Raw genomic sequence first — 144179 nt, forward strand, 5'->3', positions numbered from 1 at the left:
TCTGATCCCAGCGAGATAGTAGGAAGAAGCCCACCTACCATGTGCAAAGACACACAGGATTTTTTGAAAATAGTCCAGCTAGAATCAAAGAGGCTTTTCTAACATGAAGATATATTCCTGGAAAAGCCATCACAATATTGCACTTGCCAGCTTTTCCGTTGATTTAGCTGAGTTTTTGGCAAATGCTTTCAGTTTTGAGTCTGTAGAGATTTTCCCCACACGCAAAGCGCGGACTGAACGTTTCATTTATGTTTAGTGAAAGAACCGATAAACTTCACCCCTCAAGAATTTTCTGTTTTTCTTTTTAGGTCTGTTTAAAGAGCTAATGGTATTTTAAAAACATAACACATGGCTGAGAAAGAGGACTGCTTGGCCAAATTCTGTTGGGAAACTTGAGACTGGGAAAATTGAGAATTTACCTGATGTCTCTCCAGACATAAGGAAAGGCTTCTACAGAGATTTTCACTCATCTTAGCCATAGTTTCTTCTTGGTGGCCTCTTCCAACGCCTCGTGCTGCTCAGGCTTGTGAAGGGGTTCTGGACAAATCTTGACGAGCTCTCCTCCAGCGTCTTCGTACTGGCAGGCAGAGTCGTACAAGTTGGAACGCCGAACTTCCAAGCACTTCGGCCTCCCATGGTGAGTCAGCCTAATGTTTTTTTTCTCTTGCAGCACGATCCCACCATCGTCGCCAGTGTTCTGTTTTGTGCGTTGGTAAGGCATTGAAACAAGGCAGGAGTAACAACAGATGCTTCTTTATTCAATCTTCAACAGAACAACATAAAATGGCGCTGATCCCTTTTATACCTTTTGCAGGGAACAGCGTCAGCCAATAAAGGCAATGTATTTTCCCGCTCTGCGCAAGCGCAATAGTCTGGAGACAGCCTGTCTGCCCGGGGAGGCCACGTGGTCTGCCCAGGTCTCTCTGCAGCTTCCTGCACCTGCTCTGTCAATCACAGGCCCAGGACATAACAGAAACCATTTTGGAGATTTACCTGTGTCCTCAGTGGAAATGTGTGTGGTGCCTTCTTGGTTGCAGGACTCATCTCCACTAGCCTGTGCATGTTTTCAACAGTGAAGGGACACGGGCTGAAAACATCCTTAGCCAAGCTTTTTTTTTTGTTGTTGTTGAAGTGGCTGGTTTGGTGCACCAGATGGCATCATCTTCTGAGATCAGACTTTTTTTTTCATTTGGAAAGATCTTTCTTAATTCTATCTCAAGAGGTGATCTTGTCCTAGCTCAGGAGTGTCAAACTGCCGGCCTGTGGGCTGGTTTCATCATACGGAAGCCGCGCCCACCCCATTGCCAGCAATGGAAAAAAAAAGTCACGATATGTCACGACACATCACGTGACGTGGCGAGTTTGACCCCCCCCTCTCCTAGCTGATCTTGTCCAAGCTCTAAAATGTTGAGTTTCTTGGTACTGTTTATTGGAGGCCATGTGATAATCCCAGGTATTGTGGAATTTTCTATAGTTAGGCATTAAGCATATAGCCAGTGGAATGTGGAAGTAGCTAATGATTGCAACACCTTTGTCTAACAGAGCATATCATTAGAAATTAGAAATTTTGAAACTGACCAGTAGGCAACTTGAAATGTGCTAATATCTTGATTTGCAATAGATGAAACATTGCTTGTTAGAAAACTGTCGAACTTTATAAAAACCCTATAAAATATGACTCATTGGGGTCCATTTTGTTGGCTTTGAATAGAGGCACCATTTTTGTAAAAGAATCCTTTGTATAAGAATCCTTCAAGGTATTGTATGCAAATAGAAAGCAAACCCCACGCTCACTAGCACTGATGACGTTACCTAGCCAGGTAATGAAACATTTGCAACCAAACAGCCAAGATCAGAGAGTGCTAAGGACACCAAATAATTATTTTTTAAAAAATAAAATCTGTTCTGCTTTTTCATTTGAACTGATTATTTGGATACAGCCATGAATGGCTTACTTCCCTGGGCATTTCCATGATACAAGGAAGCATGTGAAATTGAAAACAAATCCTGGGATAAAGCAGTAGCAAACCATTTCTGGAAGACTGCCCCCCAAACGGCATGGATATATCCATGAAATACCCAAAAGTTGAGCTTAACTTGAAAAAGTTGTATGTTTTGAGTCATTATTTCAGATGTCATGGATTCTTGGGAACAGAGGAATTGAAGGGGCTCTTCACCGAATGGAAGAGATCTGTCTGGTTTTACTTAGTGAGTAAATAAGTCAGCTAATGAACCAATGTCACATAGCGGTCCAATCGCCTGGGCAGTAAGGGCATAATAGAGATTGTGATCATGCCCAGACCAGGGGTAGGCAAACCTTGGCTCTTTTATGACTCGTGGACTTCAACTCTCAGAATTCCTGAGCCAGCCATGCTGAGGGGAAAGGAAGAGTTTCCAAGCTGAGCCACGCTGGCTCAGGAATTCTGGGAGTTGAAGTCCACGAGTCATAAAAGAGCCAAGGTTGCCTATCCTTGCCCCAGACACTTAAAAAAAGTTTCTGATGAGAAGAATGGGTGGGGAGAGGACGATCTTTGTACTTTTAGAAAGAGATGAGATCAATTAAGGAATTTCTTGAGCTCTCTTGACAGCCCTTAAAGCAGACATATCAAACACAAGGCCCAGGGGCCGGATGCGACCCGTGAAGTGGTTTCATGTGGTCTGTGAAGCCATCCTGGAAACAATGAGTGAACGGCCCCCACTGCCTTGGCCCTGGCCCAGGCCGGCCGGGAACCAATGTACAATTTTGTGGTGGCCATCTTGGCACTTGCCCCAGTCCCACCCCCTTCTGCCAGAGACCCTCAGATCTGTCCCACTCCTGCCCAGGCCCCCACAGGCACCCTTGAAGTGAATGATGTAGAACTGGCCACGCCCCCCCAGTAGGCCACACCCACTCCATCCACGCCCCCCCAGTAGGCTGCACCCACTCTGGCTACACCCACCCGGCCCCCCAGGGCAACCACAATGCTGATGCGGCCCTCAGTGAAATTGAGTTTGACACCCCTGCCTTAAAGAATATTTAACAGATCCCCATTTTCTTGGGAATATCTTACCAACTGAACTGCTCTCCTGGGTCTGTAGCTTGCTTGCTTATTTATTTAAGAGATTACCAGACTCCAAATAACTCTGAGTGGTTTATCTTTTAAAAGGAAGAAATAGGAAAAACAACAACAATGGAGGCACAGATATGCACATCCAGAAGAGAACACACATACAAGAATAAAAGAATAACTTACAGGGGTTGAACAACCATAAGGTCTGGGACAATAGCTAGATTTTTGAGAGTTTAGAAAGACTGGTGGGAACCCTTTGAATCTTCTGCAATGATACTATTCTAGAGAGAAGGTGCTGAAATAGAGAAGGCCCACTTTCTTGATCCCAACAGTTGATATGGTTTAATTGTGGGGACCTGTCCTTGCTGGATAATACACTCTGGATCCTTCAATGAGCTTGTCTTGTATTTGTGTCTACTCTTAACTTCTGCAATTATGTTTCTGAAATACTACATCCTTGACCTTAGAATGGTCTAACAGACTGGCTTCCTGGTACTGACGCAGGAATCTGGGCACACCAACTCTCTGCACTTCAGCTAAACCAGTGGTTCTCAACCTTTCTAATGCCGCGACCCCATAATACAGTTCCCCATGTTGTGGTGACCCCCAACCACTTATACATCACCGGGTGCCAGGGGCATGGCCAAAGAAAAGGGGGAAAAATGGTGGACAGCCTTGCTTGGTGACCCCCGTGAAATGGTCGTTCGACCCCATATGGGGTCCCGACCCACAGGTTGAGAACCACTGAGCTAAACCAAATTACAATCCCAGCTTGACTTTTGCCAACTTCCTAACTACTGGCAATCTATCAGTTGGAAGCAGGACAACTAACTTTGACTGGTTTCTCCTAGCAAAGAAGGGGAACCACCATCGTGGTGACAAGATTGGGCTAGGCCTTGGGGCAAGAACGGAGAGGTCCTATGAAATTCCAAGGCGTTCCTAAGCTCGGAAAACTGGTGCCTCCAATGAGGGATGTGCACCTTGTAAAAGTTTCAAGGACAATTGTTACTTTCCTTCTTATTCCTCAATATGTGTACTGCAATGGAACAGCAGAAAATGAGTAATTAAAAAAGTCAATTGCTGTGACTGTTTAACGAAGACTCTGAGATAATTACTTGGTGATGTTAGACTGGCTTTTTAACATCATTAATTTGCAAACTGGTGGCAATAATAGTTTCCAGCTGAACGCTCTGACTCTCCTTGCTCTCGCTTCACCTTCATAATTTATCTCAGTTTGCACTGTACCTTTTCCTTAACTTAAAATCAGGGCTCCTTGATTTTTATAAGTATGCCCTGAGGGAAGGAGAGATACATTGCTGTTTATACTGGTTCCTGCTTTTAAGATGTGAAGTCATCTGCAGCAAAAAGAAAGAAAGTTTTCTTCATTGTGTTTGAAAATACCTAATTGTTGTTGTGCCTTTGTGTGCTGTACTTCTTATCCACGCCAACTTAAAGAGAGCCTGCTTTTTTTTTGTCTCCATTTGTGGGTGTGATTTCTCTGCCAAATGCTCCACTTTGTTTGGACTGTGCTAATTCTGTTTTACAGATGCTGCGTTTTGGATCTCTGGAAAACATAAAATAGATTTCTTTCCCCCTTTGGTTTTTACAATCCAGAAGCATGTAGCTCAGTGTTTCTCAACCTTGACAATTTTAAGGCATGTGGACTTCAACTCCACATGCCTTAAAATTGTCAAGGTTGAGAAACACTGATGTAGCTGGTTTCAGTGCAAAAGGCAGTCTCTTCTTCCCAGTTCTGCTGGGAACGAGAGATCTGTTATTATTTGACAGTTCTGTTGGCCAGGTCTCATCTCTGCTATGGATGGAAGTTTCTCCAGGTTACACAGGATCTGTTTCTGATCAGCAACCCCCTCCCCCTTCCTATGAAGGTTGAGGGCTGCACTTTTCATGTGTTTCCACAGCAAGTTTCCCTGAATTTACTTTGTAAGCACAACAGGAAGAAATGTATACTTTTGTCATCTTCCTCGGGGTGAAAGTTTTCCCCAACCAGTCCAGTTGCACATAAACTATAAGACATGAAATTGCTGAAATTAACTAGGATCATTGAAGTGAATTTAGCAGAACTGATTTGTAAAAGTTGCATGAGCTTCCGCCATTGCCATTGGGGGTGGGGTGGGAGTTAAAAAAGTTACAATGATGCCCAGTCATCTTTACATTTTTCCTGGCAATATGAAATTTTGATCTTTGAACTTGCAAAGGTTGTTGTAATTAATTCTCTAACTTAGTCTCCAGTCCAGGATTAATATTAGATTTTTTTCCCCCAACTTGTGAGACCTTCAGAGTGTAATCTATTTTTGCTTTTAGTGATGGCAGCAATCCGAAGATTAATTTTTGAGTCCTTGATTCAAAGCTGTGTTGAAAGAAAAATCTTCATCAGGGTCCAATCCAAGCTGGGAATAAGCAAAATGGAGACTGCTTTAGAAAGAAGGTTGTAGTTTATTGAAGAGCAGAGCCAGACAGAATGTGGTTCTGGGAAAGCTGACCACATGTAGCTGGGAGTGGTGGGTTTTTATACCTTTTTGGGCTTTTGTGTTTGGAGTTGTTCCTGTTCCTGTGGTTTTGTATTTCCTATGACATGTACTTTGACCTGAGTCTGAGTATGCTCTTTTTGTATTCTGATGGTGGTGGGTTAATCCTATTATATCTTAAAGGTCACGTCCTGCTTCCCTGTGGCTGTGGCTGATAGCTATGTCCTGTGTTAGATGGGTGAGGGGTTGCTAGTTCTAGGGATCTTTGTCTTTCTAATCCCATCAGCTCCAAGCTTCCTGGCTCCTGTCTTTCTGAAAGGATGATCAAATCTACATTTCTGCAGATCTGGTTTCTGCTTGGGGCAGAGGTTTCTGCTTGGGGGTGGGGGTGATTTCTGCCTTTTAAGATCTTCTTCATTATTCCTTTGGGAAAATATAATATTCTGCCTTTTTAATACTCCCCTTGTTTATGTCTCGTTGTTATTGACTGTTAGCACAGAATAATATTTTATTATAGCAATAGCACTTAGACTTATATACAGTCGGCAGAATTAGTCTGCAATACTGCACCCTAACCACTCTGCCACCATAGCGCTATATTATATTTAGAAAAAGCTTAGGGTAATATTCATTATGGCTATTGTGCCATTTTGCTGAAAACGGCCAGCTAGGTGCCAATTTTTAGCAAAAACATCATAAAATTTGGTCATGTGACTATGGGACACCACAAATGGCTCTGTAAATTCAGCCATGCCGCTGGGTGCCTAAGTGTGGTCATGTGACCACAGGGCGGATGGTGATTTTCAGACCTTTGGATCCAGATTGGAAGCCCCTTTTTTTCGGGCCCATCATAAGTCTGAATAGTTGCTAAGCGACTGGTAATAAGTTGAGATTTATCTAGGTAGCCTAAAGAGAAGGCTGTGATATAAAGAGTCTTGCTGTCATTGGGATAAAGGTGTGGACTTATTCTCCAGAACCTCCAAGGATAAGATACGAATCAGTGGATGAAAGCTTTGCAGCGAAAGATCCAAGTTCACAATAAACAGAAACTTTGTGACTCTGAGAGTTATGACACTGCAAAACAGCCTTTCTCTTGGAGTTGTAGGGGCTCCATCATTGGAGATTTTTAAGCAAAGGTTAAGACAGATATTGGTCTGAGGATTCCTACTCTGGCAGGGACGTCAGACTAGATGGCCCCCCAAACCCTATCATTCTATGATTCTTAGTCTGATGATCTATGAGATTTATTAAGTCATTTGGTCACAGAAGAAAAACATTTTCATGCCAATCCATGCTACTTTTTTTAATTGCAGGAGCTAGAAAATTGCAAGTAGCAAAATTGTCAGATGCTAGCAGTTTATTTTGCAGAAATTATTAGCCTCTCTATGAGAAGTAAAAATACTTGGCAGATGGAAAAGCTTCAGCTATTTAAGTGGCTTGTGGAACCAGGCACCAGTGATTTCTGTCTGTTGTATAAAGGTCACAGAAAATGGCACCTTGTCTTAGTGGGGGTTCATTTCTACACTATATTTCTACACTGGAAGGAGAGTCAGTAGCTTCCGGCGCAAGGAAGATCAATAAAACAGAGTGCCATTCCTTTTGGTTTCTGACTCATTTTTTTTTCTTCCATGTCATAGGATATGATTTCCAGCTGTGAAAGAGCCAAATGGCATGACATTGTCATTAAGGCCCCACCCCTTTTGTACATGCAAACAATTGCATTGAGGCTTTGATTGCAACACTACATCTTCCAGCTTGCAGATTTTGATACTGGTCGTTCTCAACTTATAATTGGCTCCTTAGCGACTATTTGAAGCTAACAAGGGATTCCCCAAAGTTACTTACAACTAGGTTTTGAAGTTTCAACATTATTCCTGACCCTGGGATCATATGATCACATTCTTTTTGGCATTTAGCAACCGGCCTGCATTTACAGCTGTTTGCAGTGCCCTGTGGCCACATGAGTGTGAAACAAAACTTTGGTTTCTGGCAAAAACTGGCCCATAGGAAACAATGGGTTTGCTTAAGAACCACATTTTTGCTTAATGATTCTGCTGCTGCGAAAAAGGTCATAAAATTGCGTCCATTGACTAAAGGTGGGTAAGAGCAGAAGATGGGTCATTACATTGCCTATGTTTTCTCCACTAAGGAATTCCCAGCCCTTCTCCTTTGGGATTTGGGAACGCTGTTTTTCCTTCTTTTTACCACATCACGTACTTCTCCTCCTCTTCTTTCTCCTCTGCAAGGTATGCAAGGTTTATCCAAAGTCTTTCTTCATTTTGTCCCCGCAAGGATGCCATGAGCTAGGTCAGGGGTAGGCAACCTTGGCTCTTTTATGACTCGTAGACTTCAACTCCCAGAATTCCTGAGCCAGCCATGCTGAGGGGAAAGAGAGAGGTTTCCCAGCTGAGCCATGCTAGCTCAGGAATTCTGGGAGTTGAAGTCCACGAGTCATAAAAGAGCCAAGGTTGCCTACCCCTGAGCTAGGTTAAGCTGAAAGTAATTGACTGAAATCCAAAGCTTCCATTACCAGCTCCTTCGCCACTGCACAATCCAGGCTTTCGACTAAAGATGGTGATGTCCCATTCAGTCCTTCTCTTCCAAGTACAGAGATTTATCTTAATAACCGTAAACCAGGGGTCTTCAAACTCAGCCCTTCTATGACTCATGGACTTCAACTCCCAAATTCCTCAGCCAGGCACTGCTGGCTCAGGAATTCTGGGAGTTGAAGTCCACGAGTCATAAAAGGGCCAAGTTTGAAGACCCCTGCAGTAAACCAATCAAAACAATTGGAAACAGAAGCAAAAAGTAAATCAATAAAGTGCCAGTTGTTTAGGAAATGGACTTTCACAGCCAGCCTACTTCACTTGTTTTCCGCTTGTGTGAATGATGCCTATATGCTTCCAGCATATAGAAACTCATGAACCTAAATGCTAGAAATAAACATGGGTTTCAGTAAGAGTATAATGTTACAATTATACATGTTGCTTCTGCAAATTTTTACTTTTCTTGTCCCTTGCATTCCTCTTTTGTGTGTCATGTTTTGGTTGGATGCCTGTCATTAGTTGACAAATATATGCAATAAATCATCTCTTGTTTGGAAGCTGGGTAATTGCAGGTGTTAAACTGAAGTGAATAAAGCTTGCAATGCATTTTAGAAGAGAAGTGCTTCAGCACAAGCTGATGAAAGATTTCAGTTTTGTGGAATTAATCATGGGCTGATAAGATTCCCATCTACTTGCTATTTTATTACATATCCTCTTGAAGCTTAACTTAATGGACTGTTCACCACTGTGGCACTTTGCTCTGAAATTGGAAAACATTCATGGAATGTGTGTAAAACTTCTTGAACTTTGGATTCTGATTCTGACCTTCTGGTGGTGCTTTTAATGTTTTCGTTGACGATTATACTATGCAAAAAAAGACAGACAGCAAATGATGTCAGATGAAGATCCATGTTTGAAATGCAACACTAAACTTAAGGTCAACTTTCAGCCTATAAAGAGCAAATTAATTTTATTTTATTATCACCATAGGCAAACTGTTCTAATACAGTATGGGTTTTATTAACATATGCAAATATTGTAGGCAATATGAAAATTTTAGACAATTATCTATCAAATATCAATCTATTCCTTGCAGAGAGTCAAAAAACAACAACACATCAGTTACGACATACACAAACTAGAAGCATAAAACTGCTCATTAAAAACACACAATTCCCAAAGGGAAATAAACCCTTACAAAGTACAGTGAGTCATACAAACCATGATCTAATACAAATTCCTTCATAAACACAAGCTTTTCACAAAGGTCTCTGACAATGTTCACAATTAAAATAGAGTGTTGGTTTATTTTAAACCTATAGTTTCTAAAGTGTTAATTTGGAAGAAAACCCAGTGGATATGTACAGAAAACAACTTGTTTCAATGAACATTTGCTAGATACATTTTATTTGCTGAAAATGTTACTTAACATTTTCATGAAAAAGAATTGTGTATTGCCCCACAAACCTGTCTCTGTATCATGATTAAACTTAACGGTCAAGTCTCTATTCCTCATACTAAAATAAATCAGAATATATTCCAGGCAATTTCAATTCTGTGATTTGCACAATTTAAACAAACTCTCTCATTTGTTGTTAATTGTTTTACCCAATTTATGCTGATATTCCTGGTTGTGGGATATGCCTAGGACCTACACTCTATACATTCCTCTAACACAGGTCTCTTGATGTCATGTGCACCATTGGACATTATATAACTCATGTCATTTGCGTGATATTGTCATAACATGCCCAGCCCTCGCAATGCCTAGGGGTTCTAGGCAAAATACCCATTTCTCACATTCTTAAATTCTTAAATTTCTGCCTCCTGCAAAAACTACCAGTGAAATGGAAGGAAACATCCTATTTATGCTGCTGAACGGGAGAAAGGATTTGCAAGATTTGGCACGGAGTATTCAGGCTGTCGTCCCCCCTTCATGGATCACCGCCTTGTTTGGGTGAAGGGGCTTGTGCAGCTGAAAGATTTGAGCCAAGCTGTGCAGGGCCACTCAAGACAGATAAGTCACAGTGGAGAGTTCTGACAAAACCTGGTGCATTGGAGAAGAAAATGGCAACCCACTCCAGTATCTCTTGCCAAGAAAACCCCATGGACAGTACCAAAAGGCTAACAGATAAGACAACAGAAGGTGAGCCCCTCAGGTTGGAAGGATCCAATATGCTCGTGGGGAAGAGCAGAGGGCACTTATAAATAACTCCAGGAAGATTGAAGCAGCTGGGCCAATGCCGAAAGGATGTTTAGCTATGGATATGTTTTGTGGTGAAAGCAAAGTCCGATGCTGTAAAGCAGTGGTTCTCAACCTGTGGGTTGGGACCCCATTTGGGGTCGAACGACCATTTCACAGGGTCGCCAAACAACGCAGTCTGCCATTTTTTCTCCCCTTTTCCTTAGCTGTGCTACTCCCTTGTATTCTATTGACTTTTGAAAGCCAATAGAATAGACTCTCTTGAATAGAGCAGTGTTTCTCAACCTTGACAATTTTAAGGCATGTGGACTTCAACTCCCACAATTCCACAGCCAGCAATGCTGTGGAATTGTGGAAGTTGAAGTCCACATGCCTTAAAATTGTCAAGGTTGAGAAACACTGGAATAGAGTCTAATTCTATTGGCTTTCAAAAGCCAATAGGAATTGTCCAGGCTGTCTCTGCCCTGCTGAGTCCGCCAAAAGTCCCATTCTGCAAACGGTGCTGCACCAGTTGTGTAGTCCTCGACTTACGACCGGTTGAGTAGTCCTCGACTTACGACCGGTTGGGGGTCGCAGCATTAAAAAGGTTGAGAACCACTGCTGTAAAGTATAATATTGCATAGGAACCTGGAATGTAAGATCTATGAATCAAGGTAAATTGAATGTAGTCAGACAGGAGATGGCAAGATTGAACATCGACATCTTGGGAATCAATGGACAAGAATGGGCAAATTTAATTCAGATGACCATTACAGTATATATACTACTGTGGGCAAGAAAGCCCTAGAAGAAATGGGAGTAAACCTCATTTTCAGTAAGAGTTGGAAAAGCAATACTGGGATACAATCTCAAAAATGACAGAATGGTCTCGGTTTGAACCCCAGGCAAACCATTTAATATCACAGTATAATCCAAATCTGTGGCACAACCACTGAGGCGGAAGAGGTGAAGTTGATCTGCTCTTTGATGATCTACACCTTCTAAAACTAACACCAAAAAAAAAAAAAAAAGAAAAGATGTCTTTTTCATCATAGGGGATTGGAATGCTAAAGTAGGAAGTTAAGAGGTAACTGGAATAACAGACCAGTTTGGCCTTGGAGTACAAAATGAAGTATGGCAAAGGCTAATGGAGTTTTGTCAAGTCAATATGCTGATTGTAGCAAACACTCTTTTCCAACAACCCAAGAGGCAACTTTACACGTGGACACCATCAGATGGCCAATACAAAATCAAATTGATTATGTACTTTGCAGCCAAATAGCAATAGCATTTAGACTTATATACCGCTTCACAGTGCTTTACAGCCCTCTCTGAGCAGTTTACAGAGTCAGCATATTGCCCCCAACAATCTGGATCTTCATTTTACTGACCTCAGAAGGATGGAAGGCTGAGTCAACCTTGAGCCGGTCCAAATCAAACTCCTGGCAGTGAACAGTGTGTTAGCCTGCAATACTGCATTCTAACTATTGCGCCACCACGGCTCCTAAGATGGAGAAGCTGTGTACAGTCACTTAAACAAGACCTGCAGCTGACTGTGGCTCAGATTATGAACTTCTTATTGCAAAATTCAGGCTTAAATTGAAGAAAGTAAGGAAAAATCACTAGGCCATTCGGATATGACCTAAATCATATCCGTTATGAATATACAGTGGAGGTGATGGTTAGATTTAAGGGATTAGATCTGGCAGACTGAGTGCCTGAAGAATTGGATGGAGGTTCACAACACTGTACAGGAGGCAGCAAGCAAAACCATCCCTCCCAAAAAGAAATGCAAGATAGTGAAACGCCTGATAAGGCCTTACAAATAGCTGAGGAAAGAAGGAAAGCGAAAGTCAAAGACAAAAGGGAAAGATGACTGAATGCAGATTTCCAGAGAATAGCAAGGGTACATAAGAAGGCCTTCTTAAATGAACAGAACGGGAAAGACTAGACACCTCTTCCAGAAAATCGGAGGGAACGTTTCATGCAAAGAACAAAAGAATAAAGGACAAAAATGACAGGGACCTAAAAGAAGAGATTAAGAGATCAAGCAGAGGTGCCAAAAATACACAAAAGAACTAGATAAGACTTAATGTCCTTGATAACCACAATGGTCTGATCGCTGACTTCAAGCCAGGCATCCTGCTGTGTGAAGTCAAGTGGGCCTTAGGAAGCATTAACCAACAACAAAGCTAGCAAAGGTGACAGTATTCCAGCTGAGCTATTTAAAATCCCAAAAGATGACGCTGTTAAAATTCTGGACTCTATATGCCAGAAATTTGGAAAACAATGGCCATCAGATTGAAAAGGTCAATTTGCGTTCCAATCCCACAGAACGTTCAGACAACCATAAAATTGAGCTCCTTTCATATGCTAGCAAGGTCATGCTCAAAATTGTACAAGCTAGGCTTCGGCAGCATGTGAACAAGAACTACTAGAACAGTGGTTCTCAACCTGTGGGTTGGGGCCCCATTTGGGGTCAAATGACCATTTCACGGGGGTCGCCAAACAACGCAATCCGCCATTTTTCCCCCCTTTTCCTTAGCTGTGCTACTCCCTTTTATTCTATTGGCTTTTGAAAGCCAATAGAATAGACTCTCTTGAATAGAGTCTAATTCTATTGGCTTTCAAAAGCCAATAGGAATTGTCCAGGCTGTCTCTGCCCTGCTGAGCCCGCCAAAAGTCCCATTCTGCAAACGGTGTGGCACCAGTTGAGTAGTCCTCGACTTACGACCGGTTGGGGGGGGTCGCGGCATTAAAAAGATTGAGAACCACTGTACTAGAAGTACAAGCTGGGTTTCGAAGAGGCAGAGGAGATCAAAATTGCTAACAATTGCCAGATTATGGATAAAGCAAGGGCGTTTCAGAAAAAAGATCTACTTCTGCTTCATGGATTATGTTAAAGCCTTTGATTGTATAGATCAGACATGTCAAACTCACGACGTCATGTGACGTCACGCAACATATCGGGACGGTTTTGCCATTGCCAGCAATGGGGTGGCCGCAGTTTCCGGATGATGCATCCGGCCTGTGGGCTGGCAGTTTGACACCCCTGGTGTAGATCATGACAAATTGTGGCAAGTTCTTAAAGAGATGGGCGTACCAAGTTATCTTACCTGTCACCCGAGAAACCTGTATGGGGTTCAAGAAGCAACAGTTAGAGCTGGATATGGAACAACTGATTGGCTCAAAACAGAGAAAGGATGATAACAAGGTTGCTATTGTCTCCCTCCTTATTTAACTTATATGCAGAGTACATCACGCAAAATGCTAGACTGGATGAATCACAAGCTGGAATTAAGATAGTTGGGAGAAATATCAACAGCCTCAGATATGCAGGCAATACAACTCTAATGGAAGAAAGTGAAGAGGGACTAAGCCTTTTGATGACAGTGAAAGAGGAGAATGCAAAAGTTGGCTTGAAACTCAACATTAAAAAAACTAAGATCGTGGCATCTGGTTCCATCACTTCCTGGCAAATGGAAGGCAAAGAAATGGAAGCAGTGACAGATTTTATTTTGTTGGGCTCCAAGATCACTGTACATAGCAACTGCAGCCAGGAAATTAAAAGACACTTACTTCTTGAGAGGAAAGCCTAGATAGCATATTAAAAAGCAGAGACATCACCTTGCTGACAAAGGTCTGTGTAGCCAAAACTATAGTTTTCCCAGTAGTAATGTATGGCTTTGAGAGTTGGGTCATAAGCAAAGCTGAGCACCAAAGAATTGATGCTTTTGAATTGTGGTGTTGGGGAAGATTTTTGAGAGTCCCTTGGACTGTAAGAATATCAAGTCAATTCTAAAGGATATCAAATCTGATTATTCTTCGGAAGAACAGATACTGAAACTAAAGCTCAAATCCTTTGGCCACCAAATGAAAAGATTGGACTCACTGGAGAAGACCCTGATACTGAGAAAGATTGAAGGCAAAAGGAGAAGGGGACAACAGAGGATGAGATGGTTAGATAATGTCATCAATACAATGAACATGAATTTGGGCAAACTCCAGAAGACAGTGCAGGTATGGCCCATGGGGTTGCAAAGAGTCAGACATGATTTAGGGACTGAACAACAACAACAACATTTCAGGCTGTCAACTCTGAAGTGCAGGAGTTGGTTTAGAAATCTGTGATGGTATTTGTTCTTACATCTCTAAGTTGTTTAATTTTTAACACTAAGTCAAATGATGGGAAATATTTGCAACTCCTAGCAAGCCAAGTTGTTTAAAGTGATCTGCATCACTTAAATTAATTAAAGAGACTCAACTCATGTATAACTTTAAATCTATTTGAATTCTAAAGGAATATTAATGGAAAAATCCCAGTAACACAACCACACATGCAGGTCAGATCATCAAACTGTATAATCCATTAACCATATGGAAGTTGATGTAATCTCCACTTGTTTTTCCTTCTGCTGCAGATCCTTAGTTTCAGGGCATTTCTTTGCACTGGTCTGAAAATGTGACCACTGCATTTCTCAGAAAATATTGACAATGGGGTAAATAAAGCATCCATGGGGAGGGACCATCCTAGGAACCTACCAAGTCCCTTTATGGAGAGATGGAATATGCAGGAGCACTGCTCAAGCCTTGCTGCTACAAGAGTTGGGAAATACGCAGTACCTTGAGGACAGAAATAACTCTCCTCTAGTTATTTCAGGATCCTTGCAAGGAATGGAGAAGCAAGATAATCTGAACAAGCTGTTTCAGCTTGAAGGCAGGACTGCTGCACGAGAAGGGGCAATATAACATTCTGATGTTCACTTTGTGAGGAGGAACTGCCTGATCTTTGTGTGCAAGGCAAGATGTCTCCATGAAAGAAATTTTACCTTCTTTTTACATTACTTTACATTCTTTCCTGGTTCTACCCAAAGTATATACAATGTGTGTATGTGTGTAATTCTAGTTTACATTCCTTTTCCATCAGCTATTCTGCAGAAAATTGGTCAATGTTTTCAGCACAAATGCCAAAGGACAAGAGGCTTATACCGACAGGAAAAAAATATTTCCAGTAAAAACCTAACAATAATCTGCTAAACTGAATTGCTCTTCCGATAGTTATTAAATTGCTCTATAGAAATGGTGGAGCCTAATGGAATTTTGTAACAACAAACCATCAGCTATGCTCTTTCTTCAGATGATATTCCTTTCCTTAATCAACTTATTTCAGAATGCACAAAGCTTGCCCTCAATCCTGAACCTTAACCAAGGAATCCTCATGGTTCTCTTAACATCAGCAGGGTTCCTGAGGGATTATCAGTAATTATTAAGATTAGCCATTAGGCAAAGGCTAGCTTACATGAACAAATGAGATAATGGCCTGATTGGACAGGTAGAAGCTGTTTTATTGCTTTCACTTATTACAAGTGTTTCCATTTTTCTTTGATTTTTCCAATTTGGGGCCAGGATAAAGAGATGCTCTTTTCCCAATTCCCCATCTCCACAAGTAAGAGAGGCCACTTTGGTGTGTTCAGAAACTGAAATGTGAAGCTGCTACTTTTTCGCCCATTAAAATGATACTCTTTTCCCATTTCAAATTATAGCTTTTCTCTCACCTGTCTCCCAAAGAAGGAAATCCATGAGGACAAAGAGATTAAGCCAACCCATATTGTGACAATATTCACTAGATAACTTTTGGGGAAAAGTCACATTCTTATTTTGATCCTTACTTGTTGGCTTAAATGAGATTTAACAAATGGGGGAGAAAAATAAGTGTATCGGCCAACAGTTGGTGTTGTAGTATATTTTTCATCCCAGGTTGGATTTCCATGGACTTGGTCTTCCCTCAGATTCTTTCTTCTTTCAGGATGGATGTCCTGGGTTTCCAAGATATCATTTAAGTAACATTGCCTCACCTTGATCTCCGGATACCATCACTTGCCATAGGGGAGATTCAAATAACCCATCTCCTTGGACTCATTTTCCTAATCGTTCACGAACTTTCCATTGTGCTTTTCAGATAAAGCTGCTTTTTCTGGGCTGTAATGTTACCTCTTCCATCTTGAGGCATGTCAAAATATTATCTTTTCTAGGAAAAAAAAAAAGAGAACATACTTTAAATAATCATTTGTGCCGTTGGTACTTAAAAAAAAATTCTCATTTTTACCCCCTAGACTTCTGGTTCTGATTTGCCACTGACAAAATGTAACTACAGATGTGAATATTCCTTGTTTGCTCATTCCCAATAACACATCACAGTTGCATATTTTATTTGCTTCCTTTGTTTACTTGGGAACAAGCCCCATTGAATTCAGTTTGTAATTCTTCTGAGTGGATTGGATATGACAGAATTTAAGTATGAACTGTTCTTTTTTATCTACCTTAACCAATTTTATCACTTCCCTGGCTTCCTAACAGTATTAAAAACAGCTAGATATAATGCATGGAAGGTAGAGCAAAATTAAAATTATCTGCCTACCTGCTTGTTGCCTTAGACATGAAAGACTCTAGATGGCTTCCAGAATAGATTTAAAAAATGAGATTAAAATAAAGAGACAAAATTCACAATCAAGGACATGGTACCATTAGGGAAAGGTAGCTAACAAACATAGCTCTCACCAGCTACCAGTAAGGACCAACTGATTCAGCCCCAAGGTCTGTAATCTGGAAACCATGAGGGTAAGTCTCTGTCTCTGTCTCTCTCGCTCTCTCTCCCGCTCTCTCTCTCTCCCTCCCTCCCTCCCCCCTCTCTCTCCCTCTCCCTCCCTCTCTCTCCCTCCCTCCCTCTCTGTGTCAGGTTAGACTGGAAAGTTAAAATCCATCCATCCATCAAAACTATTTCCTTATTATAATTTTCCAAAGCTACATAGACGTATCCTTGAAGTTACTAGAAGTCTTCACTTGAAGATTAACCAACCAGTTAAGTATTTCATGTGCCCCTCTGTTCTTCTCTGAAAGGCCATCTTTAAGATAAAAACATGCAAACTGTAGAAGGATATTGATGACTACCAGACAAGGGAACTTGGATCTCAAGGAGGAACTGAATTATGTTCTGAATAAGTATGGTGTAGACTTATCCAATGGAACACTTCTTGAGAACACCTTCCTAAAGGAAATTAAGGTGCTATATCATAGGTGAGTTCCACCCCACTACAATCTGAAGTGATATAGCTCATACCAGTTCCATAACAGAGAACAGCAAGAAGGAGCTGAGGTCCATACATCTTAAAAGTTGTTGAAGTTGAGAAACACTGGCTTAAGCAAACAAGCTACAATTAGGAACATAGTACCCAACTAGGATAAGAGAAAGGAAAAGGAAGAGCAAGAAAGAGGGTTTAAAATATTGTATTTTGTTTACAGAAGGAGATGAAAATTCCTTATATCAATTTAAATTTTTTTTTCAAACATAACATTTTAAAGAGCGGGACATTAACAGTTCCCTGGTGAAAAAAAAGTACAATCTTTAATGTAAAAATCCATTCTAGAGAAGTACTCCACAGGGCATCTTGGGGAGCCAAAAAAATCAAGATGGTAGCCACAACTGTGTGAATGATGCCCCACCTCTTTAGGGTGACACATGACATGGTAACAGAAGTCCCAAAGGTATACAAGTTGGTGTTGTGATACAAGGGGCATTCCTTGTCATGTTCTGCAGAGGATCATGTCCTAAGGATTATATAGGTACATCTCACCTGACAATAATTAGGAATTTCTGTTGCTTCATAAATGCTGTAATGATTTCATGACGATTGACATCGAGGTCAACTGTAGAATTGCCAAGGCAAGTTCTGCATTTGGCAGATTGCAGACTAACGTGTGGGACCGCCGTGGAATAAGTCTTGCTACCAAGCTTAAAGTTTACCAGGCAGTAGTGCTAACTACTCTATTGTATGCTAGTGAGACCTGGACAGTGTACAGGAGGCATGTTAGGCAACTGAACTACTTCCACATGACTTGCCTTTGTAGAATTCTGAGGATCCGGTGCCAGGATAAGATACCAGCCACAGATGTCCTCTCCAGAGCAGGCCTACCATCAGTTTACACTCTGTTGATGAAAGCCCAGATGCACTGGGCAGGCCATGTTGTAAGGATGCCAGATCATCGCATCCCTAAACAGCTCTTCTATGGTGAGCTGTCTCAAGGAAAGCGATCGCATGGGGGACAAAAGAAGCGATACAAAGACACGTTGAAAGCCTCTCTTAAGTCCCTGGATATTAACACCATCTCTTGGGAACTTCTGGCGCATGATCGACCAACATGGCGCACCTTGGTGTACCAGGGTTGCCAGACATATGAACACAGAAGGACAATCTTGGCACAAGAAAAGCGAGCACTCTGCAAACCCAGAGCTGCAAATGCTGAAGTAACAGTGTCTACATTTCTTTGTTCAGTATGTGGCAGAACATTCCGTGCTAACATCGGTCTTATTAGCCGCCTACGGACATATCGTTGATGGCTCATAACCCACAAGATGTCAAGGTCTTCATCGAAATCGATGGACGAACAACCAAGATGAGGGGATAAAAGGAAAACTCATCAAATTTGCAGACAACTCCAAGCTATTGGGCATAGGCAACACTCCAGAAGATAGACTTAAGATTCAGGATTTCAACAGATTTGAACACTGAGTCCTATCTAACAAAGTGAGAAAAGTAAGGTTTTTACATTTAGGCAAAACTTCGCAAATATACATGTATGGAATAGGTGGCACCTGGCTCAATAATGATAACCATGAGAGGGATCTAGAAGTCTGAGTGGACAACCACTTAAATATGAGCCAGCAGTGTGCTGCAGTCCAGACTTCAAAAGGGATGTTGCTGCACTCTAGGAATTGTTTCCAAGCAAACTGCGTAAACTTTCTTCTCCCAGATTGCCCAACACATTTCCACCTTGGAAAGTTTGCACAAGGTGTATGCACAGGGTTGTAACTTCCCTTGCGAGTTTGTTTGGAGGAGCACAGCCCCCACTGCCACATTGCTGGTGTCTGCCTGAATGACAAATAGTTTTTCCGGCTATGACACCACCAAAAGGGAGAATTGCAGGCACTTAATAATTACAGACAGGGAGCTGGGATCCTACAGCTCTTTCCTCATCAGCTAATCAGTTGATGTTCTTCAGGTTTTCTGGAGGACTTCCTATGGAAGGGCACCACAACCTGAACTTGGCTGCCCCAGCAACTCCAGAAAGATAAATCAACAAAACAGATTTTTCTCCCACTTGTATCATTCTGCACTCATATTCAAAGGACAGACTTTGGAAAGCAATTATTTTCACAACCTGAAGCAGTAGGAAGCTTACACCCAAAAGTGTATAAAAAAATGACCAGGCTGATTTGTTCACTTCATTTACATTTATACATTTATATTAAGGATGACCATCACCGACTGCTTCCTCTTTTCACATGTAAAGTGAAAATGAAGTTAACCAGTTCAGCTGTCTCTGAAGAGCTTTTGAAAGCAAATGACTAATGTTCTCTTTTTGAAATTCAGTGGTTGTTGGGTGTCTCTGAAGATGACTAGGCTGGTTTCCAGGTTTACTATCAAATTAAAACAAAACAAAACAAAACAGAGCAAAGCAAGAGTTTTCAAACAACTCCCAATTTATTATAATTGAACATCAGATGTTTAGATGCCTCAAAAAATATAATAAAAATCGACGTATGGGCTACACGGTGCTGAGAGCGCCTTTGATTCCATGGAAAGGATTCTGCTCATTGGTTTGGCAGAATGGAAGATGATGTTTTAATTAGCCTTCATGAAATTTGCTATTGCCAGTGCCCATTTGTGCACTAAATCTGTGGTGCCAGAGGGTTCGCAAAAGGCCTTTGCTGCAAAGATAATTTTGAGATGGGAAGCTGCTGGTGTTAAAATGATTCTATTTTTTGGTATGACGGCTTTAGATTTACATGTTTAAACAAAGAGGAGATTCTCAGTTATGCAACTTAAAAACACATTAAAAGTAGTTGAGCTTTCCTTCTCCAAAGAAATGTTCCAAAGTGTCTCTTTAGAAGCTGTAGGTTTTCTGTCCACTACAGAGTCATTAAATAAAATAAACCAGCTATGTGTTCTGAGATGCTCCTTTCCCAACTAACAAATGTAATTAAAAGAGATTAGCTTTTATTAAAAAGCTGCCTCTCATGAAACCTACGCAGCTTATAAGGAAATGTTAGTGCTCCAGGCACATTTTTTAATCACCACAGACACAACTCTCCTTCTACAATAACTTTTGACAATCTTTTAAGTGCACACAATCACAGATATGTGACTTATTTATTTATTCATTTTTTAATGTTGCCCATCTCCTGTACAAGGTGACTGGACTTATCCTATTTAACATCCTGAAGTAAGTAAGATACGGGTTTTTCAGAGCTTTCTATCTCTAATTAACCTCTAATAATCCAAAGACTTCTAGATTTGGTCTATATGGTAACTCTAACTTCAGGCCCCAACTTCATGTAAGTCTTCTCAGGATAAGATAAGATATTTTTAGTCATATTGAGATGTATGGTGAAATAAGATGAATACTTTATTCCAGTGTATCTCAATATTTGGCAACTTTAAGATACTGTATATGTAGACTAACAACCAGAAATCCTGAACCAGCATTGGAGTAGATGGTGAAATTGACAGCTTGATTAAAGAAAAAAAAATTGACCAATTTTATTTCTACTTGGAAACCACTTTTGGGTTTTTTTTTTTACAAGAAACTGAAAGAAATTAAATGTTGAGTTTGAGATTTAATTGTTGAAATTATTTGTAGACAAATGTTAATCTTAGCATAAGAGTTTGTGTTATTTTTTTTCTTCATATCTGTACCAAGGAAAGCCAGAAGTCATTCTTTCTTCTATTTTTATAGTTTTTCCTTTTTTTGTTGCACCTGTTCTTGTTTTTTTTCCTTTTTAAATTGTTTTTCTTGTCTAATTTTTAAATTTTCTGTTCTGAAAATCAATAATTAAAAAAGAGAAACACTTGCTTTATACTACTGTTGGTATTAATTAAACAGCATGACCTTGGAGTCAAATCTGGATGTGGGCTGTTGGATACAAAGCTAATCTTTTAGCACAGACCTATCAAACACAAGGCCCGGAGCCGGATGCGGCCCGCGAAGTGGTTTCATGTGGCCCACGAAGCCATCCTGGAAACAGTGAGGGAACGGCCCCCGCTGCCCTGGCCCAAGCCAGCTGGGAGCCAATGTACAATTTTGTGGTCGCCATCTATGCTGAAAGGCATTCAGTCTTAGCTGCACAAGGCCATCTAGAAAGAGTGAGGAACCATCTCCTGCTGTGTCGGCCCTGCCCCTTGGGTGCATGCTGGAGAGGTATCACCCTTTGTGAGGAATGAAGGAATGGACCATGCCTTAGCACTTGCCCCGGTCCCACCCCCTTCTGCCAGAGACCCTCAGATCTGTCCCACTCCTGCCCAGGCCTCCACAGGCACCCTTGACGTGAACCATGTAGAGCTGGCCATACCCACCCAGTAGGCCACACCCACCCAGTAGGCCGCACCCACCCAGCCCCCCGAGGGCAACCGCAATGCTGATGCGGCCCTCAATGAAATTGAGTTTGACACCCCTGATTTAGCACCTCTCAACTAAGGCTTCTATTTGATAAAACTCTGTTTCCATGATAATCTTACTTATCTAGAGATAGGGAAAGCTAAAGATAGAAGAAGCAAGATGGAACCATGAAAACACAGGCATGACAGCATCAACTCAAACATAACATATGGCTTTGCATCTGGTTATCATGCCGTGAATTCATAATTGGAGAATTTGTGAGATTATGTCATTGTCCACATTTCAACCTACGGATAATGCAGTCACTTGTTATGAATGCCACCGTCTCTGCTTTGTTTCAAAATTGTTGCATGACAGCGACAATTCCACCCCAACACCAGCAATGAGAATAACCCCCCCCAAACACACAATTCACTAAATACATTTATTTTAATAAATTGGAAATATAGCCTCCTCCTCTTTTGGTGACTAAGTTATCTGTCTGATTTTGAAGGGGACCAAAGAACTAATATCATCATTTTCTGAAGTTACATTTTGATGTCAACCACAGGACTGGAGTGGCATTAACTTCAAAAAACTACAACTTGGACAGGAGGAAATTTCCTCAAGAATATTTCAGGATGGAGACTAGATTAGAAAATGAAACAAAAATCATCTCAGGAGAAGGTAATTTGTTGTTGTTGTTAATTGCGAAGTCGTGTCCGACCCATAGCGACCCCATGGACAACGTTCCTCCAGGTCTTCCTGTCCTCTACCATCTTCTGGAGTCCATTTAAGTTCACACCTACTGCTTCAGTGACTCCATCCAGCCACTTCATTCTCTGTCGTCCCCTTCTTCTATTGCCCTCAATCTTTCCCAGCATTAGGCCCTTCTCCAGTGAGTCCCTCCTTCTCATTAGGTGGCCAAAGTATTTGAGTTTCAACTTCAGGATCTGGCCTTCTAAAGAGCAGTTGGGGTTGATCTCTTCTAGGACTGACCGGTTTGAATGCCTTGCAGTCCAAGGGATTCGCAGGAGTCTTCTCCAGCACCATAGTTCAAAGGAGAAGGTAATAGCAAGCCATTTTACCATTTGCCAGCAAACCACTTTACCACTGACAAAAAAACCCCTAACAGACATGTCCATGAAACCACCAGCAATCAACTCAACTCAACAGAGATGTGATTGGACCAGTAGCAGGAAAGACAAAATTATCTGCAACGTAACAATCACAACTGACCATGCCCAATTCTTTAGCAAGGCATAAGAGCCTTGCCTGAAGCTGCCAAATGTATTGATTGGCAAGAATTAAGAAAGACACATCTCATGTCTTGTGCATTTTCCAGAAGCTGATGATTTACAGCTCCCTTACAGAGAGAGCCAAGCTTTTATTGAGTCCAGTGCTAACTCCCATCTGCCATAACTGGCACTGGAACATGCTGCGATATAGTGGGGGATGGGGGGGGGAGAGGAAAAATGTGTCTAGGAGAGATTAGGTGGTAGTTCTTTCTCCAGGAAAAAAATGGCAACTTTCAATGGTTCTGCTAATGGGTGATTGTTGATGAGGTTTTTTTTTTTTAAGTTTTCCATCAGAAGGTTGATATTTTTACTTCTGAACAAAAGAATAGCAAGGCTCCAGAGATGACTAATTAATTTCATTCACCAGGCTGCATTATATGAAGGAACCACCACATTCTGTTACTGGTTTTGCTTCAGGGCATCATTTTTAAAACACAACAGAGCACGGAGTTCGATATAAACACTTGGGCAAACTAGGCCTTGCCTTGACGTTTGTCAGTTAGGGCTTTTCAAAGCTGATTTCACAGCAGAAATTCTTTCTGTAGGTTGTTTCTACAGGGATGGTGAGGCAGTTCAGGACTTGAAGAGGAACATGTCCACATAAACTTTCCTGGAGCAAAGAAGTCTCCATCTTCTGTAGCCAAATCCCTAGCAACGTTTCTGCCCCCTGCTTCTTTCTAGATGGGCCCCAGGTGGTGGCAGAATCTCCTTGCCTGGATTGATTTGGAAGGCTAAGTAGGAATACGTAGCCCTGATTAGTATTTGGATGGAAGATGGCCAGCCTTGAAGGCTACACTAGGAAGAAGACAATAGCGAACTACTTGAAGGTGAAACAGAGAGATGATTGGCAATTTTTATCTTACCTAGTAACAAAAGAAGTTGAATCATGACACACACACATACAACATGCATTAATGCATAATGATTGACACACATCCTGAAAACTTAAAACTTACAAAATAATAGCAGTTGCATTTGCTTAAAAACTTAACTGAATGGAAAGTGTTATAAATGTTCTTCCAAGGCATGACGGCTCTGTCATCAATGGAACAATTCAGCAAGGGGCAGTTTGAAAGCTATGGGTTCGGAGGGAAGAACATAGGCTGAACTGGCCGGTTCCAAGGACGTCATCCAATGAGGCTGCAGAAATACATAACCTTGGCTTTGCCAGGAAAATGCAGGGACTTTACAGTCAAGGGGGGGGGGCAAGCTTGGCTTGAGTTGAGACCCTTCTCAAGTGGGTAGAAAGCAAGAAGGGGGATTCATGTAGGGGAAGACCCTCTCTCTTGATGTGAGCCACCCTTTTGGCTTTATAGCACTAGAATGGAACTCATCCCCCCTTATCAATTCATTTTGGATGTGCATAAAAGCTTCCCATACAAGCAGCTCCATGATCAAATAAGGATTATCGTGTCTGTTGATGCTTCCACCCACGCTATGCATTTGTAAGTGCCGCAGGTGTTAACTTAAAAGTGCAAAACTCTGCATTGAAGTAAGAGCCAATTTTGGAATAGAAACTGAGACCCAAAATGGGAAATCTCAGGTTCAATACCCCATTGATGCAGGAATACTAAGTGCTTGTTCATTTTGAAATAAATATTGCTTTTGGGGGAAGGCAAAATAAGTAGTCACTGATATATTTATGCAGTGATTTTTCTAAGGCTTCAACCACTCCTCTCTTCCATAAAATAGGAAATGTGTTTCTTACGTGGTGGGGAGAGAGAGGGGGGAACACATCCTTTATTAAGACTACCAGAGTGCTTTGCAGTAGTATCACTAGATTAAATGAACCTCAAAAAGGATAGCAGAAAAGAATAAATTAAAACGTCTGGAAGTTTAGTCATGGCAAGTGGACCTTTTTTTTTTGTTTGTTTGAAATCTCTCACTGCTGATCCAAGTAACTTCTTCAGTCTCATTTCTCACCTAATCTGAATAGGCTCTTTAGGTGGAGAGGCAAAGTTGTTAAATGTAGTTTAACAAGGATGCTTCTACATCCTTCTCTTAGATGAGTCCTTAAGTAATAATAATAATAGTAATAAAGTTGGAAGGGACCTTGGAGGTCATCTAGTCCAACCCCCTGCTCAGGCAGGAAACCCTATACCATTTTGGACAAATGGCTGTCCAGTCTCTTCTTAAAAACTTCCAGTATTGGAGCATTCACCGCTTCTGGAGGCAGGTTGTTCCAGTGGTTAATTGTTCTAACTGTCAGGAAGTTTCTCCTTAGTTCTAGGTTGCTTCTCAGCTTGATTAGTTTCCCTCCGTTGCTTCTTGTCCTGCCTTCAGGCGCTTTGGAGAATAGCTTGACTCCCTCTTCTTTGTGGCAACCCCTGAGATATTGGAAGACTGCTATCATGTCCCCCCTTGTCCTTCTCTTCATTAAACTAGACATACCCAATTCCAGCAACCATTCCTTATGTTTTAGCCTCCAGTCCCCTAATCATCTTTGTTGCTCTTCTCTGTACTCTTTCTAGAGTCTCAACATCTTTTTTACATCATGGTGTAACCTTTTTTTTTTTTTACATCTGGTGAACCTGTGAAGTGGTCTTGATCTTCCTTGAGACTGATGCAGGAGCAGCAAAAAACTGGGGGAACCAGACTCCTGACTCTAAGAGTACAGGCAGTCCTCGACTTACAACGAGTTGTTTAGTGACTGTTATAATGGCACTGAAAAATGTGATTTATGACCATTTTTCACAGTTACGACCTTTGCAGCATCCCCATGATTGTGTGATCAAAGTTCAGATGCTTAGCAACTGACTCATATTTATCCTGGGGTCATGTGATCCCCTTTTGCGATCTTCTGACAAGCAAAGTCAATGGGGAAGCCAGATTCAATTAACAACTGGCTTACTAATTTATGAGCTGCAGTGATTCACTTAACAACTATGGCAGTGGTTCTCAACCTGTGGGTCGGGACCCCATTTGGGGTCGAACGACCATTTCACGGGGGTCGCCAAACAATGCAGTCCACCATTTTTTCCCCCTGTGCTACTCCCTTTTATTCTATTGGCTTTTGAAAGCCAATAGAATAGACTCTCTTGAATAGAGTCTAATTCTATTGGCTTTCAAAAGCCAATAGGAATTATCCAGGCTGTCTCTGCCCTGCTGAGCCCGCCAAAAGTCCCATTCTGCAAACGGTGCTGCACCAGTTGAGTAGTCCTCGACTTATGACCGGTTGGGGGTCGTGGCATTAAAAAGGTTGAGAACCACTGAACTATGGCAAGACAGGTTGTGAAATGGAGCAAAGCTCACTTAACACAATGTCACTTAAATGTCTTGCTTAACAACAGAAATTGTGGGCTCAGCTGCTGTGGCCGTTAAGTCGAGGACTACGTGTAATGTAGCATATGCAGTCCAGTGCAATGAGGAGTCTTCAGAGTCCTACATTGGAGAAACCAAGCAGCCTTTACCCAAGAGGATGGCCCAGCCCAGAAGGAACAGCACCAGTGGACCAGAGTCAGCAGCAAATCTTCACTTATAAAAGAAAAAGGATACCCTTCTGAGGACAATAACCTTCACATTTTGGATAGGGAACACAGATGGTTTGAGAGAGGAATTAAGGAATCCATTTATGCTGAAGTGGAAAATCTTTCCCTCAGTAGAGGTTTCAGACACGAGTGGGCATAGGCAACCTGGGCTCTTTTATGACTCATGGACTTCAATTCCCAGAATTCCTGAGTCAGCATAGCCAGGTTGCCTACCCCTGGCTAGAGCCTATTCAGATTAGTTGAGAAATGAAATCTCCCTGCAGGACATATACAGCATGGGGTCCCCTAACCAGCTTGCTCACACTGAGGAAGCTACTTGGATAAGCAGCGAAATGTTTCAAACCAAAAAAAGAAAAGAAGTCCAATTGACATGACTCAACTTCCGGAACACTCTACTTGGATGACTGAGCTAAAGCGAAATATTGTCATAAAAAACAGGAATCTATCATCAAAATCACAGGAAAGTTTAGCCTAGGTTTAATAACTGGATTTGGTAATGCTGTAAACTGATGTGCTTTATGGCCTCTCTTGAGCCTAATCTGGATTGTCAAGATGTTTTATGATAGAGAAAGTCAGCTGGCAGGATGCTTTTCATTTTCTGTCTCTTTTCAATAAGCAGGTATCCAAGCTGTGGTTTCTCTTATGGTGGGAGTGCAGCTATAAACCTCTCAGCAGAAAACATACTGTCCTCTTTTCTCCAGGGATGATACAATCAGTTCCCATGATTCCAGGCTGCAGGTTTCTTTATTCACTGTTCTCCTCTCTCAGCACCAAACTTTCCACTTTCCACTCTGTTGTGGCCTTGAAATAAATCACATTTGTCTTCGCCCACAATGGAGAGTACAGCCTTTCAGTCACAACTGTGAGCATCCATCTCCTGGGTTATAAATGTTTGAAGTGGCTTCACCAGGAGGCTTAGTTCACTCAGATCCCTGAAAAAGTTCCGTTCTTGCTAGGTTCCACATCTAGATGACTGAGGTTAGGTTATCCAGTAGGATAAAGTTATCCTGTGAGATGTAACGGTGAAAATCATGAAGGATTGGGGACCCCAGAGTCAAGCTGTGGAGGTTCACCTGATGACTGAATCAGTTTCTCTGCCCAACACACCTTGCAGGAGTATTGTTGTGGACCTAAAATGTAGGAAGATCCCCATGGGAACCACCTTGAGGTCTTGGAGGAAAGGTAAGTTCAATAAACTAATAAATAACTATTCAGGTTCTGCAAATTTTTTTGAAGGGCACTCCACTTTGAAGGTCTGAGCAAGCACACACTCAAAGCTGCCTGCCATCTTGCTTTTAATAACAAAACATCATTTTGTTTGGCTCTGCTCCACAGCCCTGAGAATTTCTAGCCAAGCTTTGGCAAATGTGGTCTTAGAAAGTCCTGCTCTCCTCTTCCGGCCTGCCTGCCAAAATAAGGCTGAAGAAGATGCTCTGCTCACCTCCTTCAACACATGCTTAGCTGAAACTTTGGCAAGATGTTTCAGAGAACCAGCCTCTCTGCCTTCTACAGTGTGACCTTCCCAAATCAAGAAGAAACTTCTCCACTGAGAAGCTCCGGGACAATACAATGAGTTTTTACAAAACTAAATAGGTTCCTCTTTGCTTCAGTAATAAGTATCAATTCACTGCTATGGCACAACCTATCTGTGTGAGGACACCTCCTGTTACTTATCTTCTCCTTCAAAAGTGGCCAAGATCTTCTGTGGGGTATGGCCAAAAAAGCCAAGACAGTGGATGTAACAGCGAGATAAAGACACATAGCACACAACAGGAAACGCCATTGTGGCTGGCATCTGTTTTGACCACACCCTGCAAACACTCTTAAAGTAACTTTAGAATTGAAATACAGGACATTAAATATTCAACAATATATCTGCCGCCTCTCCATAGGATAAGCCTTGGAATTGTTGCATCGCTTTGCAAAGTCGACTTCAACCTTCAAGCCTCTTTGAAGAGAAGATTTCAAGTAGGCTCCTCTACATCCTTAAATTTCTCAAGATTTGATGACTAGCAGATGCAAATGTCAATATCATGAGTGTTGGAAATATCTGCGTGTTGGAAAGGATGAAATATGAGTATGAAAGCCATATAGAAGCTCCTTATAAGTTCCTAGAGCAGTGGTTCTCAACCTGTGGGTCGGGACCCCATTTGGGGTCGAATGACCATTTCACGGGGGTCACCAAACCATGCTGTCCGCCATTTTTTCCCTTTTCCCTAGCTGTCCTACTCCCTCTTATTGATGGCCACACTCACTTGGGGGTCACCACAACATGGGGAACTGTATTATGGGGTCACGGCATTAGAAAGGTTGAGAATCACTGTCCTAGAGGCTGTTAATTAATGAATTAGCCCTGGTAAACCAACTCTGTGACTTTCATGATGGCAGCAATTTCTTGCCTATTTTGGCATGCATTTCTATTTCTATTCTCCTAAGGTGCTCCTTCTTCCTTTTTTTTTTTTTTTTTGCATGAAGACAGATGCAATGAACAAATGAAGTAGTGCTGTTTTTTTCCCCTGCTAGCCATTATCTCATTACCATCTTTTCCCATTAATGGACCGATTGTTTCCTTGACATTTTTTTTGCTTCTTATACGTTGAAAGAAACATTTAAAATTATTTTTGGCATTTGTTGCAAGTCTTAGTTCATTCTGAGCCTTAGCTTTCTTGACTTCGTCCTTGCAGTTTTGGGGCTATTTGCTAGTTTTTTGTTTTAGTAGTATGTCCCTCTTTCTATTTTTTATATATGGAAATTTTTATACATTTCATTTTTTATATTTTTTTTCTCTCAGTTTGTCAGAGTTTTTTATGCAACCATGCTGGCTTTGTCAGGGGTCTCTTGCTTTTCTTTCTCTGTGGCATTGTATTAAATTGTGGTTTTATAATCTCAATTTTCAGATCACAAAGATGCTTTTTTACAAGGCAACTGGACTCAGTTACGTCGGGAAAAAGCATCTTTGGGATAACTATAACCTGGATGATTGAGAATCTCAATTTTCAGAGTTTCCCAAGCATCTTGAGTTGTTTTCCCTTTAGGATTTTCATCCATGTACTCCTTCCTAAACTCCTTCTTAGTTTGTTGAAGTCAGCTCTCTGAAACCTAAAAAAGTAGTTTGTTCAATTATTTCTGCCTGTATTATGGTGAATTCCAGCATAACAAGGTCAGTCTTCCCAAACTTCCCACAACTTCAACCCCTTCTCTATCATTTCATCTCTGTCAGTAAGAATTAAGTCCAGTATAGCTGACCCTCTAGTTCCTTCCTCTATCTGTTTTATGACAAAGTCGTCAGCTTAGGTTCATCAAGAACCTGTTGGATCTCCCACCTGGTTCAGAGTTTGTCTCCCAACTGATATCAGGATATTTAAAATCCCCCATTACTACTGTGGGATGTTTCTTGCATACTTTAACCAACTGATTAGCAAAAATCAGTTCATCTATTTCCTCTGTTTGGTTAGAGCAGTGGTTCTCAACCTTTCTAATGCCGCGACCCCATAATACAGTTCCCCATGTTGTGGTGACCCCCAACCACTTATACATCACCGGGTGTCAGGGGCATGGCCAAAGAAAAGGGGAAAAAATGGCGGACAGCCTTGTTTGGCGACCCCCGTGAAATGGTCGTTCGACCCCAAATGGGGTCCCGATCCACAGGTTGAGAACCACTGGGTTAGAAGTCCTGTAGCATACCTCTATGGCAATGTCATTCTTTTTTTTCCTTTTATATTAATGCGTATGCATTCAAGGAGTCTTTCCTCCTTGGTTTTATACTTTTCTGTGGAGGTATAGTGATTTCTTACATATAATGCAACTTCACCTCCTCTTTTGCTAGGTCTGTTTATTTTGAACAGTTTATATCCTTCCACCAGTACATCCCAGTCATGAGTTTCAACCCACCAAGTTTCGGTAATGGCAATTATATCATACCTGCCCTCATAAACTGGGAGTTCAAGTTCACCCTTGTTTGTTCCTCAAACTTTGAGCATTAGCGTATAGGCATCTGAGTCCTTTATGGATGGCCCTGGCTTTGCTTCCTACATCTCCTGTTTTATTCTTGACACACTCCAGAAGTGTGTCTCTATATGGGAGTACAAACTATTAAAAAAAGAATGTTCTCAGTCTGACCAAAATTGTCAGCTGAGGAAAATACACTCTGGAGGCCTATCCTAAAGGTGTATTTTGTTGCTTTGCAATTTAATCGCTGCAAGCTGGCCTCTGAGAACCTCTTAAAAGTTCATCTTCTACCCCAGTGATTTTACCAGCATTAATGAGGCTTTTCCACAAAAGCCGATTTTCATCTTGCAATCTACAAAGAAAGCAAAAATAATCTTTCACGTGTCTTGACTGGCCAGGAGAATGTGTACAAGCAGATGGCTACTGCAGAAATCTCTTTTTTGATTTTTTTTTTTTTAGTGGTGGTTTTTAACTAGACTGTTTTCCTTTCAGAATCTATCCCTCCAGGGCTGAGATGAAGAAGGCATAAAAAGCTTCCTAAAATAGGAGACCTTGTTACCAGCCCACCTTGTCAAACACTCTTTCCCCGTGTGGGAATGGACAAGTTAAGCAATTTGGTAAGATCTCCCTCACACTGGCAGAGGGTTTGAAGCCATCTGACGAGAGAATATGGCTTGAAACACCTCTTAGCAAAGAGAAAAGGCAGCTGTCAATTCTCTTAAGGATAGCCCACATGTACAGGTAGTCCTTGACTTAGAACAATTCATTTAGTGAACGTTCAAAGTTACAATAGCACTTATGACTGTTTTTCACGCTTACAACCTGCTCTGCTAGTTTATTATCTACAATTGTACAAAAACTGAACTTAACTTTCTTTCAGAAATTTGCTCTCTTTATGTTTCAGCCATTGGTGGGGCTTGGTGAATTCAAGATTTTGCAAATGTTTAGGAGAAATCACCACAGACCAGGACATGGATGCTTTATTCTGAGACTGGAAGCTAAGTATGTTGATGTTTGGTTTATGTTATGGAAAGATACTGAGCAGAATCTTGTTTCAGAGCACACAGCTCTCAAATGGTTTCCAGACTGGAGAGAAAGAAATGCTATAATTAATCTGTAACTCTACTTGCTGCTAGAATTATGCTACAGCCTCAAAGTCAAAATTATGGTTTTTTACCTTAATTATGGTTCCTTCTTCCTCTGTAAAACTTTAGTACCAAGCAACCAGGAACATATGATACATGCCAGAGTCCCCAGCTAGAATAATATTTTGATTATGGATATTTTCCCTGCAACTAAATACAATGGCCTGCTCCAACCTTAAACATCCTAGCAATTCCAGACACCTTTGTTTTTGGAGCTGCTTGGAGAAGAGCAGTGTTTGCAGATGAAATGAAAGATGAAAACTATTTGCAAAAATGAATTGCAAAGGACTTCCTGCTTCAACTGAGTTTCCACTATGAATCTAAAACCCACATTCACAGAAATTCAATTACATTTAGATATGCTTTTCATCTTCATTGCAATAAATGTAAACAGGCCTAGGCCAAAAGAATCTTGAAGGTAATTTCATATATGCAAAAATAAACTTAGGCTTAGATAAATAGATAGATAGATAGACAGACAGACAGACAGATAATTGTTAATGTCATTTAATTGTGTAGGCCAGAGGTTCTCAACCTATGGGTCGCGACCCCATTTGGGGTCGATCGACCATTTTTCGGGGGTCGCCAAAGGTGGCGATCCGCCATTTTTTGTGGCGCCGAAAGAGCCAAGGTTGCCTATCCCTGGTCAAGACCTTAGTAGGGCAGGGCAAAATGGCCTCTTCAAATATGTTCTAAGAGATTTTTGTCTAAACTTGACAAAAAGATTGCAAAATAGACAGACTTCAAACCTATAATCCTCCCAAGCCGTAAGAGAGTGCTGCCGATGAAAATACTGTAGTTAAAGCATTAGTAGCTTTTAAAATTGAGAGTATAATTTGTTTATTCAAAAACTGGCAATATCTTGATTGAAATATGTATTTTCTGGGTTTCCAGAACATTTTGTATTTGGTTGCAGTTGATTAAGGGGGGGGTGCATGATTAGGAGCCCCCTGGACCTACTACATCCAGGGACACAGTGTGCCTCTATTCCTAATTAAAGCAGCCCCACTTTTTTCAACCTTCCACCAAGCCTGAAAAAGAGACCCTGCTGCTTTAAGCATTCTTTAAAACAGTGGTTCTCAACCTGTGGGTTGCAACTCCATTTGGGGTCGAACGACCATTTCACGGGGGTCGCCAAACAACGCAGTCTGCCATTTTTTCCCCCTTTTCCTTAGCTGTGCTACTCCCTTTTATTCTATTGGCTTTTGAAAGCCAATAGAATAGACTCTCTTGAATAGAGTCTAATTCTATTGGCTTTCAAAAGCCAATAGGAATTGTCCAGGCTGTCTCTGCCCTGCTGAGCCTGCCAAAAGTCCTATTCTGCAAACGGTGCTTCAAGTTGTCTGCAGCAAAGGTGAGCTGTCTGGACGTTTCCACCCCTCCCTGCTGAGCAACTACTAAAAATGTATTTGGGCTGGGCCAGCTGGTGGCCCAGCCGGTGGTTGGCCTGCTCCGTCTCTGCCGCTTGCCAGCTACACCTCGGCTGGCGCAGGGGGCGGCACCAAGCATGCGCGCTGCTCCCGGGCAGGGAAAGTCCTCGACTTATGACCGGTTGGGTAGTCCTTGACTTACGACCAGTTGGGTAGTCCTCGACTTACGACCGGTTGGGGGTCGCGGCATTAAAAAGGTTGAGAACCACTGCTTTAAAACAACTCCTCAACCATTGGTGGCTTTTTTCTGATTAGAAGAAAGAAGCTTAAAGGGCAGAGAGGGCCTTCAGGGGAGATCCAAATGCTTCTTCCAAATCAATTTTGAAGCAGGCACAGCTCTGTTCTGTGCCAGGGGTGCTAAAAAGCACTTTGTTTCAACAAAAAATAATGTTCTTTCCTCACTTCACAGAATCAGCTGTTGAAAAGTCTTTATAATCCATGTCTTCAATAGTGAGAGCAAACCTCACTATCTCCAGTTCAATACTGGCTGGTTCCAGTTGCCGAAGTGCATAAAATGAATATGGGGATAAGAACCAACTCCCCTCCAGATCTCAATCACTTTATAGAAATTTGATAAATGGTTTCTCGTATGTTTAAAGCCATTTAATATTAAAATTCCAGGCTGATGTTCTATATATTAATTATAGAAAAACTATTTGAAAACTAAGAGCTGACTGGATTTACCTTTACAGATTTCATTAGAGTAGGCTTAAATAATATAATCCTGTACTGGCCCACTTTGGCCACCTAATGAGAAGGAAGGACTCACTGGAGAAGGGCCTAATGCTGGGAAAGATTGAGGGCAATAGAAGAAGGGGATAACAGAGAATGAGGTGGCTGGATGGAGTCACTGAAGCAGTAGGCGTGAGTTTAAATGGACTCCAGAAGATGGTAGAGGACAGGAAGGCCTGGATGAACGTTGTCCATGGGGTCGTGATGGGTCGGACACGACTTCGCAACTAACAACAACAATCGGCCCACTAGTAGGTCCCAATGTATAGCTTCTGAGTCAGGAGTATTTGCATCTCTATTATAGAAAAGGCAAGGTGGTGGCCATCACCATGCAACTGAAGTCCTGTCCCAATTTTTGGTCTGTCGTGGTATAAATCATATCTACAAAAAGTAAGCAGTTTTAAAGAGTGTGTAAAAGATTTTAAGCTCAAAATGTTCTGCCCTTAATTTGTAACAGAGTACCCTCCCTGGGTTCTGTTGTCATGTGTAGCACTTCAGAAGCCTGGAATGGCTGTTTTGAACTTTCTGGAATGATTGAAACAATTCCAGGTATGACTGAAGCCCTTTCCCTTTTAGGTCTACCACAATGCACATTAAAAATATGGGGGAGGGTTTTCCATGGGCATGGCCACAATATTGATTGTTTTGACCAACCAATGGATGAATCCATTAATGCAAGTGTTGCTTACACCAGGAAAAAAATGAAGACAGTATTGTAGAGTGTAGCAAGCACCATTATTTTTTATGGAAGAACAGTGCAGACGTCAGTCTTTATCACTGAAATCAGTGTGGCATCAGGGAGCTGAAAGCATACAGTGGAAAGACTCAGTTATGCTGAAGCTTGTCATAATACATGAAAAAAGCTAGAATCCTTTCTTCTTGTATAGAATGTGATAACCTGGGATAATACATATATATATAATATATTTATATATATGTTTTCTGAGGTTTTCGCGGGTGTTTGTATGTAGGTCTTTGGTTATTCGGGTTTTCTCCCGCGTCAAATTGGAAGTGTCTTGGCGATGTTTCGACGAAGTCTCATTCGTCATCTTCAGGCTGGTGTTTTCAGCTTCGTGCTTCTAGGAGCAACATTGCTCCTAGAAGCACGAAGCCGAAAACACCAGCCTGAAGATGACGAATGAGACTTCGTCGAAACGTCGCCAAGACACTTCCAATTTAACGTGGGAGAAAACCCGAATAACCAAAGACCTACACACACACACACACACACACACACACACACACACACACATAATATAATATAATATAACATAACATAATATAATATATGGAAACATAAAGGAAATACACATATGCAAACACATATGCAAATTTTTCTTGTACAAAAAAGGAGGGCAACTGGGGAAGGAAACCAGAGGAGATGATGGTACCACCACAGATATAACTGGAAGTATATAATCTATGTGGGTTATGCTCACCTGATCCTAACATACATTCCTCGTTTAATGCTTCAGAAAGCAAATTAAAAACAAAACACAAACATAAAGTTAATAACATAATAGTTTGCCTCATACACACTTCTTGACCCTAATCCTAACCTAATTCAGAGTTAAATCAAACGCTAGCCCTTACTCCAGAGATGACCACGGATATAGAAGAAAAACCTTAGACCAGAAGTTCCAAGGTAATTCCAGAAGCTGAAAAGGAAACCTATATAGACTTTCTTACTTATCTTACTCAGCTGATTCAAGGTTGACTCAGCCTTCCATCCTTCCGAGGTTGGTAAAATGAGGACTCCAATTGTTGGGGGCAATATGCTGACTCTGTAAACTGCTTAGAGTGGGCTGTAAAGCACTGTGAAGCGGTATATAAGTCTAAGTGCTATTATTCCTGGATAGAAAAGCACAAAATGGAAAACTGCATGGATCTGTATTTTAATCTAAACATTCTGGTTTTGGCATCACCAAAGAAACCTATTTTGACTCTGTAAAATCAGACTAATATTATAGTATTAAGTTGAAATAACGTTCAATACAGCAACCACATTTTAAAAAAAATTCCTATTAAAGCTTAAAAATACAAAGCTACAAAATTAACACAAATTATAAATATAAAAATATATCATGCAAATAGAAAAAAGCAGGGGGGAAGGAAAAATATAAGGAAAAAAGATGTATAAAGAAATGGTTTTCACCTTGATCAAAATAACTACAGCACTTTCAGTAATTTATTACCTTCTCTAACATTTCAACTAAAGGTCTTCATTCCATATCTATCTATCTATCTATCTATCTATCTATCTATCTATCTATCTATCTATCTATCTATCTATCTATCTATCTATCTTTCAAACAAATCAATTTATTTGTGACAAAAATACCTTCTTCCCAGAATTTATATCTATAAAAAAGCATCATCATTGAAACTTAATAAAAAATAATCCATTTTATAGCTACAAGAAACAACATATTAAAAATCTTAATCTTTAATCTCTTCAAATAGTTTCCACAAGTTAATTTTTTATCATTTTCTCTTCATCTCCTATCATAAACTCCTTAGCAAATTTAACACTTTCCTTCAATTGTAACACATTATCTTATCACTTTCTCTAAAAATGGAACAAAATATATCTTCTTCCCATCCCCTATCTATAAACAAATCTTTAAAGGCTTGTCATTTAATTCTAATCAAGAAATTTTCTTTAAAAGCTATTAGAAAAAAACATATATTTTCATTTTGATTGAATAAACCAACTTTATGTTCCTTCTTTTTGCTTTTAAAACTCCTTTTAAGTAGTGTCCCAAAAGTTTATTTCTTTTCATTTTCTCTCTATAATTTATTAGGATTTTCTTCATAATGCAACACATCTACTTGGTAAGTCCAAGATAAGAAAGTTGTTCAAGTCACTCTACTGAGTTGAAAGCCACACATCCAAATCACTCTTCTGACTTATTATTTGTGTGTCTCTTTTAGCTATTAAAACTTCAGCCACTTTCATTTGTAACATCTTTGCCCTATAAGCTGTCATTTTAAAATCTATATAAAAAACAGCCTGATTCTCAGTTGTATCCTCTTCCATCTCCTCTTTTAAACCCATTTTATAGTAAAAGACAATTGTAAGGGAATGTTCTGAATACATTGTTGGCAAATATCGTTAAATTCTTCTGGAGTTAAAATATTTTCCTTCACATCAAGATGAGAAGGGGGTATCAAAAGCTTCTGGCTTCAGTTTTTAAAGTCAAGGTTTACCCACAATTGTCCAGCCCCAGCCCAAGTGCACTGTTGGAATACATGTTGGAATGATTTTGTATTGCAACGACTCCAGAATTATTCAGTCAGTAGATGGCAGTGTTGAGTTTGCATCTATGGTTATGTTCCTTTATGTTCTGAGGAGATTTTTCCTATGACAGTTGAAACTGTTAAGCAGCAAGGCCCATGGTGAGTGTATACTGTACACTTTGATTTGTATGGCTATGTAATCATCCTCTGCTACCATTTCTATATCATAAAACAGAATTTCTCATACATACTTGGAAAGATTAATTGGCGAGCATCATCAATACAGAATGGAAGAAAAACACATTTTGCTGCAAATAATGAAGTAGTCTAGACCACCAGCTCCCAACCTTTTGGGCACCAAGGACCGGTTCCATGGAGAGAGGTTTATCCATGGACCAGAGGGGGCTTGGTTTTGCATGCTTCTTGCATCTCTTGGATGGGGTTTCACTTGTTTGCACAGCCTGGTTTCTGGCATGCTGCGGCCCAATGTCAGTCCGAGGATCGGAGGTTGGAGACCCATGGTCTAGACCAGGGGTAGGCAACCTTGGTTCTTTTATGACTCGTGGACTTCAACTCGCAGAATTCCTGAGCCAGCATGGCTCAGCTTGGAAACCTCTCCCTTTCCCCTCAGCATGGCTGGCTCAGGAATTCTGGAAGTTGAAGTCCACGAGTCATAAAAGAGCCAAGGTTGCCTACCCCTGGTCTAGACCAGGGCTTTTCAACCTTTTCATCCATTGTACCACTTTTAGGATATGGCAACATCTGAGTACCACCAGTCGCCTAGCAAGGTGTCAAAAATTTGATGACCCCAAAAAAGAGGAAAAAAGTGATAAAGTACAGGTAGTCCTCGACTTACAACAGTTCGCTTAGTGACTCTTTGAAGTTACAATGGCATTGAAAAAAGTACTCCCCAAACCACAGCCGAGCAAGACACCTGCCTGCCCACCCGACGGCGCTCTTCCTCCTGTATGAGGTTTTCATTGTTGTGACCATTTCTATTGAGGATTGGCAGTGAGGGTGGGGTAGGAGGGTGTTTGTTTTTTATTCCCCCTGTCTGCTGGGTGGTTGCAGCAGGTTTTGGTCACTTCACATGATCCTGGGACACTGTGACCATCATAAATATGAATCAGTTGCCAAGCATCTGAATGTAAATCACAAGACCCTGGAGATGCTGCACCATTCCAGCTGATTGGTGGTTCTTCTGGGCTTAGCAGAAGCACCAGGATCAGTGCCACTTTCCAGCTGATTGGTGCTTCTTCAGGGCTCAGCAGAAACACCAGGATCAGCGCCATGCTCCAGCTGGAGCCTGACGCTGATCCTGGTGCTTCCGCTCAGCCCTGACAGCCCTGCAGCTCCAGCCATCTCTCGCTCAGCCTTGTGCAGTGCTGCCACTGGTTCAGCTCATTCCCTTCCCCCACTACCACTTTTCTGGGATAGTCGCGTACCACCTGCCAGGTGCCAATGTACCACAGGTGGTACCCATACCACTGGTTGAAAAGCCCTGGACTAGACATCACACAGGAAACTTTCCCTCCATCAGAAAGGTTACTGTCTATGCTTCGATAACAGCACCGAGGACGTACCCAGAGCTGAGTTTCACTGCTTTCAGCACAGGGCACCTTTTCTTCCTGTATAGCTCCAACCCAAGTAATTGCTGAGGCTCCTGAGGCTCTTCCTAAGCTTGAAGATACCCTGGAGAACTTCCACTCCCCAAATCCAGCTGGATTCTTCCACCATTTCTGTGAGTCCACGTATGGTGCTTCCTTGTAACCCTAAAAATAACCTCAGGCATTGATTCAGGGCTGATTGCAAGAAATGCAAACAGATGATGGTCTGAGATGGATTACAACCAATTTTTATTTTACCTTCACAACGCCTTGGTAAAACTACACTTGGAATACTGCATCCAGTTTTAGTCACCATATCATAAGAAAGATGTTGAGACTCTGGAAACAGTGCACAGAAGAGCAACAAAGATGATTAGGGGACTGGAGGCTAAAACGTCTAAAGAACGGTTGCTGGAATTGAGTACGTCTAGTTTAATGAAAAGAAGGACTGCGGGTGACATGATAGAAGCGTTCCAATATCTCAGGGGCTGCCACAAAGAAGAGGGAGTCAAGCTATTCTCCAAAGCACCTGAAGGCAGGACAAGAAGCAACGGATGGAAACTGATCAAGGAGACAAGCAACCTAGAACTAAGGAGAAATTTCCTGACAGTTAGAACAATTAATCGGTGGAATAGCTTGCCTTCAGAATTTGTGAATGCTTCATCACTGGAGGTTTTTAAGAAGGGACTGGACAGTGACTTGTCTGAAATGGTATAGGGCAGTGATAGAGACCGAGTACCCAAATTGCAACCCAAAACCCACTTATGCATCGTCGGGTGCCGGGTGGGTGTGGCCCATTGGGTGGGCGTGGCTGCGGTGGTAACAACAGACTGAGTGGGACTAAAAAGTTCAATCAAGCAATTCCAACTTTGCAAGATTTTTTTTCCCCGCGAGAAGTTGAAATTAACTGATTGATTGAACCTTTTTTTTTTTTGTACACGGCAGCGGAAGCCTAAAGCGAAAAGGTTTTATAAAACCCAGCTGAAGGCCTAGGACTGGGGCGACGGTGTGCATGCCCACAGAGAGGGCTCTGAGTGCCACCTCTGGCACCCGTGCCATAGGTTTGCCACCACTTTCCTGCCTGAGCAGGAGGTTGGACTAGAAGACCTCAAAGGTCCCTTCCAACTCTGTATTCTGTATTCTATATTTTTAGGACTGACCTCTGGAAGCTATCACAGTATTCATGAGAAAGCAATGAAAGGAAGGCAACTCAGTTGGAGAGCAGGCACTGATTGTACTCAAGAATTCTAATTAAATATCTACATTTTTGACATAATTATTATTCTTTTAACTCTATGCATGCAAATATAACTACCCCGCTCCCCATCTTTGTAAGCCTGAAAAAGAGAATATGAAAGGAGGTTATGGTTCACTTTTATCAAAATCAAAAGGTTTTATATCAGACGCAGTAATTGAGGATGGAAACCTATATCAAATACCAACACAGGACACACTTTCCAGTGCCACTTTTTTCTCCTGGGTGATTTTGAGTGGACAACAGTCAATGTGAAGTCTGTAAGACCCACAATTTCTGTTGCTTCTTTCTAATGAGGCAAAACTCCTCCACTCTTGTAAAACCTTTTGTTTAATTTGAAGAAAGCTTCACACCAAATCCCAAACGTCTCTTCCTTTATTTCCCTGCTCATGTTTTCCAGGGAGTGTCTATAAGAGAGTCAAAACAGTCAAGATGGCATCCACAACCAGGTGATTAAAGCCTTTTTGTGTGTGTGTTATGATTACCCTCTTGACTTGACCTTTTGGCTTTTCTAGCAGCTTTCGTATGTTTCCCATTAGCATTTATATTTCCTCATGCAAACATAAGTCCTCTTCATCCAGGTGACTCTCTGCTTGATTTCACTGCTCAACCTCCTCCAAATTTCTAGGGGATTCACATAACTACTAAGTTCAATAGCTCATCAGAGCAGATCCCAATGTGAATGGGAAAAAGGTAACATCTTCTGAGTTGAGTTCAACTTGTAGTGATTTCATGGAAACACACAGGTAGTTTTCTTGGAAGAATGGAAGAACTTTGTCATGACTGTCAACTGTTAACCAGGTCTGACATTGTTAAAATTGCTGAAGTTGAGTCACACTGGGTTAGGTTCTGCTATCTACTGTGTAACTCATATTTTGGATGGCAATAATACAGAAATATTGAGGGTGATGTGATAGCTAATGTTGAAAAAAGCTGGAAAACCCAGATTCTCATCTTTTGTCACAGAAACTCACTGGTCACTTAGTTGAATCTACCTCACAAGCATTTGAGGGGAAACAGATCTTCACCTGCATTTAGAAAGAACTGCACACCAGATAAAAATACTATTTGCTGCTGTCTTCTTAGCCTAACTGTAACCCTAATCCTAGATAAAATCCCACTGGGTTACAATATGGACTTCATTTATGGCTTATTCCTTCTGTTATCTCCAAGATCTTTTCCAATACTTAGTTTCAATGCATGAACAATTTTATTAGAAATAATGCACTATGGCCAGATGGTCCCTCATGCATGAAGAGCTGTACAGGTAGTCCTTGATTTACATCAGTTCATTTAGTGATCTTCAAAGTTACAATGGCACTGAGAAAAATGACTTATGACAGTTTTTCACACTTATGACCCTTGTGGCATCCTCATGGCCACGTGATCAAAATTCAAACGCTTGACAGCTGACTCACATTTATAACGGTTGCTGTGTCCCGGGGTCATGTGATCACCTTTTGTAACTTTCTGACAAGCAAAGTCAATGGGGAAACCAGATTCACTTAACAACCGTGTTACTAACTTAACAACTGCAGTGATTCACTTAACAACTGTGACAAGGAAGGTTGTAAAATGGGGAAGACTCACTTAACAAATGTCTCACTTAGCAACAGAGATTTTGGGTTCAATTGTGGTGGTAAGTCGGGGACTACCTGTATTAAACCAAGGATGGATATTGACAGTGTCTGTGGTTATAAAAATGAGCACAAAAACATACTTGAGGCTGCCATTGTGTGCACGCACACACACACACAAATTCATGAAGAGGCATTAATGAACGACCCAGAACTTATGAAGATGGAAGAGGAGAAGAAAAAGAAGAGGGGAAATAGGAAGAAGAGAAAGAGAGGATTGTCTACTGACTGGTGTTTCATTATCTCATCTGGTTTCTTCATCTATTCCTACCAGCTCCTTTTGCCCTTATCCCCTTGACCAGTCTCCTTCCCTTTACAACTCTATCTTGGTTTTTCGTCTTTTTCCACAATCTGCCTCCTAATCATTGTCATTCTTTTCCCACCTGCAAACTACTTTCGACTCCCCTGGGGAAGAAACATACCATTTCACTTTTTGCAAACCAACCTTCAGCACAATGAGAACCACAGTCATTAGGCATTAATGAGCTGTTTATACATTTCCTATTTTACAAAGAAAGTTGCAGAAATAAACAAGCCCGATTACAAGGATGGAAGTAAACATTTTGTGGATCCATTCATCTCCCTTGACAAAGAGGGTACAACACAGATACCGGTAACAAAAACATTTGTCACTTGGCTGGGCCCATTCAGTAGGAAAGGACCTTGGTGAGAAGATGAGAGAGTAGCAATTAAAAAGGAATTTTAAAATAAGGCTGGAAAAATGAGCTAAGACCTCCACATAACAATGATAAATAATAAGCTAAAGAAGTGTGAGAAGGCTAAAGAATGAACAGTAATTAAGAAAGAAAGGAAAATATTGTTGCCCCATTATAGTCCTTAGTATATCACATGTAGCAAAGAAAATCAACCCAAAGTGTCGTTGTATTAACTGTGAGGATATTTTCAATGAACAAGGTACACGGACTGATGTACCTATCAGTATATATGTAAGGCATACGATATACTGAAATACAATAAGTGTGCATATATAGAAATGTGCAAATGCAGGCTGGAAGGAAATGGAAGGTGGACGTTTGAAGAGAAACAGAAATAGATAGCTGTGCTGTAGCAGCTATTTCTTAATACAATTCTCTAGCACAGGAAATACGTCTAGCACACTCACCTAAATATTATCAGTCCTCCATTTAAAAGGAAGCTTGGGAAATTTCAAAACAAGTGCCATTTATAACTTGACACTACGCACAAAATATCTGACTTTTTTTCCTGGAAGAATCTAGGCCATTAAATTGCAGAGAATGAAAAGGAGCAGAGCTTGTTTAGCTAAAAGCCATCACACCTTTTTTTTAAAATCACTTCTCCCATCACAAGGACTATGTAGGCTGTGTGAAGGCCTGAAGGTGCTCCCTTTTCTACATTACCACAACGGGCACTTAGAATTTATGGGTTCTGGGGAATGGATTGTTGGCTACCCATGTCAAAAAGCTTTCTTCAATTATAGCAGTGGTTCTCAACCTTTTTAAGGCCGCGACCCCCAACCGGTCGTAAGTCGAGGACTACTCAACCGGTCGTAAGTCAAGGACTATTCAACTGGTGCAGCATCATTTGCAGAATGGGACTTTTGGCGCGCTCAGCAGGGCAGAGACAGCCTGGATAATTCCTATTGGCTTTTGAAAGCCAATAGAATTAGACTATTCAAGAGAGTCTATTCTATTGGCTTTCAAAAGCCAATAGAATAAAAGGGAGTAGCACAGCTAAGGAAAAGGGGAAAAAAATGGCGGACTCCGTTGTTTGGCGACCCCCGTGAAATGGTCATTCGACCCCAAATGGGGTCCCGACCCACAGGCTGAGAACCACTGAATTACAGGTTATTCACTGGCACGTGGATTAATTATTAATGAACACTGGATAGAACTTATTGGTAAAATCTTTCCTTCAGTACCTTTATAGAGGCCATATTCTCCTCTCTTTGTCATTGTAATTTTTAGGAAACTAATCATGTCATCTTTATCATTGCGCTTCTGATCAGTAATGGCCCTGCAGAATTCATGATACAGCTCTAAAAAAAAGCTTGGAAGCATCAGCTAATAGTCATGCAAGGCTCTTTCCATTTGTATCTGAGGAGAACCACTGGAAAATCTGGCTCTTAGGATGCCCTGTGTGACAGTTTTGCAAAGGTTTTGGGTAGAGACTTACTGCCTTACTGCTATTCAAACAGATTCTGTAAGAGCTAGATTAAACCTGCCCTTTAGTGTGCGTGGATATTTTCATCTTCTTCCACATTCATTCGGCAAGCCCTGAACGCTTTTCTACAAAATCAAATATACACATTTGCCAGGGAGATCGAATTACTTAGCATACATTTGCTGCCCACCATGGTGTTTCTTTGGGATGGATACATATGCAATAGATTAAGTAACTAGAATTCATATTTTCTGTCTGTTTGTCATTCCAATATGCTTAATTAATCATGTATTCCAATCAAATGTAAAATACGGAACTAAAAATTATTATCTAGATTGTTAGTGCACAGTTCAACTGCCCTTTCTGCTTTCTCTAACTGGTCCAAAGAAAATATTTGCATATTTGTGACCTTCCACTCAATGCCAAAAATATGAATTTTTGCTTTGAAAACAGAACGTCAGACATGTTCCCATTCTTTTGTAACCTTATTAATTTCTCAAGTCCCAGCTAGTTATCAGCATCTAGCTGACTTGGCTCTCCGCCAAAAGCTAATCCTTGAAGGATGGGAGACCACAAGAAAACCCCAGATTGTTAGATTAAAAACCAAAGCAAGCAGTGGCAAAACGACTTCTGTAAGGTTGCCCAAAGACCTTTACAGCTGCTACCCATAGTCATCTTGATTAGAACTCAAAACTAAACTTACTTGTCTCTTCAAACAAAGCTTTATATTTGTTCTTTGTTCTCCTTCTATATTCCTTCATTGTTTTCTTCAGGCAAGGATGAAAGAGGTGAAAAACTGCATGGTAGCTATGCGAGATGCCACAAAATATTTCATTTGTGAAACAATGAATGTTTTTGGCTTTTTTCCCCCTTTTACATCTGAGAATCTGCCTTTCCAACTGATAAATGCTGCTACTATGGTATGTATCAGAGTAATTAGAACCTTACAAAACTGAGCAGAGCCCAAATTTGGTTCCTTTTTTCTTCTCTCACTTTCCAATTCTCCTCAAGCACAGATATCTTCCATCTCCCTTTTTTGTTGCAACAGGAAAATTGAGGCCTACAGGGGTGTGCAGAAAGTCAACGTGATGGTATGACCAGAAGCTCCACCCAGTTTTTATGGGTGTTGTGGCTGCCATCTTACTTTTCTGAACCTTACTCTTCAGACAACTCTGAAGACACCTCAAACTCCAGCCCATGGACTGATCTCTTCTTCATGCAATGATCAAGGGTTGTCCTTTTTTAAAAAAGGAACCAATGCAGGTGTCCACATTTTCTTGTATTTCTACTGTTTTCTATATTCTTTTAAAATGTATCACCATCACTGTCAAGATGAAGGCCATGAATGTTCTATGGAAGTTGTGTCCCCCTTTAAACTGAAGGAACAGAGATTTAATTCTACATCTCCAGAGCCAGTTTATGGTTCTTCCAGTTTAAGCTCCTGAGTTAAATCCATGGCTCTTGGGGCAGAGTTCCAATTACACAGTTATGCCTACTAGTTTGATTTTGGTTTTTTACACCCACCCCGCCCCCATTTTAATCCCAAAGGCCACCTAAGATAGATGGCTCTGATGCCCTCAGTTTCATTAATGCTGACTACTGGATGAATTTCCAAGTGCAGAGAATTCCCCCCGCCTCCAAACCATAGGATTTGGGGAGGGAGGGGGGGGGTTGAACATTGTCCAACTGATGCATGTCCAGAGCCTAAAGAAGAACTCAAATAATGGCTGCTGGTATTACTCTCAAGTGGCTACCTGGGATTCTTCTGCCTGAGACCTGCCCATTGCAGGGCAAGCCCCTTCATCTTCTGACCAAGCTACCCTTGAAAAGCAACAGCTCATGTTGGATGGAGACTCCAGAGGCAGCAGGACATTTACCCCTTACGGGCAGAACCATGCTGGAGTAAGATATGCATCCCCCAATGATCTTGATTCCTGACCTTGGATCTCTGCACACTTTCCCCTTCGGGCGATGCTGCTTGCTTGCCTTCAGTGATCAACTATCTTCCCTCCTGCTCAGAGTTGGGTGGGTGGGTGGGGTCTCCTGCAACTGTCTCTGGCCTTTTGTCCTTAGAACAATGACGGACCTTGTGGGTGCCCTGGACAGCAGACATGCGACCCTATTTATTCTCTCATGATGCTTGAAGCCAGATAGCTTGAAATTCCTACATTTATTCTAGTCAGTCTAGCAGCTCTTTGTTAAAACCTACTTTGCTGGTTTTCCTGGCAGATGCAGGGAACTATTAGCTACCACTTTCTTCTGGGATGTCGTTCAGTTTCCCAGCCTGCCTTGCCATCCTGATATGCCCTGTGGGTGCTCCATCCAAACATGGAGCTTATCTTCTAACACAGGGGTGTCAAACTCAATTTCATTGAGCGCCGCATCAGCACTGCAGTTGCCCTCAGGGGGCTGGGTGTGTGTGGCCAGGGTGGGTGTGGCCTACTGGGTGGATGTGAATGGAGTGGATGTGGCCTACTGGGTGAGTGTGGCCAGCTCTACATCATTCGCATCAAGGGTGCCTGTGGGGGCCTGGGCAGGAATGGGATAGATCTGAGGGCCTCTGGCAGAAGGGGGTGGGACCAGGGCAAGTGCCAGGGCATGGTCCACTGGAGGAGCCTCACTGTTCCCCTCAGGTCATGCGGGGAGGGGCTTATGGAGCTAAGACTGAATGCGTTTCAGCATAGATGGCCATCACAAAATTGTACATTGGCTCCGGCTGGCCTGGGCCAGGGCCAAGGCAGAGGGGGCCGTTCCCCCACTGTTTCCAGGATGGCTTTGTGGGCCACATGAAACCACTTCTAACACTAAGGAAACAGGCATCAAATGGGCATGGTCATTTTTGGAGGCTTCACTTCCGGAGAGACACCAGAATTATTTAAACAAGATCACATTGCTCTGAAAGCATCTGATAAGAACTATCTAGTTTCTGCCAAATACAAGGTTAGGTTATGAAAAAAAGAGAAGAAGCCTTGACAAAACTTACCAGGCAGTTGAGCTTGGGAAAGACATCAATGGTGGAGTTAAAGCTTCTCCTTTTAAGGTGTGGACAGCCTGGGATGGTTGAGTGGCAGGCTGAGAATGAGTCTGAGTCTCTACTTGCCTTGAGTCCTGAGTTGGTTTAATCCACCGGCTTGTTTCCGGTTTCATCCATTTCCCCTGGATTCCCCATCTTGCCATGTAAACTTTACAAATGTCGTAGTTCATGGAGGAGTAATATAAAAGGTCCAGAACCAGCAAGACTACAACGAAAAACCCATAGATCCAAACTCCTAACAATGCACTGTAATTGCTGTAGAAAGAGAAGAGAAAAGCTGGTGTTAGGAAGAGACTGTTAATGCTTTGTTTTCTGCTTCTCTAATTAGGCACTTAAAGCTATGAACTACAGGTAATCCTCGACTTACAACAGTTCACTTAGTGACTGTTCGAAGTTACAATGGCACTGGAAAAAATTGACATGACCTTTTTTCACGTTACGTCCGGTGCAGCATCCCTGTGGTCACATGATCAAAATTCAACACACTTGGCAACTGACTCATATTTATGATGGTTGAAGTGTCCCAGGATGTGACCTCCTTTTGCGACCTTCTGACAAGCCATATCAATGGGAAAGCCAGATTCACTTAACAACTGTGTTACTAATTTAACAATTGCAGTGATTCACTTAACAGCTGTGGCAAGAAATGGGGCAAGACTCACTTAACAAATGTCTCAATTAGCAACAAAAGTTTTGGGTTCAATTGTGGTCGTAAGTTGAGGACTACCTGTATATAATTATTATATTCCAGGGGTGTCAAATTGCCAGCCTGTGGGCCTGTTGCATCATGCGGAGGCCGTGCCCACACCAGCTCTGGCAATGCAAAAAAAGTCACAATACATTGTGACACATCATGTGATGCAGCGAGTTTGACACCCCTGTTATATTCCATGTTTCTATCTCTGCTTCTGCTTCTCTTCTTCCCAAAAGTGAAACCAAGTGTGCTCAGACTATTTTGCAGCCTCCTGTAACATTGTACACATCTTGCCTAGCTCAACAAGACGGAGGTCTCATGCCAACTTGTGAGTCTTATGCAGAAGAAGAGGGGAAAATCCATCATCAAATTAGTTCTGGATCATGTTTGGTATTTATTGGGTTAAGTGCTGTCTCCTTAAGAGATGGCTTATGGGAAATGTAATTTTAGCTACTTAGCTATCTCATGTTAACAGCTCAGTAGGAGGAGGAGCCTCTGAGCTCTTTTCAGGACATACTGGCTACTGCCCAGTTTGGAATGCCTTTGTTTCATCCAGCCTCATGGCTCCTAGCCACACGGCTTGGAGGTCCTGTGCCAACATGTGAGTCTTATGCAGAAGAAGAGGGGAAAATCCATCATCAAATTACCTGTGGAACGAGCTACAACACTAAATATGTTTCTGGATGTATCTCTACGTAACAGTGAGTTATTGTTTAGGATTCCTAGAAATAAAAGCGATGTTCTTTGCTTATTCTTCTGATTTATGATGGGAGATCTGCCTATGACAGATGGTACATCTTGATGCCCATCAGTAAGCGAAACCAACACACACACCGGCAAAATCTTGAATGGATAGACTAATTCACTGCTAAGGCTGGGACGGGAAATCTGGACTCTACAACACCTAGAAACCTTTTAAATGGTATGGTCTAAACCAGTGTTTCTCAGTGTCAGCAAATTTAAGATGAGTGGGCTGCAACTCCTAAAATTCTGCAGCCAACATGGGGAATTCTGAAAGTTGAAGCTCATACTTCTTAAAGATGCTGAGGCTGAAAAATACTGGTGTAGATGAAGTCTGGAATTTTTTCTGTCCCATGGCTTCTTTGAAAAAGCAAATAATTTTGATCAGAGAACTTCCTTTGCATCACATAGCCTAAAGAGTGCAGTTCGGAAATCCTATGTTTCAACAATGCCATCTATTAAAAAGAATAATTTCCTGGGGAGAAGACTAAAGGAACTAGAAAACATTAAAGGAAACTTTCTCCCTTTTTTTGTTTTTTGTTTTGAGACATTCAAGCTGTGACAGTTCAGCCTGAATAAAAATTACTCAATATGATTTTACCAGTTGCAGAGTTTGGCCTATGAAAAAGACAGGTCTGCCAAGTTGCTCCCAGTATTTGCATTCCAATATGTGCCTTTTTATCCAGAGTTCTGCTACTAGCAATGCTTTGTAAAATGTATTACATTATGCTACTAATTGGATTCACAGCCTGCTTTATTTCTGTCCTACATTTCTTCTGTAACTGCTGTCCAGAAAGTCATTTACAATCAGACAGGGATGATACAGAAGGTGGGATTGAAAGCATTTTTACATACATAGTATTGGTTCAATAAATAGAGAAATGTAGAAGCAAAAAAACCTCTTGGATCAAATAGTTTATTTTAAATGGAGCTTTTAAGCGATTTCCTCTTTCAAATAGGATCGATTTTCTTTTCAAAAGCTGCCTATCATTTACTCAGTTTTAAAGTCAAACGCATTTCTATTTACAGGAATCTTTTCACTTCCACTGTAGGAGGGCTTTCTGTAAAAGTTTTATATTGCCCAAATACAATCAACCAAAGGAAAACATTTTCCAATTGAACTACAGTTAACTCTTTTATCAAGTTGAGTTAGAGAGGAGGAATAGAATCAGCTTGAAGGGTTCCAAGTCTGCTAAGTTTGTGGTCAAACAGAAGAAACATCAATACAACAAAGATGCGGTATTCAGAATGATGAATGGCATTTTCCATATGAATTTGCAATATCTGCTGGTTGGGTGCAAAATCAAACTAAAACAATGAAAAACGTCCCATGGATCTTAATGTGGGTCTCAGCAGATAATCAGTACTTAAAAAACCTGGAGTGATCTAGAGATTAAGGAATCTAGTTTACTATTTGGAGGAGAGATTTTATCCTAGTATATTTTTTCTGATATATTCTGTTACATTTTATGTTACTGATGCTTTTATGTTCTGCCTTTTAACTGACATTTTATGTTACCGAAGCTAATTTCTTTGTGTTTTACTTACAGCCATAGAAAGGACAAGTTGACTTTCCATATTCTTATTCTTCTATCTTTACTTCCCTTCTTTTCCAGTGTTGTTTTAGTACATCCTCATATTATTGGATCTCTCCCTGCCCCCTTAAGAAATTAAGTTTCTCAGGTGGGCACTCAACCAAGACCCACCTTTCTTTGTTCACAAGCTTATATTTCCATCCTGTTTCCACCCTTCAGGATTTTGTAAAGTGCCATAACTGTGGATTATCATACCTAGCTCTGTCCCACTTGCTACTACTGTAATAGTCAACCTTTTGACTACTAAAGTTTGTTAGGATATTCTTTCTACCAGTGTTCCAGTAATTTCATTTGTGTGTAATGTCCTACTGACTTTAAACATCTATGTATACGACATATACAACTTATATATATTAAAAAAACAAATTAAAATGTCTTAAAGGAAGAGGGTATGGCAAGCTAAAAAGAGAGATGCCTATACTATGCTTCTCTTAATTTCAGTATTTAAAATTAAGTATTATTGCTTTTGCCCCATCTGCAACTGCTGCATATTCTTAATTGAGACAAGCAGGAGATCCCAGTGAGATAGGCTAGGCTAGAGTTTTTCAACCTTGGCAACTTTTAAGATTTGTGAACTTCATGCTGGCTAATGAATTCGGAATTAAAATAGCAATAGCACTTAGACTTATATACCGCTTCATAGTGCTTTACAGCCCTCTCTAGTGGCTTATAGAATCAGCCTATTGCCCCCAACAATCTTCATTTTAACGATTTCGGAAAGATGGAAGGCTGAGTCAACCTTGAGTCGGTGAGACTCGAACTGTCGAACTGCCGAACTGCTGGCAGCCAGCAGTCAGAAGAATTAGCCTGCAATGTTGCATTCTAAGATCTGTGCCACCATGGCTCTATTCACACAACTGAAGGTTGCCCAGGTTCAGAATCACTGGAACAGAGAGGGAAGTTGAGAAAAATTAAAATCTGAAAGAAACCAATAGCAAACCACATCTGTAGTGTCGCCAGCACAGACAACCAAGGAGTTAAACGACTTTAACTTTCATTACAGCAAGAACATGTGCAGACACATATCAATCTTTCTGAAACTATTTAGCTTAATAATTCTCTTTTCATGCTTGCTGGCTTCAACAAGCTGCAGTGGAAGACTGGGTGGATGCGTCAGAGAGTTTTTGGCAAATCTAATTGCACAGTTACTGGTTTTCTAGAGGTATAGGCAGTGGTGGGATTCAGCCGGTTCAGAAGAACCGGTAGCTAAATTTTGCTGCATTTGGAGAACCGGCTGGCTTCCAGAAGTCCAGTCTAGGCCTTGGAGGCCTGGAGGAAGCCTCCCAGCCTAGAATGGCCTGCCGGAAGTGCATGGATGCCACTTCCAGAAGTCCGTTCTAGGCCTCAGAGGCCTCCCAGGGCTAGAACAGCCCCCAAAAGTACGTGGATGCCACTTCCGAAAGTCTGTTCTAGGCCTCGAAGGCCCAGGCCTGCACTGAATAAGAGAACCGATTGTTCAGGTACTTGAATTCCACCATTTGGTATAGGCGCATGGCTACAGAAACCTCTACTCATTTTTCTGGAGTAGGATGCTCTGACTGGCACATTGCTGGTGTTGGCTTGAATGACAAATGTGGTGTTTGGATCTGGGTGCTTTAGCAATGGCTTGGCTGTGAATAGGCACTAGGTTTTTCTAACATTGTTTGGCATTCCATTGTCCATTTCAGGGCTTGGCTTGGCTTGGCTTTCCCCTCCCATTTAGTCCTTTAAAAGGTTAGTGATAGGCAGTGCTACTGTATTTGGGCAAATGAAGGGATGAATTGTTGATAAAAAATCGCAAACCCCAGAAAGTCCATTTCAACCCCCTCATGGGAAATGTCATAGGCCAGATAATCAATCTTCTCCTTGTGGAACTCTTACTTAAACAATGGATTTTTTTCAGTATTGCTCTCAGTAGTTTCACGTGTTCCTTCATGGTTTCAGTTTAAATCAAAATATCTGCTGTCTTGCCTTCTAATGCCATGAATACAATTTTCACTTTAGCCAGGTGGGTTGGCAGGTTGGCCCCATACTCCTCCATGTAGGTCCACAACTGGGTTAGGATGAACACCAGATGTTTTAGGTCCCTGTTGAATTTCACCCCCAGGCTGGAGGTCTATGTTCTCTCCTCCACGGGAGGGCTGCCCAGGCTGGTGGCGGTGTCTACACCACTGAAGCCAATTCTTGACTATTGTGCTGGAGCTGGAAACATGTGACTGCTGAGTTTGCTACATCAGCCAGCTGGGCTGGTGGTGGTGCCGGCCATTTTTGGGCTTCACAGGCCCAGAGCCAGTCAAAAGCATCTCTCAGGAAGTCAATGGCTTGCTCAAAATGACATCATGAGGGTTGGGTTCACCTCCCATTGCCCTGCCCCTTCCCATTGCCCTGCACTCTAAGAGTGGGGCCTGTGCTAGGCTTCCTCAGATTCTCCAGGAAAAGGTCACCCCGGAGGGCTTCTCTACCCATTCTTCCATCTTCCTGATGCCTATGGATGACCGGGGTTTTGGCTGGTCCCCTGGGACTTCTGCCTCCCTCTTCCAACCCAGGGTAGTCTTCCCTGCTCCTGGGTCTTGAGGCAGCTTCTTCCCAGTTCTCCATCTCTTCCTGCTCACTCTCATGGATGGACATTCCATGCAGGTTCCTCGTCGTAGATGTGAGTCTTCAGGTGGAGAATTATTGATGATCTGGCTTAATATCAGCCTTGTTCTAGCTTGGGCATTTAGGAAAAAAAAGACACTTGACTCCATTTGTAGAGAAGAGGTATGCTTTTGATAAAGGCAAGTGGTTACAGTATAAGCAAAGCCAGATCTGAATATTCCTGCGTAAAACCCAGTAACCTCCCAGGCTCTCCCCCCTTGGTCATCTGGTCAGTGTCCAATAGTATTCAAATTAGGTTCTATAGTGTGGTGCTTCTTTGATGGGTGTTTGCATTCCGTTCTCACACCCATGTCCTTGGATCTCTCAACCGTTGTCTTTGATTGGCATCTCTGGTTCCTGTCATCTCCTTCCTGGTGTTTCCTTATTCCCCCTCATCCCTCCCTTCCCCCTTTTATGGCAGGATGGCAGCAATGCAATGTGAAGCAAAGTGGTGTGCTGGCAGATCTAACAACTGTATCTTTAAAAGGTGTGGAAGAACAGCACTACTATGAAATTTACATACCATGCTGCATATTGCTAAAGCAGCTTTTGGGAATCTTGCCCAAATAGTTAAGTGGCTTTCTCTGTATTTCGGGATAATCAGGAAGGCTTTACTGTAAGAACAAACATTCTCGAGGATATACAAGAACAAAATTGAATTAAAAGATGGAGCAAGGAATAACATTAATGGAGGATATGGCTAAAGGATCTGACCTCCTTTATAAGGGCAACATGTCACTCATAGAAGGAAAAAGAAAACTGAAATCCAGTCCAGTCTAGTCCAATCCACTGGAGGTAAACAATCAATCTCATGACCTCCGATTGGAAGAGAGCATGCAGAAACCTGGAGAAAGGACATTATCAAAAGTACGATTGCAGAAAAAAAAGTAAGCCAGATTTCCTTAACGAAAAAAAGGGTGTGTATTGGTAATAGGAAATATACAAACACACTAAATAAAAGGTTGATAATATAATACCAGAAAATAGTAGAATAGGCGACAAAGAATTAGACAAGATGACATAGTATCTCAAAACTAGAACTGAAAGGTTATAGCATAAACCAGTCATGGTGATCCCAATTGTTATCAGCACATTTTCGGGTCCCAAAGTGAAAAACTTGGATGACAATTAGAAAATCTGCGCATTGAGAAAATTTCCATCTGTCAATTACAAAAGATCAGAAAAAAAATAACAGAGTTGGAAAGGACCTTGGAGGTCTTCTAGTCCAACCCCCTGCTCAAGCAGGAGACCCTATATTATCTCGGACAAATGGCTGTCCAATCTCTTCTTAAAAATCTCTAGTGATACGGCAACCGCAACTTTTGGAGGCAAGCCGTTCCACTGGTTGATCGTTCTCACTGTCAGGAAATTTCTCCTTACTTGTAGGATGGATCTCTCCTTGATTAATTTCCATCCATTGCTTCTTGTCCTGCTATCATGTGCTTTGGAGAACAGCTTGACTCACAAAGAAGAGGTGTGTGTGTGTCTGTCAATCTGTTCTTCTGCACATATACTACAGTTAAACATTACAACATCGTAAGTTCTGGGGAAGAACCTGATTCACATGAAGACTAACACTAGCTAAAGAACTGGCAGCTATTTTCTGTAATTGTGTATTTCTTCTTCTTCTTCTTCTTCTTCTTCTTCTTCTTCTTCTTATTCTTCTTCTTCTTCTTCTTCTTCTTCTTCTTCTTCTTCTTCTTCTTCTTCTTCTTCTTCTTCTTCTTCTTCTTCTTCTTCTTCTTCTTCTTCTTCTTCTTCTTCTTCTTCTTCTTCTTCTTCTTCTTCTTCTTCTTCTTCTACTCCTCCTCCTCCTCCTCCTCCTCCTCCTCCTCCTCCTCCTCCTCCTCCTCCTTCTTCTTCTTCTTCTTCTTCTTCTTCTTTTCTTCTTCGTCTTCTCCTCTTTCTCCATCATCATCTTAGATTTGCATCCAAGTTACCTACCACTATTAGTACTATCTTTGCAAAACAAAGCAAGAATAGTACCAATAATAATGGATGCCTTGGATGCAATCCCAAAACATCTGGAACACTACTTAAACATCATCGGCATTGAGAAAATAAGCACCAGTCAATTGCAAAAGGCTGCTTTACTTGGAATAACTTACATCCTGCGATATCTTTAATACCCTCAAACAACATCTGCCTAACACATTTCCTTCAGAAGGACTTGTTGGTGGATAAAATCCAGTATAAACATCTGGCTGACTGCTTGACGAACCACAACAACAAAATATAGCAAACAACAGCAAATATAGCCTTTGTGGTAAAAAGGGTGAAACAATATATTTGATCCATGGTTGCAGCAAAATTTCACAAACTATGAACAGCATCCTGAGTGAGTTGCCAGAATTATTCATCAGAAACTTTGCCAGAGGTTTGGATCAGAATGTAGTAAAAACTACTGGGACCATCAAGTTGAGAAAGTTTGGGAAACTAAGTGAGTTAAGATCTTATGGGATTTAAAGATTCAAACACACAGGCCTCTTATTCATAACATGCCAGATATAACAGTTATTGAAAAGAAGAAAGTCTGGTTCATTGATTTTGCTATCCTAGGAAATGCTAGGATTGAGGAAAAACAATTGGGAAAAATTATGAAATACTGGGACTTGCAGATTGAAATTGAGCACTTATGAAAAAAGAAATCCATTGTTATACTGATCATGATTGGAGCTCTCAGAGAGATACTTAAAGGTGGAATGGGATAACTGATGGGGCCAATTCGCCGTGGCCAAATTGCCGCAGGACAACTCACTGCAGAACAAGTAACGCAGGACACTTCAACAATTCAAATTAATTATTTAAAATAATTTAAAAAATATTTTAATTTTTGTCATTCACATTTCATTTTGTCCCTCTTTTTGCATCCTTTTTTCATGGTTCTGTTCCACCATTTCTTTGATATTAGTGTAACTCCTGCCCCGCAGCAAGTTATCCCATGGCTAGTTGCCTGAAGCAAGTTGGCTGTGCCGAGTTGTCCTAGACTTACTTAAAGGACTTCCTGGATATCTGGAAAAATTGAATTTATCAGACTGAGCACCCTAATTTACAAAATGCCACTCTGCTTGGAACTGCCTATATTCTTTGATGCTACCTTCATAATTGGTTAGGACAGTGGTGGCAAACCTATGGCACGCATGCCAGAGGCAGCACTCAGAGTCCTCTCTGTGGGCATGCGCACTGTCGCCCCAGCCCCGCCTCCCGTGGTGCCCTCACCAGCCCCCCCCCAAGGAGAGTTGCCCCCAGGCGTGGCCCGCACGGAGCAGCGCAGCCAAGCACATAGCAGCCAGGCAGTAGGGACAAGACTCCGCCCTCATGCCCCAGATGATGCTGCGGGGTGTGGGTGGAGGGCGTGGCCACCATGGCACTGCAGGGCTGCTTGGGCAATCTGCTGCGGCAGGCTGTGGAGGAAATGGGTGGCCCTGCGGGCAGGTATGGCAGGGCGGAGCAGGGGTGGAGCAGGGTCAGGTGGGGGGGCGGAGTGGAGCGGGTGGGGTGGGGGCAGAGCAGTTTTGGGGCACTCAGTCTTTAAAAGGTTTGCCATCACTGGGTTAGGACATACATCGTTTCCACCAGTCACAGACTGCAAATCTAACTGTAGATTACCCACACATAATAATAATGTGATAGTTTGCTTGCATCAAACTTTAGCACAATCCAAAGCAATGTAATTTATGTGTTGCACAATCCTGGTAAACATTTGATACTCTGAAGATTTAGCATTGGAAAGAAATATTTGTAAAAACTATAGAAACAGAGATTCTTCTCATGAAAAATGTGAAGAGAACGAAAGTCATACAAGCAGTACTCGCAAATGATGAAACCATTATTTCAGCTCTCTTAGAAAAGTAACTTTGGTTCTTTCAAAATGAGACAGGAGGACTGCATGTGTTGTATGCTGGCTTGTAAACGGTTCAGAAATGCTACAGTGAAATCTATGAAGATACCGATCGGTTTTTTTTCTTTTCCAAGAGAAAACAGAGAAAAGGGGAGCTGCATTTTGTAGGGCTTCCCAATATTTATTTTGACACAGGAAAGTAACTGTCTCCTGGGATAGTAATAAATGCTTCTTCCTTCCTGCTAACTCACAGCTGAGCCACTGAGATTCCACACTACAATATGGTCCACCTCCAGCTGCTGTTCAACCATAATACCCAATATCTTGTGGTCACAAAGAGTTTGGATCTGGTTAGTTTTCTTCATCTGATCTGTTTTGTGATTCTTTTCAATATCCAATTTTATAGAATCATGGCAACTTTTCCACCACTTTCACCTTCTTTTTCTTGTCCATATACTCATTCAAAAATTAAATCTTTAGCGGAAAAGCCTTGAGAAATGGGAGTCCCTGTTCTTCACCTCATCGTAGTTTTACATTTTGGGGGAAAAAAAAAATACTGCAGATGGGGTGTTATCTGAATCAAAATAATGACAATGGATCATATACACCGAGAATCTCTTTGTATTTTTATTTGGTGGGCGGAAAAAGACTGGGGGAAATGATTAAATGCATTTCAGGTGATGGAAAGTGGGCAAATAAACCCTCCAAAAGCTGAGAGTTGCTCATGAAATGATCTGTTTTGGCCTACAAGCTACTGTGTGACTCTGAATTACACAGAAAAGGAATACAGGTAATCCTCAACTTACGACCACGCATTTAAGAGCTGTTCAAAGTTATGATAGCACAGGAAAAAAAAAGACCTACAAATTTATCTGTCCTTGCACTTATGACCCTCACTGTGTCCCTGCAGTCATATGATAAAAATTCTGGTGCCTGGCAATGGCATGTATTTACAACAGATGCAGTGTCCTGGGTCACATGATCGCCATTTGCAATCTTCCCAGTTGGCTTCTACAAACAGTCAATGGCAGAAGCTTGATTCGCTTGATGATCATGGCAGAATAGTGGTAAAAATCAGTCACAGCTACTTAATGGGCACCTCACTTAAAAATGAAAGTTCTGATCCCAGCTACGGTAATAAAGATTACCTGTATTCACTCCTGACTTGCTAGAAGTCACTTGTAGATTCACAAGGATCCAGAGTGGCAAATCAGCTCTTCTCATAACTGTATTGTCTCTCTACATAACCCCTTGTCCATAAAGTGCTTACTTTGGTTCATTAAAAATTATGTACTGAAAAGTGAACACTCAATTTTAAAATAGCAATTTGTTCAATGAAGCCATTATGTGGGCTCTCCATCTGTTCCTTAAAAACAACATCTGCTTGGGTAAGTTTAAATACAAAAATGTATTTGATCTGAATTTAAATATAACACGTTTTTTATATAAAAAAAGGATGTGATTATAAGACAAAATGCCTTCATGTTAGATGTTGTTAACTCTGCTACCTTCTGCCTTTAAGTTTAAACTCTTGAACTAAGCATTGGTGTGATCAATATTTTGTCTTACCAGTATTAAATGGGTTCTGACAAGGCACCATTCGCAATTAAATCTTTTGTTATAAAACACAGGAGTGTATGAGGAAGGGTATAAAAAAGACTCAAGATGGCAGCTGCACCCATGTGATTGAAACCCTGTGTCTTTTTTATTTGTGTTGCAACCAAGTTTTTTTTTAACTCTCCCTTAAACAGGTCATTTTGGCTGCCTGCTGGATTTCAGCTGCTTTCAACCCAGGTTTACAAAGAAATTTTTTCTGGAATCACTCTGTAAAATATCTGGAGATACTCCACTGATTAATACAATTTTATGTAGAGTTGAGCAAGGAGTCTGTGTGTGATGTGTTTTAAAAAAGTCATGTTTTTTATGTGTGTCACATGCATGTTGAAGGGATAGCTTCTGTCACAATCATCTTAGTTTTTGGACTACAATACTTGGTCTGATTCGTAGCGCCTTTGGGCCACATCCATTTAGGATTTGCTTGTTTGGGATTTCTTACAACAATAATGGAAATAGTTTTCCACTGTCTTCTCCAAGAGACAATTTTCCAATCCATCTCATACTCTAATATGTTCTGGTGGTCTCCCATTGTACTTCTACCAAGATCCACATTACTTAGCTTGATCACCTCTCTGGTGATCAACCAAGGATACCTCAATGCCATGACTTGCTATGACAGGGGTTGTCAAACGTGGCCCTGGCTGAGGAATTCTTGGAGTTGAAGTCCACAAGTCATAAAAGGGCCAAGTTTGAAGACCCCTATGCTATGACATGGAATTTAGCATTGACTGCTTCTGTTTAGTTATTTGCTATTTTTAAGATGCTTTTTCACTCATTAGAATTTCCAAGCTGTCTCCCAAATCCACAGTACCAACTCTCGGACAACAGTACCAAGAGTTGTTTCCCACCAAAATGGCCAGCAGAAAGTATTGATTTAAATTCCTCTATTGAATACATTTAACACTATTTGCATTTCAAGGAAGATCCCCATTTGTTAGCATTTAAACCTGCATGAGCTTTCACTGGTCTTTACCATGGCAGCTTCTTGTATTATTTTGTATAACTCCAAGTGTGGTCTAGTGGTTAAGGCACTGCACTAGGAAGCAGGAGAATGTGAGTTCAAGTCCCACCTTAGCCATGAAAGCTCTCTTAGCCCAACTCACCCCACAGGGTTGTTGTTGTGGGGAAAATTGGAAGAGGAAGATGTGTTGGATATGTTTGCCACCTTAGGTTATTTCTAAAAATAATAAAAGATGGGAATCAACAAATAAACTCACAAAGTCTCCTCTATGACCCTGTGATTGTATGGCAGGGTTCTTCAAACTGGCTGGCTCAGGAATTCTGGGAGTTGAAGTCCACAAGTCATAAAAGGGCCAAGTTTGAAGAGCCCTGTTGTATGCTGTGTATTGGAACTCCTGCGCTGTTGCTGTTGAGCCCTACAAGTGTTTCTTGTTTCAATTGACCTCAGAAGCACCCAATTTGATTCAACGTCAACTTTCCAGAGTAGGTCACATGCCAGAAACTCCTGTTCTTTTTAAAAGGGCATCAACTCCTGACCACGTGAGCAGCAAACATCTATAAGTGTCCAAATTCAAATATGTGTATTGGGTTTAAATTCCAAGAATTCTACTTGGACCATAGATTGGGTCTCAGGGTGGCCATTTATAAAAATCTACACAACCAATTTCAATGGATAGAACCCAGTAACTATGAGCACAACTTTTAAACCAACAAACACAAGGAATATTATTAAAAACATTAATGATTAGTTAGCTATTTTAAGGTAATACTGGTTGTTTAAATATTTACTATTGAATAGATAAAAATACATCAGAGTTTTTATTAATGAAACACACATTCATAATAAGCGAACACCTTTGTGTTATATTACTAATGATTTAAATATTAACATTTCCCTTAATAACATATAAATAAAGCCTTATTTAAGAAGGACTGCATAAAGAGAATATCCTTCCTTTGAGCAATTGTAACACTAGCTATTTGATAGATCTTACAAGTAGGAGAATAGCTTAAAATAGCTTAAAATCTGGGCAAGTTCATCATGAATCAGGGAATCCCTCAGTTACCCAAGATATAAATCTTCTTAGAGCTTTAGAGGTTAACTAGCTCCTGCCTTATATATAAAATGTTTGTTGTGTTAAGCAAATTACTTCTGGTACAAATCACGTTTCCCTCTGGTGTACTTTCATGCCATTTAACTCTACTTAAAACAATGAAGCAAGAATTGGGAGGATTCTTCTCACCCTATCATTAGCTCCTTCACGACCAAGAAATAGCTTCATGCAAGCAAACTACACAATCAATCTCAGCCGGTGGTCAGTAAGCTAGAAACAGACTCAATCAGATGAACCTCAGGATCAACCCGAAATTGCTCTCTGGTTTCAGCTCAACCATGAAACTATTCCTGGCTTTGCTGATGCCCATAGGGGCAGAGAGCAGAGAAGAGGCATTAGTAGAGAAACCCAACTGACAGAATAGAAAAAAAAATAAAATCATCGCCTATTTTCCACACAGTGTGGCTTTCTCTTGAAGAATTTTGATGCAGATAGACCTAGCTGGGAAAACAGAGAACATTAAAGAATTTCCCAATCTATTTTTTATTCATCCTATATCACATACAGTGAGAATTGGAAGAGACCTCAGTGGTCATCTGGTCCCACCCTCTGCCCGCTGCAGGAATCCATCTCTCTACCATTCAGTCACCTTGATGGCAAATCAATTTGAGAAAAAAATAAATGCATACATACATAAATAAACCCCCCTACAGATGGCCATTCAGCCTCTGTTTGAAGACCTGTCATCATTTCAACTGGCAGTTGTTTCAGTGGCCAACAGTTTGCATAATCAGAAAGTTTTTCCTGAAGTTGAGCGTATTTCTTTGCTTCCTCTTGCATTTTCGTTGGATCCCCAAGCTTCCCTAAGTACGGTAACCAAAGAAAACAAACAAACAAAACAAACAAAAACTGTGCCTGGTGCTGATGAGGGAGTCTGGGGGAAGCTACATCACATTTTTATCAGTTTCTGATTTGCTAAAACCAGTTTCTCTTTCTCTCCACACAGACACAGACAGAAAAAAACCTGGATGGATGTAAGTGGATGTCATGCTGCTTTCATGGCCAACATCACAATAGATTATCTTTATTTATAGGTGCATGAATTTGCAAGCAGGAAGTTTTGGCTACTAAATCAAGGAGACATGGGATGGTGAAAAGATGACCTTGAGACAGAGAATGGACTACGGTAGCCTCTGGTTGGATTCACATGACCAACCCAGACTCCCAGGGGCTGCCACAAAGAAGAGGGAATCAAGCTATTTTCCAAAGCACCTGAAGGCAGGACAAGAAGCAATGGGTGGAAACTAATCAAGGAGAGAAGCAACCTAGAACCAAGGAGAAACTTCCTGACAGTGAGAACAATTAATCAGTGGAACAACCTGCCTCCAGAAGCAGTAAATGCTCCAACACTGGAAGTTTTTAAGAAGAGACTGGACAGCCATTTGTCCGAAATGGTGTAGGGTTTCCTGCCTGAGCAGGGGGAATGACCTCCAAGGTCCCTTCCAACTCTACTACTACTACTACTACTACTACTACTACTACTACTATTATTATTATGTGCTTTAAAGCAGGGGTCCTCAACTGTGGCAACTTTAAGACTTGTGGACTTCAACTCCCAGAATTCCTCAGCCAGCAAAGCAAAGCTGGCTGATGAATTCTGGGAGTCGAAGTCCACAAGTCTTAAAGTTGCCATGGTTGAGGATCCCTGCTTTAAAGCACAGTGATGCCATTTGAAGAGTCTGACATGCACACATGTGCACATACTCACATACTCACACCCATCTCAGTGACAGGGAGGGAACACCTGAGGGTCCAACCTTCTCCTTTGATATCTCAGCAATTGATAGGAGGAAATTTGCAACAGCAATTTGTTTGATAATTAACTGCTTGGGTGCATTTAAATTGCCCATCTACCAAATGGGCACCCTGCTGCTTCTCTGCCCCCTCCAAGTGAGCTTTCATTTTGCTAGGAGTAACTAGATTATTCACATTTTTAAATTAGACAGAGTCTGGGAGAAAACAATTCCCTGGATGTCTGTATGATTTAGGATTCTAACTTCTTTCTTGCTGGAAATCATGCTGAAAATGGTAACTCACTCAGAAGTTTTCTAAGGTGTGGGTCTTAACTATTCTTGCATAGCTCTAGTACAGTGGTTCTCAACCTTTTTAATGCCGCGACCCCCAACCGGTCGTAAGTTGAGGACTACTCAACCGGTCGTAATCGAGGACTACTCAATTGGTGCAGCACCGTTTGCAGACTTTTGCCGGGCTCAGCAGGGCAGAGACAGCCTGGACAATTCCTATTGGCTTTTGAAAGCCAATAGAATTAGACTCTATTCAAGAGAGTCTATTCTATTGGTTTTCAAAAGCCAATAGAATAAAAGGGAGTAGCACAGCTAAGGAAAAGGGGGAAAAAATGGCAGACTGCGTTGTTTGGCGACCCCCCGTGAAATGGTCGTTCGACCCCAAATGGGGTCCCGACTCACAGGTTGAGAACCACTGCTCTAGTGGAAGATGGCTGGACAGATAGCAGTAAATCCATCCAGAAGACTTATTTTTGCTACAACGATTACCTTTGGTACTGGAAAATGACCCTCCCCCCCAAATGAAATTCAGTTAGCTTTCTTTTTAGATCAGGTGGTATCAGGAATGTTACAAAAGGGTCCTCGAACCTAGCCCGCGCTGTAGTGACACCAAGAAAATTCCATGGAGGTTTCATGAAGTCACTAGAAGATATTTCCTTTTGACTTCCTCTCAAGATGGCTGCTGCACGGTAAGGACTTTTTTTTTCTTACTAACAATCTTCTGATTTCACTGCCAAAGCTGTTCTTTGGGCATTACTGGCATATAAATCTTCCTGTCAGCAAGTTTTGTTATCGTAAGCATGTAGAGTTTTAACTTTCACTTTTGAATTTATTGTTTTATTTTGCTTCTGGCTTCAGAACTTGACTAATAGCTGAATGCCGATTTATTTCAACCCCTAGCTGGACTCTTAATTGGTTTTTCTTTTTTTCTTCTTTTTGATACATGTTGTTCTGGATAACTTCCCCTTTTCCGGTATGGAAGCACGGCTGGCGTTGAAGGAGTGAAGAGTCTTTTTTTTTTTTTTTAGACTCATTGGATTTCTGAACTTTTTGAATTTGCAAAACATTTGGAGTTTATTTCTACTTCTGTTGAATTTTTTATATAGCTTTGGATTGGAATATAGAGGAAAAAATATCTTCTTTGTTCCCTAATTAAGTTTCATGGATTAAAATGGCTGAACAGTGGCTGAAACTTAAGAAAGGAGGGTGGGGGAACATGCAGCTTCTAGCTGACTATCTTTTTAGAAAGCTTGATGAGAGGATACTGATTTTACAAAAAAATTGGATGAAGATATACAAAAGGACTCTGACCCAGTTCCAGATCAAAAAGATATTCCCACAGCCAGAGGACTAACAGACAGGATTTTATCTGCTGCTCCAAAGTTTAAGTCTGTGTATTCCTACATTATCAGCACTTCGACTAAAAAGCGAAGTGACAAATCCCTCTTTTCTACAAAGACTCAGGGAGACTGGGTAGATTTATTACAGTTGGCTGCTAACTATTTCTATTTGGACTTTGATTGGAAGACGGGCTTATTCTGGAGATTGAATTTATTATACTTAATTAAGGAACAAACATGGTTTATTTGATCCAGGATGAACTATTTATAACTTTTGAGGTGACCTGGGATAGATAAGAGGCCATGAAAAACTTTCTATGAATGGATTACAACAGGGCTTTTCAACCTTTTCACCCATTGTACCACTTTTAGGATATGGAAACATCCGAGTACCACCAGTCGCCTAGCAAGGTGTCAAAAACTCGATGACCAAAAAAAAAGTGATAAAGTATAGATAGTCCTCAACTTACAACAGTTCGCTTAGTGACTGAAGTTACAATGGCACTGAAAAAAGTGCTCCCCAGGCCACAGCTGAGCAAGACACCTGCCTGCCCACCCGGTGGGGCTCTTCCTCCTGTCCGAGGTTTTCATTGTTGTGAGCATTTCTGTTGAGGATTGGCAGTGGGGGTGGGGTGGGGTGGTATTTGGTTTTTATTCCCCTCGTCTGCTGGGTGGTTGCAGCAGGTTTTGGTCACTTCACATGATCCTGGGACACTGTGACTGTCATAAATATGAATCAGTTGCCAAGCATCTGAACGTAAATCACAAGACCCTGGAGATGCTGCAACATTTCAGCTGATTGGTGCTTCTTCAGGGCTCAGCAGAAACGCCAGGATCAGCGCAGAGCTCCAGCTGGAGCCTGGCATTTATCCTGGTGCTTCCGCTGAGCCCTGACAGCCCCGAAGACGCGCTGATCCTGGTGCTTCCGCTGAGCCCTGACAGCCCTGCAGTTCCAGCCATCTCTTGCTCAGGCTTGTGTGGTGCTGCCACCGGTTCAGCTCATTCCCCTGCCCTGCTACTTTTCTAGGATGGTCGTGTACCACCTACCAGGTGCCAATGTACCACAGGTGGTACCCGTACCACTGGTTGAAAAGCTCTGGATTACAATAACAGTTTGTTAACAGAGAGGCTTGAAATTTTAATTTGGTTCTATTTTAGAGTTATTGTTCTAAAAATAATCAAAGATGGAGGCTGCAATTATGCAATCAGACCCCACCACTCTTTAACATGCACTTTAAAAACAGGCAGGGAAAAAAGTCAAGATCTTGAAGTCTTGGAGCTTCTCAGTCATCCAGGTCACGGTTGTCCCACAGGTGCTTTTTCAGGAGGCAACTGGACTTTCTTGTTTTTCTTTGAAGACGTTTCGCTTCTCATCCAAGAAGCTTTATTAGCTCTGATCGGATGGTGGGGACTGGAAGGATTTATACTCCTTGCAGACAGCTGGTCATTTATATTCTTTTAGACAGTCGTTGGGGCCATTTGGAAGTTTTCTGTGTCGTCAGAGTCACCTGACTAGTGCAAATGGGTGTGGAGCCTTCTGGATGTTTTCTGCCCTGTTCCTGTAGTCGGCAATGTTTTCTGGAAATCCTCCCACACTGTTCGAAGGGTGTTCACCCTGAAGTTCATAGCTAAATCTCTGTGGAGATTCTCAGTCATCCAGATCACGGTTGTCCCAAAGGTGCTTTTTCAGGAGGCAACGGGATTTTCTTGTTTTTCTTTGAAGATGTTTCGCTTCTCATCCAAGAAGTTTCTTCAGAGCATCCGGTTAGAGCTGAAGAAGCTTCTTGGATGAGAAGCGAAACAGAAACAGAACACCTCCAAATGGGCCCAACGACTCTAAAAGATTGCAAATGACCAGCTGTCTGCAAGGAATATAAATCCTTCCATCCCCCACCATTCGGTCAGAGCTGAAGAAGCTTCTTGGATGAGGAACGAAATGTCTTCAAAGAAGAACAAAAAAGTCCAGTTGCCTCCTAAAAAGCACCTTTGGGTCAAGATCTTGATTTTGCTTCCCTGCCCCCACAGATGCCCCTCCATCCATCCATCTAAGAGTTTGGTGATTTCTTTTCTTACTTTTTTTCTTACTAAAAATTAGCATTACATTAGTTTAGAAGCCTTGGCTAATCAGCTGCATCTTTCCCAAACTCTCTCTCAGAGCAACTGATCTCACAAAGTTGCTACTATGTGGGGAAAAGGAGGAGGAGGCAGTCTATGCACCACTTTGAAACTGTTCAAAATTAAGATGAGATGTACTGTAAATGTAGTCCTCGACTTACGACCACAATTGCACCCATTTCTGTTGCTAAGTGAGACATTTATTGAGTTAATTTTGTCCCATTTAAAGACCTTTCTTGCCACAATTGTTAATCATTACAGTTGTTAAATTGGTCACACAGATGTTCAGTGAATCTGGCTGCCCCATTGACTTTGCTTGCCAGAAGGTCGCAAAAGGGGGTCAATGTCCCTGGGCCACTGCCACCATCATAAATATGAATCAGTTCTCAAGTCTCTGAATTTTGATCACATGACCCTGGGGATGCTGCAACGGTCGTAAGTGTGAAAAATGGTCATTTTTTTCAGTGCCGTTGTAACTTCGGAACTGTTGTAAGTCAAGGACTAGCTATATATACATTAAATAAATAAATAAATGCACCCCCATGGAATGACATTTGAGGTCATTTTGCAAAGCTTCTCCAGCAAAGAAATATATGTGGAACAGGTTTCCTGAAGTTAGAAATAAAATTATTAAATTTTTCAGTTTTAAATTTCATCTAAGTTTCAGGTTGAGCTGAAACAAGAACAGGAAAGTTTACATTTTTTTAAAAAAAATGCACTTTATTAAATTTCTACGAAGAATAAAATATTAACAGAAATTAGGAAAAAAAAGGGGCAAAGTGCAAGAGGGGGAAAGAAAATAAAAAGTAATTTTGGAAGCTGTTCGATACAGTTTCAAAATACATTAACCTTTTGATCTGAAATTCAGTAATACACAGCATTTATATCAACATAAACAATTCTAATCATCAAATCCCAGAATTAATATAGTATTTCTCTCTGTCTCAAGTAAAAACTCCAAAAGTGGTTTCCACACAGAGACAAAGCTAGATGCTCTTTTCTTTCATCAAAGTATTTAGTTTTGCCAGCCAATTCCATTAATTCACCATCCATTTCTCTGTTGTGGGGATCTGTAGTTTTCTTCCTGTCTGCGCATACAGTACAAAAGTCTTGCTGCTGTCATCTTATGTAAAAACAAAATACCATATTTTGAGAGGAACGTTTTCTGAAACGAAATGTAGTATTTTACATGTGCCTTTACAGATTCTGATCACACTTTTAGATGAACTATGACAGGAAGAAGTTCTCCTCTGCAGAATCCTTATTATTGTTGTCTTTCTAGTAGTATCAGATTGGTAGTGAGTGCCATGCATATATAGCATCTGATTATTTGGATTACATGGCTGAAATAATTAGGTTTCTTTTTATCTTTAAACCCTACATGATAACTGGTGAATCTGTTGAGAGAAGCAAGGAACATGAAAAAAAAAAAATAGATTGGAGAGAGTCTTTTTGAAAGTAGCATGCCATGCATAGAATATCTTTTTGCCCCAAAAATGTCCTGTGGAAATTTAACTGGGTTGTAATAAAAATTCTCTTGATTTGCTATCATTGCATGAATTGCATGCCTTATTTTCAATTTGGAATTGCATCTTTCTGAATTGGATTGAAGGAGAAGATGGGAGGGAAAAAAAATTCCATATCATATCAGTTATGTATAAACTGTTCAAGTGGACACCAGAAATAACATATAAATTATGTATAATTTAGATGTATATTCCTGGTCTCCACTTGAACATCTGTGGTAGTTGCTGTGCACTTAAAAAAGTTTGTCATCCTTTCAATACTGGAGGGGAAAGCCCTAACGCAAGATCTGGGATTTTTTTTAACCTCCAATCTCTCAGGCCATGCTGGAGTTAGGATAAGTGCATGTAGCCAAGATCCATTCATCCCTTTTTAAGTTTAGATATAAGCACACACTTGCTTAAAAAGTCAAGAAGTTTTTCTATTAATCAACAGAACATCACAGTAAGGAAGATTAATCAATGAAACAGCTTGCCTCCTGGAAGTGTGGGTGTTCCATCACTGGAGGTTTTCAAGAAAAGATTGGACAATAAGGTGTCGGAGATGATATAAAATCTCCTACGTTGGACCTCCAAGTCCTTTTCAGCCCTATAATTCTATATTGCATAAAACCAGAAGGAAATCTGGTGGTACCCCTTCCTTTTTTTAATTTTACTCTCAGATAATTTTATTATATTTTGCAAAGAATACACATAAAAAACACACCAGCAAAAGAAAAAATAAAGAATAAAAAGAGAATAGGGATAGAAGTGCAAAAATGTATTTTAAAAAGAGGAAAATAAAGATATATACAAAGAATGACTTCCAACTTCTTCCATTCAACTCATAGTTTCATGTTACAAAAAAATTCCCATTTTCCTAAAAAAAAAAAGGGAAATGGAAAAAATCTTTTTAAATTTTAACAAACATCAAATCCATACGTCAAAATTTGAGTTTTCTCAAACTCCTGCAAAAAGTTCACAAAGGACTTCCAATTATATTCTGGGTGATTTTCTTCTGTGATTTTTCTCTCACAAGTGCAGTTAACTTGGCCGTTGTTGCCAGTTCTGTCCTCTTTATTAACCGTTCCTCTATTTTTTCCAATGCTAAGCATATAAAAGTCATGATGCTATTATCATATATAACAATAAAACACCATGTGATTTTTGCAATGTTTTATCATAAACCCTAACAAAAAAGTTTCTGAATTGTATATTAATTTTCAAGATTTTTTGAATTACATTACTAATTTCCATCCAATATTGCTTAGCTCTTAGCAAGTCCACCAAAAATGATAAAAAGATTCTTTTTTGGGTTTTATATTTCCACAACTATTTGGTGATCTTTTATACATTTTAGCCAATTTATCTGGGGATAAATATGATCTCTACATCTTATAAAAGTTCTCTTTGATGTTATAACTTAAGCTAAATTTTAGATCATTTTTCTGACAAATACATTTTATTAAAAAATGGAAGCTTTTGTTACCTCATGCATGTTAAAAAAAAGGAATGGAGCTTTGCATGGTTTCAGCCACCATATTGACTTTTGTAAGCCACCCCCCCCAACACATGGCCCTGCTTGCAGTCCAAGTTATAGAGTATTTATTGCTGAAGAAGACTGCATAGAGGAATTAATGGTTTGCCCAGGATTCAAATGCAACTTGAGGGTGATGTTGTTATGAATATGAAATAAAATATCTCCCATCTTTGTTCAGAATGCTGTGGACTTCTTGGTGTTCCCTGAGCTGGGTGGTTTGCTCACAGGCCTTTCAACCCAACTAGGTCAACATCGATAAAGGAGAATATTTGTAGCTCAGGGTTGAAATGAGAAGTCTTTGGTGCTGAGTTTGGTTGTTTTCTTGCAAACATTTCATTACCCAAACTAGGTAACACCATCAGTTTAAGTTAACGTCATCAGCCATGTGAGTGTGGAGTTTGTTGCCTAGCTGGGTGAGGAAATGTTTTCCAGCAAACAAGCAGAGAGAGAGCACCAAGAACTTGACAGTCCAGCCATGAGCTAGAGATTTTCTTCTGGTGGCAAAATACTGCATCAACTTTTAAAAGCCAAAATAGCTTTTAGAAGGTCCAACTGTCCATGTGACCACATCTGCCTCCAACCTGCCTCTTAACTGCAAGAGAAGCTCTTGGAACAGTTCTCGCCAGCCATTGGGGACATGTGAAAGAATTTTTCTGAGTCCCACCCATTTGGGGGGGGGAATTGTTTGTTAGCCCTTCCTCACTTCTGTTTCCTAAAAAATCAGCTTGGCTTGGCTTTTCACTGAAACTTGCTTTTTTAGTTAATCTCGGGATTTTCCCATTTTATTTCTTGGGGACGCTTTCAGTATTGGTGTTTATCTTTTTACAGATTTTATGGCAACCTGCCTTAGAAAAATGGTATAAAACCATGACACACGCAAATAAGTCATGGGTTTTGTTGGCTGGAGGGGGAATTCTGGGAATTAAAGTTGCCAAGGTTGAAAAACATTGGATTAAACCTTTTCTCCTCTTTGAGGAATCCTTGCTGTGAGTTCTCACCAAACTTCAAAGAGTAGGAAACTGTTTGAAAACAGTAGGAAAAGAATTGCTTTGAAAGCCTATTTGCAGACCTCTGTAAGAAAATGTTTTAAATTGAGATGCAATGTTCAAGGCTATAGTTCCTCCTACTATTATTGTGTGTGCATTTCTTAGCAAATTAGAGTTGACTTTGGTGACTTAGCTTCCATTACGCATGCTATCTGTGGTGTGAACTGAGCCACCACCTTGAAGGAACAAATAAGAGCAGGTGAAATGACTGACTGCCTTTTGAAGCAATGAAAAGTGTCAGGGATGTTCTTTTGGTCTGTTAATTTCAAGTATTGATGTTACAATAAATCATCATTAAGGACCCATGCGCAGTCACCAAGAGGTGAATTGTAGTCCTTGAGTGAAACTGATCTTTTTTGCTAGTGAATTGTAGAAGATTTATATGCATTTCCATGGTCATTTCTCCTGATATTTCTCCTAACAGAGTATGTGTATTTCGCAGTGCCCTTTCCTTAATATAATGTATTTTATTGAATTGAATTGTATCCCTCTTTGGGTATATTTTAAAAATAATAGCAATAAATGTTATGAACAAATACATCTTATGCATCATTGTCTTTATTTATTTTGGGGGCCCAGTTATTCACATTTTAATCTCTACTTTTGTATGCTCTGTATTAGTGTTGAAACTGCACATTTTAGGTTCTTTTTCTATCCTACATTTGGGAAGTAGCAAATGAGAAAGTTTCTGTTAAAAGCACAAATTGAAGAACCCATACCCACTTTTTTTTCTCATTTTCACAGGATATCAGCACATCCTGTTTCATTTACCACCTTCCATCTTTTTGCGATACTTGTTTCACTTCATTGGTGCTACAGTAATTGATTGGAACAGCTATGGGGCATCCTCAGAGGATATCAAAAAAGTCTAGTTATAGCTATGGCCAAAAGACTAAAGGCTTTGCCAGTTTTTAGAATATGCTTCAAAGAACTTTAAAAGGAGACAGGGCTTCTGTCTCACAGTTGCAGCTACTATTCTTGTTTTATCCTCCCTCCTACAGATGTTTCTGAAGAGGTGGCATTTTTCCTTAGCCCCATCCTCTCCTCAGGAAAGAGAATAATGCCACAATTCTGATTGGATGTTATGAGGTCACTACAGTGGTGGGATTCAAATATGTGAACAACAGGTTCTCTGTGTGGATACTGCTTCCGGAAGTCCATTCTGGGCCTGGGTAACAAAACATTAGCTACCGGTTCTGCCAAAGTGGTGCAAACTGGCTGGATCCCACCACTGGGTCACTACATGACATCTGGACTGTGTCACTGGGAACAACTTAAGCCTAACAAGCATTTTGATCATTCTGAGGAGAGGTGTTTTAAATAGGCCATGAAAGTTTGCGTAAAGCCCACACCCTCCAAATAAAAGATTTAAAAAAGATATTTTATTTGAAACAAGATTAAAACACAGAGCTCCAAAAAAAAGAGCCCAAAAGAAAGAGAAAAAAAGACAAAAAACCCAAAACAATTAAAAAGAAAAAAGTGCATCAAAAAACCACATTGTCAACATCCAGCTCAAGAGTCCACATAAAATTCGAGTTACATTCCATTTCCGAAAAGTTTACTGTTTATTGAATACACTGCTTGGTCATGTCGAAGCAAAACTAACTCTGACTAACCCACATATACACATAATATCTCCTCTATCTGAATACTGATTAATAGTTTACTACAACATTAGTTCCTATCCTTACGAAACAGGCCGTCCCAAAAGTTTTAATCTACTAAATCTATTTACAAATTGTTGACCTGTTTTCTATAAGTTATTTTAGTGACAAAGTCACCCCCACCTCGAGCGAATCATAAACAGCGTAAGGCTTGCTTTGTTTTCTGTTCAATTGCCAGCAACCACTGCAAAAGTGAGATAAACTGGGTTAAAACGGAAAGGCAACATCAGATGGCATGAAGATCCAAAGCTTTTCCAGCTAAGCACTCAACACGTAGCTCTTTTAGATTATGAAGGTAACATCAGAGAGGTGTAAGAGATGGAGAGAAGCTTTGAGGAAGATTTTTACTTTAGCCTGAGCATTCACAGATCCACTCATTGTCTGCTTCCCACCAGCTTCCAAGAGAGATAGTCTTTAGTTATATCTACCCAGGACTTACACTAAGGTCTTGTCCTTCTGCAGAATGTCAACTCCAGCATAAGTAGAAAATGGCTGAATTTGATCTGGGTGTGAGACCTTCTTTCAAAAGTATCGGGATTCCCCATGTATTTTTTTGTATTTATTTTTTTTAGCCTTATGAAGCCAAAGAACATTCTTGTTGAAATAACAACAGAACTTTCAATCTGTGCAAGTGCTTATAGCGAGGGACTAACAACTATTCTGATTCACATCAGCCCACCTGACATTTAAATAAAATAATCAGAAACCTCAAGGGTTGGAGTGTGAGATCAATCAGTTGATCAACTGATCATAATTCTATGTATTTTAGCACCCAAACACTGCAAATGTAGATCAATACTTGAGCTGGGAGAAGATGCAATCAAGAGACCTAGATCATAAGTTCTGGTTTAATGTTATATCAATATCCTTTAGGTGTGCATCTTTCTTTCATTTTACTTCCTTCTCCACACAACTATAGATAAACTAGAAACGTTCATTTCAATTTTCAACTAACCCTCACCTGACTCTTGACAAACTTTGGCTCAATCAATTTTTTTATTATGTCACAGACCAGAATTGGTTAATATTGTGTGCGCTGTCCAGATAAACCAACATCACATTGCCATGTTTGATTTTGAACAGAATTTACCTCCAAAGTAATCCAATTATTGGTGTAAATAAAAGAAATGACCCTTGGTTGAAAGAGGAAATGGAAGCATCCAATTGACTTAAGTGTCGCCAGAGGAGAGGGTCAAAAACGTCAAGATGGCAGCCATGAGACACAATTGAAACTCCATGTATATGGCTCTACTAATAACACACTGATGGGGAAGTTCCCATTATCCAACTAGACTCTACTTTGCTGTTTCTCAACTCTGAGTGTAGGCACTAAGAAGCAAATTCAGGGACTGTGGTGAAAACTGCTTTCATATACAAACCTGCTGGGAAATTCAACTGCTTTCTTCACCCTCTTTCAATCAGAGTTTATAAAAGGGATTTCCAAAAATAAAAGGGAATATAAGGGAGGAGGGAAGCAATAAAAACAGCCCATGGGATTTAAAATAAAAATATAAAAAGAAAATTTATGAAGAGGGTACACTCCAGGGATCATACAATCAAGTGCACCTTACCATTTAAGTGCAGATGATTAGAAGTAATTAATATGCAAAGCCTGCACAAGTTTAAAATAGCAATTAGCCAAGTATAACATTTCTGCTCTGCAGAAAAATGGCAATTCCCTCTCCTCCTCATTTTCCAGTGCTATTTACTTCTTTTATTTTTAGGTACACACGCAATTAAACACATTTCTGCTACCTGCTTTTATGACTCAGTAAAACTTTGAATACCGAAAAATCAAATTTTGATTACAGGAAAAAGAGGTAATTTTAGTTTATGATATTTACTTACTTATGCATGTATCCATCTGTACTGCCTGTTAAGTTCATTTGCATAACAGTCTGAAACTCTGTTTCATTACAGCAATATTTAAACACGGTGTTGTTATGGTGACAGCAAAAGACGTATGATTTATTGTCCGAAAGTCGGGGACAATGGAATCCAACGTGGGAACGACCTTTGTAATCGGTATATGGCTCACAGACTCGAAAATGTGCAGAGAAAGCTGTAAGGCAAGGTGTAAATCTCTCTGTAACTCATTGGCAACAGAAAAGAATAATAGTTAGCTTTTTTTTTGCAGCACTGCAAAGCAGATAGGCATTTTTGTAATGGCATATAAAGATGACCTTAGGGGACGAGGAGAAGCGATGCTACCTTGAGAAACTATTCGACAAAGTGGCAGGGGTCCCCAGTGGCTTAACGGTCAGAGAAAGAAAGTTAGGATACTTGCGGGATAGATGTCAGCCCTCCCAGGTAAACCAGACAGCAGACACAATTAGATGAATTAATTCTACTTAATTGAACTGAATTGAATTGAACTTTATCTGGCCAAGTGTGATTTGACACATGAGGAATTTGTCTCTAGTACAGAAGCGCTCAGTGTACATGCAAAGCAACATAGTAATAATAATTGTAAGATTACACTAACAATCTGGCAAAAGAGCCGAGGTGGCGCAGCAATTAGAGTGCAGTACTGCAGGCCACTTTAGCTGACTGTGTTCAGCAGGTCAGCGGTTCAGATCTCACCGGCTCAAGGTTGACTCAGCCTTCCATCCTTCCGGGGAAGGTAAAATGAGGACCCAGATTGTTGGGGGCAATGTAAATATATATATATATATACATTGCTTACTGGTGTACACCGCTTAGAGAGTGCTTGCACTTAAAGCGGTATATAAGTCTCATAAATAAATAAGTCTCATAAATAAATAAATCCGCAAGTATTAACTTCCCGTCGCCACTTTTAACTACTTGATCCATTATGGCGGCTGCTTCCTAAGTTTCTTTCTCTGACCATTAAAGTGACTGGGAGTTCCACCTTCCCCAGGCAGCATCACTTCTCTTCATTCTCCAAGATCTCTTCCCTTCATCCTATGCACACACACCTCTGTAATCTCAGGTAGATCTTGGGCTTTCTTAATGCCACAGCTGTGAACTTGGGGCAAAAAAACCCCCAAACCAACCCCTATATTTCCCCAAACTGTTGCAACAGGGTTATAGCTTAGATTAGTTTTGATCAAAAAGTTTTTTCTTCCCATTGGAACTGACATTGTCTGAATACCATTTTTAATTCTTTACAGTATAATCCAATGCTTTTCAGCCTTGCAACTTTAAGATATGTGGACTTCAGTTCCCAGAATTCCCAGCCAGTATGTTGGGTTCTATACCACCTTCTATGCCAGTGATGGCGAACCTTTTAGAGACCGAGTGCCCCAAAACCGTCCCACCCCCAACCTGCCCCCACTCTGCCCACCCGCCCCCGGCCCTGCCCCACTCTCACCCTGCCCGCCCTCAGGGCAATCCACAGCCTGCCACAGATGGCCCAGGCGGCCCTGCAGTGCCATGGTGCCACAGCCTCTGCCCACGCCCTGCAGCATCATCTGCTGCCCAACTGCCATGTGCTTGGCTGCGTTGCTCCACGCGGGCCGCACCTAGGGGTGACTCTCCTCCAGGGGGCTGCTGGTGAGGAGAGGCCGCGGGGGGAGGCGGGGCTGGGGCGATGGCCACAGAGAGGGCTCCAAGTGCCGCCTCTGGCATTCGTGCCATAGGTTCACCATCACTGCTCTATGCAGACTGCTCGCTGGGAAATAAACTGGATGGGGAATTCTGGAGGCTAAAAAAATTCACTCATCTTAAAGTGGCCAAGATTGAAAAACACTGGTGTGGTCCTATATCTCCAATCAGCCGCAGGCATCTTAATTTTATGGATCTACAGGCTTAACGTTTTCTTCTAACCAAAGACATGGCTTCATTTTCCCCCCAAAGCTATAGCCTTACATGTGAAATGAGATTCTCCATTTCACGGACTGATTATGATTAGGCTCTAATGGTTAAGTCCTATTGATTTTTCCGGTAAACAAAGCCCTTTAATTTCCCTGTTGAAATCAATACAACAAAGGAGTTTTCTGAGACCAAGCACCCTCCTGACTGTCTGTGGCTAACAATGCATGAAATACAAAGGTTTCTGGGACATTCAAGAGAACAAAAGGATACAAAACCCAAACATCTATTGCAATCTGCCCTTGATCAATATAGCCTTGTGAGAGTCCTTTAGGAGCCTGTGGTTGTAGTTGCTGTAGTTCACATAAGGGACAATTAAATCAAAGTCCACCTTTGTGAAGGTAAAAATGGTTGCTTATTTTAACTAGGGTGGGAGACACATCTAGACAATTAGTAGATTATGAGCTTTTCAGAAACGGGAGAATCAGTCATTATATCCTGCTCTGTCCCAGTTGTAGTGTCCTTAAGAAGGAGAGAAAAAAGAGTCATGATCATGGCCACAGCCATATAATCAAAACCCCACCTAGTTTTTTTTTACATGTGGTAGACAATTGCTACCGCCATCTTGACCTTTCTGGATCCATAGTCCTAGGTATAATCACAAAGTCCATGTCAACCTGGAAATGCCATTGTTCTTCGACACCATCTTATCTGAGGTGCAGATCGACCTCTTCTTAAAAACTCTTTTCACCCTGTTTTCCCCAAACTCTGCATTTTAAAGATCTTTCTACTCAAGATATTCAGAGGTCTTGAAATATCTGCCACTAGGTTATTTTTACTGGCGTTGATCTATTAAACCAATGAACAGCAGGAAATAATATGCACCCATATTAAATAAACTATTTCTAGGGCGGTTTACTTGCCTTTCCCAAGACATATCAGCTCTATTGTTATTTAAAAATAAACAGGAACAAAACAGCCAGATGGTGAAAGGAGCTTTTGTAAGAAAAACAAGTGTCATTTTCTTCTGTTGTCTTTTATTAACTCTGTGCTGACCTATGAAAAGTTCATACAAAAAAGACGTTTATTTTTTGTTTTTCTTAGCAACTCGGGCTTAAGCACAATATTATTTTAGGCAAATCAAAACAAAAGCCACTGATTTCAGGCAAATCAAAACAAAAACCACTGATAAATTAAAAAGTCAAACTTACCTGCTGACAAGAGTGCACAGAATACAATCATCAGTGTATGTAAGGATTGCCGACCACAACTTGTCATTGTTTTCTTTTCATTGAGCTGTTTGAGAATTACCTAATGAATCAGACAAAATTGTGAAGTTAGAAGAAGGGGACATATATGCACCTACGCTATATATATATATATATACATTGATTTATTTAACTCAGCGGTTCTCAACCTGTGGGTCGGGACCCCATTTGGGGTCGAACGACCATTTCACGGGGGTCGCCAAACAAGGCTTCCGGCATTTTTTCCCCTTTTCCTTAGCTGTGCTACTCCCTTTTATTCTATTGGCTTTTGAAAGCCAATAGAATAGACTCTCTTGAATAGAGTCTAATTCTATTGGCTTTCAAAAGCCAATAGGAATTGTCCAGGCTGTCTCTCCCCTGCTGAGCCCGCCAAAAGCCCCATTCTGCAAACGGTGCTGCAAGTTGTCTGCAGTGAAGGCGAGCTGTCTGGAAGCTTCCACCCCTCCCTGCTGAGCAACTACTAAAAATGTAAGTAAAAGAGGGCCAGGGTGGGAGGTGGGAGGCCAGTGAGTGCAGGGAGGGTTGCTGGCATGCGTGGGGCCCGGCGGGTGCCTTACCTGCCTTGGGCTGGGCCAGCTGGTGGCCCAGCCGGTGGTCGCCCTGCGCCGTCGCTGCCCCTTGCCAGCTATGCCTCGGCTGGCGCAGGGGGCGGCACCACGCATGTGCGCACTCCCGGGTAGGGAAAGCCCTCGATTTACGACTGGTTGGGTAGTCCTCGACTTACGACCGGTTGAGTAGTCCTCAACTTACAACTGGTTGGGGGTCACGGCATCAAAAAGGTTGAGAACCACTGATTTAACTAAACAAAAGGCTTAAAAAACTTCACCTTCAACCTGTAATGCAGGGGTCCCCAACCCCTGGTGTGTGGACCGATAATGGGCCGTGGCATGCCAGCAACCAGTCCGCACAAACAAGCAAAGCCCCATCCATGGGATGCAGGCAGCACACAAAACCATGTCCTCTCTGGTCCATGGAAAACCTTTCTCCGTGGAACTGGTCCCTGGTGCCCAAAAGATTGGCATGACAAAGAGGATGAAGCTTTAAGGCTCTGCAGCCAATATCATCTTCTGGCTTTTCAAGATTGAAGTATACTCAACCAAAGTATGTAGAACCTCTGATGGTGTAACCTTTTTTGTTTTGCAGTTCATAAGTACTACGAAGAATCTATAAGTGGTAAAGGAATGTTTCAAACTTGAAGCTCACTTTGCTGCTGCAACAATGATTACTTCTTAGCTTGCTGCCAACAAACTTGCAGGGAGAATGGGGAAATGGAATGCGGGCTACAAACATAAAGAAGGCAGACTGTGAGAATCAAGGGCGATTCATCAGGTATCTGATCTGACTCAGAGACATTTTCTCATAACAATATAATTGCACCTAATTGGGCAATGTGACTTGTTCAGGGATGGGAGGGGGAATTCTATACTTTTACTATAAGAGTTTGGCCTGCGGTTTGTCAGAGCTGGTTTTGCTTTCATACATGCCAAAATGATGTACTCAATAAAGTTTTACATTAAGAGATTGGAATGTCTCGAAGGTGTTTGCTTGGTTGGGTTCATCAGCCAGAACCTTCACAGAATGTTTATATGGCAGAATTGTTTGGACTTCAGGTATTAGTTTCTAGACTAATGTGTGAAATAGAATTTCTGAGTCTTTCTGGATTTACTGAGCGTTATTTAACTAGTACCCAAAACTCAATCTACAATTTCTTTCAGTTGCAATACTGGGAAAGATTACCTCAAAAAAACCCATAGCTTCTTTTCATCTTGTCCCAACAGAGATGATGGTTCTTAGAAGTAAATATAAATCAACTGACAGGTCTCTAAAGTCAAGTTGCAATGGCCAAATTTGAGCTTATTTATTTATTTATGAGACTTATATACCGCTTTAAGTGCAAGCACTCTCTAAGCGGTGTACACCAGTACGCAATGTATATATATATTTACATTGCCCCCAACAATCTGGATCCTCATTTTACCTACCCCGGAAGGATGGAAGGCTGAGTCAACCTTGAGCCGGTGAGATTTGAACCGCTGACCTGCTGAACACAGTCAGCTAAAGTGGCCTGCAGTACTGCACCCTAACTGCTGCGCCACCTCGGAGTTTATTCAAGGAAGGTTAAAATACAAAACACCAAATATTTTAAAGGACAAAAGAATTAAAAAACAGCAAAAAAGACATTAAAAAAGCATCTTAAAAAAAGAAAAAGAAAAAAAAGACTAACAAGTATACAAATAACATTCACCCTAGCTGAATACTGATTAATATAATACAGCAATGCTGGTTTCCCATCCTTTGTGAAACAGGCCAAAAGAATTTTAAATTAGTAAACCACTAACTTCTTTTTACAAATTATTAACCTGTCATCTATAAACTATATTAATAATAAAATAGTTACCATAAAAACAATAGTAATAAATACATTACATAAAAGTAATAAAATTGTGAATAAAAAAAAGGGAAGTTTGAAATTCCAAAACCCTCTGTTAACAAACTGTGATTACAATCAACTTGTAGAAAATTTACCATGGCTTCAATCCCAAAACATCCCAAATATTAATCCTAATTGATCCCGGATCAAATATCCGTTATTTCTTTATAAGATGCATCTCTTATCAATTGCTGATTAATTGAATACAATAAGTCCAATCTCCAAAGCCAATCTATCTTCCCTCAAAGAAACAGATAAGATCACTCATCAATTAGATGCATAAAGTCCATTGCCACTCTCCTTCAAACCCCTTAAAAAAATCTTTTGCAACTAGTCCAGCCAGAGAGTTCTCTGCTATTATATAATAGCAACATGTTAAGTTTTTGGAAGGTATATAGCAGAGGTCCCCAACCTTTTGGGCACTGCGAACAGGTTCTATGGAGAGAGGCTTTTCCGTCGACCAGAGAGTGCATGGTTTTGTGTGCTGTCTGCATCTCGCTGATGGGGCCTTGCTTGTTTGTGTGGCCCAGTTGCTGGCATGCCATGGCCTGGTACTGGTTCATGGACTGTGGATTGGGGACCCCTGGTATATGGAATCTGTTCTATTACTTCTGAGTCTATATTTCTTCCTGGCCAGTTTACAGCTAGGAAATCACATTTCTTCTCAATATTCTCCACAATGTGTTGTTTCTGTGTCTGTATTTCTTCCCAATGAATCTGTTACTTTGAAAACAGGTTCTTTTTGTAAGTTTAAAGTGTTTAGTGTCTATTTTTTTCAAAATGTTTTCCACAGATTTTATAAGTGCATCAAACCTTTTAGAAAAAAAATAAACTAAAATTTGCAGGTTGCTAGCCAGGCCCTGTTTTCCCCCTTGAGTGTCAGCCTCCTCCTTCTCTCTATAATCCTATATATTGTTGCTCAAAGCAGGGAGCAAACGGAGACATAGAAAATATTTTCTAACTACTTCAGTTCAAAAAGTTTTTGCAGGTTAATAAAATACAAATCCAGAGTCACGTGCCATGTTTCCCTATGAAAACCAGAAACTGATAAGAGCAGTCAAATAAATAAATAAAAAGAAAGCAAAAAAGAGAGTAGAAAGAATCTAGCAGGTGTTGGGCCATATCAAAGTGCAAAGTTCCAGCAACAAATCATTACCAAAGTCTGGTAAAAACAGTTTAAAATAAAATTTGATAAAATGCAGTTTAAAATGGAACTAGAGTAAAATATGACTTAAGATGAAATTGGAGTAAAATACAGTCTAAAATGAAATTAAAATAGAGTACAGTAATTTAAAATATAGATAAAATATGATAAAATTATATCTTGGAGTCACCCTTGCAATCTAAACCAATTAGTCGCACATATACAGATCTCAACCAAACCATTTTGTTTAAATACTGTGCTGTGTTAAATGTTATTTTCAAGTTCTGGCCGCACATAAGGTAAGTTGTTTTGATGTGGGGATCCCAATGAGTCATTCGTTTGGTATATAGACCGAGGTACCTGACTCTCACCCTCTTGTACAGGCAACAATCGAATAGGATGTGAGCCAGGTCTTCTACCTCTGCCGCTCTGCAAATGCAGAGACGCTCATTGTAAGGTATAGAATGGAATCTCCCATATCTGACCATTGTGTCAAGCTGTTCGAATCTCACTCGCATAAAGTGAGCCAGGTCTTCTACCTCTGCCGCTCCGCAAATGCAGAGACGCTCATTGTAAGGTATAGAATGGAATCTCCCATATCTGACCATTGTGTCAAGCTGTTCGAATCTCACTTGCGTAAATATCTCCCTAAGGTGTTTTGGCAGTTATAACTTTGAGTACAGTAAAGCAATGCATTGGAAATGAAAATGGCTTAATCAGAAAGTATTAGAACAGAACCAGTCATGTTCAAAGGCTTCTGGCTGGTATTAAGCACAACAGTTTTTTTAAAACATTTAAGAAAATATCAAAGGGAGCTCTTGGCCATCTCACAAAGCTCCTAATGTAAGACCTACGCCCATTCAGTCACTCCTAAGTCTGATCTAGTTTCATTTTCTATAAACATTGGACGAGAAATCTGCAGAGTTGGGAATTTATCCTTGAAAGGTTACTGGAAAACAGAGCTGATTCTCCTTTTCTACATGCTCAAAATTTAAATTTATGGAGAATTTGCTTTCCTAATAATCCATAAAATGCACTCCTAATTATGTATTTATACAAATAGAAAATAAATATAGTACTAAGCATCTATTTCTAACAATAGAAGTAAGCACCTATCATTAACTCAATAACCCTTGCAGTGGTGTCCCATCTACAATTGCTATCCTAGTGCCAACAAAATTGGAAATCAAGCATTTCCAAGCTTACATCTTCAAACTGTTGCTATCTCAGGATACAATCCAACAAATAATCAAGTGCCATGTCGGCAGAGCCATGTGGGCAGAAGAAAATTCACTGCTCAGTCAGCTATGAAAATTCATGGGGAACTTTCAGTCAGCCTCTCCTCCCCTTTGCCACTCTACCTCATTGGGTGATTAGGAAGATAAAAGAATTATCAAAGAGATAACTATGTAGAACCTTTTGAAAACAAGAAGCAAGAGTAGAATAGCAATAGCACTTAGATTTGTATACCACTTCACAGTGCTTTACAGCCCTCTGTAAGTGGTTTACAGAGTCAGCCTATTGCCCCCAACAATCTGGGTCCTCATTTTACCGACTTCGGAAGGATGGAAGGCTGAGTCCACTTGAGCCTGTGAGACCCGAACTGCCAAACTGCTGGCAGATGGGAGTCAGCAGGAGTAGCCTGGATTACTGCATTCTAACCACTGCACCACCACAGCTCATACAAATATAATCAGTGTTACTTTAACCTGATTAAGTTGTTTAACATAGGCTGCTTAATATAAACAATCACAATACAAAAGCCAATTTCTATATTACAGAAAATTTATTTATTTATGAGACTTATATACCGCTTTTAAGTGCAAGCACTCTCTAAGCGGTGTACACCTTTCCCCTTTGTTCGCTACGTGCTGGCTGGGGAATTCTGGAGTTGAAATTCACACATCTTATAGCTGTCAAAGTTGAGAAAACTCTGATTTAAAGATTTGGTGAATCTGGATCAGGGTCAGAGAAAAGCAACTAGGATGATGGAAGAACTACAAAAGATTGAAAGGTTAGATATGGTTCTGTTTGAGAAAAGGCGATACGGAGAGGAATGTAATAGCACTTTGTTTCCCCCAAAATGCCATACATTTGAAATTGCACTTTAAGACGGATTCAAAGAACCCAGAACAGGTTTGAAGAAGAGGAGCCAGGATGATCAGGTTGCTAAGACTTATACCTTAAAGCAGACATGTCAAACACAAGGCCCAGGGACCGGATGCGGCCTGCGAAATGGTTTCATGTGGTGGAGAAGAGTAAGGGAAGACTGAGAGGAGAGAGAAGAGAGGAGAGAGTAGAGGGAGAGGAGAGGAGAGGAGAGGAGAGGAGAGGAGAGAAGAGCAGGAATGGTCAAAGTCTTTGACTAAGATAAAGGATGACCCTAACTCAGACATGTCAAACACAAGGCCCGGGCCAGATGCGGCCCGCGAAGTGGTTTCATGTGGCCCGCGAAGCCATCCTGGAAACAGTGAGGGAACGACCCCCACTGCCTTGGCCCTGGCCCAGGCCAGCCAGGAGTCAATGTACAATTTTGTGGTGGCCATCTATGCTGAAATGCATTCAGTCTTAGCTCCATAAGCCCCTCCCCCTGCATGGCCTGAGAGGAACAGTGAGGCTCCTCCAGTGGACCATGCCCTGGCACTTGCCCTGGTCCCCCCCCCTTCTGCCAGAGACCCTCAGATCTATCCCACTCCTACCCAGGCCCCCACAGGCACCCTTGACGCGAACGATGTAGAGCTGGCCAAGGCCACTCAGTAGGCCACACCCACTCCATCCACGCCCACCCAGTAGGCTGCACCCACCCTGGCCACACCCACCCGGCCCCGAGGGCAACCGCAATGAAATTGAGTTTGACACCTTTGCCTTAAAGAGACCTAGGCTTTCAACACAAAAACTCCAGACCTCTTCTTGATCATTTCCAAGTTCTAAACATGGAATAATGAACCAAAGACAGAGGAAAGCAGATTCCAATGGAATATTTTAGCTATCAAAACCCAGAGAAATTGTGGACTCCTTTTCCCTGGAGGTGTTCAAGCAGAGGGTTAAAAGCTACCAGTCAGGGATACTTCAATGAGGATGCCTCCATTGATCCGAAGGTCGGACTAGAGACCCCCAATACTCACATCCAACTCTAGAGTAGTAGGAACAAGCTTCCAAATCCTTGGAAAATCAGAAAGCCTCGTTGTGGAGATGGTGAGAGAACATGCAGCATTCTTGGTGGAAAAATAAAGAGGGAGCGCCCCCTTAATTTGGAACTGATATGAATGGGGACATTATAGGAGGAGAGCCATGTTAAATCTAGGTTGGCCAAAGGATCAGAAGGGTCTGGTTGCACTTTTTCCGATTAACACATTTGATGAAAAGGCAGAGACTAGACTGATGTGGGACTTCTATGCATCTGATGAATTGAGCCACAGCTCAGGAAAGCACCTGCCTTTTCATAAAAGCTATTAAGCTGGAAACGATGTGGGCAGAGTCCTTCTGATATGAATTGAGAGAGAAGCTTGGACAACTCTCATTACAGCAGCAATTAATGTAGCTGCAGATCATTCAGCTTCTGATTTCAGCAACTAAGGCTCTATGAAGCTTTAAAGGGGGGATTGAATTGAAAGCGACCTGAGTCTATCAACCCTGAAATCAATCTCCAAATCAAATTTCCAAGGTGTTTCAAAGTGTTGAATTAAGTCCAATATTTCAAGAAGAGTCTTGAGGACACATTGTAGATTTGGTGGACATCTGGATACTTTCTGACGTTTTAATGTCTATGGAGATTCTCCAATCCCCAAAAAAGATCCAGCAGGAGCTCCTCCATAACAGACAAAGAAGAAAACAATAAACAAAGCCATGTAGTCATTCCATACATTGTAGGAATATCAGAAAAGCTCAGGAGGATCTTCAGCCAACACAACATATATACACATTTCAAACCCAAGAATATACTAAGGCAGAAGTTTGTCTACGCCAAGAATAAAACACCCAGACACAAACTGAACGACGTGGTATATACAGTACAATGCAGTGAACCATGTGCAGATCGGTATGTTGGGGAAATAAAACAACTACTTCATAAATGCATGACACAATCTAGGAGAACAAACCCATCAGGATACAATTCAGCAGTCCACTTGCATTTAAAAGACAAAGGCCACTCTTTCAAAGATAGCAAAGTCCACAATTTGGACAGAGAGGACCGCTGGTTTGAAAGAGGGGTCATAGAGGCTGTCTATGTCAAAATTAAACAGCCCTCTCTCAACAGAGAGGGAGGGATACGAGATCATGTATCTCCAGTCTAAAACAGTCCTTTCAACAGTTCCAAGAAGGCTGCACATCCTTTTGCATTACTCAGGTGACCCTGACGACACAGATAAGCCTCCAAGTGGCATCAATGACTCTAAAAGAATGCAAATGACCAGCTGTCTGAAAGGAGTATAAATCCTTCCATTCCCCATCATCCAGCCAGAGCTGAAGAAGCTTCTTGGATGAGAAGCGAAATATCTTCAGAGAAAAACAAGGAAGTCCAGTGGCTTCTTGAAAAAGCACCTTTGGGATTTCTGGCTTTTTAAGCATGAAATACTGCCGAAGTTTTCCTTCCAAAGTTGGAATCTCCACAATGAGAAATCAACCTTTTGATCACTTCTGCAGAACCCTGCCTGTCAGACTGCTTCTTCTTGCTTTGGGGAGGGACACATGTTCTGTCTTAGAGTTTTCTATCAATTCTATCAAATTCCTAACAGAGCCACAAGCCACAACTCCAAGACTTAATTTTTTGGGGAGCTCTGACTTGACATGCAGAACGTGGTCAAAAAAGGTGAAGATGCCCCAATGGTACAATCAAAGCTTTGCTTGGTTTTTAGGTACGCAGATTTCTATCATGATCCAAGATCCTGGGAATGTATATTATACTAGATTTGCAAATGGATGTCCTGCATTATTCCCGTAAGGGATTGGCTTGCCAAGAAGAAAGAAATTATGCCAGGCTTGGCTGCCAAGAAAGGAAATGATCAAAGGGATGAAGATTAGACATTTGTATTTAAAGATCTTTATTTTGAAAACCATGGGAGTTACAAGATGCAAGAAGTTGGCTGACTTCTGAATCTTCCCCCAAAGAGGCATGATTGTCAACAAGACTAGAAAATCAAGTTCTCAGAAAGTAATGGTCCACCTGATCTTTAAACAGAGCTGACTCTTTAACCATTGTTTAAAGAGGGTTTATTTTGGATAGGACACTTTTTACGAAGGTTCAGCACAACCTCTCTGAAGTTCCTCTACTGTAAACACAGGGAGCCTGCTGAGTTGTGTCGTGCTCACCCCTGCTATTTCTGCTTCAAAAGAAGTCATATGGGATTTTTAAAAATTTTTTTGCAATGAACCCTTTAGGGTTTGAACTGAAAATTTGCAGACTTACTCTCCTAATTGCATCCCATTCTGCACAGAACAATGAAGTAACTGCAGATGTCTTTGATGTTTCTCCATTAGATCACAGGATTGAATCTTGTTGCTTCTGAAATGCCACTTTGAATCTCAAAGCCCTCTGGCTTTCCACTGCAGATCTCACATTCAAACTGATAGCTTTCTGATTTTCATTCTTTATTAAATCTTGGTTGGCTAATTGCTATTTACTTTTTCAGGGAGCAGTGATATTAACAAATGACAAGTATTCACATTAACAGTTCATATGGATTAACCACCTTCGGGGCAAAAGATTGTGATTAATAAGCAGAAAACCAAATTAGCAGAAGGAAAACCATCAATCTACTTTTGAGAGAGACAAACAGAATGTCATTCATCTATGCCACAACAACAACAAAATATGTGAGATTCTGCCTGCTTTTATTATAGTTAATTGGGCTCTAAACTAATGTTTTCCAACTTCAGAAACTTTAAGATGTGCAGACTTCCAATTCCTGGAATTGTGGGTGTTGAAGTCCACAATTCTTAAAATTGCTAAGATTGAGAAGCAGTGCTCCAAATAATCTGTACTCTGGCTTTTGAATAGTTGACCACCTGGAATTAGAGTTAGGATGTGCTTTCATCTGCAAGTTCTACAGTCAATCTCTTTCTCAATACTTATGGGGGATGATCTCTCAACTCTTCATAAAGTTGGAACTCTCAGGTTATAGAATCTCCTCTGCTTGCCCATCAAGCACATGTTTTGTCTGTGATATCTTGAAAACCTTTGCCTTGAAAAACTTTCTGAATGCTGGACTTAGCTTAGAGGAAGAACTATGTAACATGGGGTTTGAACTTCCATCTGCAAAACGTTCAGAAGTGAATAGTGAGGCTGATTCGACAACAGGGAGTCACCAATGCAGGATACAATACTAAAAGAAAAGGCTTTCTAAGACCAACATTCTAATCACAATTTTACTGCTTTTCTTTTTAAGCTTTAAATTTATATAAAACTTCTTCGTTATGGATTGAATGAAAATCATCCAGTATAATAAAACTTGTCCTTTTGAAGTTCTTAATATCCAAAAAGGAATTTACAAGCCATTTTAAGAAAGGAAGTGGATCAACCCAGTGTTCCATGTTTCTTTTCCTCACTTTCGGAGCTCGGCAGAGATTTGCTGTTTTGTAGTCTTGTTATGGGGAACATCTGTGTGGAGCCCTGTGGATGTTCCCAAGTCCTCTCCTTCATCCAGAGAGGAATTCGGGAACTGATTCATTCTCTACCCTCTTTGCAACGTCCATTAGCTCCCCTTCTCATGGAATTATCTTTAGCCTTCATCACTACTTCCTTGGAACACGAGAAATACTGCTTTAAAGGTTTAAACAGTTAGCAGTAGGTCAGGTTCAGAACTGGAATCAGCCCAAGTTACATGATCTTTCCAGAGGATACAACTTGTGACAAGGGCTGGGATTTTTTTTGGGAACTGCTGTAATTAAGTTGGCTTTCTCCCTGACTTCCAGAAACAGCTTAAAACTCTTTGAGATTGGTACTGTTTATTCTTATTTCATAATTCTGTTCTTAAATTTTCACTTTTTTTACTGTGTTTACATTGCATTTAACCGCTGAGAGTCCTTAATTGAATTACAGCAGGATATAAATGTAATAAACAAATAATAAAACTTGAAGGATGAACCCATGAAATTACCAGATGCTGAGTTGATTCAACCTTAAAAAAAAAACACCCATAAGGTTTATCCTTGGTGACATTAACCACCATGAAAAAATCATCCAAAAACTAAACATAATTTGGATTTAACCTTCAGGCAGTTGTATCCACCCCTGCAACTTGTTTTAAATTAAACCTAATCTTGCAAATAATGTGTCCTTGATGTCCTTGGGCATAAACTGCTATCATAATAGTTTTTGACATAAAATAAATTGGGGTGGGTGGGTACAGAAATACCTAAGCTGCCTTTTGGCTGAAGCTTTCCTGCCTGGATAGCTATAAGCTGTCCCTCAGTGCAGGGGCTATTGTTAAATTACAGCCAAGAAAAGACCAGAATATTTTAGTCTAGAAAACTATGTAATCCTGATCTGAACATTTGAATGTGAGCGTTTCATGTTCAACACTGAAGTTTCCATCATAAAATGTGCCCCATAAAGCCCAGATAAAGAGAAGCCGAGAATAATTGAAATGGAACAACAAACTAATGAATTGCAAATGTCATGGTGAAAATCACCCTTGGACTGACAACAGCGGTTTATGTTGCAAAAAAGGAAAACGTTCTTTAGAAAAAAAAAAAAAGACTTTTATTTTTCTCCTTATATCCTGAATCCTCTTACATTTCCCTACATTCATCTTTGCTGACAGTAAGCATCTTAGGACTTGCAAATGGGAGCATGGAATGAATCACTCGTCACTCATAAAGTAAATATGACCCAGGCATGAATTTTATTCTCTTCAATTATTGTGCACCATGAATTGCTGCTTCAAGGAGAAAGAAAGCCTACTGATGTGTGTATCTTATTTTATTTTTGGGGTGCTTTCGAGTCAGTGTTGACTCACAGCAACCAACTGTCTTGGACAAGTCCCTGAGGTTGTCTTGGCAGAATTTTTTAGAAGTGGTCTGCCACTGCCATCTCCTCCTCTACCTTGCCAGAATTGTTAAAAAAGCAAACATAGCATAACAGTTAAGGTGCTGGACCAGTCCCTATTTGACCCTCAGAGTTCCCTATCTGATTCCCAGAACTATAGATCAGTTATATGCTCTACTACAGAGGTCCCCAACCTTTTGGGCATCAGGGACCGGTTTCATGGAGAGAGGTTTTTCCGCGGACTGGAGGGGGTGTGGTTTTATGTGCTGCCTGCTTCCTATGGATGGGGCTTTGCTTGTTTGTGCAGACCGGTTGCTGGCATGTCGTGGCCTGGTCCACGGACCGGGGGTTGGAGACCCCTGCTCTACTCTGCAGGATTGTTATGAGTAGAGGCACTCATGTGTGGTGCTTTTTTCTCAGAGTATAGCAAAATATCATTTTGGTAAAATACATTTAGGAAGTAGCCTTATGGAGAAAAAAAACCTCATCTCATTAAGCTTCTAACTTCAAGCACAAATGAATAAATATAATTATAAAAAGCTGGTGCATTGTAGGGGAGCTAAAGAAGTGAGGATTAGAAAAACATTTTCTAGCCTATTTGCATCTATAGTGTGGTTTATTTATACCACAAACACACTTCGGGCAGTGCATTAGCCAGCAAAGAGTATGGCTCTTCAGTGACATTTTTTGTTTATCCAGAGAAATTACCCTCCTCCTGGGGCACCACACTAATGGACCCCAGACCCACATATTATGCTCAAATTACCTTAAGGTTGTGAAACAAACATCCACCTCTGCAAACAGGGATATGGCTATTTGCTGCAGCAATGGTCTGGAAAGTTTGCCACTGTACCAATCATGTAGTCACGGCCCCCATCTTGATTTTTTTGACACCTCTCCCCAGGAGGCCCTTGATTCCAGCTTTTTTTTTTTTTTTTTTGTAGCATTCACCTAAATATCTGCCATCAAAAGAAATTTAACTCTAGGATACACAGACTTTAAGTCTGGTGATTTGCATTTCTTTGCTTCATTTAAAAAAATAAAAATAAATCATCTGTGTGGACAAGGCACAGAACTTCCAAAAAATCCCCAAAGTGTCACTAAGGATGAAACAGGATTGGGAGGACAGGCCTTTGACAAGCTGCACCTAGGGGGAAAAATATGTCTAGAGTTAAATGTGCAGCTTCCAAACTGGCTTATTTATTTTTTTTCACTTTCTGACTTTAGAACCAAAAGCAAAAAGCAAAAACCTAATTACTGCACACCACTGGAAAAGCAGATACCATGAATTGAAACTTGTGTTTCTTTGCCAAACAAGACAAACAATAACTTCTGTGTAATGACAGATTGGGAGTTTGTCAATGAATCTGAAACTATAGGGGAAAAAAAAAAATCATAGGAAAGAGAAAAAAAAGAACATGCTGTCAAGAAGACATGCTTGAAGAGAAGCAACAGGATTATTGTAGCCTCACAAAGGCCTGGGCAGGGATGTAGAGAAAACTGAGTGAATCTTCATGAGGACCTGTCTCAAAATCTGCATTGTAAACTCTCATGCCACAATGCAAAGCAAAAGATCAGTATTTCTCAACCTCCTGTGAAATAAGGAATTGACTTTTGGGATGAAGGTGGGGTCTAGTCGCAGGACTACTCGGTCCCTGTGGAAGAAACACAGGTCATCCCGTATTGAGAGCGCCGCTAATTCAGAAATACGTCGGGCCGACGTGATTGCCACCAAAAATGCTACCTTATGGGACAGGAAGTGGAGGTCGCATTCTTTTAGTGGCTCAAATGGTGCCTTGGTAAGCACCCTTAGGACCCGTGGTAGATCCCACGAAGGGTACCTGTGTACGGTGGGAGGGCCTGACATTTGCGGCCCCTTTAAGAAAGGAACGGAATAAAGGATGATGGCTCAGTGACTCCCCCGAGTTACAAGAGAGAACCGTGGAAAGGGCGGCGATCTGTCTGCGTAGTGTGTTTGGGGCCAAGCCCCTCTCCAGACTGTCTAACAAGTAATCCAAGATGTTGGGGACCGTTAGTTCCCCGATGGACAGGTTCCGGCAGGAACACCAAGATTGAAAGTTTTTCCACGTGACCTCGTATATGCGATTTGTGGAAGGGCGGTGAGAAGCCTGAATTACCCTGATGACCCCTTGCGAATAAAGCTCCCTTGTTAAGATCGAGCGCTCAAGTGCCAGACGGCTAATTTTAGCCATTGGGGTTCTGGATGGAGAATCACCCCCTGACTGAGTGAGACCCGGTCCGGAGGAATCTGGGTCTCAGCCAGCTGAGGAATTCTGGGAGTTGAAGTCCACAAGTCACAAAAGGGCCAAGTTTGAAGACCCCTGATCTAGTGGCTAATTCTTCCACCTTCAAAATTAATAGAAAAGACCAACAAGGGTGCCTCTTTCAAAGAAAAATATTCCTTACTGGTTGAGTGTTATTGCATTTCTTGTCACTTCTCTTGGTGGCCATTTCAGCAGGTGGATCTTTTTATGGCCTGCTGATTGGAGGGTGGTTAATATTTGAAAGAGAGAGACCATCAGGAAATACCAGTCATTGGCTAGATTGAGTATTGCAACAAACAAAAAATCCCAGAGGAAGACCAAAATCATAATGCCTTAAATCAGTGGTTCTCAACCAGTGGGTCGGGACCCCATTTGGGGTCGAACGACCATTTCACGGGGGTCGCCAAACAACGCAGTCCGCCATTTTTCCCCCCTTTTCCTTAGCTGTGCTACTCCCTTTTATTCTATCGGCTTTTGAAAGCCAATAGAATAGACTCTCTTGAATAGAGTCTAATTCTATTGGCTTTCAAAAGCCAATAGGAATTGTCCAGGCTGTCTCTGCCCTGCTGAGCCCGCCAAAAGTCCCATTCTGCAAACGGTGCTGCAAGTTGTCTGCAGCGAAGGCGAGCTGTCTGGAAGTTTCCACCCCTCCCTGCTGAGCAACTACTAAAAATGTAAGTAAAAGAGGGCCAGGGGTGGGAGGCCGGCGGGTGCAGGGAGGGTTGCTGGTGTGCGTGGGGCCCGGCGGGTGCCTTACCTCCCTTGGGCTGGGCCAGCTGGTGGCCCAGCCGGTGGTCGGCCTGCGCCATCTCTGCCACTTGCCAGCTACGCCTCGGCTGGCGCAGGGAGCGGCACCACGCATACGCGGTGCTCCCGGGCAGGGAAAGTCCTCGACGTATGATCGGTTGGGTAGTCCTCGACTTACAATTGGTTGGGGTCATGGCATTAAAAAGGTTGAGAACCACTGCCTTAAATGATCTCAAAAAGTTAAAGTGGAGTTGGGCCTAGTTAATACTTCTCAGACTGACAAGTAAAAAAATCCTGGAAAAATTCAGCAGCAATCTATTGTTCCCATGAAATACCAATTGCCAGGAAAATTCTATTATGGGACCATAAGGCTATCAGGATCCAAAGAAAGCTTTACTTCTATACCTTTTTCTTCCTAACATCCTCTGCAGGATTTTACCAATGCATTTCCCATCTGAAAAGACAGCTTTCATAACTTATTATTTGAGGAATGCATTAAGGATTTATATTAAAAAAAATCCAGAACAAATCAGATGGTCTATTTGAACATTCAACAAGTTACAATTTTAAATAAGTGTTAAATATAGTTTTGAAATGAAGTACATTTTAAAATAAAGTACATTTTAAGTGACAAAAACATATAAAGAAAATGTCAGTAGCTTGAAGCACATATTTGACAGAGCTTGGGCTCAGCTGCGTTTCCCTGACCTTTTTTAAATGTTAGTTTCTTATTGGCAAGATTCTACAAGACAAATGCATCTGACCAAATAAAATCTTCCTTTTGTGGTAAACAGAATTATTTTAGCTTTGTAGGGAAAAGGCTTGCTTGATAAAATGGCTCTCTTACAGAAACAAGGAAAGCTAATCTGGAGCTAAAGCCAGTATCGATCATCATTTCATTAAAAATCCATGCTTGCAATTAAAAGTATTTAGATTTAGTTAGAGTTAAAGTATCAAAATTACCAAGACAGAACTGCAAACCATTCTTCTAAAAAATTAGGAAATAAACAATTCCTATTAAACAGTGTTCTTCTGCAATAGCAAAGACATATAATGAGATTAGATACAACACCCTGTTTCCTATGGAATTTATGCTAAACAACAACAGAAACATTTCATATCACTATCCATAACATTGCAAATAAAAGCATGAAAATACATGCAAAGTTGGAGACTTTTCCACCACAAAATTTGGATTAATAAGGAGTCTGAAAAAAGAGGCAATAGTTTCTATGCCATTAGGTCTAGAGCAGGTCACAATCGAACTGTTGGCAGTCGGCAGAGTTAGCCTGCAATACTGCATTCTAACCCACTACCACAATCTTACGATCTAGATGAAGAATGGTGATTAAAATGGGTGATCTTTAATAACCATAACCAGGGCTTTTTTTCTCATAGAACGCCCAGAACGGAGTTCCGGCACCTCTTTTGGATGAAACCTTGTAGGGTAGGCAAGGTGGGTTGTATGACATGTGGGAGTTCCAGCACCTTTTTTTTTTTTTTTATAAAAAAAGCACTGACCATAACTAAACAGCTCAAGCAGATCCAACACAACCAATTGCAGGAATGCAGTTGTCCTGAAAAATATGGAGCCACCTGAACCGAATCAGGACAGGCTATGCCAGAACTAAGATAAAGCTCTAAGTAGGGAATTGCTGAGAGTCCACAATGGGACTGTGGTGCTCCGGGAACAAACTATAATACAAATAATTCAAGAATGTCTCCTCAAGAAATTTCAAGCCACCTGGGATGATCTCATTGCAGCCACACCAGCAGTTAGATGGTTAGCTTCTATCCCACTGCAGTACTATGGTTCCATATTATGGTGATTTAATTATGGTTTTATCTATATAACATTAAATTATATCTCCTATATTGTACTTTTCATATATCATACATATATACACACACACATATGCATGCTGACGCTTTGTTAAAACTAAAATTGTATATCAGTGATTGAATAACTTCTGTAGATGCCATACTCTAAATAAAAATAAATAAAACTGTAATTCCAGGTTCAATTATAGTTATAAGCTGAGCACTATCTTTACTGATTGAAATAGTGCAATATTCCAATGTACACATACAGGTGGGAGTGGTCTGTGTGGCTATCGAATACTTCTCCAATGTGGGAACATGATTAGTCATAGATTTACTGCACAGTGTGTTACGAATCTTTTTTTGGTATTGGAATGTAGATTGTATTGATAAGAGAACCAGAGAAATTATGGAATAAACTTAAAGGGGTCATTAAGAATAAATATGAAAAGAAACAATCTATTGGCCATTCTAATTGTATGTCATTTTTCCAGATTCACTGACATAGCTTGGTTTGAACCTTGTGGCTTGCCATACTTCTGTGGGCATTCCAACTTTTCCTGTAGTAGTAGAAGACTTTCCGCTTCATAATGACCAGAGTGCTAATAAACATCAGCTTCTAATCCTAGAGACTCTTATAAGTAAAAAAATATCTTTTAAGGTATCTTGGATGTTGACCTCTAGTATTTCAATATACTCCTTCCACCTTCCTTAGATCTCTTTTGAATTGGTTATAATCTGCCTGTTGATATCCTTTAACATAACAAATCGAGGTTGGAACCTCATTTTGAGTTTAGACATCTTTTGAAAGGACTTTCCTTGTTTTTTCATGTCTGTTTCCATCTTCAGCATCTTTACAGGTGTTGTAGTACTGCTTCTTGTCTCTTCTAACAGCTCTCTGAAACTTTGTTCTTTTCTGAGGTTTTTGTCTTTAGTGCATTTGGCTTTTTTTTATATAAATATTTTTATTGAGTTTTATAAAGGTAATAGAATGATGGGGTCAAAAAAGATAAGACAATGGGAAACATACCAAAAGGTTAGACCAGGGCGAAGGGGTAACACAAATGTGGGATTAATCCCACAAAATAACATTGCTTCAGCAAGTCTACCAGTGCATTTGGCTTTTTTAAGTTCTTGGCAATTTCTAGTGGCATCCACTTTGTTTTCTTCTCTTTCTTTATTTTTGGCAGTTTCTTTTCATATTTATCCTTAATGGCCCCTTTGAGTTCATGGCCCAATTTCTCTGGTTCTCTATCAACAGGGCTCAAAGCAATTTTTTTTTACACATTTTGTTTTTTTTTATTTTTTACATCAAAATGCTCAGGAAAACACTGTGGTGAAAGGGTAATCAATCATAGCAAAACAAGTCATATATGTACAGCTAAAATTAATACCTTACAGAATTTCCCCTCTATTTCCCTCACATAATATAACAAATTTAGTTTAATCTATTTCTTCTTAAAATTCAATCAATCCACAAAATCATCCCTATTACATCTATATAAATCACTCCTGCTTTTAAGTTCCACTAATTAATTAACCTATTCCAATTAATCTTAAACAAACATATTAATAAGACTTTGGGTATCTCTTCTACAACACATAATATTCCAAGAATAATATTCTAATATTTTCATATATATTCCATCTCTTAATTTAATACATCATTAATTAATACCCTTTCTTCTCTTATCATAGATCTAACTCTTCTGCTATTACAAAATAGGTTTCTATATAAACAAAAAACAAACAAACAAAAACATTTCAACCTGTTAAGTAAAATTTAAATCTCAATAAAATTATCTATCGTATCTAAAACAAACCTATTATTACACCAGTTGTTATCTTACTACTTTCATTTACACAATTAAATTGTCAAATCAATCCAAATCTCTAAAGTCTTTTTGACTGTAGGGCTCAAAGCAATTCTTGATGCTCTCCTTAAAACTGGTGGGCATGTGTTCAAGATCATAGCTGTCTGGCTTTCTTCTTCTTTTGCTTAATTTGGAACTTGGATGTGAGCAGTTCTTGATCCATTCCACAATCAGCACTATATCTTTTGATGCTGTAATTGAGCCCCCCCCCCCACAGCTCATCTTAGCAATAACATAGTCCTTCTGGTGATCTTCATGTGTGCAGGCATGTTTTGGTTGTTTGAGGACTGTGTTAGCTATGAAGAAACAGTGGCCGAAACTGATAAGTCATCCTACCGTGTCATTTTGGTTTCTTAAGCCAGATGATCCAACTTCATTTTCCTCTCTGAGGTTTCCAACTGCAGCACTGCAGTCTCCAATCACAAGCAGTAGTTCAGGTTCGCATATTCTGTCGATTTCCAATTGAAACAGGTATTGAAACTCATATTCTTTTGCACTGATGGTTGTTTCTTATGTGCCTTGCTCCTACTGTAATTCTGTCTTTGCATTTTCTTTCCCATAGGATAAACCACTTCTGTATTTTTTACCAAGAAAACTCCCGGTCCTGCCTTTGTACCTCATGGAATGAAATGGACACATGGACTGATAATATAGTGATGGATGAGTTGAATGTAACATGCTACTGAAGAAGAACCGAGGAGCTTTTGGAGTATTAATGGTGTCTATGCTGTGGGTAGAATAAAGCCTTAGGGACGTCTAGCTGCTGATCTTGCTATACACAGCTAAGAGCGGGGCCTTTATCAATCCATTTCCTAAATGGAAGCAAAACTATCCACAAACCATTAAAACCACACAGTTTACTTATTCACATGCTTCATTACTTGCTATCACAATGATTTATTCCTGTAATTTGGTCAGTTTGCTGAAATAAATGCACTGGTTTTGTAAGCTAGACTGAATTCCAGTTTCTGATTATCTGACCAGAGCAAAATAAATAAGTCTTGCCATCTATTAGTCATAAGATTCAGACAACATATAATAGTTATCTACCATTTCCAGTCCTGTAGAATCTTTCGGCTATGAATTCCTTCGGGAGGAAAATTATCTCTTTTTCATCCATTGACAGCTATGAACTAAAAGTCCTTACAAATTAATTAAAATGACACAAGATTTTTTCTTGCTGTGAATTTTATTTGGTTCATGAAAAAGTACCCAAAGGGTTGCATTACCAAGTAGTCATGTCTCGATAACCTTGACTGGATCTTAGAAACTTAGCAAGGTCAGGCCTGGCCAAAACATGGATGGGAGACCACTAGGACATCCCATCTTGCTAAGTCAAAACAACATGCTAGAAGAAGGCAGTGGTAAACTGCTCTCTTAATGCTGCCAAGAAAAGAACAGGATATGTTCATGAAAGAAGCAGGAGTTGAGCTCATCAGGCCTTCTTTAATGGCAAACTTTTGGAATTCTGAGGATTACATGTACACAAAATGCATCTTTATACACAAACGCTTAATGATCAAATCCCAAATAGACTTATAATAAAATTTGCAGGGAACACTGCAGAAATTGAAACTTCAGGGTTAGTCTTGCCCATCCTGGACAATGATAGACTTCAACTCCCAGAACTCTTTACCTCATGTGGCCACGGCTGAGAATTCTGGGAGTTTAAACGGACACAAAGATGATTAGGGGACTGGAGGCTAAAACATAAAAGAAACGGTTGCTGGAATTGGGTATGTCTAGTTTAATGAAGAGAAGGATGAGGGGGGACATGATAGCAGTGTTCTAATATCTCAGGGGTTGCCACAAAGAAGAGGGAGTCAAGTTATTCTCCAAAGTGCCTGACGACAGGCAAGAAGCAATGGATGGAAACTAATCAAGGAGAGAAGCAACCTAGAACTAAGGAGAAACTTCCTGACAGTTAGAACAATTAACCAGTGGAACAACCTGCCTCCAGAAGCAGTGAATGCTCCAATACACTGGAAGTTTTTAAGAAGAGACTGGACAGTCATTTGTCTGAAATGGTATAGGGTTTCCTGCCTGAGCAGGGGGTTGGGCTAGATGATCTCCAAGGTCCCTTCCAACATCATCATCATCATCATTATTATTACATCTTGGAGGGAGGGAATTGGGGAGAGCTGCTGTGAATCCAGAAAACGTTTTTAAAAAGTGAAGTTGAAGATCGTTCCAGTCAGCTCATACATTTAACAAGCATCATGCCTTTTATTCTCTTGTGATTTTTTTTTTCATAATCCTTTTGCTCGATAGTTTCTTTCATTCTCCTTTGATATTTCAAATCTCACATCAGTATTATATTTTTAAATGAAGGAAAAGAGTTGTCAGTTTTACCCTTTGCAGAAAAAGTCTCCATATGTAATTTTTGCATGCAGCGTGTTATTCTTTAATTATCAACCATAGGTTTTTTTCCTGCACTATCAGAACATCATCTAACACGAAACCATTTCAGAAATATCAGCACACGGTTGAAAACCACAGTCTCAAGAGGCTGACTGATTGGCCAAACAGGCCATCTATCTCAAAACTGAACAGCTCTTTCTCAACAGAGGGGGAGGGATACGACATCATCTATCTTCAGTCTACAACACAGTCCTTTCAACAATTCCAAGAAGCCTCCACACCCATTTGCACTACTCAGGTGACCCTGATAACACAGATAAGCCTCCAGGTGGTATCAACAATTCTCTAAAAAAATGCAAATGACCAGCTTTCTGCAAGAAGTATATAAATCCTTCCATTCCCCATCATCCAGTCAGAGCTGAAGAAGCTTCTTGGATGAGAAGCAAAATGTCTTCAAAGAAAAACAAGAAAGTCCATTTTCCTTGTGAAAAAGCATCTCTGGGTAAGGATGAGTAGTTTCAAATGAGTCTGAAATGGGAACCAGTATCTTAGCAGTTTTAAAATTGCAGTTTGCAACCAGGGCACATTGCTGGATAAAATCAGACTTAGAAGTTTAGAAGTCTGGAGCAGTGTTTCTCAATCTTGACAATTTTAAGGCATGTGGACTTCAACTCCCAAAATTCCACAGCCAGCAATGCTGGCTGTGGAATTCTGGGAGCTGAAGTCCACATGCCTTAAAATTGTCAAGGTTGAGAAACACTGGTCTGGAGGGATATGATGATCCTTCCAAACAGTCCAATTGTGATGTTTCCTATGATATGCTGTTCAGAAGCAACACAAGAATGACACAGATAGCAAGTATCACATATAGGGGTGTCTGCAGGGGGAGGGGCTCCTGTGACTTCAAGATCATCCTGATATTTTTATTCCCCTGCCAAGGTTCCTGACTGCACATCTGCAGTAGCTGTCTCTTACTCAACTGATCAATGGTTCTAGTTTTCTCAGCCACCAGATTTCATATTTGGAATAGGGCATTCAGCATATGAATGGAATCTTCCTGGACAAGCTCTCTCGTAACAGGACTTGCCAACCCAAAGATGCTTTTTCAGGAGGCAACAGGACTTTCTTGTTTTTCTTGAAGACGTTTCACTTCTCATTCAAGAAGCTTCTTCAGCTCTGACTAGATGGTGGGGAATGGAAGGATTTATACTCCTTGCAGACAGCTGGTCATTTGCATTTTTTTAGAGAGTCGTTGAAGCCACCTGGAGGTTTATCTGTGTCTTCAGGGTCACCTGAGTAGTGCAAATGGGTATGGAGCCTTCTTGGAACTGCTGAAAGGATTGCGTTATAGACTGGAGACACAATCCTTTCACAGTTCTTTTCAGCATCAACGAACTCTCTAAAAGAATGCAAATGTCCAGCTATCTGCAAGGAGTATAAATACTTCCATTCCTCACCATCCAGTCAGAGCTGAAGAAGCTTCTTGAATAAGAAACGAAACATCTTCAAAGAAAAAACAAGAAAGTCCAGTTGCCTCGTGAAAAAGCATTTTTAGAACAACTATGACCTGGATGACTGAGCATCTCCATAGACAGAACTTGCCAATCTCCTTAAACATGAACATGCTGGATTACAACTCCCAGAATTTTAAGCCAGCAATGGAAAAAAAAAAAGCAACAAAATGGGAGGGAAAGAGAATGTTCCAATGGTTGCTTGGCTGTCACAGCTGAGACCTGTTTTGCTGAGGCTGGAGTTAATACAAGTTAACCCTTAAATATTTTTATTTGTACCTCCCCAAAATTCTTAAGTGGCTGAAAAGAAAACTGAAAATCGTACATCTATGAGATTTCATGCCATCTATTCAGATATTTCTCCTAAACCGATTTAACAATTTTTGTTGATTTCCAGGGTTGTTGAATAGGGAATACAAAATCCTATAACTAAATCCTGTATTTGCTATTGTTACCAATAGTGGCACAATGTTTAGGTTAAAAACATCCATAACATTTTACACTGTACAGTAGAAAAGGATTACTGTAAATTGCACATACGTACACCAACACAAGAAGGAGAGTGCAAAAGTTGGCTTGAAACTCAACATTAAGAAAACCAAAATCATGGCATCCGGCCCTCTCAATTCCTGGCAAATAGATGGGGAAGAAATGGAGGTAGTGACAGATTTTATTTTTCTGGGCTCAACGATCACCTCAGATGGGGACTTCAGCCAAGAAATTAAAAGACGTTTGCTCCTGGGGAGGAAAGCTATGGCAAATCTAGACAACATACTAAAAAGCAGAGACATCACCCTGCCAACAAAAGTGCGTATAGTCCAAGTCATGGTTTTCCGAGTTGCAATGTATGGCTGTGAAAGTTGGACCATAAGAAAGGCTGAGCGCCAAAGACTTGAGGCCTTTAAATTATGGTGCTGGAGAAGACTCCTGCAAGTCCCTTGGACTGCAAGGCGTTCAAACCGGTCAGTCCTAGAAGAGATCAACCCCGACTGCTCTTTAGAAGGCCAGATCCTGAAGTTGAAACTCAAATACTTTGGCCACCTAATGAGAAGGAAGGACTCCCTGGAGAAGGGCCTAATGCTGGGAAAGATTGAGGGCAATAGAAGAACGGGACGACAGAGAATGGGATGGCTGGATGGAGTCACTGAAGCAGTAGGGGTGAACTTAAATGGACTCCAGAAGATGGTAGAGGACAGGAAGACCTGGAGGAACGTTGTCCATGGGGTCGCGATGGGTCGGACACGACTTCGCAATTAACAACAACACAACCACAGATAACTTCAACGCGTTTGCTTTTGTTCTAAACGCTAATCATTTTAAATCTCCATTAACACCGTCCTTCTTTCATACAATAGAATCCATGTGAAAAGAGTCACCGAAAAAATTAAGTCACTGAATTGAAGGGTCCTCGGTGCTCTCTAAGCTTGGTTGTTTTCTTGCAGAAGTTCAGTGACTTCTTGCAGTGACCAGCATTGATGATGTTACCTGGTTGGGTAATGAAACATCTGTAAGAAAACAACCAAGCTCAGAGAGCACTATGGATCCCTCATTTCAACTCTGAAATAGTCTCCTTTATTGGTACCACATATGGGCTTCAAATTAAGGATTGTTTTTATCAAGATGGTTGAACCTTTTGATTCATGGAAAATCCACAATGCAACTTACAAACCATACAAACCCAACTTGTGGGAAACACATTTCTGTTTGGAGGAAGGTAATCCTGATTCCCACAGCTGGGCAATTCTTGCCAATGAACATCTGTAGAATTAAGGATAGCTCTAATATTTATAATGGGAATTATTTTTCCTTAGAGAGGAAAGAAAGCATAGGGAAGAGCCAAGCAGCAACCCTGAGCAAATAAGAAATAAATTATGTGGGTCCTTTTTCTTCTGTTCTCTAGATCCCACTTTTGTCCCAGATGGGTTCAAAACTATACTTCGGACGATGTAAAAATCACGTGCGCATATATCTCAACTGGTCCAGAAACCTACAACAGTTTTTGCCTAACATTTGGGTAAAATCTTAGGCATGGAGAATTTCATTAAGACAGAACACTAGAAAAGCAAAACACAGTTCACAGATTCTCAATAACAGCTGTAGTCAAAGTCATTTAAATAAATATAATTACTCTTCAGTGACAGAGTTTTCAATTTCCAAATACACTGAACACAGCTGGATTCACTTCTCAATAAATACACGTAAGTTCGTCTGGCAAGAAAATTTTGTACATGCCATAGAATTAGCTTAGTCCAGAGTTCCTCAGCCTCAGCAACCGTAAGATGTGTGGATTTCAACTTCTAAAATTTCCCAGCCAGCATTTATTATTTTGGATTACAATAGGAACATGTTCATATTACCGTATTTTCTGGCGTATAAGACGACTTTCTAAACCATGAAAATCTTCTCAAAAGTTGGGGGTTGTCTTATACGCCCAGTCGTCTTATATGCCGGAAAATATGATACATCAAAGCAAGCTCCTCCGTATCCTGCGCTCCATGCTCTTCACCCCTTGGCGCGGGGATTGGCTGTCCGGATGAGAGTTTAAGAGTAGCCAAATAGCCCTAGAAAAGTGTCCCTCCAAGAAACAGCCGGGAGGAAGGGGCGAGGTTGGAGCATTGGCGGACCAATGGTGGAAGAGGAGCGCTGGCAGAGAGCCAGCCGAGTAAGGATGCCCGGGTTGGGTCAGCGGTGGGGGCTTCCCGAGAAGAAGTGCCCCTGCCCCCCTTGCTGCCTAAGTGCTGCTCAGCGCTCACGGAAGGCCAGCGATTTTGCAGAAGTGTCCGCCTCCCGGGCGGGGATCCTGCCCCTCCCAGTCTAGGGTGGTGGAGGGAGGCGGTGCAAGCGGGGCTTTTCCTCCCCCAAGGAAACCCTCCCGCCATGAGCCTCTGCTTGGGTGGCTGGCAGGAGCAGCTGGTGGGAGCCGACGCCTGCGCAGAGGGTGCCGCTTCCTCGGGGTTGACCACACCCGGTGCATCGCGCTGAGCGCCAGAAGCCCTGGGACCCCAACGGACGGACGCTCAGCATTTCCTCCTCCGTGCTTGGCCGCTTCTTTGGCAACCTGCTGTGGCTGGTGCTCTCACTGGGCAGATGACAGAGTGATCCGCCCATGGTCTGGCAAGCACCTCCACCGACGGACTTTAGGATGCGCCGCCTTTGCCAGCCCCACCTGGCATGGGCAGCCTTGGGGGTCGGGCAAGTGAGAGTAGAGGGTGTTTTCAGATCCATTTGGAGAAAATGGATCCAAAGTCTCTACCTGTTGGACAGCTGGGCTTGGCTAGCGCTGTGACCCGCTTTCCTCCCCCCTCCCACTATCCTTTAGTCCTCCTCATATACTGCAAAGCTTCACAAGTGCGCCCCCATGCTTATTATGGGATGTTACCCAGCTACATTTGTCTTCAGCAGATCAGGAACAAGCGATGAAATATAATGAAATGCTAATGTGTTTAGGACTTACATTACTTTTATTAGAAAGTTAAAGTACCCGTATTTTCTGGCGTATAAGATGACTTGCTAAACCATGAAAATCTTTTCAAAAGTTGGGGGTCGTTTTATACGCCCAGTCGTCTTATACGCTAGAAAATACGGTATTTAATTATTATTTAAGAAGGCCGGTCTTTGCTTCATTGATTACAGCAAGGCCATTGTGCAGATTATGCCTCAATGTGGCATATATTAAGACTAACAATCACCCAGACCCAGCCATCATTCTTCTGGGGAATCTTTAGTGTGAAACAGGTACCTCAAAATGGAATTTGAAAAATAGAATAAGAGAACAAGGAAGATAGGCACATAGGCGCACACTGGAAACCACAGCATGATGTTAACCACAGCATGATGTTATCACCATAATAGTCCATTATGCTGAGAATGCTGCATTTATGGAATCTGCATAAGGATGTTGTGATGTTTACAATATCACTTGCCTCCCTCCATCCAGAAATGCCCAAGAATGGATCTTTTTCTGGATTAATTTATAGCTAGTGTATTGTATTGTCAGGTTTTGAGGAGACGAGAAGGGGAACCAGAACTAGAGTTCAAAATCATTTATTTCATTAGTTGAAAGTAAATTAGAATAGAAGATTTAGAAGATCTCATTATAAAATAAAAATGGAAAGCAAAAAACCTGGATTAATGTTAGAAGACAAAGGTGATGCCAATCAGCAAGCTTAGTGAATTTGCAGCTGACAATGAATAAGTGAAAATAATGTTCTTTTCTGGGGCTCAAGAATACATACAGATAAAGAGCCTGATGGAGATTAATTCAAAGGAGGGAGGTACTGACAAAATGAGACCAGATCATAAGGGATACATTTCTAGCAATAATCTACAGCTGTAAAAATTGGACAGAAAGAATCCCACAAAAGAGGTAGGTGTATTGAAATGATGGGAGTAGCACCATACAGTCAAAATTCCAAAAAGCAGTAAATTAATCCATAAGTCACCATGAAGGCCAGCAGCTCCCTGGCAGAGATGATTAGGAATCAGAAATGCTCATATTTTGAGCATGAAGCAGTGATAAGACTCTCAAATTGACTGGGCTTTGCAAGATTGAGGTAAATAAAAGATGAGGAACATTGGAAAAATTATGCCACTTAAAGCATAATAGCAGCCATGTCCAACTATGAAAATACAGTTTTCCATTAAAATGGTCTGAACAGAGAGATGAGATGAAATGATCCCTAAATTATTCACGATTAAGGTGAAAACCATGTGCAAATGAAAATACAAAAGATTTCCTTAGAGGCAGGACCTGTTGTTTATTTCCACTGTTCATCTTCCTCTTTAACAGTTAATTTTACCTAAGGTTGGGAGAGGCAAGAAAAAGGAAGGTAAGTTGTCAAAAGAATAAAAATAAGCTGAAATAAACATCTCAGCTGTCTCTAGAGAAACTTTCAAAATTCTCACTCACAGTGGAAGCTCTGATTTTTCCATGCTTAGATGAGGCTAATGAGCACCCAAGGTCCCAATGCCTCCAGTGCAGGAGGGATCCTGTTGTTCAATGCTTAGAAGAACTAAAAGTCAGACCGGAAATTACACCAACTTATTGTCCAGAATTATTATATTATTAATCACAGTCAGCTGCATGTTCAGACTGGGTTTGGCATTTTTGTCTACCTATCGAGATCTTACCAAGGACCTGGGATAGGCAGATGTGAATATTTGACAGATCTTCTTCTCCTCCTCCTCCTCCTCCCTTCTTCTTCTCCTTCCTCCATCACCACCATCATCACCACCACCATCAATTTAATCTTCAATTCAATTCAATTCAAAGTCTGGGACTGGTAAAAACTTAACAGTTTGAGTCCTAACCAAGGACCTAAGACGGGGGTCTTCAAACCTGGCCCTTTAATGACTTGTGGACGTAACTCCCAGAATTCCTCAGCTGAGGAATTCTGGGAGTTGAAGTCCACAAGTCATAAAAGGGCCAAGTTTGAAGACCCCTGCATTAGATAGAATCATGGCTTCTGATCCTGGCCTGTGTGAGAAGCAAGGCTGGAAATATTAACACTTATTGGGCTGAAACCTCTGAAAATCCTGGATGAAATCAACCGATTTGGAATTTCCTTCAAAAGAATGGGAAATGCTTGAGAGAGACGGCAAAATGGTCCTGAAGCATTTTCAAGTACATTCTGTAATGTATTCCATTTCTTGCACCGGCAGTTCTGGGTCAGCTGGACAAATGGGACTACTTTTCAAAACCAACCTTGCTGGCTGTTTTCACAGCAAGATCTCAAGGTTAAAGAACACCCATCTTGAGATTTACACGTAACAGGACATTGTAAATATGGTTTGTTTCATTTTATGAACTCAGCCAATGCCTAACAGTGCTCTTCCAGAACTGACAAGAAAGCAATGATGAATTATATTGTCTGTGTGCACATCTTTATAACTACATTTATGAAAGACACAATGAATATTTGCTTGATATGTTTCTACTCTTTCCGTGTCAGGCTAATCTGCAAGCAAAAATCAATGAAGCTGAAGTTAACTTTTCTTTTGGCATGTTCAGTTCTGGCATCTGTTATTGAATATCTCTCTTCATAATAAATAAGTCACATCTTCTATTTCATGGTAAGATATAATCATTTCTTCCTAGCACTAACTCAAAAAGGCACCGAAAGCTGGATTTTGTTACTCCAAAATGTAATTTAAAAAGGTGGTTAAATAATTATTTACTTGGTTGCCTATACTAATCTGCACATGAAGATCAGGGAGTTATAATACAGTGAATTACTGAGGCACATTCTTCGTGCAACTTTCTTATTAGAAATGGCATTGGAAGAATTAAATTTGTCTTGCTAATGCGATGACTTCCAAAAAATGTCACTAGGGAAACATAAAATGTCACATCCCTTTAAATAACCGCATCACAAAGAGCTTTGATAAGTACCCCCTGCTCATTTACAATAAGAATTGGGAAGTATTTTATCAATAGGTTACAAGGATGACACAACTAAAATATATTATGAAGCAAGGGGATCTGCAGAGGGTGTCTTCAGAGGGTGGGCTGTGCCAGTGCAATCATGTGTGTCATATAGGGGTGTGACACACATAAAAAAATATGGAGCTTTCATTGCACCATCCTGATTTTCTTCAATATTTTTTAACACACCTTGCAGAAACTCATACGAAGTATGCCCTTAAATGAAAAAACCTCCCCTCCTTAGTTATCAATTTTTATTATACCATGATTTTCAGACAATTAGGGATTGTCTGCATTCATTTGATCAGATTACCACAATGTACATGTTGCAGTATAAAATCTGCAATCCTCTTGTTGCTTTTTCATTCCCTCCAGGATGCAAGCAACAGCACAACTCAGGAAACCATGCCCAGCCCTTGCTGGAAACCAGCTACTATAAATGAGATCCCAAGAAGTCCGTAATCTTAGCTTCTATATCAGGGTTGTCAAACTGTCGGCCTGCGGGCCAGATGCATCATAGCAAAACTGTGCCCACTCCATTGCCGGCAATGGAAAAAAAGTCACGATACATCGCGACACGTCACGTGACATTGCGAGTTTGACACCCCTATTCTATATAGTTACATACAAGGAGATGCTTTGTTTAATTGTGGTTTCTTGAAATCTTCATCCTTTCATACAAGACACTGGGGGTGTTTAACAGAAGTCTTGGAATACAAATTCCTGCATGGCCTAACATGTGAATCACCACCAGATTGAAGCAAGGAAATCAGCGTTTTCTTTCAAGTTGTCTACATCTCTACATGCCCTAGCTAAGCCATGCAGGGTAACTATTATTTTTGACTCGAGTCGCATATAATTTATTCCAGACAATTCAATACTGGTTAGATATAAATAAGGCTTACAAATACTATATCCTCAACATTTCTTTCATTGACTACTATCTAAATCTAACTTAAAAATGTATTTAGCATCACAATGCCTCTTCTTATGGCCCTGTATGCAACATACTAAATTATGCTGATAGTACTAGTATCAGATTTTCAAATTTTTTTTAGGGGGAGGAATCCACTGGTTAAAACAATGTATATATGCATTTCAGAAGGTATATTCCAGGGACCTCGATCAGGCAGCAAAGCTCTAGTGCTACAAAATTAGTAATAAAATGGAATAAAATTAAAACTTGACCAATCACTGTTCAATGACCAGGATGTGATTGCTTTCCCTTAGAAAAAATGGTTATGGACATCCCTTGCCTATCCCAAAGAATTTTTCTTTAAAATTTACATTTTGCTCTTAAGTTTCTCACAAAACCCCATCAAGTTCTCTGTGGAACAGAGCTGGAAATCATATAATTAAAACACATAAACAGAATTAGTTAGCCCTAAGATACTTCAGATAAAACTCTTGGTCATGTATTATGAAAACAACAAATGCATAGAATCCATATACCCTTCTGCACCATTTCAACAAGGATTCATTCATTTATGAATAAACCCATGCAGTGGGGAAATCTAACCAATGTAATAACCCTATAGGTGTTTACAGAGAAATAATTCCTACAACGTTCAGTGGAATCTGCTAGTAAACTGTGCATGAAATTGTTACTGAAACGACAGAAGTGGAATTTGGGGCAAAAGGCTACAAAACAACAGGACACACATAGTCAGAGTGGGCTTTGTGTTATGTATGTTATGAGAGGGAGGGATCAAGAAGATTTCAGTCACCTCAAAGACAGGACACTCCAATTGACTTCCTGTGCAATTAGATAAAAGCATTGTTGAACATTTAAAATACAACAAATTGTATGGAAATTTGTTTTTGTTTTTTTTTTTTAAAAAAAAAAGCCGATTGTAGATTATAAATAAATCTTTCCACTATTAGGATCTCTCTTCCAAGGAAAAGTTGGGTTAAGTGTTCCTAGATTCTAAGAAGTGGTTTATTAGCCAGCACTCAAGACTTTTCTGCAAGGAGAAGCACATGCTACTTAATGAGCTAATGAAATCTCCTGGGTAGCTGACCACAAACACAGCTGGGGTTTAATGTTGGTCAGGTTAGACAGGGTACAAATGAGCTAGGCTCTGAAGGAAAGCAGTGAGGGTAGTAGGGAAGTCCAAACTGATTTTCTAAAACATTTTTTCATCTAGTCAAAAGATCCTTTCCTTCTATCTAAAAGGCAATAATCTTTTGTAATGCAAATTAACACTTTAATTGGTTTTATATTTGAATGCAGCTATGTTCTGAAAAGTAGTTCTTTGCAAACTCATCTAATGAATTTATTAGCAGATGTGTTCTGTTTAGAAATTTGGAATATTTTCTTTCTTTAGCACTGTTAAAGCTAAAGCTAGACTAGCACCTCAGGATTGACTAATTTTGACTATTTGGGAACTGTTTGCAAGATCTCAACTAATCAGACAAACTGTAAGCATTTCATTTGCTGCAAAGGGGTTACCTAAAAACATCTCTACAGATGATATACCAGTTGCTTTTGAACCTCTGTAATACATGCATAAAATCTCATGAATGTTGCATAATGAACAAAAAACTAAAGATAAACTGCTTTTCAAATTATTCATTGTAATTGGTATAGAGCCTAAATCAGACTTGTAAATAGCTGTTCAGAGCTTTTATAGATTGGAAGACAAGATGAGAAGATGTTTCAGGCCCATGATAAATCATAAAAGAAATCTGTGTGGGGTGAAGCTGTGAAGATGGTTACCAACATTTGCAAATGTTGGTATTTGGCTTTATTATGGACATCTGTCTTCCAATTACTTCAACTGTAAGGACACAGCAAAAGAATGCCAAAGCAGTTCTAAATATTAATTAATTAGCATATACTATGCAAATTATTCCCTATGCAAATTACTTCCATTTGGGCAGTACATAATGGTACATTAAATTTAGATCATCATGGCTTGCTGGTTCAGTCTGTAAACTATCTTAGCAAAATTGTTGCATCAACACATGTTGCTACTATTCAGCTAAGATATAGCATGCTAATCAACAAACTGAATTATTACTCAACAAAATCATCACTGAAATTTTGATTCTTAAAATGCAAGATGAGTCTGCAACAGATCCACTTTCCTCCCCGATATCAGAAACAAATTAAGAGCTTTCCTGACAAAGAGCTAGATTGGCAAAAATTTACCTGCTCTTTAGCACTGTTTTAAAATCCCACTCACAAAAAACCCCCCCAAAATAATAAGCAAAATTTCTGTCTCATTCAACATTTAATTGCCGAAGTGACCAATCATATTCCGTAGAGTGAGGAAAAATCATGGAGATTGATTCTATCAAACACCATCGGCTAAATGAATCTCTATTCCCAGAGATTACTGCTCTCAAAGTGTATGTTTTGTACGTGTGAATGAAATATATCGCTTACTCTTCATGCCTCACTGATAGCATTTCAAATCTATCTCACTGACCATTGAGTCGAGTCAACCTTGAACACTAAATCTGTCAGGCCATTAAAAATATATAATATGTAAGAATTTTTAGTGCCTGAGGGCTCATCCTAACAAGCACAGGACAGCTTGTTACCAGAGTCCTTTTGTTATAACAAAAGAATGCTCAGAGAAAATGCATATTACACCGCTTAAAATCAAAGCAAGTTTACAGGGGATAAAAGTAGAGTTCAAAATGTTCTCCCAACCTTGAAAAAGCTAACAAAGGTCTGACCCAGATGGGAAACCACCAGAAATCTCATCTTCTCCTATAGTAGGAAGTTAAAAAAAAAAAAAAAATCAACGTCCTGGTAGAAGGCAGTGACAAGCCAATTCAGTGCTGTTCAAGAAAACTGCACAAATGGTTCCTTTTTAGCCACTAGGATAGGAGCTTGACTCAAGGGGAATCAGCTTTTGATAAGCCCTTGTTTCCCCCTGGTGTGGATTAATACCATCTACAATTTGTTTTATCCACTTTTATTGTCCTCTTTCCCAGTTAAAGCAAAAGATGCTTCCTTATCAGTTAGGGCTGTGCAGTCACCTGGATTCGAAAGGCCAAATGTAATGGACCTCATGGATCACTGCTGAGAAGATCCTGAGGGAATGCATATCTGTTCCTGGGATCAGGTGCATCAGCTACAGAAGCAGGCACAGGAGACCAGAAAAAGACACAGCTACTTCAAGGTTTTCCAACAGACGCTAGGTGCCCCCAACTTAGATTTTCACCTTCAAATCAACATGTCTGTTCAGGCTTGTTACTCTGTCTTCATCCTAAAGCCTCCTCTTTTGTTACTGCTCAGCAGCTGCACTTGTATGTCAGAACCAATCTGCCCTGCTCACTGCAATTTGAAAGAGAATCTACAATGGAGCAAGAAAGCAGAAAAATTAAAAATCAGGACAGGCAATGCAATTGGTGCAGTTATTCTTCAGAACTCATTTACTAAGCACAAGAAACCTGAATTTTCATTTTAAGTCACTCCTTCTACATCATCATTTAGCAGTTTAAAACTTGCTAGAAGCAGATTTAACATTAAATTTCCTCTTTACAAAATACAGAGCAATGAGAAATGAGTAAGAGGCAATATGACAGTCCACAGTAACACTTTGCTTCCAGTTCCATGCCTGGTTTGTATTGTACAATACAAACTGGATGTAATGATAGAACTATATATTTGTGAAAGATCCAATTAAATATGTCACATAAATTAACTTTCCCCAACATCTGTCGTCCAGATGTAATCAACCCCATAATTCCCATCCTGAAAAAAAAAAAGTACAAAAAGTTGAAATAAGACTGCATGTATGCCTAAGATTAGGTAGGTAACTAGTTCCTAAAAATGCTTTTCTTTTCCCCTTATTTAGTTTAACATCCAACTAAAGAAAGAGTTCTTAGAAATGCAGACAAAGATTTTATACAATTTAATGCAATCAGCTATTCCTGAAACTACAAGCCTTAAGATACTCTGAGTAAATGTACAGACTAAATTTAAATGACTTAAAACAAATGCAAAATATTCAGCCATGACGTTTAAAATCTCTCCAGTTCCTGTTGGAACTTTCCCTACCTGGCATATCAATCTACCAAAAATAAAAATATAGACCAGTGTTTAAGATGTATGGACTTCAATTGCCAGAAATTCCCCAGAGAACACAAGAAACATTAATGCAGACAACAGTCAACGGTCGATGGTCTCTCACTTTTCCATATCAAATATGGTAAAGAAATCAGGGCAGGGGAGGAAGCAAGTCCTCCCAGTTAGATAATCATGGCACCCCATTCATCGGTGTGACTATAAATATCAAGCACAGGCAGAGTGATAACCAGAACAATCTTAGGGTCACATTGTCATGGAAACACTAATGAGCTCTCCAAGACACCAATGATTAAGAATGGCAAACATTGACTCATAAGTCAACTGTACTGCAGAGCAATCAAGAAGACAAGGTTTTGAGGTAGCAAATAATGTTGCTAACCTTGCCTTCTGGAAGGTAGAAAATAACAGACATTGTAACGCTGGCTCGCTTCCATCCTTTTCAGCTTCTGGAGCTACCTATTTTCCTCTTCTTCAAGCCTGCTTGGAAGACTTCTTAAAAGCCCAGAATCACTTCACGTGAGATGGGTGACTGTATAAATTTATCAATTTTTTTTTAAAAAAACCCAAGAACTCTTTAAAAAGTGTTCAGGGAGAAGGGAGTAAACCTTCACTAATTTATTGCCCCCTTTTTCCTCTTTCAACCAGAGAACAGGCTCCATGTTGTCCAATCTCTTTGTCAGAACTGACCTTGTTCTCCCAGTTGCAATGTATGGCTATGAAAGTTGGACTATAAGAAAGGCTGAAAAGAATGGAGGCCTTTGAACTATGGTGCTGGAGAAGACTCCTGCGAGTCCCCTGGACTGCAAGGCGATCAAACTGGTCAGTCCTAGAGGAGATCAACCCTGACTGCTCTTTAAAAGGCCACATCCTGAAGTTGAAACTCAAGTACTTTGGCCAGAAGGACTCACTGGAGAAGAGCCTAATGCTGGGAAAGACTGAGGGCAATAGAAGAAAGGGACGACAGAGAATGAGGTGGCTGGATGGAGTCACTGAAGCAGTAGGCATGAGCTTAAATGAACTCCAGAAGATGGTAGAGGACAGGAAGACCTGGATGAACATTGTCCATGGGGTCGCGATGGGTCGGACATGACTTCGCAACTAACAACAATAACAGAGGCCTCTAAATAACAACTTCCAATGTTCTTCTTCTAAGATTACTAGGATGCAACTTCAAGGCCTTTGAGAGGGGTGGAGGTAGATCTTGATATAACACCAGTTAGCAATATAGTTGCTGTGTTTTTTCCTACAATTGCACAGATGGTTCTGCAGCTGTGGTCCAGCACTGAGGAAAGATGGGTTTGGCAGCAGGAGTTGCTGACAGGTTACGTGTGCATGAACATCTCTTGAATCAGGAGCAGAGATGCCTCTAGGTTTGCAGTGCCCTGGAGAAAGAGAAGCCAATAGCATGCTTTCTTGTAACTCAAGTTCTGAAAGCAGGGATGTCTGTGGTCTTAGGATGGTGTACAGATTAAAGGTTCAGAGGCTTACTCACACGTGATTCCAAAGATCTGCTTCAGTGGGCAAGCTCTTCTTGGCTGACCAATGGTTACGTCTAGAACAGGGGTGTCAAACATGACGTGTCGCAACGTATTTTGACCTTTTTCACCTTGCCGGAGCTGGAGTGGGCGCGGCTTCTGTGTGATGCATCTGGCCCATGGGCCGGCAGTTTATACTCCTGTTCTAGATGCTACTGAACCTGAGGCTTGAGTTGGCCTTCTTAGTTACCAGTCTCTCATGGGAAATCTATGGGAGCAGCCCTTGTCTGACTGGCTTCCTCCTCAGTTTCCTCTGAGCCTGGGTTTAGTAATTTTTCAGAAAAAGGCTGTATCTGGATTCAGAAACAGCCCATCCAAGAGGGCACATAGGAGCAAGGGGATAGCCCAGATGCCCTGTCAGCATGGACTACATAGAACGGCTAAGCCTGCCATTCTAAGCATTTGGTTAAACTTGCCTTAACGAGAGAGAAATCTAGTGCTTATTTTCTCATGGGGAGGCAACATTAGGTGAGAGTGGAAAATATCCCTGCTAAAATGTTGGGGCTCTAAGAAGCCCTACTGAGGAGAGCAAATATTTGGGCTGGATTGAACTTGGCTACCAAGTTCAAATCCATCTGCTTAACTGCAGAGCTTATTGGAAGCACATGCAAAAGAATTCCTGTCCTAATACGTGCATTTTGGAGAGCAGCCTGGGTGGTCCAGATCGCCTGGGCTTCTGACTTCTTAGGCTGAGGAAGATGGATGGACTTCGATAGCAGCAACTCTCATTCTCTCTCACTTTGAGAAAGGGCAGAACAGCAGCTGCAGAGTCATTCCAGTAATCCACCCTCAACCCCACACAAGAGTTGCTCTCTCCGAAAGGGCAGGGTGGAGAATTCATGTATTGAGCGCAGGACATCTGAAACTCTGAAGTATTGTAGCCTCTAAAACAGAATAACAGAGTTGGAAGGGACCTTGGAGGTCTTCTAGTCCAACCCCCTGCTCAAGCAGGAGACCCTATACCAGTGGTTCTCAACCTTTTTAATGCCGCGACCCCTCAACCGGTCATAAGTCGAGGACTACTCAACCGGTCGTAAGTCGAGGACTACTCAACTGGTGCAGCACCGTTTGCAGAATGGACTTTTGGCGGGCTCAGCAGGGCAGAGACAGCCTGGACAATTCCTATTGGCTTTTGAAAGCCAATAGAATTAGACTCTATTCAAGAGAGTCTGTTCTATTGGCTTTCAAAAGCCAATAGAATAAAATAGAATAAAATAAAATAAAAGGGAGTAGCACAGGTAAGGAAAAGGGGAAAAAATGGCAGACTGTGTTGTTTGGTGACCCCCGTGAAATGGTCGTTTGACCCCAAATGGGGTCCCGACCCACAGGTTGAGAACCACTGCCCTATACCATTCTGGACAAATGGTTGTCCAATCTCTTCTTAAAGACCTCCAGTGAAGGAGCATCCACAACTTCTGAAAGCAACACTGATTAATTATGCTCACTGACAGGAAATTCCTCACAGTTTCTAGGTTGGATCTCTCCTTGATAATTTTCCGTTTGTTACTTCCTGTCCTACCAAGGTTGTTTCTTAACCTTGGCAACATTAAGATGGGTGAACTTCAACTCCCGAATTCCCCAGCCAGATTCTGTGAGTTGAAGTTCACCCATCTTAAAGTCGCCAAGGTTGAGAAACAATGATTTAAATAGTACTTAAATAATAAAGGATTCAGGGCAACTGAATAAAACAGACAATTTCATTGTGGACAGACTTATAGGGGTCTCCTCTATTTCTACATCAAATCAAGCAACTCCGTATGTTCTTGGCAACAGTTACAGGTTATTTGTCACTGAAAATGGATTTTTTTTCAGCTTCCTAATTCAGCCTCCAACTCTTAGCAAGGGTGAACTTTGAGAGTGGGCAACTAAATTTCATTTTTGATGTGTGCCGTTGTGCCCACAGTAAAAAAAAATGACAATAAAGGTTATCTTATCTTATCTAACTTGTACGGTCAAAAAAGTCAAGACGTGGCCACAATGGTATAGTCAAAAGTTCTGCCTAAGGTACATAAAAAACAGAGAGCTTCAGCTGCAGTCATCTCGACTTTTCTGACCATACCCTGTGGATATCCATGAACCCTGGGAATTTCCTAATGGAAATACTAATAAGATACGGTACCATTTAGATTCTGAGCCTGGAAATCAACGAGTCATTTGCTGCCTCCTCATTACTTATCTTTTTCCCCAGCCCTCATCGTTCATCTGTCTTTGAACTAAAGGAAACATGGTTTGTCTGCAAAGCAAATTCACACAGAATTATTGCTGGGGGGTTTTTTAATTGTATTTTTCGGTGTTTTTAGATTTGTGATAAGTGAAGTAGTAAACTGAAACCCCCACCCTGGCTGTCAGTTTACCACTGTCCTGTTGGGAAAATTTATCCTTGTTGACTCCACAGATGTTCTCGGGAAACAGAAGAGGGACTAAAGAAAGCTGCAGAATAGTCCATCTTTGAGATAAACATATATGAAGGAGTTCAGAACTAATTCTCCATTAGTCAATAGGATGGCGAAAGAGGTACCAAATGAATAATGAAGATCCAATACAGATTAGATCTGGCCAGGGCTGCAAAGAAAAAAAAAATCTCCAGAAAAATATAATACAAGGTTTATGCAAAATCACAGACTTCTGCCAAACCCATTACAGCACTTGGCTACATAGAAGAAATTAGAGAGGCTTCCTGCAGCCGCTCTCGCTACAGGGGCTGCAAGAAAAATCAAGGAACCAGACTCCGCATACTTGCACTAACTTAACAGAATAATAGAGTTGGAAGGGACCTTGAAGGACTTCTAGTCCACCCTCTGCTTGGAACTTCAATCCCCCGGGCAACAGTGTACAAAATTGTCAACTTCTAGGAAAGGCTGCTGCCCAAATTACATATTATCCTATGTAATATATATACTCACTCTCTCTCTCTCTCTCTCTCTCTCTCTCTCTCTCTCTCTCTCACTCTCACTCTCACTCTCTCTCAAACACACACACATACACAAATATAGAGGGTGCTGGATACAATTTCTTTTCCCCATTCCTGGCTGGGGAATTCTGGGAGTTGAAGTCCACCCATCTTGGAGGTTGATAAAGATTGGATAGGACAAGAAGTTAAGGGACGGAAACTTATCAAGGAAAGATCCAATCTAGAACGAAGGAAAAATTTCCTGACTGTAATAACAATTTATCAGTGGAAAACCTTACTTTGGGAAGTTGTGGGTGCTTCATCACTGGAGGTTTTTTAAAAAAAGATTGGACAGCCATTTGTCCAGAATGGTATAAGCTTCCTTCTTGAGTAGGGGTTTGGACTAGAAGACCTCCAAAGTCCCTTCAACTCTGTTATTTTGCTATATTGTTATTTTCGAGTTGACCACAACTTTGTAAGGTACCTGCTGTAGAAGTGCTGTATTGTGTACCATAGTCACGGGCTATCTGGTCACACCTTTTCAGACTAAACTGCATGAGCTTACAGGTAGTCCTCGACTTACAACAGTTCATTTAGTGACCATTCAAAGTTACAATGGCACTGAAAAAAGTGAGTTATGAGCATTTTTCACACTTACGACCATTGCAGCATCCCCATAGTCACGTAATCAAAATCCAGACGCTTGGCAAGTGGTCAGCATTTATGATGATCGCAGTGTCCCACGGTCACTTGATCACCTTTTGTGACTTTCTGACACACAAAGCCAATGGGGAAATCCAGATCCCCTTGACAACCGTGCTACTAATTTGATAAATGCACCAATTCACTTAACAACCGTGGCAAGGAAAGTCATAAAATGGGGCAAAACTCAACTCAGCAAATGTTTCATTTAGCAACATAAACCTCGGACTGCATTTAGCAACATTAAAGTCGGTCGTTAACTCGAGGACTACTTGTACCAAATTCCTATTTTTTTTCAAGTCACCCGGAGCCACAAACTGGCACTGGCACCGGGTGTTTTGCCACCCGTTGAACACCCGATGGAGGATCCACACACAGTGACTGGGGTCGAAGTGAGAGGCTCCCGCTTTGACCCTGCCCCGCCCCCACCGTGCCCCCATCGCCCAGTTGACCTTCTAGCCAGCCTCTAGGGCAGTGGTTCTCAACCTTTCTAATGCTGTGACCCCATAATACAGTTCCCATGTTGTGGTGACCCCCATGTGGGTGTGGCCACCAATAAGAGGGAGTAGAACAGCTGGGGAAAAAGGAAAAAAATGGCGGACAGCGTGGTTTGGCGACCGTGAAATGGTCCTTCGACCCCAAATGGGGTCCCAACCCACAGGTTGAGAACCACTGCTCTAGGGGGATCCCTGCCCCAACTTTCCCCCGGAAGGTACAGCAGAGCGAGGGGAGGCTCCCCGGAACTTTCAACTCTCGTCTCTTGAGACGCGGGCTCCGGTTTCCAAGGCGTGAAGCTGCAGCCGCTGCCTGGGGTGGCGGGGGGGGGGGAGTTTCCATGCCCTACCACTCCTTCTCCGTAGGCGCCTGCCCCGCGAGCCCCCTTCCCAGCTGGAACCCCGGCAACCGCGCGCCGCGGAATAGGGGCGGGGCAGAGAAGGCGAGCAGCGCATGGGCGCCCCTGACGCCCCCTCCCCCGCCCGTCCGCCCGGCGCCGCCGCCGCTCCCCCCCCCCCGCAGCCCGTCCCGCGGATTTCCGAGGCGTCTCTGGGCAGCGCCAGCCCTCCTCATGTGGGGAGGGGGAAAGAATCCGACCGGCTGCCCGAACCCCAAAACTGAGGCACGGTCCCCGGCAATTTATTATTTTTTTTTTAGGGCGCTGATGCCGATTCAGTGAAGCCAAGATTTACTCCGTTCCCTAATGAAAGGCGCTCCTTGTTTTTACAATAGGGGGTTCTGGGGGGGGGGCATTAGTCCTCCCTCTCGCGGCGTCCCTGATTGCCCCTCCCCCCTAAAAAACACCACCCCTGCGAGGTAGGCTGAGCCGGGAAGGGAGCGAGAGGAAGGATGGCGCTGGGAAGCCGCCCTTTCCCCGCTCTCTTCGCCCGAGGGAGCGGCGGACGTAGAAGCCGGGTTTCCCTCATCCTCGACAGGGGAGACCGCGTTAGCTTCTCGGGAAAGCAGCAGCAGCAGCAGCCCGCGAGATGGCGGGAGGGGGGGGCGTCTTCCCTAACTCAGCGCGCGCCAGAAGCCCCGCCCGGCGGAGGGAGGGAGGGAGGGGAGAAGGAAGGGGCAGCTCAGACGCGGCGGCGGCAAAAAGGGGGGGGGCACCCACGGAGGCTCACCCACCTGAACGGCAATCTGGTCCCCCTGTGGGAAGCGCCGGGGCTAGCGAGCAGCGACATCACCGCCGGCTAAGGAGCGCGACTGACCCGTCCGCGCCCGCCTGCTTTTCAGCCAGCTCTTGCCGAGGGCGGATCGGGGGCGCCTCCCCGCGCGGGCAGAGCGACACCCCCTGCCCCTCCCTTTGCGCCCGACCAAGCCGGAGGGGTGGAGAGAAGGAGGAGGAGGAGGAGGAAGAGCGGCGCGGCGCGGCAGCCCGAGGAAGCGGGCAGTCTCCGCTGCCCATCGAGAGAGGTTAAAGCCGGTGGCGGCGGAGAGGGGCGCTCGGTGGGAGGCCGGTGCCTCCTCGCTTCTCCCCCGCCCCTCTTGCGAGGAGGACAAGGAACAATGGGTGGAAGGAGAGATTCGACCTAGAAATAAGGAGACATTTTCTGAGAGCGCCAACAATCATCCTAGGGAACGGCTTGCCTCCAGAAGTTGTGGCTGCTCCCTCCCCTGGAGGCTTTCGAGAAAGCGACTGAGACAGCCCCTTGTTCGAAATGGTATAGGGTCTCCCGCCGGAGGCAGGGGGTTGGACTAGATGACCTCCGAGGTCCCTTCCAACTCTTTTGTTATTCTATGACACGTTCTAATAGTGTGACTCTTGTTATTCTGTTATTCCCCTCCCACCAGCTCTGGGGATCAAACCTCAGCGGAGCGGCGTCCCCGAAAGCCGACGGGTTGCAAGGCTGCGCCGGAGGGAAACCCTCTGGGGGGCGGGGAGTTGTGGCGGTTAGCCTGCAGAAAGGCGCGCTTACCCGTCCTCCTCTGGAGCCCGGTGCTAGATAGGCTTATTCCGAAGCGACTCTCGCCGCTGGGGACGGAGCTTAGTCTGAACAGCAGAGCAGCCCGGTCGCTCCCGCAACCGAACTAGACGGTTCAACGCGCCAAGCAGGGTCGTCCCGCTCCCGCTCCATGCAGTTGGAAGGGATCTCTCGTCCAGGGTTTTGCAGTCCCGACCCGGCTTTGCAATTAGTAGCGAGCGAAAACCCCTGCACGCCTGAGACTTGGGTGCCCGGTGGCCCGTCCAAGTTTAGTTAGTGGCAGTTTTGTGCAAGCTCGGTTGAAACGTTGAGATCCGTAGGAGGGGAACGTTTGGTGAGGATTAAAGGGTCGGAAAGAGCCCCCGAGCTCCCAATTTGCTGTTTCTATCAGAGCGCTTCTTTTCAAGGCCCTTCAGGGTTAGGCTGCATCCGGATGCTTCTAAAGTGGCTCCATGCAGCTTCGGTTCTCTACAAACACATAAACATGCGCGCTGTCACCCAGCCCACCCAGCCCCGTTCTTTGCATATATATCTTAAATGCCATTTTGGAGTGTGCAGAAGTCTGAAGGATTGCATTATGATTACATTTGGCCAAGGAACAATAGATACCTGCCAAAACTGGCTGGCAGCTCAAATTCTTTGATGTGAAATATTAACTTGGATGGATACGTTCTAAATATAATAATCATTAAAAATAGTCGTGATAAATAATTATTCTTTTTCTCCTTTGCCTTCTAAATGGTCACTGCTTGTTTTTTTAAACAATTACTCTTGGGATTAGCTATATGTCTTTGGAGAATTCTCATCAGCATTCCAACTTGACTTCCTTTGGAGAAGTTTAAGCAACTTTAAGAAGCTACGATGCTTAATAAATTATGCAAATTTCTTGGAGAAATTCTTATGTCGCTTGATGAACACCCAGTTCGCTGCTTTTCTTTCCATTCATTTAGTACACTGTGAGAGGTTCAAGGAAGCCTAGAACCTAATTTTATTTCCACAACAAGCCTTCTGCTGTGTTTGTGCTAAGCTAAAATGCTTAGAATTGGGCGTTTAGGTCAGCCCTCACTCTTCAGGGCAGGAAATTAAAGAATCCCCAAAATATGCTTGTCTTTCCGCCTTGAAATGGTGTACAATGGTACTGTGCTTGCTCAACCCGTACAGTCCATTTTACGCTGGGTGTTTATGGAGACAGTGCTGTCAACATCTGCAAGATGGCACATATGGCATTACAGTCAAAGCCCCATTCCTTTTACACCTGCATGTAGAGATGGAGCTTGGGTCCCAATACCACATTTTCCATCCTGCGGACACATACACACTGAACTAGACATCCCTGTCTCTGTGGTTTAGTGTGGGACATCTGCCATTTGGGGTTCTCTACTCCAAAAATTGTAACCTGTGAAGAGTCTATCCATATTCACATATATATATGAAACATGCACTTAGAAGAAAGGACCAGACTCAGAGCTTATTAAAATAAAACTTTGATCCGGGTAGTAGTTATACAATAGGGTTTATGTTTCTCAAATCCCACAGCCAGGCATCCGATTAGAATGAAAGGACGCCAAGCTATTGATTGTCCAGTGATTGTATTCCCAAGACATACAGAATACAGAAAACATACAGAAGCTGGTCAACCCTGTTTGAGTTTACTATTTGAGGTAAATTCACCAGTTTGTGATCTGGTGTGAAATGATGCTGCAATGTGATATGATGAACAGTCCTAGTTTGGTGATCCAAGCTCTTCTTGCTTTGGTGAAAGCATTGAAAATACAATCAATCAATCAAAACAGAGCTGCAAGGGACCTTGGGGGGGGGGTCTTCTAGTCTAACCCTTTGCTCAAGCAGGAGAGCCTGTACCAGTGATGGCGAACCTTTTAGAGACCCGAGTGCCCAAACTGCAACCCAAAACCCACTTATTTATCGCTGGGTGCCAGGTGGGCATGGCCCACTTGGTGGGCGTGACTGTGGTGATCATGGCAGATTGGGTGGGTGTGGCCAAGGTGGGCGTGATCACCTCGATGTTGCTCGTGGGGAGGGACGCATGTGGGGGCCCGGCAGGGTTGGGGGAGATCAAGGGGGTCTCTGGCGGATGGGGCGGTGGGCAGGAGGCTCATCCTGCAGGGTGAGGCAAGGTGAGGCACAGCGAAGGTGCCATTGTCGCAGGGCAAGGTGAGGCAGGGGCCGGGGCAGCTACTGCCTGACACCATCGGCCCCCACACACAGAGGCCAGTGAGCGCATGGGTGCTGGGATGCATCCAGCCCTGTGGGACCTCGGCGAGTTAGCGGGCAAATGATTGAAGAGGGACGGTTGCCATTCCGGGGCATAGTGCGCGTGCCCACAGAAAGGGGTCTGAGTGCCACCTCTGGTACGTGTGCCATAGGTTCGCCACCACTGCCCTATACCATTTCAGCGAGGTGGTTGTCCAGTCTTTTCTTAAAAACCTACAGCGATGAAACACCTACAGCTTCTGAAGGCGAGCTGTTCCACTGGTTTAATTGTTCTCACTGTTAAGAAGTTTCTCCTTAATCCCATGTTCCTTTTCTCCTTGATTAGTTTCTATCCATTGTTGCTTGTCTTGCCTTCTGGTGCTTTGGAAAATAAGTTGACCCCCTCTTCTTTATGGCAGCCCCTCAAATACTGGAATACTGTTATCATATCATCCCTAGTCCTTCTTTTCTCTAGGCTAGTCATACTCAATATCTGCAACCATTCATATGTTTTTGTCTCCAGGCCTTTAATCATCTTAGTTGCTCTTCTTTGCACTTTTCCCAAAGTCTAATGTGAATAAAACTGTATGCAGTATTCCAGGTGTGGTCTTACTAAGGATTTATAAAGCAGTACTAATACTTCATGTGATTTTGATTATATGCCTCTGTTTATTACAACCAAGAATTATATTAGCGTTTTTGGCTGCCGCCGCACACTGCTGACTCATAGTTAAGTGATTGTCCGCTAGGACTCCACGTTTCCTCTCACAGTTACTGTTTCTGAGCCAGGTTTCACCTAATCCCGTGGTGGCGAACCTATGGCACGCGTGCCACAGGTGGCACGCAGAGCCCTCTCTGTGGGCACACACGCCTTCGTCCCAGTCCTAGGCCTTCAGCTGGGTTTTATAAAACCTTTTCGCTTTAGGCCTCCACCACTGTGTGCAAAAAAAATAGGTTCAATCAATCAATTTCAACTTCTCGCAGGAAAAAAAAAGATCTTGCAAAGTTGGAATTGATTGATTGAATTTTTTAGTCCCACCCAGTCTGCCGTTACCACCGAAGCCACCCAATGGGCCACACCCACCCAATGGATCACACCCACCTGGCACCCGACGATACATAAGTGGGTTTTGGGTTGCAGTTTGGGCACTCGGTCTCTAAAAGGTTCGCCACCTTGCACCTTTGGTTTTTTTCTGCCTAGGTGTAATGTGCTTTTCTCCACATTGAATTTCATGTTGTTGGATCCACATAGTAAATTCAACAAACCATTTTCCATGACTGTGTGTACATGTAAAGGAAAAGCATAATTGTAGGATTATGTATATAAACTGACAGTTTAATATAATGAAGAGTGCAGAAATCCCACATCTTTTGACAGTCTCTCTCTCTTTTGTCTCTCTCTTTGTGTGTCTCTTTGTCTCTCTCTCTCTCTCTCTCTTACACACACACACACACACACACACACACACCTGTGGGGAGAAGAATGGGAAAAATATGCAGACAGGTAGAGAAATCAGCCACAGTGTTTTTTAATTACTGAATAGGGACCCTGCCCTATGTGTTGAGGTTCTTGCATAAACCCCTGGGAAATTGGGATTTCTCAGTCACAAGGGAACGCATGCCTGCCTACTTCTTCTCCATGGGATTTTGATTAATTACAGGGGGGAAGGCAGTGAGATTAGCTATTTTTCAAAGTGCTAGAAGTCAGTCTGGGGGGGGGGTTGAGTTAGATGTGAGAAGCCAGGTTATAGTACCAAGATGGCATTAATTGTACTTGTGGATGACTAGAGGGCTAGGCATGGAGGGTAGTACATCTGTCCTGGGTTTTAGCAGTTTTCAGTAACTTCATCATGGTATTCTTCTAGACTGGCTTCAAGAGTTTGGAACATGGGGCACAGTTTTGCAGTGGTTTCCCTCCTTCTTCTGAGGATGGTTCCAGTTGGTGGTGGTGAGGAAAGATCTGTCTCTAAAACTCTGAGGTGTGAAGTTCTCAAATGTCTCTCCACTCAACATTTACTTGAAATTGTTTGTTGTTGTTAGTTGCGAAGTTGTGTCCAACCCATCGCGACCCCATGGACAACGTTGCTCCAGGCCTTCCTGTCCTTTACCATCTTCTGGAGTCCATTTAAACTCACGCCTACTGCTTCAGTGACTCCATCCAGCCACCTCATTCTCTGTCGTCTCCTTCTTCTATTGCCCTCAATCTTTCCCAGCATTAGGCTCTTCTCCAGTGAGTCCTTCCTTTTCATTAGGTGGCCAAAGTACTTGAGTTTCAACTTAGGATCTGGCCTTCTAAAGAGCAGTCAGGGTTGATCTCCTCTAGGACTGACCGGTTTGATCGCCTTGCAGTCCAGGGGACTCGCAGGAGTCTTCTCCAGCACCATAGTTCAAAGGCCTCAATTCTTTGGCGCTCAGCCTTTCTTATGGTCCATCTTTCACAGCCATACATTGCAACTGGGAAAACCATGTCCTTGACTATACTTGACATTGTTAGGTGAGGCCTATCGCTGATGCCCAGTTAAATATCTTCAGTGTGTTATTGATTACTCTTGAAATGCACCCTAACTGTACATTTCAACCTTGAGACCTCCAGGTAGTACCATTGAGGATCTGGAATGGAGAAGAACAGGCTGCAACCTGGCAACTGAGTGACTGTAGATTTGTCACACACACACAAACACACACTCACACATACCTACTTTTCATCTTGGATCTCTAAATGGGGTAACGTTTTTCCCAGAGAGACTTGATGTGCAATGCAGTGCAGTCCTTCTTGGGTTCACATCTCTGTCACGGGGAGCTGATGCACAAAGCCTCTCTTGTGTATCAGTTGTGCCTGTTCCTGAATCAGGAGACTCTGCTTACAGTTACTCATTCCTAAGTCACTTCCTGGTTGGATTACTGCAAGACACTCTACATGGGGCTGCCCTTGAAAAGCACACAGAAGCTTCAGCCAGAATGTAACATCATATGTGATATTGTGAGCAGCAAGGTTTGCTTATGTGATATTGCTGTGGGAAGTCAGCCACTCAGAGAAGAAAATATTAAAAGGGCAGGAAAATATATTTCCTCAAAGGATCTTGAAGAGACAGAAAAGCACGCCCAGTTTTTCTTAATAGCCCCAGGTCTCCCTCCCTCAAGCAGAAACCAGCTCTGTAGAAATGCAGATGGAAGCCCCAGCTAAAAGATCAAGAAGACAAAGACACCTAAAATCTACATACCCCACCCAAACACTAAGACAGGACATAATAGGATTAAGACAGAGATACCAAAGGGCACACTCAGACTCAGGTCAAAGTTCATGCCACAGGAACAACTCCACAAACAAAAGGCTCCAAAGGGTATAAAAACCCACTCCCTACATGTGTTCGCTCTCTTTTCTGCCAGGGCCATCTTTCTGTCTGGCTCTCCTCTTCAATAAACTGCAACCGTCTTTCTAAAGCAGTCGCCATGTTGTTTATCCCCGGCTTGGACTGAACTATGATGAAGACTTTTCTTCCAACATTGCTATTGCATATGCTGCACTGGTTCCCAGTAAATGTCATCCCCACTAAGTAGACCAGAACAGGAGATCAATTCTACAGGAAGGAGTTGTGGTTTACTGCCTTCTCCTCCTCCTCCTCCTGCTCCTTGTCCTTTTCAGTAAGTTAGGAAAGTACTCAAGTTGTTTCTGAATATTATCTCTCTGTTGTGGACTTAAAATATATTTTGCCTTTTGCTAACTTGGCAGCTGAGCTAGCATAACACTGTCAAGCTCTTCTTTCTTACACTCTGGATCTCTCCAATGATTTCTGCCTCTTCCACCAGTTCTGGCAAAAATCACTTGCTTCAGGTCTTTTCTGTAAAACAATGTCCTCTAGTACAGAGGTCTTCAAACTTGTGGAGTTGAAGTCCACAAGTCATAAAAGGGCCGAGTTTGAAGACCCCTGCTCTAGTAGAACCCAGGAAAGATGCTTTCTCAGTCACAGCATTTGCCCTGGAACAGCTTTACACCTGAGATCTGGATGGTCCCAATCCTTTTGGTTTTCTGGAAAGCTATGAAGACCCCCTAAGCATTAGGGGAATTGTGAGTTGGTTTACAAAGGTCCTCTGTTGCTGTATCTTTTTGATTGTATTTTGATTTAGTTAGTTTCATATTGGTTTTTATAATATGTTTCTGGTGTGTGTTGTTTGTAATCTGCCAGTATTACTAGTTTAAGATGGTAGTCATACACATTTTCTAAACAAAGAAATTAATAAGGTGCAGAGCTTGTTCAAGCAGAAAGTAATGCAAGATGGAGGAATGGGAACCAAGCAGAAATCACACAACTATTGATAGAATCCTTTTAAATGTTCTCATTTATCTTTTATCCTAACATACATTGTGCTTATGATAATACTTTGGATGCTGATGGATGCCTCCATTATCTGTCACTGAATCTACAGTGTTGCAGAGGATGATAAATGCCCAAGTAGTTAACTGGGGTTTTAACTTTACCCCAGTGTATGGAGCCTCACCATAAATCAGCATACATTGAGAATATACTGTATCCAGGGTTTTCTGCATTTGGATTAAAAACGGCAGGATAGGAAATTGGGATCTTGAAAAGCTTGTGTTCCTGAACTCAGTAAAGGCTTTTGAAAGATTGTTAGCCTTCCTTTTAGAAGTTAGAAAAAGAACAGTTTTAATCGGGGGAAAGCACTTTACACCAGCAACAGCATGCATCAACTTGTCTTAAAAAAAATCCATTTCTGATTTTTTTGTTTTGTGTTACTGTATATTCAGGCAGGCCTCAATTAGTGTTATAGGCAAACCTAGCAAGCACAAATACAATTTGTTCTGAAAATATGTTAAAGACACTTCCTCTGAATAGCATCTCCTAGGAAAAGAATGACGCAAGCAGTTGTTTGCCGGTATCAGTACTGCCAAACAGCAACGTTGGCTTAGAGAGAGGTTAATCTAAAATGAAATGGAAGGAAATTGCAGAAAGCTACTCTAAGCCATTGGATGGGATGGGTGAAAATATGAGAATAGCTTTATTTTGAATGCACACACACACACACACACACACACAGAGAGAGAGAGAGAGAGAGAGAGAGACTGCTGTTCCATTTTTAAGACAGAAAGCTATAGGGCAGATGGCAATAAATGCGAACCTTGTTTACAACCATGGTTTGCAAAGATACAAAGAATATTTTGGAAGCGGTAAAAATTCCACAGCAATATTTGGAGCTGCCACAAGTCCTGTATTTACTAGCATTTATCCACAATAATGCCTGGAAAGCATCTTTGCCAATAATCCCATCCTCAACCTTGAGCTAGCATTAGGTTTACCGGCCCAAAAATATTATTTTTCTCTTTGTACTGATACCCTCCAATCATAGCTGGGCAAAGCTACAGCATGCTCTGAAACCCTTCATCTTAGAGGCAAGGTTAGGTGACCAACAGCAGGTGTAACAGTGTGTGGCAGCACCCAAAAATGCAGTGCAATTCTAGGCTGTATTAACAGAGGGATAGAACCAAGTTCTAGTACCACTTTACAAAGCCTTAGTAAGACCACACTTGGAATACTGCATCCAGTTTTGGTCACCACAATACAATAAAAGATGTAGAGACTCTGGAAAGAGTGCCGAGAAGAGCAACAAAAATGTTTAGGGGGCTGGAGCCTAAAACATACAAAGAACAGTTACAGGAATTGGGTATGTCTAGTCTAATGAAAAGAATGACTGGGGGGACATGATAGCACTTTTCCAATATTTGAGGAGCTCCTACACAAGATGAGAGGGCGGGGGTCAAACTATTTTCCAAAGCATCAAAAAGCAAGACAAGAAACAATGGACAGGAACTAACCAAGGAGAGAAGCAATCTAGGAGAAATTTACTAATAGTGAGAGCAATTAACAAATGGAAAAGCTTGCCTTCTGAAGTTGTGGGTGCTCTTTCACTGGAGGCTTTCAAAAAGAGACTGGACAACCATTTATCTGAAATAATATAAGTCTCCTGCTTGAGCAGGGGGTTGGACTAGAAGACCTCTAAGGTCCCTTTCAACTCTATTTTTCTACAGTATGCTCTATGTTCTAATAGTGTGACTTACCATGCAGGCTCTTGGAATGTTTACAGAGCTCTTTTTTTTGTCTACAAAATTAAAATAAACAACAAAAAAGGTCTGAATGTTAATAATCCTTTGTTACAGAAGTTGCCAATACGTAAGAAGAGGTTTGATAAAATAAAATAACTTGGAATAAATTAAAATGCCAAGTGAGATATTCTTGTCTGACATTGCTGTGGATTATTAACAATTCTAAAGATATGTGTGTTTAATCAGATTAATGTCCTATCACGATTCTTAAGATTTAATCTGTAATAATTGTTCATTGATTGGACTATTTTTTCTCCCAAAGTGAATCATGACATAACCTTACGACAGTTCTTTGAATAGATGGTATCCTTGAACATAGTATGGAAATTTCAAGTGGTATCAAGTTCTGTAAACCAATTATTATTGGCAAGAATAAAAAACTGCAATCATCTTATCAGTCCTAAAACAATTTCCTTGGTTAACTGCTGGTTTCCAAATTCTATTCATCTTCCTGATTTTAACTACTTCCCAGAGCTGGCACAGCTACTGCCAGCAGGACTCTTAATATCTATACTGAACAATCTTCTATATTTGCAGAGAATTGTCTTAATATCTTTGGAAAAAAAATTACTATTCACAAAGAAGTCTCTTTAAAGACTAGCCACTTTTATTACTACTATTTTTGCTGCATAACTTTTTGTGGATCTCAGTTTGCCGTTGCAGGGGAACAGAGCGTGTGAGTAGTCACCTGGTCTGGCCAGTTATGCTGAGAAAGAAAATATTACACTAAGATAGGCCTTAATCTCACTTAGTAAGGTGTCATTATGGTCTTATACGCAAATGTATGTAGCAATGGTGGCGAACCTATGGCACTAGTGCCAGAGGCGGCACTCGGAGCCCTCTCTGTGGGCACGCACGCTGTCACCCAGCCACGCCTTCCCCGTAGCCCCCTCCTCACCAGCAGCCCCCTTGGAGGAGAGTCACCCCGGATGTGGCCCGTGTGGAGCTGCACAGCCAAGCACATGGCAGCTGGGCAGCAGATGATGCTGCGGGGTGCGGGCAGAGGGCGTGGCTACCATGGCGCTGCAGGACCGCCAGGGTGATCTGCGGCATGCCATGGGTAGCCTTGAGGCAGGATGAGGGCAGAGCAGGTCGGGAGCGGGCAGAGCGGGGGCAGGGCGGTTTTGGGGCACTCAATCTCTAAAAGGTTCGCCATAACTGGTATATAGCTACACCTTTGGTTGAAAAAGGCTGGAGAGAAAGCTGATTGTCAAGTGTCCCAATTTTACACACAGGGTTTCAGTTGTGCAGCTGCAATTGCCCTCTTGACTTTTTTGACCTGATCCTGCTTTCAAAACATTTAAATCTAAGAAGGCAAGACATACAAAAGATGTCATGTTTTATTATAATTTTATTATAATCACCATCTGCACTGAATTAAGGAGCAAGTGGCTGACTCTGTCTGACAGGAAGTCCAAACACAGGTGAAGGTCTTCCAAAACCCCCAAATTAACCAGCTTTCCCAACGTCCAGGAAATGACTCACAGTCTCAGCCTTATACAGGAAAACCAGACTACACAGATTGTTTTTTTTTTTTTTTTTAAAGAAACAGCTGCTCTTGCTAGATAGAAATCAGAAAATGGCCATTGACCCAGTGATGTTAGCAGCATCCATCACTGCAGACCTTAAGCAAAACTGCAACTTCTGAAAAATATGAATTACTGGAGGCAATGAGTTGGGGGGGAGGGGGCTAAGGAAGGGGGTTTGCAGTGAAGCTTGAGTAAAGGTGTATTTCAGCACAATGACATTGGAGCAAGAGAAAAGCGGGAGCATTTTGTGGGTATGCAGAATGATCAGCTCAGCTACTCTTAAGAAAACAAGCTCCATTTCTATAACTTTATCTCCGTTGGCAATGACCTATAACAGTGGTGGCGAACCTATGGCACACGTGCCAGAGGCGGCACTCGGAGCCCTCTCTGCCATGACCACCAGAGCCACACCCATCCAGTGGGCCATGCCCACCTGGCACCCAGCAATAAATAAGTGGGTTTTGGGTTGCAGTTTGGGCACTCGGTCTCTAAAAGGTTTGCCATCACTGAGCTATAAGAAAGACAAATAAATGGGTTTTTTAAATTTTGTTTTAAGGGATCGTGGTGTGGCGGTCTGTCTTCATGATATCTCTGTTCTTACCAGAAAGGTTGCTATTTGTGGGTACACACAGGCCCCCACCCACACAGTCCCCAGGAATTGCATATTATGAAAAGCAAAGGTTTAGTTTTCTCTCCTCGGAGTTCAGCCCCATCTCCTGGTGCCTACCTGGATATGCCCATGTTGGGGGTTTTGGAAGTGGTGTGCCATGGCCCTTTCCAAGGAAGTTTATTTTCCCCAATTTCTCAATCTAGCCTATATCCTTCCAGTCTTCTTTAAAAAGTGCTAATCTGATTACACTCTGTTTAGCTGTAGGAAATCAACCAAGATCCGTTAGGTTACCCAACTCTGTGAAGTTGAGCTCAATCCTTCACTACATGGGCAAATCTGTTATTTCCCTGGGGGGAGGGTTGTTTTGTTTTACAGATAGTCCTCGACTTACACCCACAGTTGAGCCCAGAATTTATGTTGCTAAGTGAGATACTTGTTAAGTGAATTTTGCCCCATGTTATGACTTTTCATGCCACTTTTGTTAAGCGAATCACTGCAGTTGATAAGTTAATAACACGGGTGTTAAGTGAATCTGGTTTTCCCATTGACTTTGCTTGTCAGAAATTTGCAAAAGGGGAATCACGTGATCCCGGGACACTGCAACCATCATAAATATGAACCAGTTGTTAAGCATCTAAATGTATATCATATGACCATGGGGATGCTGCAATAGTCACTTAAATATGAGCCAGCAGTGTGCTGCGGCTGCCAAAAAAGCCAACACGGTGCTGGGCTGCATTAACAGAGGGATAGAATCAAGATCACATGAAGTATTAATACAACTTTACAATGCCTTGGTAAGGCCACACTTGGAATACTGCATCCAGTTTTGGTCGCCACGATGTAAAAAAGATGTTGAGATTCTAGAAAGAGTACAGAGAAGAGCAACAAAGATGATTAAGGGACTGGAGGCTAAAATATATAAGGAACAGTTACTGGAATTGGGTATGTCTAGTTTAACGAAGAGAAGGACGAGAGGGGACATGATAGCAGTGTTCCAATATCTCAGGGGCTACCACAAAGAAGGAGTCAAGCTATTCTCCAAAGCGCCTGAAGGCAGGACAAGAAGCAATGGATGGAAACTAATCAAGGAGAGAAGCAACCTAGAACTAAGGAGAAACTTCCTGACAGCTAGAACAATTAACCAGTGGAGCAACCTGCCTCCAGAAGCTGTGGATGCTCCAACACTGGAAGTTTTTAAGAAGAAACTGGACAGCCATCAGGGTTACCTGCCTGAGCAGGGGGTTGGACTAGATGATCTCCAAGGTCACTTCCAATTTTATTACTATAGTCATAAGTGTGAAAAATGTTCATAAGTCACTTTTTTTAGTACCGTTGTAACTTTGAACGATCACTAAATGAGCTATTGTAAATTGAGGACTTCCTGCACTTTGCAGTCTAGCCTGCAGCCTTGGTTGTGTCCCGTCTACTAACCATGTCCCAGGCTGCTTAACTGATTCCAGGAAAGATGGATGCTGAGACTGGGAAGTTTTAATCTTGTGCATAATTTCATAGCTGCCCTTATTAGAGAATATCTTCATTGTCTTCATGACTTAGAGACAATTGTAATTTATAAATTCATCACATTTCTTTTATATTACTTCTGGTGGAAGCTTAGAATGTTTTTATAAGATTTTCATATAAAATCTTATAAATTTTTTATCAAATTTTCATAATCCCTGCCCCAATCTTCCCAAATAGAATGGTATCGCTGGTTGTACATCCCACTGCTATGTATGGTTTACTCAAGTGTTGATGAGTGTTTCAAATTATGGGAAGTCTGGAATGTGACATTGAACCTGGAATTAGGCTTGCTATAGATGAGCAAGGAAAAACGGGACGATCATGATTTGAAAGGAGAAAATTAGCTTTCTGAATCACTTTGCTATCCCATAATTGTGTGGATCTTTGCAGCAAGTGGGTGGTGAGAATGTCTTGGCACAAATTGGAGAGCATGGAGAATGGAATGAAGCAATGTTTTAAGTCTCTGCCCAAAGATTCTGGTAGCTACAGAAAAGCATCCCTTCCAAATATCTCTATCCAAAACCAGAACAAAAGTGGAAACAGACATCTTCATGTTTTACTTTTGTTTTCCTCTTCATTTCATAATCTGCTACAGTGCCTCCAAGAACAGCTTCATGAATTTATTGAACCAGGAGTGCCCACAAGGAGGTCAAAGATAAGAGGTGTAAGTATGTGATCAAAAGCCCGATCCCCTTTTATACACAGCGTTTCAGTTGTGCAGCTACAGCTGCCCTCTTCATTTTTTTGATCTGACCCTGCTTTCAAAAGTCAATCTGGATCCCCAAATTATTTTTCACACTCTGTACTTTACTTTCTAAATCTAAGGCAAATGGGTTGAGATCCATCTGGAAATATTTTTTCCCCCTAGAGAAGTGATTCACAACTTTGTACTGCACCATAAGTATTGTGCTGCAAGAAACACCAAACGAGAAGTGAATATTCTGGGACCTTTAGCATTCAAGATGAGGAGAGGATTTTGTGACATTGATTTCACTTCCCACTGCATTTTTTAACAGGTTGCCTTCTGTATTTACCAGACTAGAAAAAGAGGGTAGAAATCAAATCACCTCAATCATTCAGGAAAGGCCCATAATAATGACCTTATTGTAGAAAAAGGGCAACACTTAGATTTCACAGCATACTATGACATCCAGAAAAAGAAAGCTAGAAAAGAAAGAGAACCAAAAAGACACGGATTTACATGAAATTTTGCAGGTGCTAAACTATGTATACGTGATCCGTATGGTTGCAATCTTGAAAATGCTGAATGCAGTTAGAAAAAAAAAAAGAAAGAAAAGCTCTTCTCCAAATCTGAATGGACAACTTCACATTCCTGTCGTCGTTTAATGTTAAATTAGATATAAACCTGAAGAGCCCTTTTCAAAGGAAAGATTTCAAAAGGGAAGACCTCTCTCTTTGAAGCAGCTTTTCCATCTTTTTAGTGTGAGGGAGGGTGAGCTGGCTAAACATTCAACAGAATGAGGCACTTCACCTTGAAGAAATGGGGGTGGGTGGCTCAAAAAAGTCAGGCAAAAATGGTGGCTGAAAATACATGATCTCTTTTCGACATGACTTGACATCACTATGATTTAACATCAGCTTTTTTTCACCCTTTAGAACAGGGCTTTTCAACCAGTGGTACGGGTACCACCTGTGGCACATTGGCACCTGGCAGGTGGTACGCGACCATCCTAGAAAAGTGGTAGCAGGGGAGGAGAATGAGCTGAACTGGTGGCAGCACCGCACAAGCCTGAGTGAGAGATGGCTGGAGCTGCAGGCTGTCAGGGCTCAGTGGAAGCGCCAGGATCAGTGCCAGGCTCCAGCTGGAGCTCAGCGCTGATCCTGGCGCTTCTGCTGAGCCCAGAAGAAGCGTTGATCAGCTGGAATGTTGCAGCATCTCCAGGGTCTTGTGATTTACATTCAGATGCTTGGCAACTGATACATATTTATGACGGTCACAGTGTCCCAGGGTAATGTGAAGTGACCAAAACCTGCTGCAACCACCCTGCAGACGGGGGGAATAAAAACCAAACACCCCCACCCCATCCTCGCTGCCAATCATCGACAGAAATGCTCACAATGAAAACCTCAGACAGGAGGAAGAGCGCCGCTGGGTGGGCAGGCAGGTATCTTGCTTGGCTGTGTCTTGGGGGGCACTTTTTTCAGTGCCATTTCAACTTTGAACAGTAAGTAAACTGTTGTAAGTCGAGGATTACCTGTACTTTATCACTTTTTTCCTTTTTTTTTTTGGTCATCAAGTTTTTGACACCTTACTAGGCGACTGGTGGTACTCGGATATTGCCATATCCTAAAAGTGGTACAATGGGTGAAAAGGTTAAAAAGTCCTGCTTTAGAACAGCTATTCTGGCTGGGGAATTATGGGAGTTGAGGTCCACAAGTCTTAAAGTTGCCAAAGTTGGGGACCCCTGCTTTAGAAGACAGGGCCATCTTATTTTGTAACATGGCTTCATAGGTGAGCTTTTCTTCAAGTCAAAGGTTTCTTGGCAGGAAATTTTAATGCTAGTCTGACCTTGGTTGCTTTCCAAAAACCAAGGGCACATCCTCTCTGACCAGGTATCCCATTGCAATTATGGCCCACCTGGCATATCTGGAGGACAGGTATGGAAGTCATCTTCCAGCCCGCTGTGAATGCAACTTCTACTCATATTTTCCTCCATTTAAAATCGTTTCTCCTGGTTTTCCCCTAGCAATCTCGGTATTTCAGACAAATGTCACAACACCACACTACTGGATCAGCATTGCCATGCTGGTTGTGGCAGAGATGAGAAAGCCAAGCTTGGGAAGGTGCAGGAAAGGAACTTTTACTTTCAAAGAGGTTGCTCCTCCTGCACATATGTGTATTTTGTTGCTTTAAAATGGCATCACATTTTTTTCAAAAGGTTTATACGTCCAATAAGAAATGGTTGGCATTTCTTATGGCGCAGAACGTTGGTAAAGAAGAGAAACGGCAAGAAAATCATCTCCCATGTGAGATCCAAAATGAAGACCTGCCAAGCAACAGCCAGCGTGTCCTGATCTGAACAGAGATTTCTGCCAGCTCTGCCATCTTCACCCCCTTCGCTATGCTTCCCTGGCATCCTGCCATAAACGGAGGGAGGGGGGCACAGGAATTTGGGGAAGCTGAGGATAAAGGAAGAAGGATGTAAGGGGAGGGAAATGCGCTGACAGGAACCAGAGGTGTCAAACCGGAGTAATCCCGCCTCCTCAAGGACGCCTGGCCTGGGAAAAGAATGTGAAACCATTTCAAGACGCACCTAACGTCAAAGCGGTTCCCAAAACATCAAACTGGGATGCCATTGGACACTTACGATCTGGTCAAGGGGGGAGGGCCAGGGAAAGGGAAAATCAGTAACTTTCGTGTGGGAATACTCAGATCTAGCCTTGCTTTTGCTGCAACCACTAATCCTTAGTAAAGGAACCTATCACTTCAACCAAATGGAGTCGAGGCTCTTTCTTTCCTAAGGACCTAGCTGGGGCAGATCTGAAGCTGGTTTACTCTAGTCTGCATTAGCAGCGACATCAGACAGGAGAAACTTCAGAGAGCAGTTGGAAGTTCCCTAAGAAAGGTTGGACTTAGTAGTGCTTGGAAGCCATCAGGAAATTCCAGGGCTGTAGAGTCCACAATGGGTGTTCATGTTTGTCAAAAAACAAACAAACTATAATATGGGAGATATAATAATAATAATAATAATAATAATAATAATAATAATAATAATAACAACAACAACAACAACAATAATAACAATAATAACAATAATAATAATAATAATAATAATGATAATAATAAAGTTGGAAGGGACCTTGGAGGTCATCAAGTCCAACCCCCTGCTCAGGCAGGAAGCATACCCTATTTCAGACAAATGGCTGTCCAGTCTCTTCTTTAAAACTTCCAGTGTTGGAGCATTCATCGCTTCTGGAGGCAGGTTGTTCCATTGGTTAATTGTTCTAACTGTCAGGAAGTTTCTCCTTAGTTCTAAGTTGCTTCTCTCCTTGATCAGTTTCCATCTGTTGATTCTCGTCCTGCCTTCAGGCACCTTGGTGAATAGCTTGACTCCCTCTTCTTTGTGGCAGCCCCTGAGATATTGGAACACTGCTATCATGTCCCCTCTCGTCCTTCTCTTCGTTAAACTAGACATACCCAATTCCAGCAACCGTTCCTTATATGTTTTAGCCTCCAGTCCCCTAATCATCTTTGTTGCTCTTCTCTGTACTCTTTTTAGAGTCTCAGCATCTTTTTTACATCGTGGTGACCAAAACTGGATGCAGTATTCCAAGTGTGGCCTTACCAAGGCATTGTAAAGTGGTATTAATACTTCACGTGATCTTGATTCTATCCCACTGTTAATGCAGCCCAGCACTGTGTTGGCTTTTTTGGCAGCTGCAGCACACTGCTGGCTCATATTTAAGTGATTGTCTACTAGGACTCTGAGATCCCTCTCACAATTGCTACTATTGAGCAAGGTACCCCCTATACTATACCTGTACATTTGGTTTTTCTTGCCTAAATGTAGAACCTTACTTTTTTCACCATTGAATTTCATTTTGTTAGATAGAGCCCAGTGTTCAAGTCTGTCCAGGTCCTCCTGTATCTTAAGCCTGTCTTCTGGAGTGTTGGCTATTCCTGCTAGCTTGGTGTCATCCGCAAATTTGATGAGTTCCCCATCTATCCCCTTGTCCAAATCATTGATGAAGATGTTGAAGAGCACTGGACCTAGAACAGAACCCTGGGGCACCCCACCACACACTTCCCTCCATGTAGATGCAGTTCCATTGAGGACCACACGCTGAGTATGGCCGGTCAGCCAGCTATGAATCCATCTGGTGGTGATGGCATTGATCACCCTCAGACCCCAGCAGACGACAGTGTGCAAAAGCAAGCATCAATTTCATTATTATTATTTTTTAAAAAACAGAAACATGTGGCTCCCTTCTTAATCACAACTTTTATTTTAATGCTATTGCAAACGAGATCTTTCTTAATCCGGTGTGTAATTCATTCAAATAATCTCTTCAGATATCACCTTAATCCCTTTTATTGAGGTTGGCAGGGGGTATGTGATGAGATGAAAGGGAAATGAGGAGGAGAAAAGAGAGATGAAAGGAGAGAGTAGAACAAATCAAAATCCTCATCCACTTAAAATGCCACAATATTTTCATCTATGGATGGTTTCATTCTAATAAAGAGAAATGTTTCTTTTCCCCTTAAAATTTAATTGGAAGGATTCTTTGCAGCTGATGCCTGAGAAGAAGCAGCTTTTTATAGAAGAAATCTGCAAAAAGAAAGAAAGAAAAAGAAAACTGTCACTGAAGTATTTTTGTCTGGTGGAACAATAAACTTCTCTAAGCCAGGTCAAATGCTTTTTGAACCAAAGTTTCCGAGCAAGATCAGTTGTTCCTCCTGTTTGTTCTGTTTCCATGGATCTCATCTACGCAAAAGAGGAGGAGGAACAAAGTAAACAGATTTCCCCCAAATGTTTCCTCCCCAGAGAATTTTTTTCTTGTAATAGGATGTTATGCACAATAACTAAATAATGAATGGATGAGACTAATGCAACTCCCTTGTGAACATAACATCATGAAAAGATGGGTCAGATCAAAGGCCTATCTATTTCAGCCATTGTTCCTACAAGGCCCAAAGGGAATCCAGAATGAGAATGTGTGCAAAATGCCTTCCACTCTCATTCCTCCTTGATGATAAGTCTAACAGTGGAAGTCAGGAGTAGCCAGTGGTGGGATTCAGCTGGTTCTCACGGGTTTAGCAGAACTGGTAGCTAAATTTTGCTGCATTCAGAGAACTGGCTGGCTTCCAGAAGTACAGTCTAGGCCTCGGAGGCCTGAAGGAGGCGTTCCAGGCCTAGAACGGCCCACCAAAAGTGCATGGATGCCACTTCCAGAAGTCTGTCCTAGACCTTGGAGGCCTGGAGGAGGCCTCCCAGGCCTAGAACGGCCCACCAGAAGTGCATGGATGCCACTTCCGGAAGTCTATCCTAGACCTTGGAGGCCTGGAGGAGACCTCCCAGGCCTAGAACAGCCCACCAAAAGTGTAGATGCCACTTCCGGAAGTCTGTTCTAGGCCTTGGAGGCCCAAGCCTGCATCGAATAAGAGAACTAGTTGTTCAGTTATATAAATTCCATCCCTGGGAGTAGCCACCAATAAGTGAGGACTTTACTGTTGAGTCCGTGGCGGGAAAACAGACACGAGAAGCAGCTGGAGTTCTCAGTTTCATTTATTCAGCGTTCAGCTTACAGGAAGATGGCTTCAGCCTCGCCCAAACGCCTCGCAGCCTCTTATATAGGCAACTCCCGGGTAAATGGGTTAGTTTTCCCGCGCCAGCACCCGCGCATGCGCACGGTGCTGGCGACAGCCTGTCTGGTCCCGGGCAGCTTTGCACCTGCCCGGGACTGCCTGCAAACGCCCGAGCCGTTTGCAAGGCTCGGGACATAACATTTACATTAAGATGTGTGGACTTCAAGTCTCAGAATTCCTCAGCCAGCATACTGGCTAGGGAATTTGGGGGCTTGAAGTCCACACATTTTAATGTCACTACGGTTGAGAAACACTATTCTGTAGGTTTACTGAATCTCCTGCCCAAAGTTCATACAGTTCATACAGAGCTGTTAAAAGCAAAGGCCATAGATGAACAATGTGCTGTGTAAAGTCCTGTTTCCTTTTGCTATTTGCCACTATTTACTTGCATTGGTTGGGCTTGTATACAAGAAATATGAGAGTGAGGCTTTTAGATGTGTCCTTTATCATGGAAACATCCCATTTCAGTCCCCGAGTTTGTATTTGTTTGCAAAAGGCCCTTAAGCTGGGGAAAAAAATAAATAAAACTCCAGTATATATTTTTTTTCAGTAGATACTGTAAACCAAAAGACTGCATGAAGCATTGATCCCGCTGAATTTCTGGATGGAAATGATGTTCCAGATTGAATCAGGAAGTCAAGATGCACTGTTGAGTTAGATTGGAAGTCTAATTTCCATATGTCATCTGAGTTGTGAAACTTGAATTAATCTAACATGGTTCTTTAACTCAGTGTTTTTCAACCTTGGCGACTTAAAGATGGGAATTTCAACTCCCAGAATTCCCTATGCTAGATGGAGGAAATCCATATGTCTTAAAGTTGCCCAAGGTTGAGAAACACTGCTTTAACTGGGAGGTGGAATCCAATTGGTTTTCTGAATTGATTCAAACAGCCCAGATCAAATGAAATCAGTTATCCAGATAAGATATGAATCTTCAGAGCAACAGTCTCCCAGAGTCTTTTTAAAGAACATTTACTATATGAAAATGATAAGTTACAAGAGCTTCAGCAAATGAACAGTTTCCAATTTATCTTCTAGTGTACTAGTACAGAAATTATTTAGTTTATTTTAATGGCTTTCCTATGATTCAGTGAAGAGACTGTTTTTCACTGATTTTGATGGAGAATTTTGCAGGTAGCTGTTTAGGAAACTGCCTTTCTTGTCCTTATTACCATTATATACCCTTTGAACTGAGATGGTAGGTCAGATAATCACACAGAGCAATAACATTTGCTTTTGAATAAACAATTATAAAGCTATAACTATTCAATTTAATTTAATCGACTTCTTTTTTATTTTTATTATTTTATTTTCATTACAATCATAAGAAAAAAAATTCAGATACATAACAAGTTAAAATACAACACACAAATTCCGACATTGCTCACCCATTTCTCCCCAGACCGCATCCCCCTCTCATCTCTTCACTTCCCCCTTCCTTCTACCTCCTCCTCTGCTCCCCTCCCTCTCTCCTCCATCTTTCTACTTACTTATCCCTCTCCTCTTCTTCTTAATCGACTTTTTAAAGAGTATACTTGCACTCCAAACCTGCTTTGGTTTATTAAGAATGAAATAAAAATGAAGCAAACCTCATAAAATTTGCCTGTTCCAATGATTGCAGTCCCTCCTTCACAATTCAAACACGATAAAAGTCTGGAGGCTAAATTGTATGATGATCAGCTGAGGGAAGTAGGTATGTTTTGCTTAACAAAGAGAAGATAAAGGGGAAGACATGATAACTGTCTTCCGATACTTGAAGGGCTGCCACAGGGAAGAGGGCGCCATTTTATTCCCACAGCACCTGAGCAATGGGTGGCAGCAGTGCGTAGAAACTTGTCAGAGGAAGATCCAACCTGGAAATATTGGAATGTCCTAAAAGACGGAACTGTTAAGCAATAGAACAGCTCGCTTCCTTGATTGTAAGTGTTCCATCAATGGAGGTTTTCAAGAAAAGAATGGACAACCATTTGTCAGCTCTGCCATCTTCACAAACTTGCTGGCATCCTGCCATAAATGGAAGGAGGGAGGAGGAAATTGGGAAGTTGTGCAGGTGAAGAAAACAAGGATGTAAGGGGGCAGGGAAAGACACTGACAGGAACCAGAGAGGTTAACTGGACTGATCCAGCCACCTCAAGGATGCCTGGCATGAGAAAGAATGTGAAGCCTCTTCAAGACACATTTAACATCAAAGCGATTCCCAAAACATCAAAACGGGATGCTATTATACACTGACAGTTTGATCAGGAGGAGGGCCATGGACAAGGGAAAAACTTGTAACCTTTGCATGGTATCCTCAGATCTAGCCTCGCTTTTGCTGCAACCACTAATCCTTAGTAAAAGAACCTATCATTTCAATCAAATGGAGTTGAGTGTCTTTCTTTTCTAGGGACCTAGTTGAGGGAGAAATGATAGGAGGTCTCTTGCCTTGGGCAGGGGTATAGCCTGCAAGACCCTTCTAACCGTATGATTCTATGACTCATGTTTCAGTTTAGTGGTAGTTCTCAATTTATAATGATAAGTCATAAATTCTTGCCTTATAAACTACTCAGAATTACAACAGACCTACCTGGAGGCTACTTACAACCTGGATTGGAAGTTCTGATGATCCCAAACCCCCTTCCCATGGCCACATGTCCTATTTCAGGTGTTTGGCAACTGGACTGCATTTATGGCCGATTACGGCATCTTACAGTCACATTACCACATTTTATGACCATTTTGTCCAAACACAGCATTTACCTCAATTTTTTTTCTAAGCTACACCCTTAGCGAACCTTTGCTTTGCTTAATGACATTTACTTAATGACAATGTCAGCTGCTTTATGCTTTATGAATCTGTTAACAACTTCCACCAGAAAGACTGTAAAATTGATGAAGGTGAATAGTAAAATTGAGTTGGTCATGTGGCTGACCCTTTTTACAACATCACCGCTTACTACTTGATGGGCAGGCCCCATTACGGTTGTAAGATGCACCAAAGGTAATGTGCAAGCATTTGGCTGACCACCAGATGGCAGTGAAAAGGCGGAACGGGAGAATTCACCACGGCCAACTTGCAGTGGCCAATTCACTGGTGCCAACTCACCATGGTCAACTTGCCATGGTCAACTTGCTATGGCCAGCTCACTGAAGGATCGCTCACTGCAGCCAGCTCACCTTGGGACAACTTACTGTGGTACAATTCAACAATTTAATTATTTAAAATAATTTTAAAAACATTTTAATTTTTGTTATTCACATTTCATTCTGTCCTCCTTTTTACATCCTTTCTTTAATGACTCTATTCCACCATTTCTTTGATATTATGTAACTTTTGTCTCACAGCCAGTTGTCCAGTGGTGAGTTGGCTGTGGCAAGTCAGCCGCAACAAATTTGCTGTAGTGAGTCATCTGTAGTGAGATAGCTGTGGCGAGTTGTCCTAGACCCGTGAAAAGATATAGTGAAATAGAGGAAAAGCAACTCTTGGCTGCCATCAGCCATCAGATGGTTTGGAGGACCTCTGGTAGTTATCCTATTACTGGTAAGTCTCATTTTCACCTATGTCTTCTACTGGAAGCTATCTACAGAAAGGGAGACTTAGGCCCAGGAGTCAACCCGTTTCAAGAAATCGAGGGATCTGGTAACAAATGGTCCTTCCTGCTTCTCCTCTCCTATACATTTTGCTATTGGGAACATAATTTCATACCACCTAGATCATGTCTGCATGCCATTAGGACAGGGGTCCCCAACCTATTTGGATCTAGGCCACTTGTGCAGCTCCACTTGCATGGCGGGCCGATGCGCACTTAGCTCAACTTGCAGTTGAGATGTATGTGCATGCATACTGGTACACCACTTGCACGAATGAAGTTGCACATGCACATGTGCGCCTGCCCACTGTGGCACAGTTCTCCTCTCCCCTCCCAGTTGCAGCAAGATGCAAAGGTTGGGGACCACTGCATTAGGAAATAGACACAGTAGTGCATATACTGGTAGTCCTCATTGTGCAACCGGTTACTTACTGACCATTTGAAGTTATGTCAGACCCCCCCCCAAAAGGTACTTAGAACTCAGTTCTTATGTTCCAACTGCCACCTCTCCCACCCCTGCAGCCACGTGACTCCATTTCATGCACTTGGCAATCAGCCTGCATTTGTGGCCATCTGCAGCATCTCATGGCCACTATAGGAGATCACCAGGCAGACCCTGTGGCTGGGGTCAAATGCATCATCAGTCTGCAGTTCATATACTCCAGGAGTCTTCAAACTTGGCTGAGGAATTCTGGGAGTTGAAGTCCATAAGTCATAAAAGGGCCATATTTGAAACTTCTGCTATACTCCCAAGAGACCAGCCCCCCCCGAAGTCCATTGACTCTTATCTGGTGTCAGTTTGCCTTGATAGTTAGTAGATTATATTCTTGTGTATAGTAATGTCAGCTGTCCTCTGCCAGCTGCCGACAAACTCCAGACACAGAAGGAACAGGTGACCAGCAAACTTTAATGCAAAGAAAAAGTCAGCACTGGGAATGAACTGCTCCCAGCGCTTTATATAGACGTGTCCCACCCACCAACCCCACCCCAATCAGCAAGCCAGCATCCCGTCCTTATGGATAAAAAGTGTAGTTCAATGTCCGCCTTTCCCCTCTCCAGATGCACCAACGCAGCCTCCGCTGTTCCAGCTTTTCTATCAAGCAACCAGGCAGCACTCTGCCTCCTTCCCCCTGCACCTGGTGGGAGGGAGAGGCAGCTGAGGTGAGGCATACTCCCCCCAGCATCCGGCTGGCTTAGCTCAAGTGCCCGGCTGGTGGTGGGGACGTCTCCGCCATCCGTTTCCTTGGAAGGAGGCACCCGTGGTGTCTGGTGGCTTTGCTGACTCCCAGCCGCTGGTCAGGAGCCCGGCCAACTCTCAGCTGATTTCCAGGAGCCGGGCTGACATGTGGAGGCTGGGCCGACTCCCAGCTGGTTTTCGGGATTTGGGCAGTGCATGGCGAGTCCGCTGACTCCCAGTCGAAATTCGCATGCTGGGCTGACTCCCAGCTGGTTGTCGGGAGCCCGGTGGTGTGTAGCGGACCCGCTGGCTCCCCACTGATGTCCGGACGCCAACCTGGCTCCCAGCTGACTGTCAGAAGTCGGGCGGTGCTCATGCCCCCCCTGCGAACGTCGGCCGGCTGCTGGCTGCATCCTCCCTGTGTCCCACCGGCTCATGGCAAGCCCAGGGGCTTGACAGGTAGCATGGAATAAACTCACAGTATTTTTGACCTCTATCCTAGCTTGTTTTTGCTGAATACCAGCTTTTACTTCTGGCCTGGGTAAAGGAACGATGGCCCTTTTATGACTGCTGGCACAGGAATTCTGGGAATTGAAGTCCACAAGTCATAAAGGGGGTCATCATTCCCCACCTCTTTTGGTTTTCCGCAAAATGCTCCAAAATGAACAATTGGTTCGATTAACAACTGCAGCCTTCACTTAACAACTGTTGTAAACAAGGTTGTAAAATTGGGTCAATTATGTGATAAGCCCCTTTACAACCGTTACGATTTTTAGGACATAATGGGCAGACTCCATTCCAGTACAGATCATCTGTACTATTGCTTAAAAAATGATATACAATATTAGAGTGATTTACCTGAACTGCAGCTTAATGGGCACTGACCCATTACACTGTGTGTCAAAGATGAGATAAGGGTTTGGAGAAACTAACTGTTGATCTGAAGAGCTCAGGAAGAATAAGTTAATAATCGGGACGTCCATCACACACATAAAAAACAGGCAAAACCTGATTGCAGCATTATGGCAGGCATCTTGATTTTTGACCCTGTACCGTAGACAGTTGGCTAGCAACACTGACGATATGCATGTATGTTTTCTTGCATTTCTTTAAACTTTGCATTAAGATTCAGAACTTTTTCGGAAACAAAAATAAACACTGGATCACTGACCACAAAAAGACTTCCAATTGGCATAAAATTAGAATGTAGACTATATAGAACAGTGATGGCGAAACTTTTAGAGACCAAGGGCCCAAACTGCAACCCAAAACCTACTTATGCATAGTCGGGTGCCGGGTGGGTGTGGCCCATTGGGTGGGTGTGGCCCATTGGATGGGCATGGCTGCAGTGGTAACAGCAGACTGGGTGGGACTAAAAAGTTCAATCAATTCCAACTTTGCAAGATCTTTTTTTTTCCCCGCGAGAAGTTGAAATTGACTGATTGATTGAACCTTTTTTTTTTTGTACATGGCGGCGGAGGCCTAAAGCGAAAAGGTTTTATAAAACCAAGCTGAAGGCCTAGGACTGGGGCGACGGCGCGCATGCCCACAGAGAGGGCTCTGAGTGCCGCCTCTGGCACCCATGCCATAGGTTCGCCACCACTGATATAGAATGAATAAAACGGCTGTGAAAATTGACAGAACTAAGTTGAAATTGAAACTCAAGTACTTTGGCCACCTAATGAGAAGGAAGGACTCACTGGAGAAGAGCCTAATGCTGGGAAAGATGGAGGGTAAGAGAAGAAGAAGAAGAAGAAGAAGAAGAAGAAGAAGAAGAAGAAGAAGAAGAAGAAGAAGAAGAAGAAGAAGAAGAAGAAGAAGAAGAAGAAGAAGAAGAAGAAGAAAGAAGAAGAAGAAGAAGAAGAAGAAGAAGAAGAAGAAGAAGAAGAAGAAGAAGAAGAAGAAGAAGAAGAAGAAGAAGAAGAAGAAGAAGAAGAAGAAGAAGAAGAAGAAGAAGAAGAAGGGGACGACAGAGAATGAGATGGCTGGGTGGAGTCACCTAACAACAACAAAATATTTACTCATGTATTTAGCAAATAAAAAGTTGTCACCTTGTGCACATAGCCTTATCTTCCCTAAAATGAGTGATAATGTACTTCCCTAAAATGAGTGATAATGTACTTTGAAGCTCTGAATTTATCAACATAAGTCAGGCCATTAAAACCATCCGATGTTAATTTTGAAATTAGAAACTGATTCGGCCCCACTAGCTAAGAAGCCTTTAATGGAGAATTGGCTTAATTTAAGGAGAATAGATACATCCGTCACTATTAAAGGTTTAAAATATTTATGAAATGAGAAGGCGGCATGGAATGTTTGAACGAGAAGAGCTGTATTTCTAAGTAACATCTGTCGGGGAGCAACAGGGAGACTGACTCTTTTCTTCCGTGCACTCGTTCCTAGAAGCCTCTAGCTGGCAACCGGGAAAAGCAGAATAGTGAACATAATGGGGCTTGATGTAATTGAGCTTGCCTTGTTTTATCTTCTTAATGGACAATGTTTACATTTTGATCTGCATCCAATTCTGCCTTTGGTTGTGACTGCACATTCAGTTGAAAGGAATTGACATGTCACCATTTGCATTTAAACCCTGATGAGGATCTAATTGGGGAGAGACAACCTCCTTCCCTTCCCTTCCCTTCCCTTCATTTCCCTTCCCTTCCCTGTTGTAGTAGTGCTTTAGACTTCTAAAATCTGAAGGGTGACATGGTGTTTAAGCTTGGAGACAGCTATAACTAGACTAGTTCTAGACTAGACTAGAAGACAGGCTTAGGATTCAGGAGGATCTGGACAGACTTGAACACTGGGCGCTATCTAACAAAATGAAATTCAATGGTGAAAAAAGTAAGGTTCTACATTTAGGCAAGAAAAACCAAATGTACAGGTATAGTATAGGGGGTGCCTTGCTCAACAGTAGTAACTGTGAGAGGGATCTCGGACTCCTAGTGGACAATCACTTAAATATGAGCCAGCAGTGTGCTGCAGCTACCAAAAAAGCTAACACAGTGCTGGGCTGCATTAATAGAGGGATAGAATCAAGATCACATGAAGTATTAATACCACTTTACAATGCCTTGGTAAGGCCACACTTGGAATGCTGCATCCAGTTTTGGTCACCACGATGTAAAAAAGATGTTGAGACTCTAGAAAGAGTACAGAGAAGAGCAACAAAGATGATTAGGGGACTGGAGGCTAAAACATATAAGGAACGGTTGCTAGAATTGGGAATGTCTAGTTTAACGAAGAGAAGGACAAGGGGGGACATGATAGCAGTGTTCCAATATCTCAGGGGCTGACACAAAGAAGAGGGAGTCAAGCTATTTTCCAAAGCACCTGAAGGCAGGACAAGAAGCAACGGATGGAAACTAATCAAGGAGAGAAGCAACCTAGAACTAAGGAGAAACTTCCTGACAGTTAGAACAATTAACCAGTGGAACAACCTGCCTCCAGAAGCAGTGAATGCTCCAACACTGGAAGTTTTTAAGAAGAGACTGGACATCCATTTGTCTGAAATGGTATAGGTTTCCTCCCTTCCAACTTTTTTATTATTATTATTATTATTATTATTATTATTATTATTATTATTATTATGGATCATCGCACAGTCAGCCAGATGTTGAGACTGGATTTGGCATTTTGTCTACCTATCGAGTCCTTACCCAGGACCTGGGATAGGCAGATGTGGATGTTTGATTGTATTACAGATATCGTCGCAGGATGGAAGCAGTTCCTAATAAGGCCGCCTTTTGCAACTGACTAATAGCGAATTTGTCAATGCCAATTGTGTTCAAGTGGTGCTCCAGTTCTTTTGGGATTGCACCCAAGG

General features: G+C 41.6%; 1 protein-coding gene across 3 annotated transcripts; it reads right to left on the reverse strand.

Annotated features, from left to right (window-relative positions):
• Positions 1-12957: 12957 nt before the first annotated feature.
• Positions 12958-117817, reverse strand: SHISAL1 (shisa like 1). Of its 3 annotated transcripts, XM_039341364.1 has the most exons (6): positions 116491-117251; positions 108869-109000; positions 76049-76148; positions 72912-73125; positions 46603-46908; positions 12958-16292 (listed from the first exon to the last, which is right to left on the reverse strand). In XM_039341364.1, coding segments are annotated over exons 3-6 (588 nt in total). In that variant the 5' UTR covers positions 76116-76148; positions 108869-109000; positions 116491-117251; the 3' UTR covers positions 12958-16291. The 3 variants fall into 3 exon arrangements, with proteins under 3 accessions (XP_039197298.1, XP_039197299.1, XP_039197297.1); XM_039341365.1 differs by lacking the exons at positions 108869-109000; positions 116491-117251 and adding an exon at positions 117282-117817; XM_039341363.1 differs by lacking the exon at positions 108869-109000 and having other exon boundaries at positions 116491-117249.
• Positions 117818-144179: the final 26362 nt, after the last annotated feature.

The sequence above is a fragment of the Crotalus tigris genome, unplaced genomic scaffold (genome assembly GCF_016545835.1).
Source record: "Crotalus tigris isolate CLP2741 ecotype Arizona unplaced genomic scaffold, ASM1654583v1 scf7180000017764.6130737, whole genome shotgun sequence".
NCBI lineage: Eukaryota > Metazoa > Chordata > Lepidosauria > Squamata > Viperidae > Crotalus > Crotalus tigris.

Excerpts from the sequence above, each read along its gene's own strand:
- SHISAL1 (XM_039341365.1), bottom strand. The coding sequence starts at position 76,115 with ATGACAAGTTGTGGTCGGCAATCCTTACATACACTGATGATTGTATTC. Across the intron at positions 73,126-76,048 it reads CTGTGCACTCTTGTCAGCAG|CTTTCTCTGCACATTTTCGA; the intron begins GTAAGTTTGACT and ends CTTGCCTTACAG. Across the intron at positions 46,909-72,911 it reads ACAGATGGATACATGCATAA|CAATTACAGTGCATTGTTAG; the intron begins GTAAGTAAATAT and ends CTCTTTCTACAG.